Source organism: Euleptes europaea, chromosome 15, assembly GCF_029931775.1.
Source record: "Euleptes europaea isolate rEulEur1 chromosome 15, rEulEur1.hap1, whole genome shotgun sequence".
NCBI lineage: Eukaryota > Metazoa > Chordata > Lepidosauria > Squamata > Sphaerodactylidae > Euleptes > Euleptes europaea.
Window position 1 is genome coordinate 44,459,574 of NC_079326.1, and position 144,179 is coordinate 44,603,752.

Consider the following 144,179-nt stretch of genomic DNA (forward strand, 5'->3'; position numbering starts at 1 on the left):
AAAATGATGCTGCCCCCCCCTTTACCGCTTCCGCTTTCTCTGCCAAGCCACCTGATAGCATTAGCGTGGCTCTGTTTGGAAAGGGAAAGCGAGGGGAAAGGAGGGATTTCAGGGCTGGGGAGGATCCTGGCGCACTTTCTGTCATGTCAGGCTTTGTCATAGAATAGAATCATAGAATCATAGAGTTGGAAGGGACCACCAGGGCCATCAAGTCCAGCCCCCTGCACAATGCAGGAAATTCACAACTACCTCCCCCCTCCACACCCCTGGTGACCAGAAGATGGCCAAGATGCCCTCCCTCTCATCATCTGCCTAAGGTCACAGAATCAGCATTGCTGACAGATGGCCATCTAACCTCTTCTTAAAAACCTCCAGGGAAGGAGAGCTTACCACCTCCCGAGGAAGCCTGTTCCACTGAGGAACCACTCTGTTAGAAAATTCTTCCTAATGTCTAGACGGAAACGCTTTTGATTTAATTTCAACCTGTTGGTTCTGGTCTGACCTTCTTGAGCAATAGAAAACAACTCTGCACCATCCTCTATATGACAGCCCTTCAAGTACCTGAAGATGGTTATCATATCCCCTCTCAGTCTTCTCCTCTTCAGTCAAAACATACCCAGCTCCTTCAACCTTTCCTCATAGGGCTTGGTCTCCAGACCCCTCACCATCTTTGTTGCCCTTCTCTGGACACATTCCAGCTTGTCTACTGATAGGGGGGAGTGGTCATGATAGGAGGGAGCGGGGTGGCAGCAGCGAGTAGCAGGGGAACGGCTGTATGTGGGTGGCATATTTGTTCCTGCTCCTCTTGCAGCTGCTGCAGTTGCAGAGGCGGGCCTTCACGCCTCCTGTGTGGACGCAGCCTTGGCTTCTCTGCAGAAGAATATGCTGGAATAAGATTTAGTTAGGCTTAAAGTACTACAATACACCTTTTTTGGAGGGGGGGGTTACATCAAACTAACAGAGCTACCCTTCTGGGATGAGTTTCAAACACGAGTTGCCATTTGGCATTTTGTTGTTTCGACTTTAGGACCACACTAGATGGGACAGGCGTCCGTTAAATTCACCTCAGGGATGAGCTGCCATTTGCAAAGGGAGTTCTCACTAGGTAGGATTGTCAGCTCCGGGTTGGGAAATACCTGGAGATTTGGGGGTGGAGCCTGAGGAGGGCGGGGTTTGGGGAGGGGAGGGACTTCAATGCCATAGAGTCCAATTGCCAAAGTGGCCATTTTTTCCAGATGAACTGATATCTGTCACCTGGAGATCAGTTTTAATAATGGGAGATCTCCAACTACCACCTGGAGGTTGGCAACCCTATCACTGGGGTACTCCTTTTAACAGTGCTTCGGGGGCCTGATTCTGGTTGGGACCACTGTGGAAAGGCATGAGCCCTTACTCTCTTCACGCTGCGAGGGTTCTGAATTAGGGTTGCCAACCTCCCTGAAGATCTCCTACTATTACAATTAATCTCTAGCCAATAGAGATCAGTTCACCTGGAGAAAACGGCCGCCTCCCTCCCCAAACCCCACCCTTCTCAGGCTCTGCCCCAAAAACCTCCTGCCAGTGGCAAAAAGGGACCTGGCAACCCTATTCTGAATAGAATCAAGCCCCCGAAGCATCATTAAAAGGAGTCCCCTGGTGGGAAGTCCCTCTGCAAAATGAGCTCCTGTGGGGGACTTGGGAACTCTTGTCTAGTTTGGCCTTTAGATATTAGTAGGCCTTCAACTCTTACTTCTTTTTGCTCAAAGAAATCTGAAACGGAGCCCTGAAATTATGAGCAGGTAAAAGAGCTGCCTTGCTCTTCCAGTGGGTTTGCCACAATCCCTCCTCTGGACTATATGGCTGACTGCCCATGCCTGTCTTCTTCCATTACCAAAACTGAGTTAGAAAAGGGAGCATAAAACTTACATTCGTGTAATTAAACACAAATTTCCACAAAGGAGGGAGCCTTGGAAGCTGAACAGTTCTGCCCTCGCTAGCGGAGCTGATAATAATCAGTCACTTATGTATTATTTTGCAGCTGATACCTCCCTCTTCCCCCTGCCTCTTCCCCCTTAAAAAAAATTAATTGCAAAAGTTTCACAGATGTCTGCAGCAGTTGACCGGAGCTCTTGGGTTATTGCTTGTCAGACTATTAATGGGTTTGGCTAACCATGACAGTCATTACTTTCCCCCTCCTGTGAGCTACTTTCTGTGTAATTTATGCATGGGTTTTGCCAAGATTTGACAAGTTTCAGGACATTAACATAAAATTAGACTTTCAGTCGGAACAATGGGTGGTATTAAAATTACCAGCAGGGGAAACTAATCAGGGAGAATTGATTTCCTTTGCCCTTTTTAAGTTTTTTAGGATGGAAGTTTTGATGTATTTATTCACTGAGCCCATGGAAATACTCCACTGCTGGGTGAAGTGAAAAAGGGTGAGGTGAACTCCATGTGTTGAGTTCTCTCTTGCAGTGCCTTAAGAATCTTTTTAGGAACGTGGCAGTGGGGTGGGAGGCCCACAGCCAAATCCTTATTAGCATCCGAAGCAAAATTAGGGAAACAACAGCCCCTGCCCTGAAATCAAGCACAGCGGAGAGAAAGTTCGGAGGGCTTCTTGGAGATCCTTTTTACAGAAGAAGCGTCTGCTTTGCGCACAGATTGCTCCGTGAATGCCATTACAGAATGCGAGGTGTGTGTTAATAAGCCAGGACATCTGGTAACCAGCTTTTTTCTGATTCATTAACTGACTCTGCTTCGGTGGCCAGAGGGGATGAGAGAGGAAAAGCTGGAAGGCTTTTGCTCCCCCAAAACAGGGCCTTGACGTATGCCCCATTTCACTGACCCAGAGTTAGCCTTTTAAATTTCTTTTAACATCTCATTATTAGTATTTAAATGTGAGCACCGGAGGAACCTTTGTCGCCCGTAAACACTGAAGACATTCAGCATATATGTACATATATATACATATATGTATAATATATGTAATTATATTACTGAATAGAATATGAGCTTTCGTGAGCTGCAGCTCACTTCTTCAGAAGGCTCATACCCTGCCGGAAATTGTGTTGAGTTTTTAAGGTGCTATTGGACTCACGATCTATATTAATGAATATATGTGTGTGTGTGTGTATGTGTGTATACACACACGCTAGGAAAAGTTGAGGGCAGCAGGAAAAGAGGAAGACCCAACAAGAGATGGATTGACTCAGTAAAGGAAGCCACAGCCCTCAGTTTGCAAGACCTGAGCAAGGCTGTCAAAGATTTGGACATTTTGGAGGACATTGATTCATAGGGTCGCCATGAGTCGGAAGCGACTTGAAGGCACTTAACACACACACACACACACACACACACACACACACTATCTTCAAATACAGAAAACTTATAGATTATCTTAGAATTATAATAATTGAAGCTGTGTTACAGGTCATTCCTGAGCGACTTGATGGCACTTAACACACACACACACAAATATATTATCTTCAAATACAGAAAACGTATAAATAGATTATTTTAGAATTATAATAATTGAAGCTGTGTTATAGGTCAGACCTGAGCAAGGCTGTCAAAGATTTGGACATTTTGGAGGACATTGATTCATAGGGTCGCCATGAGTCAGAAGCAACTTGACAGCACTTAACATAACACACACACACACACACACACACAATATATTATCTTCAAATACAGAAAATTTATAAATAGATTATCTTAGAATTATAATAATTGAAGCTGTGTTCTAAGATGGTTACAGGTCATTCCTTTTTAAGAACTGCTAGCAAGATGTTACATATTATTCCACTTTGCTTTGCTTTGATATCCTTCAGTACTTCAGCAAATTGATTATGTCAATAGTCCTTGGATAAGAACTTCAGCAAATTGATTATGTCAATAGTCCTTGGATAAGATTTCCAGAGACTAATTCAGAAAATATTAGTGTCATTTGTGGAATAACAGTGTGGCTCACAACGTACCACAGTACCATAGAAATATAAAACATTCTGTAGGAGATGGTTGAGTTTGAATGAGAAACAAAAGCCCCCAAACTGCAACTATCAAACAGTGTTCCCCCCCTTTCCCCTTGACGCTTGCAAAACAGCCCCAAATGCTCCAGAGAGAATGATTGAGCAAAAGAAATCTGACTTGATAGTACATGTTGAGGGATGAAATGGACAATGAAGTTTCCATATGTTCTTTTTACACAGTAATTAGAAACTGTCACACACCGTTTCTTTTTCCCCTCCCGTTTCCTTAGGCTTATTTGCACGGTTGAGGTTTCCCTCAGAGTGGCTTTGCGAGCATCAAACTGGCACCCAGTTAAAATCTATGGCGGCGACACATGGGACTCTTCCACCTCACGGACAAAAAGCCAGCGGCAGGTACTGAGACAGCCCAGAGCACCACTCGGCGTAGGCCAGATGCAGCCAAGCTCTGTCCCATTTCCAGGATATGGCATTCTTGTCCACAATAATAAGGCAATTTTCACTCTTGAAAATGATTCCTGGATATGTGTTCCCAGTTCCTTCCTCCCCCCACCTAGGGTTGCCAACCTCCAGGTACTAGCTGGAGATCTCCTGCTATTATAACTGATCTCCAGTTGGCAACCCTATAGCTGTACTTTGTTTGGAAGCATGGGCCAGCCGCTAGGAAGACAACAAGAGTCTCACTGCAAATATGCCTGAGATCTAGGTATCTTATGCTTATATTATAAATCTACCTATATAAATAAAGTTGCCTTGTCTTCATTATGTCTTCATTTTTTTTCTTGTGGTTTGGACACATTTAGTCATAATGTTCCATACTTGCTGGGCAGAAGTTAGGGTTGCCAACCTCCATGTAGTACTGGAGATCTCCTGCTATTACGACTGATCTCCAGCTGATAGAGATCAGTTCACCTGGAGAAAATGGCCGCTTGGGCAATTGGACTCTATGGCATTGAAGTCCCTCCCCTCCCCAAACCCCGCCCTCCTCAGGCTCTGCCCCCAAAAACCTCCCGCCAGTGGCAAAGAGGGACCTGTCAACCCTACCCCCCACCCCAACCAACTTTGTAACAAGCACTTTTTAATGTGTTTTATTTCTTCCTTTACCGGTCTTGGGTTGGATCCCAAAAACTTTTTCACTCAGTCTGGCCCAGTCCCCCTGCTTATTACAGCCCCCCCTCAGCTTGCCAACCTCCAGGTACTAGCTGGAGATCTCCCACTATTGCAACTGATCTCCAGCTGATAGAGATCAATTCACCTGGAGAAAATGGCTGCTTTGGCGTTGAAGTCTAGGGTTGCCAGGTCTCTTTTCACCACCGGCAGGAGGTTTTTGGGGCGGAGCCTGAGGAGGGTGGGGTTTGGGGAGGGGACGGACTTCAATGGCTTAGAGTCCAATTGCCCCAGAAGCCATTTTCTTCAGGTGAATTTGTCCGCTAGAATAGAGGTTTGTCACAAGATCCAAACCATTGTTCTCATAAGACCTGAGAAATGTGCTTTCCATGGAGCCTCATACCCCAGGCCACCATAATCTCTCATCAGGTGACCCGGCTGAACCAGCTGCTCCTCCTCATGGGCTTCCTTATGCACAGTTTTGTTCACAGTCTGTTCACAGTTTTTGGGCTAGCACAATGCTGATCAGGCTGGCCCTTTTCCTGTGGATCCTCACACCTCCATTCGCTCTGGTAAGGAGAAAGAGACCCTGGTAAGTATACATTCCTTCTTGAGGGCTTCCTTCGGATCACCCTTCTCCCCCTGCCTGCTCAACTCAGAGCTCCTTATAAGTTTCTCCCACCAGCGCTGTATCACTTCTGGTCCAGTTGTGTTTCTCTCTGGCTGGTCCGATGAAGACACTGGGTCAGACCCCTGCACTAGTGGGAACCATGCCCACTCATAAACCACTTGTCACTTAATGCAAAGTAATTCCTTGGAATGACAGCCAGCATGGTGTAGAGCTTAAGAGCAGTGGACTCTAATGTGGAGAACAGGGTTTGATTCCCCACTCCTCCACATGAGCGGCGGACTCTAGTCTGGAGAACTGTGTTGGTTTCCCCACTCCTACACATGAAGCCAGCTGGGTGACCTTGGGCTAGTCACAGTTCTCTTTGAGCTCTCTCAGCCGCTCCTACCTCACAAGGTATCTGTTGTGGGGAGAGGAAGGGAAAGAGATTGTAAGCTGGTTTGATTCTTCTTAAAATGTAGAGAAAATCGGCATATAAAAACCAACCCTTCTCCTTCTCCTTCTTCTCCTCCTCCTTCTATATTTCTGAGCTCTTAGGCAATTATGTTAATGTATTTGCCTAGGAAGCAAACCCCATAGAACTCTGCGGAGTTTGCTATTTGGGCAAATAGCGTAGGCTGTAAAGCTGTGGGTGCACGAAGTGAATTATATGGAGAATAATGTTAGGCTAGAGCGCATTAAGAGAGATGGTAGCCTTATTGGTCAACGCAGGGAAAAGCATGTCATTGTTTGTAGCACAGCTGCTGGAGGTGGCTGTGTTGGTATCTGTAGCATGTTGATGTGCAGAGTGCAAAAATGAATCTTATTCCTCAGGAGAGCCCTGCATATGTCAAGTATATTGTCTCATTAAGCCAATCCATTTATCAACCCACTGAATGCCAATTAAATGGCACAGGATGGTGCAGGTATATGGTAGGCAGTTGGTGCCAAACTTTATTACAGCTGAGCTTTCCTGGCTCAGCACATTCGGGCAAAGGCAAAATGGCAGAACCCTTTTTTTTTTTTTTGTTTCCCCGAAGCCAAATGAAATTGTCCTCGTAATAATCCCTTTCAGGAGGAGGGGGAAAGGCTCTAGCCTTGTTGAAAGAGAGTCAGAAATGTAATGTCGCCGTTCTTAGGGGTGCATTTCATTCCGATGAAGATGTCAAGGCCTGAATAGGGGCCGTGCCAAATGTCTTCGCAGCGTGCAAATTAGATCAGTGTAATTTCATCAGGCCGATCATTAGAGTTGTCTGCGGTTACGAGGCGAGTTTCGCAGCTTCTGCTTGGGGTCTGGAGGCACAGCTGAGCTAACGTTGCCCTCGCCGGAAAGAGACAGACATTGATTTTATATTGTTCTCTCCATGCCAAGTTTCAAAGGCGCTGCCAAGTACATTGCACAAAGTGTCTATGATCTTTGCGCCAGCTCTGTAAACTGGAAAGTTCCATCCGTGGAATAGTTACCCAGATTCTACAGCAATAATAATTTTGAAAAATGTATTGGAAGCATTCGTACAGCATTAGACCATTTTATACCAGTAGAGCATTGAAGCTGAGGAGTACTCTGAGTAGACAATACTGACTTTGATGGACTGAGGGTAAATAGTATACCCTTGGACACTATATGATTCAGTATAAGGCAGCTTCATGTGTTCTTGTGTTCACTCAATGATATAGCTCCCCTGCCAGCAAAGGTTATGGGGGGGGGGGAATGTTGGTCCAGCACTCCATGTCCAGGCCAGCATGGTGTAGTGGTTAAGAGCGGTGGACTCTATAATCTGTAGAACAGGGTTTGATTCCCCACTCCTCCACATGAGTGGCGGACTCTAATCTGGTGAACTGGGTTGGTTTCTCCACTCCTCCAGATGAAGCCTGCTGGGTGACCTTGGGCTAGACACAGTTCTCTCTGAACTCTCTCAGCCTCACCTACCTCACAAGGTGTCTGTTGAGGGGAGAGCAAGGGAAGGAGATTGTAAACCAGTCTGAGACTCTCTAAAGGTAGAGAAAATTGGGGTATAAAAGCCATCTCTTCTTTTTCTTCAAAGACTCATCCAAGCATGCAAAAATCACATTTCATCCATTGTGGGATAGTCTAACAAAGCTGGTATCTGTAGCTTTCTTTTGTTACTTCTTTGTCCCCTCCTACAGCTTTACCTTCCTTTCCTTCTATACTGTCATTCAGTTTAGTATATAGGTGAAAATTAGTGCTCCATGATGAATTTATCTCCTGAAAAGTGCTCCATGACTTTAAAAAGTTTGGGAACTGCTGGAGTAGACAATACTGACTTTGATAGGCCAACGTTCTGATTCAATATTAGGCAGTTTCATACGTGTTCACAATACACACAGCTCTTCCTCCACTTTTTAACTATAGTAAATTAGAACTTAAGTGTACTTAAGTGTATTTTTATATTATACACATACATGTATTTTTCCAAGGATTATTTACACAAACATTTATTTCATTCCCGATATCTTTAACATTTGTAACGAGAGAGCTTATATTTCAGACAAAATTATGCAAAGAATCTGCTGCTTCCTTATCCTCCTGTACCTATTCCAACAATGGGGTTAGTACCTAAGGCCTTTCTTCAGGCATATTGGGACCCAGATGCCGAACTCTGGAATACTTCGGCAGTAACATCTGGCTGTTTGGTGATATCCATAGGCTGTTGTGCTCACAGATTTGAAATGCCTCTAGGCATGTCACGTGGACAAACTGCTAGTCTGATATCAGAGGCTCCATTTCTCACTTCGGGAATGGCTTTTTTTTTTTCCTGTTCACCTTTCGTTAGCAAAATGTATGTTTTGTTGATTAAGTACACGTGGAATTATCTAGAAATCCTTCATTTGTAATTGGAAAAGATACCTATTTTTCATCCTGTGCAAAAAGTTTGATTTTCTATGTTAATTTAGTATGTATGTGGAACACTTTGAATGCTCAGAAGGCACTACATACATTCTGGTTATTACTATTATTTATATATATCCAGTGAGATCATGCCATCGTGTTCCCTATTACTATGCATGGGTGTGAAAGGGATCTGGCAACCCTAGAAGAAAGTAATTGTGATGGCAATATTCTTTTGCCAGTCAGAAAACAATTTCCCTGTGTTGCAATTTTCAGTATCCTTTTTCATGCCTCAATTATATTAACATGGGAGATCTGGGATAAGGATCTCTAATAGTTTTTTTAAGAAGAAGCAGAGTTGGTTTTTTATACCCTGCTTTCCTCTACCTTAAAGAGTCTCAAAGCGGCTTACAATCACAATCCCCTCCTCTCCCCACAACAGGCACCTTGTGAGGTAGGTGGGGCTGAGAGAGTTCTGAGAGAACTGTGACTGGCCCAAGGTCACCCAGCAGGCTGCATGTGGAGGAGTGAGGGGATCAAACCAGGTTCACCAGATTAGAGTCTGCTGCTCATGTGGAGGAGTGGGGAATCAAACCCAGTTCTCCAGGACAGAGTCAGCTGCTCTTAACCACTACACCATGCTGGGGCAAAATGACCATAGGAGGTTGGGGGGGAACTGACAGATTCAGTCTGTAGGTTTGACAGGAAATTAATGATTTCCCTAAGGCATTTTCCTGAAGCAAATCATCTTCCCCTGAGCTGCTACTTCTCCAATAGGAGAAAAGATACATACACCCATGTGGTATTCTTACAATTCCCCTCCCCGCATGGGGCAAATAGCAACTGACATTGGTAATTTAGATTGGAAAATGGCACCGGGGGAAGAGTTATCCTCCCCTCCCCACTACCATCACCAGTGTCATGCCTATAATCTGAATCCCTCCGATGAATGCTTTTCACCTTTAGAAATATCCATGGTAGGGTTACCAGTCTCAAGATGGAGCCCGGAGTTCTCCCAGAATCACTACTGGTGTAGTGGTTAAAAGCGGTGGTTTGGAGCGGTGGACTCTGATCTGGAGAACCAGGTTTGATTTCCCCACTCCTACACATGAAGCCAGCTGGGTGACCTTGGGCTAGTCACAGTTCTCTCAGCCCCACCTACCTCACAGGGTGTCTGTTGTGGGGAGAGGAAGGGAAGGTGATTGTAAGCTGGTTTGATTCTGCCTAAATGGTAGAGAAAGTCGGCATATAAACACCAACTCTTCTTCTTCTTCTTCTCTCCAGACTATAGAGATCCATTCCCCCTGGAGGAAATGGTAGCTTTGGAGGATGGGCTCTATGGCATCACATTCCTGCTTGACCACCTTCCCCTCCCTAAACTCTGCCCTCCCCAGACATTACCCTCAAATCTCCAGGAATTTCCCAAGATAGAGTTGGCATCCCGACATAGGAGATCAGATCTCCCACGGCATATATCCTTTGCCCCGTACTATTCTGGTTGAGCTGATTCTATCCACCTGATACCTCTCCGAACAGCTGTCTTTTCTGAAATCTAGCTGACTCCATTTTATATGATTATGGCCATAGGTTCAGATACCTTTTGTTGAAAAACAGAACAAAAACCAGTCAATCAAAGACAGATCTATCAAAGGCTGCTAGCTACAACATTGGAATGGTCCCTCCATACTAAAAAGAAGAGGCATCTATGAACATCTACTTGCAGTTCAGACCAATGGAATGGTTTTAAATTTCTCCATTATTGAACAGAACCTCCATGTCCAACAAGATAAACTTTTGGACCTGCCTGAAGATATAACATCATTCGGCATGGGCACACAACAGGTGGGAGTGCCCTGGCAAACGCAGCTGAAATCGAAGAAACCATTGTAGCCTTGATCAACGTAATGCCCTGTTTTTTAATTAATGCCATCTGTAGAGCACAACGAGCTAATTAGGCTCTGGGGCATTCGATGGATGAGAGCTAGTGTGCCCCATTTTTTTTATGTGTCTTGAGCTGGCATATATTCATTTTACAGTACAGAACAATGCAATCCCTGTCCAAGTTACTTCCGGCTGAGGCCATTCCTTTTAATAGGTTTAGACTGGAGTACCTCTATACAGGATTGCACCATCAGGGTATCAGAAAGGTGGGATGTGATCCAGAGCAAAATGGGAGCATGAATAAATGGTCAGAGCGAACATTCACCCTGTACTGGCCCTCTGATTGATATAAAACTGAGTGCCAAAGTAGTGTTGCGAACAGAAGACCCCCCCCCCCAAAAGAGAACACACTGTATGAAAATTGGGTCCTACAGGCAGTAGTAGTCCTTTATTAAAATATAGTCTGTTTGCAATAAAATAAAGCTGATTCTTTTCTCCAGTTATGCCATTTCTTCTCTTCCATTAATCATTAAACAAACAAATAAATAAGGAATGGCCTCTTGAACCAAAGAACAGATGGCAAACCTACCTAAAGCTAATCCAATGAAATACTTTATTAAATAATCTCTCTTCCCTATGCTGAACTTTCATCCTCTGTCTTGCCTTGTTTCAAAAGACGCACTGAGCAATAATCAGAGATACCAAGAAGCAATTGAAAAATTGTTATACCTGAGCAACCTAAGCAGACCAGACATCTGTGCAACAGTGGAAATTCTGAGCAGAAAAATCAACGCACCTACTGAACATGATTGGAAAGGAATAAAGCATCTATCAGCATACCTAAAGGAAACTATCAACTTAAAGTTAAAGATAAAACCAAGTGAAGAGCCAAAACTGAAAGGCTACATGCGCGCAGATTGGGGAAGAGACATAACAGACAGCAAATGTACAAGTGGATACCTATTCTTCTATGGCAGGGGTGGGGAACCTTTTTTCTGCCAAGGGCCATTTGGATATTTATAACATCATTCGCGGGCCATACAAAATTATCAACTTAAAAATTAGTTTCTTGGGCGGTCCTAGCAGCTCCATAGCTAACGCCTCTTCTCCAAGGGGGAAAAAAGGTTCCTTTTCTCGGCAAAACAAACTCACATCTGCCTTGAATAGAGGCTGTTCCCGTCCATGGGAGGGGCCAGATCGCCAGTCTTAGATCCTTTTGAGCTAGAGATCTGCCAGGACCCACGAAGGGACAGACCAAATGATTTCGCGGGCCTTAAACGGCCCTCGGGCCTGTCATTCCCCACCCCTGTTCTATGGAGAGAATTTAATTGCCTGGACCAGTCAAAAGCAGGAAATAGTAGCCAATTCAACAAAAGAAGCAGAGTGCATCGCAGCCAATAGTCCCTGTGTGGAACTAGATGAAATAATTGAACTTTTACATGACTTTGGAATAGATGAACTGACACAATGTTTGAAGACAATCAAGCATGCATCGCTCTGCTGAACAGTGAGAACGCAAGAGAGTACAAATTTCACAAGTTTTGTGGTTTGCTGCAAGACATGTGCTGTTTAATGAGACCTGAACTTTCCACCCACGCCCAATAGGAATGAATGGGAATCAACATCTTAAGCAATTTTTGTTCAATGAAAGCAGAAGTTCAAAAGAAAATGATGGCCTATCATTAATTTCCACATATCAAAAAATTCGGTCTTTATGAATCTATAAAAATAAAATCTTTTTTTTTATTTCAACAGTCTGTCTTCTGTTGCTATCACTTGCTTATTTATCTACAGATCTTTCAGCATTATCATGGATGAAAATACTCATCAACCAAGATTCCATTCACAGTCTGCCTCTTTCTATTTCAGAAAAGATCAAGAATATGTCTACATTTAGGGACCAGCCGGAACTGATTCACACATTAAGGAGTATACAGGTTGAGTCCTGGGTCCTCAGCCTGTGTAACAGTCAGACAGAAGTTGCGGGTTCACCTCAATTCCCATACATGTAGTCAGTGTCTGGTTAAAACTGGGACCACAGAATACTGAGAAAAAGGCAAAGTTCAGCACTTTTACCTCTCATTGGTTTCTAGGGCTGTTGAAAAAAAGTTCGGTAAAATTCGGATTCGGCAAAATTCAGCCCATTTAGGTTTGTGAAATGCCGAAGTCCGAACTCCCCTGATCCGGATCCATGGAATTTGGCATGAGATTCGAGTTCGGGAAAAATTCTGGCCGAATACAGCCATTAAAGACACATTCGCGACTTTCTGTGGCTCCGGGGGGGGACATTTTTGGGGGTAGAGGTCCCAAACTTTCAGCATAGCTTGAGGGGGCCCTTCCTGCAAGAACCCCCAAGTTTTGTAAAGATTGGGTCAGGGGGTCCCAAATTATGGGGCCCGGAAGGGGTCCCCTCACCTATCTGCCCATTGGAATGAATAGAAATAGACCGTTTGGACTCGTTTGCAAAACCATGCAAAGCAACATGTGGCGCGACCTTGGGAGTTTGCAAAGCATGGCAAGAGACAACAAACAGAAGCAGAACAACACACAAGCGGCGGGAGACTCACGCAAGTCGAACCCCCCCACCTCTCCAACTAATACGGCACCACACTGCACCCCAAATGGGGGGAAAAAATCCAAAGCGTGTAAGACGCACTTGCCAAGCAGAGGGAGAGAGACTCAAGCAACCATCCCCCCCTCCAACCAATACGGTGCCGCACTGCACCCCAAACGGTGGGAAAAATCCAAAGCGCGGAAGGCGTGCTTGCCAAGCAGAGGGAGAGAGACTCAAGCAACCACCACACCTCGAACCAATGCGGCGCGGCTGCTGCACCCCAAACGGGGGAAAAAATCTAAAGCGCGGGAGACGTGCTTGCCAAGTGGAGGGAGACTCACGCATGATGCACCGCCGCTCTCGCCCCCAGGCAACGGTGTCCAGGGGCAAAAAACCGCTACGCCGTCGCACTCAACCCCAGGCCAGGGGCAAAAAACAGAGGTGAGCAGGCACACAACCCTCTTGGCAGAACAGGCGAAAGCCCCCCTTTGGCTTCTCCCCCCCCCACCCACAGAAACTGCTCCCCCCACCCACATACACACACAGACTCTGCTCTCCCCACACACACACACAAGAAAAGGTATAGAGGAAAACCCCAAAAATCAAACTGTGTGATGTCTTCTTCAAGCAAGAGCATGGAGGACAAGTAAATCCAATCCGATTCTGGTAAGCAGCAGCCGCTCGGCCCAATCAGGAATCGCAGCACCAACATGGAATGAAATGAATACAGTCGGGACGGGAGGGGAGTGACGGGAGTTTTTATACTCTTCTCCTGGCCATTTCAAAAGTGAGAATCCCTGCTCTGATTGGTCAGGAGAAGACCCGGCTTGGCCACCATTGGCTGCGGGAGAATGCTGCTTACTAAGTGACGGTTATGCTGCTGCTTCGGAGCCCCCGAATTTGCTGAATTTATTCAGCGATCACCCAAACTCACCAATTTTTGGCCCGTCATTTTCCTGCCTTTTTTTTAACTTCGGTTCCATCTGAACTGAAAACCGCCGAATCGGGGGAAATTCGGCGGTTTTTCAGTTCGGATGGAACCGAATCGACAGCCCTATTGGTTTCAACGAGAGTGTGAAATTAATGTTGAAGTCTCTTAGTTAAAGCTGCCAGCTGTGGGTTGGGAAATACCTGGAGATTTTGAGGGTGGAGCCTGAAGAAGGTGGGGTTTGGGAGGGGAGGGACTTCAGTGCTATAGAGTCCAATTGCCAAAGCAGCCATTTTCTCCAGGTGAACTGATCTCTATCAGCTGGAGATCAGTTGTAATAGCAGGAGATCTCCAGCCACCTCCTGGAGGTTGGGAGTCCTACTCTTACTGCAACCCTATGCAGAGTTACTCCAGACTAAATACATTGAAATCAGTGGGCTTAGACTGGTGTAACTCAGCAAAGGATTACTTTGTCTATCACTGAAATCAATAAGAATGCGAAGTGCTTTGACTTTAGCTGGATCATGACCTATACCATTAGGAAGTGAAAGAGACATTAATCAATCAGATTGGTAATATCAAGTTTATGAGAAAGGCAGGATTAAAAAAAGATGGAATAAATAAAGTAATATTAATTTTACAATCCAAGCCCTATCATCTTTCCCCTACGCCACCCCCACCTAACAAAGTATTGATGTTATTCATTGCATTCAAAACAGCATGCAGTTATTTTGTACTATATTCATGTTTCAGAAAACATGAATGTTCTATTAATAGCAATAAGTGTGGGCGCCCAGGATCCTAATAACAGTGTAATATTATCTCCTTGGTAATATAAAAAGTCTGTTGCTCGTTAGTCTGTTTCAGTCTGTTTGGCAGTGAGTAAATATGGGACATCCATTGCAATCCTAAATAAATCCACAATGGATTTAGCAGGGTATAACTCTGCCCTGTGGCGCAGAGTGGTAAGCTGCAGTACTGCAGTCCAAGCTCTGCTCACGACCTGAGTTCGGTCCCGACAGAAGTTGGTTTCAGGTAGCCAGCTCAAGATTGACTCAGCCTTCCATCCTTCTGAGGTCGGTAAAAGATGACTGGGGAAGGCACTGGCAAACCACCCCGCAAACAAAGTCTGCCTAGTAAACGTTGGGATGTGACGTCACCCCATGGGTCACGAATGACCCTGTGCTTGTACAGGGGACCTTTACCTTTTTAACTCTGTTTAGGATTGCTCTGATCATCTTTAAAGGGGCCTTTAAGGAGATCCTAATGATTTGAATCATGGGAAACTGGGATCAAGCCGAGGGACTTGGGATGATTAACAGCAAGAGAAAAGCTTTCTGGTTTGCCGAGGAAAAAACAAGAACCAGTTCTGTGTGAATTATTGAAAAAGATGTTTTCAATTCCCTGCTGGGTTATTGCATTTCAGCATTCCTACATCTCTTTCTGCTCACCGGTACACTCGGGATATGCCAAAAAGAATCTCCATTTGGGATAAAACAATAAACCTTTTGGCCTTGTTTCCAAAACATATGACCCAACAAATGTTCAGAGTGAGTCCTGGGAACTGGGGCTGCCAACCTCCAGGTAGTGCAGGAATCCTAGGCAATAATCAATACAACTCGAACTGGTGAAACATCAAGGTGTAATAAGTGCATACAAAAGTGAAAGAGGACTAACAAATATACAAATATATACAACAATACTCCAATAGTCCACAACTGTACACACAACGGTACACACAAATAGTCCACAAAGGTACACTGATCCAAAGAAGACTTGAACAGCTGGTTATGTAAATTCAGCAGGTAAGTAGAAAATAATTATAAATAGGAAGACGATCGTTTCTTTCTTCATCAGTTCCATTCAATCCATATAATTCAATATGCGTTCAAAAAATTCATCCTTCCCATTCGGGATAGAACTTTCAACTATATCCATTTGCAATTACAGCATTCCATGTGAATTATAACGTATGAAGGATATAGTTAAAAAAGACAGACGTCGTTGCAAAGGTAACCGTTCCCCAAGGGATACAAAAACTGCAACTGATTATTGCCTAGGATTCCTGCACTACCTTCCTTACCTTGGTACCGGTGCAGAGGTGTTGACTTTGTTTTGCTCAACCTCCAGGTAGTAGCTGTAGATCTCCACTATTACAACTGATCTCCAGCCAATAGAGGTCAGTTCACCTGGAGAAAATGGTCACTTTGGCAATTGGACTCTATAGCATTGAAGTTCCTCCCCTCTCCAAACACACCCTCCTCAAGCTCCACCCCAAAAATCCCAGGTATTTCCCAACCTGAGCTGGCAACCCCTACTGAGAACACCCAAGTTTAACTTCCTGGTTTTCATCTTTCCCACACAGCAGTCTAGAATCCATAGAAGTACCTTGGAAAACTCTGACGAACATTGGACAGAGCCATGCCCACACAGTGGAAAAGACTAGCTGAAATCCTTCCTCCCATCTAACTCTGATACATCACGAAGAGAAACATTTGGCATTTTCCACAGTAAATTGAACTGTGCCAAGGTACCTGAGCTAACAGAAGTAGATGCTCTGTGCGTGCAATTCTCTCTTCCTCTCCCAGATAAGGATGCACTGAATAGCTTTTAATTTCATTTAATTGTGTGGGACACACAGCGAAATGGAGTAGTATGGCACTAAATGGGAGGAGGGAACTCGTGGTAATGACCTCTTCTCTGCAGAGCAAAACAGTTGCTACTGATTTCTCCCTTTCTGCAGCTGCCAATTGTTCCATTTCTCAAGGGTGGAAATGTATTCCTCTACCCCTGAACAGTCATAGACTGTGAAAATTAGACCCTACCTCATTCAAAAGATGAGGCAATATGCTAGTTTTCAGTATTAAGTATACTTTCAAACATGAATAATTCTTGTAGTGGCAACATGATTAAACTGGAAGCAGAGCATTTAAGACAACCAGGAAGTTATTATGTATCAGAGCCCTGTGTGTTTGCTTGTGCAAATTAGTTCCATTTACTTGCTGTGTGTAACTAGCATAGGAACGAGGGTTGCCAACCTCCAGGTAGTACGTGGAGCTCTCCTGCTATTACAACTGATCTCCAGCCAATAGAGATCAGTTCCCCTGGAGAAAATGGCCACTTTGGCAATTGGACTCTATGGTATTGAAGCCCCTCCCCAAACCCCACCCTCCTCAGGCTCCGCCCCAAAAACCTCCCATTGGTGGCAAAGAGGGACCTGGCAACCCTAATAGGAACTGAATCAAACACCTTTCTGATAGTCAGTGTAGTTTATAGGGTTGCCAAGTGCCAGGTGGTGGCTGGCAAACTCCCGCCAATCCACCTGGCCGCCCGCTGACCAGCTGAGGGTCGGTGGGCAATCTGTGCAGGCAGGGACAGGTCACCTCCGGTTTGCATCCGGAAGTGCTGCATTGCAAAGGGACGGTTTCCACTCAAACTCCCAGTTTGAGTGGTAAAGACCTGTTGCGATGTGGCACTTCCGGGTGTAAAACGCATCACAAGGGGCCATTTACGGCCCCTTGTGGTGCATTTTACACCCGGATGTGCCGCATCACAACAGGCCTTTACCACTCAAACTGGGAGTTTGAGTGGAAACCAGCCTTTTGCAATGCAGCACTTACGGGTGTAAACTGAAAGTGCTGAAGCGCTTCCGGGAGCGCGCGACTCCCCCCCCCCCGTCCACTCCAAAAACCTCCCCCTGAAGAAGAAGAGGGACCTGGTAAGCCTAGCACTTTATATAGTTCTCTTTCTGAATCAAAATATGTGTACATATAAGCTCATATGTTTATACACTTGTCTTTCTCACCGCTCTTTCACATAACAACCACTTTACTATTCTGTATTTAGAATGCTACTTGACTATATGGCTTAGTAAACCTGCTGAAGAAGAATCCTCCAGGACACTATAAAAATTATTGACAACTCTTCATTTTTAGGCAATCTATTACAAGATCTGCTGCCTTAGATGAGGTGGAGTATAGCCCACATAGCAGTTTGTGCTTCAGTAAATCTGTTAGTATTTAAGGTGTAGCATGATGCTTCTTTTGTTTTCACCTCAACAACATCACCTGGCTACCCCACATGGATCTGTTACTCTTGCAAGATGTGTCTAACAAAGAAACAAACAGGCTCTCTTTCTCAACTGGCAGACTCTAATCTGGAGAACCGGGTTGGTTTCCCCACTCCTACACATGAAGCCAGCTGGGTGACCTTGGGCTAGTCACAGTTCTCTCTGAACTCTCTCAGCCCCACCTACCTCACAAGGTGTCTGTTTTGGGGAGAGGAAGGAGATTGTAAACCGGTTTGATTATCCTTAAAAGGTAGAGAAAGTAGGCAAATAAAAACCAACTCTTCTTCTTCTGATCTAGGTGCACAGGCTGTCCTTTTCAAATCTAGAACTTTGCAAAATATTGCAAAGTGAAAGTACAGGAATAAAACCCATAATTTTAGCCTTTCGGTATTCCTGTTAGTTTCTTTATATCCATATTCTGCTCCATAAAGGAAGATCTGTAATCCGTAATCAGAGGTGCTGATATTTGCTGAAACACAAACCATATCCTGGGACATCAGAGTTATGATAAACTGAAGACATGATTGAAGCTGAAGTGGTATTTCCTCCAGATGTTTCCTTTCTTAAATATAGTCTTGCTTGTCATAAAAAAAAAATCCTTTCTTATCCCTTCACAGATAGGTTGATTGTACAGCCTAACATTTGATTCCTATTGCTATGTTTATATTCACCTACTGCAGAAGAAGATGCTCAAGAATTAAAAACTAAACCACTCTGCAAAATTTGGAATCACCATCAAAATGTTTTCTAAAGCAAAGCACACCCACACCCACACACAAGAAGCAAACCCAAGAGCTTCTCTTCAAATAAAAACATCTGAGAGGAAGCTGAAGAAGTTTCTCTAAAAACCTAGCGAGATGAGATGGTGGTAGGGCCACTATTTGATTTGTTTAGGTCGTTTCTGCATGGGAGTTTTACCTGAGGTTCGTTGCTCGCTGGACCCGCACTTTCCTGGTGGGAATCTATGCACCAGCAGTCTCCAAGCTCAAATCAAGTCCCTGCCCCTTTAAATGCTGCTTTGTAATTGGCTTACTTGTAGTACTTACTGTGAGAGAAAATTCCCCCCCAAACCCAATTACCACATTAAAAAGCATTTTAAGAACAACAACAAAAAGGAGCAATCCGAAAGGAGCAGGGGGAGAAACCCAAGCCTCGGTTTTAAAAAGCCTTTCTTGTGCTCAGAAAGAGCTCCCAGGAAACAGGAAGTATTTCAATCCCTGCCTCTGGACATGCTGCTTTGTAATGGGCCTTGAGCAAAACCTAGCTTGTGTGCCCCACACTTTGCCTTCCGCATTGGGATTTCACCCAGGCTTTGCTCAGGGAAGATGGAAGAGTTGGGTTAACAGAAGAATGGGAAGACCCCCTGGACATTGCGAGGGCTGGGCACAAGGTCATCTTTAATGGACGGAAAACTCATGCATAACTCCAAGGAACAACTGAGACAGACCGGGGGCGAACGTGAGTTAAAGTACCCATGCATAAATGACCTAAGAGATCCAGGTTTGGATCCCGATTCTGCCATGGAAGATTGCTGGGTGGTTTTGGGCCGGTCACACCCTCTCAAACGAATGTATCTCGAATGGTTGTTGCCGTGAGGATAAAATGGACAGGAGAATTATGTGGGCCGCTTCGGGTCCACACTGGGAAGACAGCACAGGCAAGGAAGGTGGAAAATATCCCATCCTTTACAAAAGAAAAGGGTTTAAGAACATCCCTGAGCTATCAGAGACAGTGTGGCGCAGATCAAGGAGATACAGGTTCGAATCCCCATTCTGCCATGGAAGACTGCCGGCTGACCTTGGGTCAATCACAAACACTCAGTTAGACCCTCCTCACAGGGTTGTTATGAGGATTAAAAGGAGGAGAGGGGAGCAAAGTAGGCCGCTTTGGGACCTCACTGGGGAGAAATGCAAGGTGTGACATTTGTTATAAAATTAATTTTGGCCAGAGTCAGCCAAAAAAGGGATGTCTCTTGCTTTTGTTTTGTTGGACATAGTTGCAACCCTTTCGCCAGGAGGCAGAGCTGCTCATTCTGCATTCAAAACGCCATTAACTATTGCAAGCGCAGCAAGGTACGGCTTGGCAAACAGGCACACCTTTATTGTACGGAATATATGGATGGCAGCTGTCCTATGAGAATAAATAAAAGCCTCTCCTACAGTTCTGTCTGAGGCATGAATAAGAGAACTGAAAAGTGCCGCTAACCAAGTGATTAGCTGGGAGGTGGTCAGCAGAGTTTGATTTGGGGTCAAAGATTTGAGCAAAAGACTTCCTCAGAAATACCAAATGCTACAGCTCTCCCAAGACAGAAACACTGCAGAGCGCAGAAATGTTTGAATCTAAGGTTGAATGTTTCCGCCATGCGATATGATTCCACACTGTATTCTGAATTTGTACAAAACGTCTCAAGATAGTTGTGCCAAAGAATGTGTGTGAAATGACCTTAAGAATATGGTAGGATGATTAAAAAGTAACTCATCCATATGTAGAGCCCATATGATACTTAATGCTAAAGCAGAAAACCTTGTACACAAATACAAGACTTGCAAGAAGATGCCAGCATGGTACAAAGTTTAGATGAAGCATTTAAAATTAATTTTAGGCATCCTTCCTTTTTTTATTTTTTTATTTTTGCTGCTTGCTTTCTCTAAGTATTAAATATATGACTTTAAGCCATGAAAAAATGCTGTTCTCAGTCTACCTATGCGGGTTTTCCTCTTTTATAACTCTTGGACACTTTGTGAAAATTACTACTGATTTGGCTGATTTTGGGTGTGTTTCCATAAAATGTAGAAATGAAAGAGGAAGTGAAGGATCATTGTTCTCTATAGTGTAAAAAGTCACAGGGGAATCACCGCTCCACAATGCTTTTAATTAAAAAAAAAACCAGAAATATTGCTTAATTAGATTTAGCTGTGAATTTAAATGCCCACACAACCATCTAGTTTTACTTTTTTTTTTCCCTTTCAAAGACAGGCCACTAAAGAGCACTTAAAATGATATAAAACTTCTCATAAAAGTTGAGCATTCCTTCTTTAATATTCAAACCTCGGTTCACGTTGTGTTTCCCTATCATTCTGGTTGAATGAAGACAAGATCATTCATTTAAAAAATCATTCTAAAGAAACACAAAAGATCCATGAATAGAATCTTCTAGTTTAGAAAAACATGTTATATTTTTAAACCTCCCTTTCTTCCCAGAAGCTCAGAGCAACATAGCCTCCATTTCCCCCTATTATCTTCATAAAAACCCTGCAAGGTAGGTTAAGCTGAAAGAGAATGGAGAGCCAAAGGTTATTCGGTGAGCTTTATGATCAAATAGGAACTGGTGTGGCAGTTTGTGGCCATTTTTGCATGGTAATGAGCAGCGAGTTCCAGGCTGAATTGCCCTGCATATTTTTTTTTAATTTTACACGCTGAACCGTCATTCCGGAAGTGACCGGCACATACCAGCTTTGCATTACTAAAGAGCCCATTTAAAGCAACCTTTGGTTGCTTTAAGAAACAATGCAAAACAAGAGTCGCATTAGCTATGTATATGCTAATGCCTACTCAAACAGGAACAAAGGAGCAGGCGAGTGGGGGGTAGAACTTCTCCTTTTGCGTTGGGACCATGAAAAGGCATTTTTAAAGTCACATTTTAAAAAAGAGCTTTGAGCAAGCATCAAAACTGACCATGAAAAAAATGGCCATTGTGTGTGTGAAGTGCCCTCAAGTCACAACCGGCTTATGGCGAGCCCGTTTTCCAGGCAAGAGACGTTCAAAGTTCAAAGGTCGCTTGCCATTGCCTGCCTCTGAACAGCAATCCTGGACTTCCTTGGTGGTCTGCCATTCAATTACTAACCAGGGCCAACCCTGCTTAGTTTATGAGATCAACCCAAAGACACACAGAATATTGACTCATATAAACATAACCCAAAATGTAATGGGAATCAAAATATAGACTATAAAGGTATCATGGAATCAACAATGTACCGAAAAATGGTGTTCCGTTATATGCTACAATTCAGATATGTTGACCAGGTAAGTATACAGTCAATCACAATATCTCATATTAATGTCATAAATCTTTTTTACAGGAACAATATTCCTTATATTCAACACATGTCAGGTTGACAAGAAAATCAGGCTGAAAAGGAAGACGGCCGTTTGTGTTCTTATATCTTCATCATTTCCTCTTCAATAACATATATTCTTGGCATATCATTAATGGCCTGAAGCCTGTGTGTGTGTGTGTGAAATGCCTTCAAGTCGCAGCCGACTTATGGCGACCCCTTTTGGGGTTTTCATGGCAAGAGACTAACAGAGGTGGTTTGCCAGTGCCTGCACAGCAACCCTGGTATTCCTTGGTGGTCTCCCATCCAAATATTAACCAGGGCCGACCCTGCTTAGCTTCTGAGATCTGACGAGATCAGGCTAGCCTGGGCCATCCAGGCCAGGGCCTGAAGCCTATAGGTTGGTACAATCTCCTGTTGAGTAGGTACCGGTCCTCCTGCCTCAGCGGGCTAGTGCGATGCAATATACACCACACTGGTTCCTAACCGGGATACCGAGAACTGTTTGCACCACATAAGGCTCTACACTTCTACCACTAATTTGTTATATGGCCTAGTTTATGAGATCGGCTAGCCTGGGCCACCCAGGTCAAAGCGGCTGGAATTCGGGGGAAGCTCTGGAAAGGTTTTGAACCTCTGACTAGCTTGGGGTTCCCATCCTGCTGTTGCGGTAAAAGGGGGTTCGGGGGGGGGGGGAGAGAGACCCAAGACCATTGTTTCAAGAAACATTTATTTGGAGCAGCTGCGACCCAGAGACCCTAATGGGCAGAAATCTCTGAGTCCCGATTGTGCTGAGGGAGAGATATTTATCCAAATTCAAGATATGACAACCCATCAACATTCAGGGTAAAGCTGATAGCACTAGACATAGAGGTGGCAGTAAAGTCACCGTTTCCCCCAGTTCTTTTTATGGTTCACTGTAGGGCGCCAGGGAGGCGGCGGCGGGGCCAAATCCGCCGAATTTATTTGCCGAACCCCCGAATTTGGCGAATTCGGCTCCCCGGTTTCCTGCCCTTTTTGAGTTCGGTTCGTCCGAACCGAAAAACAGCCGAATCAGGGGAAATTCGGCTGTTTTTCAGTTCGGGCCGAACCGAATCAACAACCCTAGTTCACTGTAACCCTCCGTGACTCTTGCCCCAATTGCTAGCACCCAGACACAGCGAGATACCCCGCCCAGCGACAAGCTATTCCCTTGCTGTCCTAACACATTTCAACACATTTGCAGAAAGGAAAAGGGATTGTTCCAAATTGCAAAATCAGCGGATCTTCCCTAGTCAGGGGAAGTCTACCTGGCTGTCTCCCTGCCAAGCAGCAGGCTGACTTTGGGGCATCCCTCCCTCAGCCTAGCCCGCCTCACCCAGGACCATGAAGGAGGGGAGGGCCGAGCCGGTCGTTCCAGCGCTCCCTGGAGGAAAAACCGAAGGGGGGGGGGAGCCAGAGAGGGGTAAAACAAGGGGGACGCTTGGAGAGAAGGGGGGGGGTCTTCCAGACAGCCCTTTCCCGCCCTTTCCCCGGCTCGCCACCTCTGGCCGGGCGCGCCAAACTTCCCCCCTCTCCCTGCCCCGTGCGTAACGCCCCGCGCGTAACGCTGCGCAAAAGTTGGCGAGGCGGCGCCGCGCCTCGTTGGGGAGCCGGGCCTGAGGGGCGGGGGTGCTTGGGGGCGCGGGGGTGTTTGGGGGCGGGGGGTGTTTGGGGGCTGGGGGCTGTCGCCGCCCTCTCTCCCGCAGCCCCCGCCTGCCACGAGGGCGCGGAAAGAGGGGCCACCTCCCCCCTGCCCCGCGCGCCTCGCCTCGCCTCACCGCCAAGTTTGGAGAGGCGCGGCTGGGGAAGGGATGAGGGGGCTCGGCGGGGAGGCGAAGGGCGGCTTCTCCTCGGCCCGGGCGGCCCGCCTGCTCCTGGCCCTGGGCTGCTGCTGCTGCTACCTGCGGGCCGCCCGGCCGTACAACCTGGACGCCCCCAGCGCCCAGGTCTTCCAGGGCCCCGGCGGCGCCTTGTTCGGCTACTCGGTGCTGCTGCACGGCCACGGGCCCGGCAGATGGTAAGCGGAGCGGCGCCGGCTCTCCAAAGCGGGCTGGGTGGGGTGGGTGGGAGAACTTGGGACTCGGTTCGGCTAGCAAATCCTTTTTGCTGCTTCTTGTAGGTTTCTTGTAGGTTAGAGGTTATCCGGGCTGTGTGACCGGGGTCTTGGTCTTTTCTTTCCTGACGTTTCGCCAGCAGCTGTGGCAGGCATCTTCAGAGAACCCTTCAGAGAACCCTTGTAGGTTTATTGGTTCTTGTAGGTTATCCGGGCTGTGTAACCGTGGTCTTGGAAAGAAAATTCCAAGACCACGGTTACACAGCCCGGATAACCTACAAGAACCAATGAACTCTGACCGTGAAAGCCTTCGACAATACCTTGTAGGTTTCTTGTAGGTTATAGGTGATCCGGGCTGTGTGACCGGGGTCTTGGTCTTTTCTTTCCTGACGTTTCGCCAGCAGCTGTGGCAGGCATCTTCGGAGAAGATGCCTGCCACAGCTGCTGGCGAAACGTCAGGAAAGAAAAGACCGGTCAAAGGCCGCCTCATATTGGGATAAGATGGCAAAAATGGATTTTATGGTTATAATTAACGAGTTGTAGAAATTAGAGTAATTTTATACCTTTGTATCTTTAAATCTGATTAGACACCTGCTACGGAAGTCGGGTGAAGGGTCACTGTTACTGGTGGGTGGTGGGGGAAGGGGTATCTTTTTCTTTTTTTTTGAATATAAGAACTTTGATATTTGAGATTGTAATAAGTGAGATATATGGATACTCCTCCAAGTTTGTATTATGTATTTTGTAATTTTTGTTACTTATTTTTTTTTGTTATTGTTGTTACATGTATTGCTTTTTTGTTTGATGTTTTTTGGTTGTTAAAAAAATCTTAATAAAAATTTATACAAAAAAAAAAAAAAAAGGAAAGAAAATACCAAGACCCCGGTCACACAGCCCGGATAACCTACGAGAACCGATGAACTCTGACCGTGAAAGCCTTCGACAATACTTTTTGCTGCTGCTTCCTTTTTTTAATGTCCCCCCCCCCAGGTGTCAGAGCGTGCCTCCCATTTTATTTATTTATTTCCCTTTATCCCATAGGTCACTTTGTGTATGTGTGTTTGTGTGTTAAGTGCCGTCAAGTCGCTTCCGACTCATGGCGACCCCAGGAATGAAAGTCCTCCAAAAGGTCCTGTCTCTGACAGCCTTGCTCAGATCTTGCAAATAGAAGGCTGTGGCTTCCTTTATTGAGTCCGTCCATCTCTTGTTGGGTCTTCCTCTGTTCCTGCTGCCCTCCACTTTTCCTAGCATGACTGTCTTTTCCAGTGACTCTTGTCGTCTCATGACGTGACCAAAATACGACAGCCTCAGTTTAGTCATTTTAGCTTCTGGGGTCGCTTTAGCCTCCTTTATTTGCTAGCCTGATCTCGTCAGATCTCAGAAGCTAAGCAGGGTCGGCCCTGGTTAGTATTTGGATGGGAGACCACCAAGGAAGACCAGGGTTGTTGTGCAGAGGAAGGCACTGGCAAACCACCTCTGTTAGTCTCTTACCATGAAACTCCCAAAAGGGGTTGACGTAAGTCGGCCTCGACTTCACGGCACTTTACACACACACATTCACTGTTTCAGCCAGGATTCAGCCAGGATCGAATGCACGTTTGGCGAAAACGCATGTGTTCGATCCTGGCTGGATCGTGGCTGAAACAGGGAATAAAGGAGGCTAAAGCGACCATGCATTTTCGCCCTTAGAAGCTCCTTGATCCGTTGATTTTGAGCAGCGTAAATCTAGCGTTTGAGGGATATGAGGACTGAAATAAACCTTGCCACTGACAACATAGCCTTGGGGATCCCTGTCACTTAATAAATAAAGGCAGCATGTCAGACACAGAGGCATTCAATTTATATGTTAAAAGGGGAGAGATATAATGTGATTGGCGTTCCTCGTAAAAGCAGCATTCCAAGAGGGCGTGAGCTAATGAATCGGCACAGCCAGAAGAGCAAGGACAGGCCCGGTCTGAGTATGGTATTTATTTATTTTAGTTGCCTCGTTTATATACCCTGCCTTTCAGAGAGGCTTATGGCGTTCTCCCAGTTTCAGCCCTGAGGGGTAGGTTAGGCGGAGAGCGGGTGCTGTCCCCCAAGTCACCCATACCGAGACGCACGGCTCCGTCCTATAGGGATTTACTCCAGTGTAAACCCATTGAAATGAATGGGTGTGGAGTGGAGTAACTCTCTTCAGGATTGCACTGTCAGGGTTCTAACAGTCTAAACCCATTGAAATGAATGGGTGTAGAGTGGAGTAACTCTCTTTAGGATTGCACTGTCAGGGTTCTAACAGTCTAAACCCATTGAAATGAATGTGCTTAGACTGGAGTAACTCTCTTTAGGATTTCACTTCCAGTGTTCTGGCAGTCTAAACCCATTGAAATGAATGGGTGTAGAGTGGAGTAACTCTCTTTAGGATTGCACTGTCAGGGTTCTAACAGTCTAAACCCATTGAAATGAATGTGCTTAGACTGGAGTAACTCTCTTTAGGATTGCACTTCCAGTGTTCTGGCAGTCTAAACCCATTGAAATGAATGGGTGTGGAGTGGAGTAACTCTCTTTAGGATTGCACTGTCAGGGTTCTAACAGTCTAAACCCATTGAAATGAATGGGTGTAGAGTGGAGTAACTCTCTTTAGGATTGCACTGTCAGGGTTCTAACAGTCTAAACCCATTGAAATGAATGTGCTTAGACTGGAGTAACTCTCTTTAGGATTGCACTTCCAGTGTTCTGGCAGTCTAAACCCATTGAAATGAATGGGTGTAGAGTGGAGTAACTCTCTTTAGGATTGCACTGTCAGGGTTCTAACAGTCTAAACCCATTGAAATGAATGCACTTAGATTGGAGTAACTCTCTTTAGGACTGCACTGTCAGTGTTCTAATGATGTGGTCTAGAGGCGTTAGTTTCAGAAGCAAAGAGGGGGGAGAAAAAGACTTCCTTCCCAGGAGAATTGAGGACTGTCATCAAATGCTTATTCAGTTTCCAGGAGATTGGCTCTCTGGCTGACATTTCCTTCTTGCTTCTCTCCCTCCCTTCCCCTGCAGGCTTGTTGTGGGAGCTCCTAAAGCCAACTGGTCTGCAAACAGCTCGGTGGTGAACCCAGGTGCTATTTTCAAATGCCAAATTGGGAGGAATCCCGAGAGGAATTGTGACCTGTTCCAAGTGGGTGAGTGGAATTGGGAGTTGGTGTGCAGCCAGAGATGATGTTCCCTCTCTGGCGAAGCTCTCTGAAAGCCCCTACGCAAGATTGTTGAACACAGATGGTGGCCAAGCACTCCTGTAAAACCATCCTATAACACCCTCCCTTTATCTATGATGGTGGTTCTTTCTCCTCTCAGTCTCAATTACTCCTCTAAAGCATAAGCCAGAGTTGTTAGAAGGCTGTTAAAAGTGAATGTCTGTATTTCAGAATCTAATGCCCAGCTTTGTTTCCGACCGTTGGCTCTGAACACTCATTTCACAAACTTATGGGAGCTTAAGATAAACCTTTTTAAAGTATTATAAATAACAAGAGTTCAAGAGTTTCCAAGCAACATTCAGTTATAATTACAGTCAGTAAAGGGCAGAGACCGTGAGAGGAATACCACATATTTTAAAAAATTATGCTAGAGGAGTTTAAATCAAAGGGAGTTTCTCTTGCATAATTCTTTTTTCGCCTGGGAATATTGGGTCTCGAGAATAAATTGATGCTGTTTGCATTTTGTATCCACCACCAAGATATGTGACTTTATAGAAAATGTAGTCTTTCGAGAAAAAGGGTCCTATTGAGTGAAATGTCCCCTGACCGTGGTGTCCTATTGATAAATCTATGAGTGGATGCTTCTCTTCTACTGTTCTAGAGTTTTCTGGAGCTGATTCACACATGTGATTTCAATGCTGTGTGATTTTGATGGTAACATGCAACTTTGAAAGAGGCAACGCGCATAGATCTTTTGTACATCTTGTTGCCTCAACTGTACTGCATTTCTGTGTCAGGTCACTGATGAAATTGATCAAGGACTGAGTAATTGTGTCATATAAATGCACATGTGGAGCAGGCCAGGGAGAGGCCCTTTATTGAGTGAGACTACGCAGGGCAATCTTTGCAAGGTTTATCAGTATCCTGACTCTCTTCTGTTTCCCAACGTTTTATGTATAGCCTACCTTTCTCACCAAGATAGGTTAAACAATGTAAGATAGTGCAGTCGCATAGCATGAGACGTCCAGCAAACAGGGCAATAGGACTAGGGTCATAAGAACTAGAAACAATGCAAACCCCCCCCCCAAAAAAAACTTAGTATCAGACATGATATGTTAAACAATACAAAAAAGAATGGAAGTACAAAATAAGGCAGTAGGAACAAGACATACAATAAACAGTGGAACGTACTATATTTTTGTTCCCTTTATAGAACCTCCCTCCATTTCATTATGCCAGTGTGGTGTAGTGGTTAAGAGTGGTGGTTTGGAGCGGTGGAGTCTGATCTGGAGAACCGGGTTTGATTCCCCACTCCACATGAGTGGCAGAGCCTAATATGGTGAACTGGGTTTGTTTCCCCACTCCTACACATGAAGCCAGCTGGGTGACCTTGGGCTAGTCACAGCTCTGTTAGAGCTCTCTCAGCCCCACCTACCTTACAGGGTGTCTGTGGTGGGGAGGGGTAGGTGATTGTAAGCCGGTTTGATTCTTCCTTAGGCGGTAGAGAAAGTCGGCATATAAAAACCAACTCCTCTTCTTCTATGCTACAGCCTTACTGCTTTTATAGAAATGCCCTCTTGAACAATTCTCGTTTACACAGTTTGCAGGATTAGAGATGTGTGGGAACCTTCCTGAATTCTCCAAGCAAGCCATTCCACAAAGTAGGATCCACATCAGAGAATACAGGCAACTGTTCTTGTTACTTTATCTTTCTTGGGCAGTATTCTCACAAGCACACTTCTTTCCCGGAGACAGCTTGTCCTTATTTTGTTCAGGTTAATTCCTAACTTTTGTATGTGTGTGTGATCCACATGTGCAAAGAGGCAGAATTTCCATTGCAATCCTAAGCAGAGTTACACACTTCTGAGCCCATTGACTTCAGCGGACTTAAATCTGTTTAGGATTATGCTACTAACTACTTACAAGGGAAAGTACCATCCTGTTACGTCAAGCCATGTGTTTGAATGAACCTGTCTGTCAGTTGCGTCCCTCAAACCACAGCAGCTTCTCGCGCTGAAAAATTCTTGCACTGAAGAAGTTTTAAATGCATTGTCAAGAGATGTTTTTGAATTGAATTTGGTGTTTCTGACATTGTGTGTGTGTAAAGTGCCTTCAAGTCGCAGCTGACTTATGGCGACCCCTTTTGGGGTTTTCATGGCAAGAGACTAACAGAGGTGGTCTGCCAGTGCCTTCCTCTGCACAGCAACCCTGGTATTCCTTGGTGGTCTCCCATCCAAATACTAACCAGGGCTGACCCTGCTTAGCTTCTGAGATCTGACGAGATCAGGCTAGCCTGGGCCATCCAGGTCAGGGTTTCTGACATTAGGGTGGATTATTTAATTTATTCTTGTTATTTAGGAAAAATTATATGTTGCCTCTCCAGAGTCCAGAGGTGGCTATTATATAGGATGCTGCTGAGTGATTGTGTTGTGGCATGTAATGGTTTATGGATGCTGCTTTGGCCCTTGTGCTATAGGCTGCCTTAAACCTGTTTAGGGAAGTCAGGATGTGAAGGCTGTAAAGAATTAGATAAATATTTACTTAAATGTTGCTATTTAACATAACTCTCCCTAGTATCATAGAATCATAGAGTTGGAAGGGACCAACAGGGTCATCTAGTCCAACCCCCTGCACAATGCAGGAAATTCACAATTATCTCCCCCACACACCTCCAGTGACCCCTACTCCATGTCCAGAAGATGGCCAAGATGCCCTCCCTCTCATCATCTGCCTGAGGTCATAGAATCAGCATTGCTGACAGATGGCCATCTAACCTCTGCTTAAAAACCTCCAGGGAAGGAGAGTTCACCACCTCCCAAGGAAGCCTGTTTCACTGAGGAACCGCTCTAACTGTTAGAAAATTCTTCCTAATGTCTAGACAGAAACTCTTTTGATTTAATTTCAACCTTTTGGTTCTGGTCTGACCTTCTGGGGCAACAGAAAACAACTCGGCACCATCCTCTATATGACAGCCCTTCAAGTTCTTGAAGATAGTTATCATATCCCCTCTGTCTTCTCCGCTTCACTTTAAACATACCCAGCTTCTTCACCCTTTCCTCATAGGACTTGGTCTCCAGACCCCTCATCATCTTCGTTGCCCTCCTCTGGACACGTTCCAGCTTGTCTACATCTTTCTTAAATTGCAGTGCCCAAAACTGAACACAGTACTGTAGGTGAGGTCTAACCAGAGCAGAGTAAAGTGATACCATCCTTTTGTGTGATCTGGACACTATACTTCTGTTGATACAGCCCAAGATCGCATTTGCCTTTTTAGCTACTGCATCACACTGTAGCTCAGTAAAATTTTACAATCATAGTTATCTGTTTATAGGGAAGCTCTTGCACTTTCTCTCTCTCCCCCCCTTCAGATCAAGCTGTAAATTGAAGCTCTTCTTCATGGGCAGGCTCCTCAGCCTGATGTTTGACATGACAGCACAGTCCTATGCTGAATTACTCCAGTTTAAGCCTATTGAAATAAATGGCTAAGTGGGCACTAACGCTGGCGCAGGGCAACTTAGGCTGGCACCGGGGCGCAGCGCAGCAGCATGAGGCTCAGGTGTTTGGCCCTGCCTCCTCAGCAGTATTTCCCTGGTGCGAGGGCTTGCGCCTGCTGCTGAAGGGGGGCTTTCCCAGGTGCGGGACTGACTTTAGTCAGCTCCCTAAGCCCTTTCGCCCCGGGAATGACCCTTGGAGGAGTTTCACAGGGCTTTGGGGGAATTTAATTTCCTTTGCGCTGCTGTAAGCCGCTCAGGAGGTGGCGCGGCTATGCTGTCCCTGGGCACTCCCTAACTACCCGCCCTTCATAATTGCTCTGTAAGAATCCTTTGTTTCTGTGTCTAGGAGGATATGTCAGTGACCATGGTCCTGTAATGGATGTCTGTTCAGAAATGTGGAAGTTTATGCTTCTTTATGGATGCACTAATATCTCGTATAAAACCTAGAGGTGGAAAGGTAACTGGGGATAGCAGATTAGGGGCAGACTTGATCACTTGAAAAAATAACTGGTAGGAAGCATCCTTTGGCTTTGCTTGCATCCATGTCACTGGTGTTAAAAGGATGAACCATGTCCCAACAGATGAATGAAGTAAAAACAATGAATGGATAACCCTTCTCTTGGCTTACTTTAGATCCCAGCACTGTGATAGCACCAAATGCCTGGTGCCATTTCCATGTGGTGTTTGCACATATGACTTATGACTGACCTGTGAGTTGATGCTAACTGTTCTGTAACTATTACTGCAATAACGCACTTCAAGCAGCTGTCCATGCCATTGATACTGAATAACTTGAATGCATGCTGTATAGAAATGCTGAAGAATTTCCTTCCTGTAGGCGCCTGTCTTTCTAGGAACTTTGTGCACATATAAACGTTGGATCAGATAATTGAAGTGATGAAACACAGGAAAAATCTCTTCTAGCAACAATCTATGACTTTCCCAAAACATTTCGATATTCTCTCTCTGTTTCGCATTCCCAACTGCTGCATCGCAAATCTAACAACAAACACATCTAACTAACAACAAATCTAACAACAAACACAATTCTCATTTTAGTTTCTTTTTAAATGGATAGGAGGAAAGAGAGCGAGAGAGTCATTTCCATCTGATGGGGGGAGAGCTCCTTTGATGATCCCATAAATAAATTAGATAGATGAATGTTGGATGGTTGACTGTGGATCTAAACATAAAATGTGAGGGTCTACTCCCTTGAAAAAGGGAATGCATTTATGCACAGTCACATTTGCTTCCCTTTTGTGTAGAGTGGCATAAGTGGAGGGAATTTTGTTGTTATTATTGTTTATTTAAATTATTTATGACATTTATGTGGGGAGCATTGAATCATGCTTCTGTTGACCAGCAAGAACTCTCTAGTATGTTGGACATGTTGTTAGTCATAGATTTAATTGTAGAAGACATTCTTCCTAATGGATTCTTCCATTTTATCATCACAGCAGCCTCTTGTGAAGTAGGTGAGGCTGAGAGTGACAGGGCCAAGGTCACCCAGCAAGCTTCCATTGCAGAGTTGGGGATTCGAACCTGGGTCTCCCCGATCCTGGTCTGACACTACTACACCCTACTGGATCTGTTTCCCTTCAGATGGAAAAAGGCACTAGTGGTTAGGAAAGTCTTTGCACACAGTTCCTTAATCTATCAACAAATATATGATTTCCTTTAGGCTAACTGTGATGATGAGAAGGAGCAGTAAAAGAGAGAAAAGGGAACCCATTCACATTCCAAAGTGTGAATGCGTTCCCTTTTCTCTCTTTTACTGCACCTTACCATTATTCTCACAGGTTGACACATTCCAAAGTGTCATATCCAAATGCAGCGGAGAATTGATGTTAAAAATTGACAGTTTTAAATGGGGGAACTTCATCAAAATGTTTTTACAAATTGCCAAGCCAACATTGTGATATGATCACAGTCTGAAGTCATAATTTTATCTCTGTGGTGACTAATCCTATCAGTTATGCTTTATTGTTTCACTGTGTGTAAATGTGCAGACGCTGTTGGAAGCAATGAAATTAAATATGCTGACTGCTCAGAATCTGATTTTGCTAAAGAATGCAACTGGGATCTTTTAAGAGATCTCCCAGGGAATAAGGCAGTATCATGTTGATAGTCTATTCAAGTCTACGTTAGAGTCAGATGCTCTGACAGAACATTTATTTAAAACAGTTGTATGCCACCTTGCCATCCGACTTGTGTGTGTGTGTGTGAAGTGCCGTCAAGTCGCTTCCGACTCATGGTGACCCTATGAATGAAAGTCCTCCAAAATGTCCTAACTTTGACAGCCTTGCTCAGATCTTGCAAATTGAAGGCTGTGGCTTCCTTTATTGAGTCAATCCACCTCTTGTTGGGTCTTCCTCTTTTCCATCCGACTTAGGGGCCCCCAAGGTGAAAAATAAAAACAAGCTTTAAAATACAAATGAATATATATAAAAACATTAAAGCATGTGAACATATTGATATAGACGCATGAACTGGAAGGAGGGCCAGGGAAAGCTAGGGAGTGCCAAAGGAAACAGAAATTACTGTTGAATTACTTGCAATATTGTAACAGAATTCCCCAGCAAGAGCTCCCAGAAATAGGTCAGGGCTTTTGCCTTCATGACCCCTTTGTGGCTTTTCAGGAGGTATCTGACAGGATAGATAGTTAGACGTTTGGTGTGTTTCAACAGGACTGTTCTTACGAGCTTTTTGAAGCTGAAGAGAATTTTTTGTGAATGGAATGAAACAGGAGCTGAAAATGAATAAGGTTGGATCCAGCCAGCTTTTTCACCCAATGTCACCTAACTCGTTCGTCCAGCCCCCTGTCACATATGCCTTTTGTTCCTGAAGGTGTTATGATTCCTCAGCATGGCCTTTTTGGTGGTATTCCCTATTTCACCAGCAGAATAGCTGGTTGGATCCAACCCATTACTTTAAATAGAGTGAACACTCTTGACATATGAGAGGGCCTTCTCGGTCATGGCACCAAAGCTCTGGAACTGTCTCCCCGGTGAGATTCATCTGTCCCCATCTGTTGCCATCTTCCAGCAGAGGGTGAAGACTTTTTTGTTTTGTTTGGCATTCCCTCAGTGATCCCTCCTTCCTAACCAATTTTCTAGTTGCTGTTTTAGTATTTTGTACGCATTTTAACTCTGTTTTTGATTGTTCTAATTATGTGCGTTGTGTGGGGAGGTTGATTTTAATGGGTTTAAAACATGATTTTATCATGTGTGTTTTAAATTGTTAGCTGCCTTGGTGGCCCTTGTGAAGGCGGAAAGACAGAATATACATTTTGTAAATAAATAAATTTCACATGGAAAAGTATTGTGCCCCAGTGAAAAAACTTGCTTACATTTTAATTGTTCAGTTGTGTGTGTGTGTTAAGGGCCGTCAAGTCGCTTCCGACTCATGGCGACCCTATGAATGAAAGTCCTCCAAAATGTCCTATCTTTGACAGCCTTGCTGAGATCTTGCAAATTGAGGGCTGTGGCTTCCTTTATGGAGTCAATCCATCACTTGTTGGGTCTTCCTCTTTTCCTGCTGCCTTAACTTTTCCTAGCATGACTGTCTTTTCCAGTGACTCTTGTCTTCTCATAATGTGGCCAAAATATGATAGCCTCAGTTTAGTCATTTTACCCTCTAGGGTCAATTCAGGCTTGATTTGATCTATAACCCACTGGTTTGTTTTTTTGGCAGTCCAGGGTATTCGTAACACTCTCACCCAACTCCACATTTCAAAGGAATCTATTTTATTCCTATCCGCTTTCTTCAATGTCAAGCTTTCACACCCATACATAGTAATAGGGAATACGATGGCATGAATTAACCTGATCTTGGTTGCTCACTTAATTGCTTTATTTTCAGTTCGCCTATTAGTATCTTTCTGTTTTGTAGGTATGGGTTCAAGGTGTTGTTAAATGTGAGGTTCAAGGCAAAGCTACTTAACCATTCGAAGTGCTAGGTACAGTTCCTTTTGGTATTTGCTGGTAAAGTTATAGCTACCGTATTTTTCGCTCCATAAGACACACTTTTTTCCTCCTCAAAAGTGAGGGGAAATGTCCGTGTGTCTTATGGAGCGAATGCCGGCTGGGCTCGTGCGCGTCGGGACGGCGCGAGCCGGCGTTCCCTGCCCCGACAACCAGCTGGGAGGCGGGCGGGGCCGCACAGAGCGAGCTGGTGCACGCGCCCAGCCGGCTCTGCGCTCCCTGCCCACCTCCCAGCTGGCCCTCGGGGCGGGGAATGCCGGCTCGCACTGTCCCAGCCGGCTCTGTGCGTGTGCTTCGGGACAGCGTGAGCCGGCGTTCCCTGCCCCGACGGCCAGCTGGGAGTCGGGTGGGGCCGCACAGAGCAAGCCGGCGCACACGCCCAGCCGGCTCTGCGCCCCCTGCCCGCCTCCCAGCTGGCCGTCGGGGCGGGGAACGCCGGCTCGCGCCGTCCCGACGCGCATGCACAGAGCCGGCATTCGCTCCATAAGACAAGTTTTTAGAGAAGGAAAACAAGATTTTTTCTTGTTTTCCTCCTCTAAAAACTAGGTGCATCTTATGGAAAGGTGTGTCCTATGGAGCGAAAAATACGGTATTTTACTTGCAAATACCAAACATGTGCAGCATATGGAACTGGACGATGGATTAACTAACAGAAGATGTTGTACAGTGAATGACATTAATTGCTCCTGGTTTTCCCAAAACTTTTATTAAAAACATACATTGCATTATTTTCTAGCAATAAAACAATAAAAGCTGTTCTGTATTAAGTGGGACCCCAGAACTATACAACTGACTTTTCTCCTTTTAAGGGAGCATCCTTTGCAGCCTCGTCTGCATCTTCGTCATAGAAGAAGAAGAGTTGGTTTTTATATGCCGACTTTCTCGACCACTTAGGGGAAACTCAAACTGGCTTACAATCACCTTCCTTTCCCCTCCCCGCAACACATACCCTGTGAGGTAGGTGAGGCTGAGAGAACTCTAAGAGAGCTGTGACTAGCCCAAGGTCACCAACTGGCTTCGTGTGTAGGAGTGGGGAAACAAATCCAGTTCACCAGATTAGCCTCCGCTGCTCATGTGGAGGAGTGGGGAATCAAACCCGGCTCTCCAGATCAGAGTCCCCCGCTCTTAACCACTACACCATGCTGGCCATCCTGGCTCCTATGCCCATCCAAAATTGATTTGCTCTAAGGCGAAAATTAGTAGATGTTATTACTTCGCATCAGCTACACCCATGATCGAAAACATCCTCCTAGCAAAACCTTTCTCAGATGTGGCTGAATAATTGCAGATGATGGAAAACAATAAAGGTGGGGCTCAAGGTATATCAGTTTTCAAATAACATGAAAGTGGTATGTGTATATGGTAGAAGTTAACCTCATACTCTCGCCTCATTTGTTTTGGGAGGAAGTCTATGTGGTCTATGGGGCCACAAGCTGCTACTGAAGAGTGCTTCTGTACATTTCTCTGAAAATGCTACCTCGTGTTTACAGGCAGGTTCATAGAAGAAGAAGAGGAGTTGGTGTTTATATGTCGACTTTCTCTAACACTTAAGGAAGAATCAAGCCAGCTTACAATCACCTTCCCTTTCCCTCTCCACAACAGACACCCTATGAGGTAGATGAGGCTGAGAGAGCTCTAAGGGAGCTGTGACTAGCCTGAGGTCACCCAGCTGGCTTCATGTTTAGGACTAGGGAAACCAGCCTGGTTCACCAGATTAGCGTCCACCGCTCATGTGGAGGAGTGGGGAATCAAACTCGGTTCTCCAGATTAGAGTCCACTGCTCCAAACCACCGCTCGTAGCCAATACACCACGCTCCATAGATAGTATGGAAAATTGTTTTTGGTGGGGGCCTATGAACATGTAAAGTATTTTTGTCTACAGTAGATAATTTCTGAGGAGGCAAAAGTTCACCACTTCAGAAACATTGCTGTCAGTATGAAACAAAAATCATTGTGGTAACTTCAGCATTTTTGCGTGGAAAAACAATTCACCCTCTTCAAATGGCCTGCTTCTACACAATATTATTTACCCTGTTCAGACTCTGAGTAAATGCCCTGTTCAAAGTCTATTTACGTTTGCCCTAAGATGTAAGTTACAGCATTCCCTTGGAAGCTATGCCAAAATTCTTTGATTGCAATCACACTGTACTAATGATCTGCCAATTTTAGAGGAGTTAAAATTCTTTTTGATGTGTCATGCGCAGAACGTAAGGGTGCTCTTGGACTTGATGATTAAGAAGCAGGTTGATGCTGTTCTTTGTCAGTTATATCTTGCTCATGTGCTATCTCCCGATCTACTCTGTATCAACTTAGCTATGCTGATCCACCCTGTTAGCCTCTGAAATGGACTGCTGTAATGTTCTGTATGTGGGCCTGCCCTTAGAGCTGAGTTGAAAAGTACCAGTAGGAGCAAAAGAAAACGCAACAGACATTCTTTTGTTTGGAAGTAAGCCATCTGAATACCAGTCATTCAGCATCTGCACTGATTACCGATGTGCTTCTGAGCTCAGTTTATAACATAAGAACATAAGAAAGGCCATGCTGGATCAGACCAAGGTCCATTATGTCCAGCAGTCTGATCACACAGTGGCCAACCAGGTGCATCTAGGAAGCCCACAAACAATATGACTGCAGCAACATTGTCCTGCCTGTGTTACACAACACCTAATATAGTGGGCGTGCTCCTCAGATCCTGGAGAAAATAGGTATGTATCATGACTAGTATCCATTTTGACAAGTAGCCATGGATAGCCCTCTCCTCCATGAACATATCCACTCCCCTCTTAAAGCCTTCCAAGTTGGCAGCCATCCTTACATCCTGGGGCAGGGAGTTCCACAATTTAACTATGTTTTGTGTGAAGAAATACTTCCTTTTATCTGTTCTGAATCTCTCACCCTCCAGCTTCAGCAGATGACCCCGTGTTCTTCTAGTATTATGAGAGAGGGAGAAAATCTCTCTGTCCACTCCATGCCATGCATAAATCGGACAACCCACATGACGGTAGTATTATAGTAGCTACACTGGCTATTTGTTTGCTTCTGGGTCCAATTCAAGGTGCTGTTTTTGAACTTCAAAGCCATTTGCAGTCTGGGTCCCTTATACTTGCAAGACGCCTCTCCCAGTATGAGACTGGAGCCTCGCAACAAGGACCGCTTCTCTCTTCCCTCCTTAAAAGAGGCAAGATCCGTGACCGCCAAGACAAGAATGTTTTCGATGGTGGCCCTGTCTTTATGGAATGGGCTGTCAGTTGAAGTCAGGGCTGCATTTTTTCTCTTCCAGTTTAAGCAGCAACCTGTATTGTTTAGGTGTTGTTGTTTTTTAAATCCTGACAAGATTGAAATGGTGTTCTATGTTTTAATGTGTGTTTAAACATTTAGAAATGTAGTAAACAGACTATTTTATGGTGCTGGTTGTTATCTTTTAAAGCCCTCCATGATAGGCTCCATTCATACAATCGAGTCTTCGCTGCCCCACCCCACAGAGAGCTCTGTTCTTGTTAGGCCCATTCCAGGGCATTGTGGTCATGGGGATAATATTATTGAAAGATGTACCCAGAGGTATGAGGGGTGCCTTCATTACTTGTTTTTAGGAGAGCTCATAAGTGTGTTTTATCTCAGAGGTTGGTGAAATGATGAATGGAAAGTTTGGGCAGGAAGGTCTATAGCAGGCTTGTATTTTGAAAAAGTCATGAAGGAAATTAGAGGCCAACTAGCCTCCTGTTCACATTTAAAGTTATCATTGTTAGGTAAAATAAGATTGGTATAGTGGTTAAGAGTGGTAATTTGGAGCAGTGGACACTAATCTGGAGAACCGGGTTTGATTCCCCACTCCTCCGCATAAGCGGAAGAGGCTAATCTGGTGAAGCGGGTTAGTTTCCCCACTCCTACACATGAAGCCAGCTGGGTGACCTTGGGCTTGTCACAGCTTTCTTCAAGCTCTCTCAGCCCCAACCTATCTCATAAGGTGTCTGTTGTGGGGAAGGGAAGGTGATTGTAAGCCGGTTTGATTCTTCCTTAAGTGGTAGAGAAAGGCTGTTACCGCACTAGGTATTCCCACCGATGTATTAAGAGTTTGAAAATGTTATAAAAAATACTGTTCGCACTTTGTTTGGCCCTTTAGCTGTGAAGACGTCTTCCAGCCATTTTTTAGCCGTGGCATCCAAAAACCCTCTTAAAGCGATGTTTTTTTATATCATTTCCAAACTTGATACATCACTGGGAATACCTAGTGCTGTAAAAGCCAAAGTCAGCATATAAAAACCAACTCTTCTTCTAAAATAAATATAATAAAAAGGTCAGTTTTACCTAGAATGATCTTCTTGTTTGGAATGTTCCACTATCAATACAGGAGCAAGAGCTGACAAGCATGCAAAAATGCTTGTCTTATTTTATTTGGAGTTATAAGAGACCCAGGATTAATTTCCAGGATGCGCAGGATAAGATGATAAGAGGAGGCCTGGGAATCCCCAATATACAAAAGTATTATTATTCAGCTAGAGTAGGTTGGATAACTAAATGGATAAAGGAGAATAAAGACACAACACTAACTCTAATTGAGCAATCCTAGAGAACCGTGTCCAATTCCCCACTCCTCCACATGAAGCCTGCTGGGTGACCTTGGGCCAGTCACAGTTCTCTCAGAACTCTCTCAGCCCACGTGGAGGCAGGCAATGGCAAACCACCTCTGAACGTCTCTTGCCTTGAAAACCCTACAGGGTCGCCTTAAGTCATCTGTGACTTGACGACACACACACACACACACACAAATATGTGAGCTAGATGTATAAAGACTTGTAAAGCGTGATAACATGTGATCTGAAACACTGGGGGATTTCCCAGATTCTACCCAAATGGCACCGTGATTTGTCTGCACTGCTTTGTTGTTGACACTGCACTGTGAAGGCATGCACAGTCTTTGCAGCAGCAGAGCTGAGGCTCAGCTGGCACACAACCAGGCTCAGCACAGCAATCACTACATAATAGGAAAGGACAGAATTTTGTCATTAACAAGGTGATGGTGGTGGTGAAGTCTCACATCCATAGAAGTAGAAAAGAGCAAGAGTCCAGTAGCACCTTAAAGACTAACAAAACGTCTGGCAAGGTATGGGCTTTCATGGAGGGCAGGCAGCATGGTGCAGCCTGATCTCGTCAGCTCTCGGAAGCTAAGCAGGATCAGCCCTGGTTAGTATTTGGATGGGAGACCATCAAGGAATACCAGGGTTGCTGTGCAGAGGAAGGCACTGGCAAACCACCCCTGTTAAGTCTCTTGCCATGAACCCCCCCCCCCAAAAAAAGGGGTCGCCATAAGTTGGCTGCGACTTGACGGCACTTTACACACACACACACACACACACACACACACACACACACACACACGGGCTTTCATGAGCCACAGCTCCCTTCTTCAGATACCTGAAGCTCATACCCAGCCAGAAATTTTATTAGTCTTTATGGTGCTACTGCTCTTTTCTACTGCTATTGACAGACTAACACAGCTACCCATTGTGATCTATCATTAGAAGTAGTTATGTAGGGGAGTGGAGAATTGGGCAGGAGCTAGAAAGGATGTAAGGAAAGCTCCCAAGTGAAAACAGAGCAGAGACCTTGACCAGGAAACAAGTGTCTGGCTGTTAAAAAGCATTGGCAATGCAGTAGGGGACTCTTAATGGGATGGAGATAGTTATTGTGTGCTTGTTGTACATGGTAGAGACCAAAATTCTATCAAAAGTCTCTTTAGCTGTCTTTTGGAAATCAAAATTTCCTAATTGGTTGGGCATGACAGGAGCTTTCAGGAGGTGGTCATGGTTGCTGTCTACAGCCATGCACAACTGATAGCCAAGCAATGTGAATGCAATCTACTCCAACGGCTATGTGCGTGTGGCTTTCTAGGCTTAGCAACTCATTTGCTCAGTCCCAAGGGAAGCAGCTAATAAAACTGCAAGACGAGATTGCAGTGGAGTTTGCTCTTAAGTCCTTTGCTTTGGCTATATTGTTAAACAACTGTCCCCCCCCCACCCAAACTGAATCATGTGAAGCTTGCTCGTACTACACGTGACACCTCATCTCAGCCTGTCATTATTTCCCATTACTTAATTTTGTTTGCTTCTGTTTGGTTCCCAATTGCATGAAAGGAAAGAAGCATTTTCTAACATACATATAAACTAATTTTTTTCGCTGTCCTTTGTACAGGTATAACTATTTGGGAACCTGTGCTCCCCCAGTGGCAAAGTCGAAAACACAATAATAGCATTCAATAGAAGAGATAATATAATAATGAGCAACTCAAAGACGATTTTAATTTTTTTCTCCTGGTTATAGGTCATCCAAGTGGGGAATGGTGTGGAAAAAGGTGTGTGGAAGAACGAGACAATCAGTGGCTTGGGGTTAGTTTGTCAAGGCAGCCTGGAGAAAATGGATCTATTGTCGTAAGTAGTATCATCTTATAATATTGTCAGGCTATATTTGTGGTTTTCTTGCTTTTCAAATACTTCCTTTTGTTTTTGCATAGGTTTGTGGCCATCGATGGAAAAATATCTACCATATGAGAAATAACGACAAACTTCCTAATGGCATTTGCTATGAGATACCTCCTGATTTTCGGACATTGTTGAGTCAAAGAATATGTCCTTGTTATCGGGGTAAGCAGGGGTTCTGCTGATTGACCAAAGCAATATATTATATTATTGGTTTAAGGAAAGCCAAAATCCAGATTTTGACAACTATGAAAGCCAAAATTTTGCAAATCTATCTGTACCCAACTTCCTTTTTTTTTGTAGCAACCATGAATGTAAAGAACCTTTCATTTAAAAAAAATATATACAGGGAGAGGTGGTTAGGATTGTCTCATAAATACAAAGGCTACCATAGGAGCCATTTTGTTGTACAACTCTGAATGATCACAAACATTAAAAAAAAGATTTTTAAGGATTCTACAGCACAGTAATCCCAAAACCATCATTTACATAAGAAAAATCAAAATGTTTAGTTTGTTTGAAGGGCAGATAAGCCAAACAAACATTTTTTTTACGGGAATGACAAAATCTTGGCAACCTGAGGCAGCTGGTCAGTAAAAAATCTGCTGCTTCCTAAAATAGTATCAGTCCCATAATTGCCTTGGAGTGGAGGTAAACTGATGCCAGCACCAAGTCCCCCTTTGCTGAGGATGCATAGTTTAGAACTGTGTATTGACAGTATTCGCTCCCCAGATGCTGCCGCCCCCATCACTGTGCAGTCCAGAGCCTTCATCCTATGGGTCAGATGCCTCATGGAGCCTCATTTGCAGGTTGTGAGCTCCTATAAAACCACAATCTTTTGCTGTTTTGGGAGGGGCGGGGAAGACCCTGTGACTAATATACATCAGAACAAGGTGTCATGCACCCTTTGCACATCTGCCGAAAGCAGGACAGAGAGGCGAAGTTACTCATCAATAGGGAAGTTTTTTGGGGTTTTTAGCAAGAGCAGGTTCCAAAGACTCTTCTTGTCATGTGACCATGTCATGTCAGCTCTTGCTACATGCTTATAGCTCAGTGATTCTCATCATGCTTCCCGGGATTAAAAGTGGGTCCTGAGTCTGGGAGGGCTGAAGACCCCCTTATCTAGAAGGACAGGGTCTTCCGTAGTTTTTCTTCTCGCATGTGGCTCAGATTGCAGGCTAGGCCAAGTATGATTATGGATGAGCAAACTGTTTCACAAGGATGTGCTGTGACCTGCTAGGTTCTCGCCAGGTTCCCTCGTCACCTGTAATCAGAACTCGCCCTTGGATCTGTTGTTGTTAACTATGGATCTTTGCTTGAAGAACTGAAGGGAAAGAAAATGATGGCAGGAGATTCACGCTGCTCTTCCATGCTCCTCAGTCTGGTTCCCACCTCCTTTTCATCCTGACTCTAGCAGGATACCTGAAGTGTCTTATAGTCCACGTCCTTTTAAAAAAAGAGGGGGGAATTCAATTCTGACCCTTGCTGTCTGCCTCCCTCCAAATGGGGTGAACAGAAGGACCTGCAAAAGAAATTGTGTTATAGGAACACCTTTTCACTGTGTCTTGAGGTCCTCTGGGAAGTATTATAGATGTTTCCATCAAAAAATTTTTTTTCTTAAATTGTAAATGGAATGGGAAGAAAAACAATAAGGTGTACAATAAATACACCTTGGTGGCCACTCAAAGAAAACTGTAGACTAGGCTTTAAGGAGTAGCACAATAAGTAGGCACACATGATTTAAAAACTATTATGTGGCATAGTATACCCCAATTAAGGGATAATGGAGTTTTTTAAATATGGTCTCTTAATCTCCATCTCTTTAACCTGTTACTGTGGAGAGTAGCTGTTATATGGCATTCCTTAGGATTGATATACTGTATGTATGGTTTATGTTCTGTATCGAAATGTTGAGTAGTTTTTTGTGTTTTTGTACTTTTCTTTTTGTTATATAAATAAAAAGTTTATAAAAACAAATAAATAAATACACCTTGTACATGATTTCCCGGAAAAATCACTTCACTGACGTTCCATTGGACTAGAATAATTTATCCAAAACTAGTCTGTTGATTTTTCTTTGAATATGGTAAACCAGAGTTCTGAAATCAGGATTGAGTGGTGATGAACAGGGTCAAATCCTTGATTCTTTTGTCATTGCTCTGCAGGGTATTATCCTGCTGTTGGGTTTCGGTTTTTAATCTCAACTCCTTTGTCAAAACAGCTGTGGGGAATTTGTGAATGTTATTCATAGCGGATTATTGTTCTGAGTTTGTGTGTGAGAATATCTCAAATCATTTCCCCTGTTTTGCTGTTGTGACTATTCAGATGCCTTGCAAAGATATGGAGAGAAATATGGAGCATGCCAGGTTGGGATACATACATTTTACATAGAGGTATGTTTTTTTCTGGATATTGCTTCTCTGTTATGTTCCTAGGAACTGAAATGTATGTATGGGATTCTTTAACTATAAATTATTACTTATCCTGATCTGTTGGAACTTCCATGTGCTCACTTTCTCTTCATTCTATTTATGAATATCCCCCTCCAAAACAGCATTCCCGTGCCGGGTTTGTCCCGGCGCAGCCTCACTGTTCTCTATGGGGAAAAATGCCCCGTTTTTGAAGTTTTAAATTAAAAAAGCCTTTTTTTTAGCTTTTTGGCAGCGGGGAAACCTCTTTGGAGGTGATGTGGCAGCGCCTTGCCTATGCCGTCCCCGGCCTCTGCAAAGCTCAGGAATGAGCTGTAAGGGGCAGGGGTGGGTCCCTGCTTGTGGGACTTTGGACCCCATATCTGCACCAGACATCTGTTATGTTAAGGGGAGTCACTGGGGGGGGGGCACTCCTCAAGCTTGAAACCATGCTGCAGGGCATGAAATATTCCTTGTGCCATTGTCACTCTAGTAGTATTAGGAGGATATTCGTAAGGCAGTGCATTTTAAAGCCAGATAATACATCGCAGCAAGATATTTAAAACATGTCAGGTACCTTTTTTTTTAAAGTACAGAATTACCTTGTCTATTTTGGAAAGATAAAAATAATAGAATAGAGTGGAAGATTTTATTGTCTGATTCAGAATAACCTATTCACGGCAATAACAAGCCTAACAGGGCTTCTTTTATGGTTGTAAAGATCAATGTACTTCACCATTCTCCTTTAAGTTCTGGGTAAGAATGATGAGTTCTGAAATATTCTGTGGAAAAGGGGCAGTTTTTCATTTTGCTGGTGACCCCCTTGGAATTGATGTCAGACTTAATCTCGAGCAGCTGGGGAGCTGGCATATTTTAAAACATATAAACCGTTTTATGTGCGTTCTGTATTACTGTGCCCTAGTGATCAATGTACAAGTTGACCAAACTTGGCTAAAGCTAGGTAATACCACAGACAATAAACCAGACAGAGCAGGAATCAATATGACTCACGCTGATTATCTTTAAGAACTTAAGACATAAGCCTTTTGTTTTCCTCCAGGATTTAATTATTATGGGAGCGCCAGGGTCAACTTATTGGACTGGGTCCATCTTTGTATACAACAAAACAGCGAATACCTTTCTCCCGTACGTGGATGCGGATAATCAAGTAAAGTTTGGGAGTTATTTAGGTAACTGAGATATATTACCCATATGTTTTATATGGTTCTCCACTTCAATAAAGTTGCCAAGCTTACCTTCAATGGCTGTGTTGGGCCTTGCTCTGCAGGGTAGAAGTCTCAGGAAAGGCAGTACTTGATTGTAATAGCTGCAATGATAACATTCTCTCAGTGAGTTAACAAACAATACAATAGAAAAGGACACCCATCCTTTCTGTTGCATCAGGTTGCTCTAAACCTCACCACACATGCACAGAGACCTCCTAATAATGTTTGTCAAGCATACAATTATCAGTGTTACAGAGGTCTTTGTATTAGGATTGCCAACCTCTGGGTACTAGCTGGAGATCTCCTGCTGTTACAACTGATCTCTAGCCGATAGAGATCAGTTCACCTGGAGAAAATGGCCACTTTGGTCGTTGGACTCTATGGCATTGAAGTCCCTCCCCAAACCCTGCCCTCCTCAGGCTCCGCCCCAAATATCTCCTGCCGGTGGCGAAGCTGGGCCTGGCAACCCTACTCTGTATGTATATGTGTGAAGTTAAACCTACTATAGTCTAAGGGTAATCCAGAAGACCCAACAGGAGATGGATTGACTCAATAAAGGAAGCCACAGCCTTCAATTTGCAAGATCTGAGCAAGGCTGTCAAGGATAGGACATTTTGGAGGACTTTCATAGGGTCGCCATGAGTCGGAGGTGACTTGACGGCACTTAACAGACACAGACAATCCAGAACTTTATACACATTCACAAGTTTCCACTGCTGGTAGGTTTGGGGTTCTGTCATGGTAGAATCTCAAATTTACTATTGGTTGGTTGGTTCACCTTAAACTGAATTTTGGTAGCACTTTTGATTTCATCTTTTTTTAAAATTTATGTAATGCAGTTCCATTTTCACAAAGTTTTGCACAAGAGCTGCTGTAAGATTAAGCAGTGATTCTCCCCCAACCATTTCTGATCAGTGTTGATGTGTACAAAACTAAAAAGGCTATTTGACGCCATCATTAGAGTCTAATTTGGGTGTGCAAGATTATTTGATCGAAGAAGGTCATTATTTTGGAAGGTATTGCTGAAATATACCTTGCACAATGCCTTGTGCTAACAGAAACAGTGGATAGGATACAGTCACAATGGATAGGATACTCTCCATGTGGAGAGTCAACTTAATTTAGTGCAAGGACCTCTTGCTAAGACCTACTGGTGTTTCTGCTTGCACAAGAGCCCTTGTATGAGCAGAAATGTTCTGTTGGAGCAGAACTAGGTGGTAGAGCCCTGAGGGGGTAAAATGAACTGTACCACTTCCGAGTGCATGTGAGGGTTGCTTTTCTCAGTTCTGGGTGAAGGGCATCTTGTCAATCATGGGTATTACCATCACGTGCCCAGGGAGGCAGAACCAAAACTTTTTCAACTTTCTGTCTCCCTGGGCGGGAGGCCCAGTTTCCATCCTGCCTTGGTTAGGGTGGCAGCGTCGTTAGCGAACTCCGAATTTTTGAAGGCTATTTCCCTTCCCTTTGTTTGTGTCCGTTTTTTCCTTAGTCCATTTGTCTCTACCCTCCCTTTCTGTCTGCCAGTTTCGGCCGTGTGCGTTCCCTTTCCTCCGTCTTCCCTCCTAATTTACCTCATCTCTCCGCCCCCACTTCGCCCCGTTGGGCAAGATGGTGGACGGCAGGAGAGATTCGGATTTGGACCTTTTGTCCGAAGAGGACCGCGACTCTGCCCTAGTTGCCTCGACAGGGCGACGCCGCAAGGAAAACACCAGCGGTCGGAGTGGTGGCTCCACCACTCGCGGCGCAGAGGGGCCGACGGCTTCAAAGAAGGCGTGCTCTGAGGAGCCGTCTCAAAATGGCGCGAAGCGGAACGAAGTCCGCGAAATGGCGCCCGTTGCAGCTGCGGCCTCAAGGAGTCCCGGGAAGGACAGAGCCTCGGTTGTGACCGATTCCCTGCATGGGGGTAACGTATTTCTAGCGGAGCCCGAGGCTCCTGTTACCAGGCGGGAAATGCTCGATTTGGTTAATGGGGTGTTGGACAAACAGGCTCAAATGATGGACGCCTTTAGAAATTCCCTTGCCCCCATCATCCAGCAACCTCAACAAGGGTATGCACTTTGTACTAGGGGATCAGATACAAATTTACACAGATGCAAGCCTAGACTGATGGGGGGGGGGCACATGTCAGAACCTAATAACCCAGGGAATCTGGTCCCTGGGAGAAAGAAAACTACACATAAATCTGTTAGAGCTAAGAGCGATTCGACTGGCCCTAGAGCACTTTGGAAGCGTCCTTCGACGCAGACATGTCTTGGTCCGAACAGACAACATATCGGCCAAGGCATATCTCAACAAGCAGGGGGGGGGGTCGAGATCCTCCAAGCTCCATCAGGAGGCAGAGATCATTTTCTCATGGGCCGAGTCGAACCTGCTGTCACTCAGCGCGGAACACGTGAGTGGTGTACTCAACCTTCAAGCCGACTGGTTGAGCTGTCAGATGCTGGACGAGGGCGAGTGGTCCCTCAACAGATCGGTTTTCCAACAGGTAGTGGAGAGGGTTGGCCAACCCAAGATAGACCTGTTTGCTTCAGCGAGCAACCACCTACTTCCCAGGTTCATAACCCGTTACTTTCATCCGGAAGCGGAGGACATGGACGCTCTCATGGCTCCATGGCCAAAGGAGGTTCTGTTCGCCTTTCCTCCCATCCCTATCGAGAGTGATAAGAAAGATCAGGAAAGAGGAAGCAACAGTAATCCTCATTGCCCCCATGTGGCCAAGGAGGCCGTGGTTCCCCAGTCTGAGAGAACTGTCGGTTCAACCACCATGGGAACTGCCAAACATCCCAGACCTTCTCAATCAGGGCCCATTGTTCCACCCAGACCCTCAATGGCTTCGCTTAACCGTGTGGAAATTGTGAGGAGGTCCCTCTTAGAGGAAGGTTACATGGCAGCGGTAGTGGATACCATGCTAGAGGCCAGAAAGCCGTCCACCAGGAGAATTTATAACACCTCCTGGCTAGCTTTTGTACTATGGTGTCAGCGCAAGCACTTCAACCCACTCTCTCCGGGTATCCCTGCCATCCTGGATTTCATGCACGAAGGCATGCAGATGAGCCTTAAGGTTTCCACCCTGTGCAGGCAGGTGGCAGCCTGTCCACCATGCTGTCTGTGGAAGAGGGCTTACCACTGTCCAGACATCCCCACATCATAACTTTTCTCAAGGGTGTGGGTCAGACGAACCCTCCGGTAGTTCACCGTTTTCCTACCTGGCGGCTAAATGTGGTTCTAACGGCCTTAACTCGTCCCCCCTTCGAACCAATCAGCGAGATTCCTTTAAGGATGCTGAGACTTAAGACCATCTTCCTCACAGCAGTGACTTTGGCTCGTCGTGTGTCTGAGCTGAGTGCACTTTCCTCCAACGAAGGTTTCTGTATATTTCATAGGGACAAGGTGGTCCTTAGACCAGACCCCACTTTCATTCCCAAAGTGAATTCCATCTTCCACCGATCACAGGAAATTCACTTACCGTCATTTTGTCTGAACCCCACTCACCCCAAAGAGAAAGAGTGGCGCCACCTGGATATGAGGAGATTATTGAAGGTGTACCTCAAACATACTGCCCCTATCAGGAAATCAGATGCTCTATTTATTTCCTTAACTAGTCCCTCCAAAGGTAGCAAAATGTCTAGTTCTGCAATCAGTACAGCGGTAAGACAATGCATTATCAAAGCGTATAGGGCCAGTAAAATTCCTCCTTCAGGCATCACCGCACATTCTGTGCGCAGTGCAGCCACATCCGCAGCTTTCAATAGGCAAGTCTCACTAGACGAAATTTGTAGGGCAGCCACCTGGTCTACGGCCTCTACATTCATAAAACATTACAAAATTGATTCCATGGCTTCTGCTGATGCAGCAGGTCCTGCAGCAGGTCTTGGATAAGTCCTAATCCCACCCAGTCATTCAGCTCTTGGATATCCCATGATTGACAAGATGCCCTTCACCCAGAACTGAGAACGGAGCCTTGCTTACTTACCATGACGGCTCCTTCTGTTTTGGGTTGAAGGGCATCTTGCCCGCCCGTTAGGATCCAAGACTCAGCTTGCTTTTGTTCATAGAGTGTTAAGAATTTGGGGTTTGGACACTTTAAATTTGCGGTACTGGATGCTCCCTATGTCCGCCATCAATTCTCAAATCTGTTTAAGGGACCTTCTTGTTGTCCTTTCCATGTTGTCGTTATATAGGAGTTCGTAGTTTTTTGATAAAGCAGTGTTTATTGTTTGCTGTCTTTTGTATGCACTTACCTGTCTCATCAGCTTGGCGAGTACGAAAACTGGGCTTCCTGCCCAGGGAGACAGGAAGTTGAAAACGTTTTGGTCCTGCCTCCCTGGGCACGTGATGGTAATACCCATGATTGACAAGATGCCCTTCAACCCAGAAGGAGCCGTCACGGTAAGTAAACAAGGCTCTGTTTTTATCGCTTCCCCAGTTCTCCCTGCAAGTAGAAAACTATTACATAAAGAGGGGACTAGGACAGATCTTTCTGATGTGCTGTCTTAATTTATGGGAAGTTTTTAACATGGTGTAATATTCAGAAGTAGCATCTCAGGCCTATATCCTGTAAAGACTATGGTCCTTTCTACCTCCTTATTTTGTTCCATTTTGTGTAGATCAGATCTTGTTCTAATATAGCACAAGAGAGACTAAGAGCAAGAAATGAATCTATTTGATGCAGGATGTGGTTTAGCTGTTTGTGACACTCATTTTTTTAATAAAATGTTAAGACACAATCCAGTTAAAAAGTAAGTTCTTTAAAAAATGCTGTTGACTTCTAAAGGGGGAATTCAGCATGTACTTGATTCCTACCCACTTGATTGCTGTATCAGTTCAATCCCAATAAGAGCTACATCCGTCTGACTTCACTGGATTTAGAAGAGCGTAACTCTGTTTAGGATTGCTCTGAAAAACACTTATCTTTTTTCTGGGTTATGTCTTTCTTTAAAAACATTGCTATATAATAAGGGCTAGTGCATCAAAGCAGTGTTTGTGTATTTCATTTCATTCAGAGTATACCCTGCCATTTCCCATCCTAAGACGGGCTCAGGGCAGCTTCCAACAATATATCCATACAATACGTTAAGGAATAAATTTAAATAAATTAAACTAAAATTGGGGTGGGTCTGTGGCTCAGTCGTAGAGCATCTGCTTGGCATGCAGAAAGTCCCAGGTTCATTCCCCAGCATTTCCAGTTAAAGGGACTAGGCAAGTAGGTGATGTGAAAGACCTCTGCCTGAGACCCTGGAGAGCCGCTTCCAGTCTGAGTAGATAATACTAACTTTGATGGACCAAGGGTCTGATTTAGTATAAGGCAACTTCATGTGTTCATGTGTGTGTTCATATGGTTGTGTGAATCAGCACAATTGGTGTACATTTTATAGAGCCAAAAGCTGTTTATATTAATTTGTGGCACAGGGTATGCTGTTGGAGCAGGTCGGTTCCTCTCTCCAAACAGTGTGGAAATAGTCGGAGGTGCTCCCCAACAGGAACAGACTGGTAAAGTAAGAATTAATGTTTGTTTCACAGTGGGTGTCATTTATTTGCATGTAAAGAACAGATTTAGCATTTTTGGTAGTATGGAAGGGATGGCTGTCAAATGGGACTATGGGGTGCTGGAGGAGGGCGGGGCCACTTGGGATTCCTTATCTGCCTACTCCATGAGATTTCAGAAGGGAACCTGCTGCTATAGAGTGGGTGGATGGGAGGATTTCCTGTGGGGATCCTAGAGTGCTTGGAGCCCAGGGTATCATGGGGACATTGGGGGGTCCTCTCCCCTTGAGAGTTTTTCCTTCGATGTTGAGCCTGGGGGTGCCCTTGGGCTCCTTATCCATGGGAGGTCCTAATAGGTTGTGAAGCCATGGTAGGTCCTAATAGGTTGGGAAGTCCATGATTGAAGCTCCAAACATTTTTTTGCAAAATCTGTTATTGCCTTCATGATGGACTAATTCTGATCAGGACCTCCCCCCGTCTCGTTTTCTTGATCTAAAATGAGATTGCATTGGCATAAATGTACAGGTACAAGTATCTGTTTACTCATTGGGGCTAACAGTAGCTCCCCGGGGCCACGGCAAAAAGGGCACAGATGCATTGCTTAAAACCTCTCCCCCAAATGCCCTAGTCAGAATTGGGCCCAAGTGTACCAGATAAATGAATTTTAAAGTATTCTGGGATCTCCAGTTATGGAACTCCCAGTGTCTTATCTGGTTTGACCCCAAGGATTATTTTCTGCCTATATTTACTAAAGCAGATTGTTTGCATGTAAAGGTGGTTGACATTCTACTTTCATAGGAACCATGTTCATTTGAGCTGGCTTGTGACTCACGACACTCAGAACTGTTTAAGTTGGTCACAGAAGCTGATGTCTGTGAGCTATTAGCCTACATGTTGAATTGCTTCAGTGAATGAAGATTGAGACAGTCGTCAATCTGTGGCAGAAACCTGGAGGTTCACGATTTGCTGTAACCTGCGTGGCTGAGAGTGGACAGCAGGGAGTGGCGAGTCCTCTTACTGTACTCAATAAATTCATGCAAAGTATACGTTATGCTCTCCTTGTAAGCATATACTTTCATAGTGGAATCCTAAGAACACTTTGTTATCTTTATTTAAGGCATATATTTTCAAAATGGAGACGAGTCTACCCATTTTGACTGAACTGAAGGGTAAAAAGGTAGTGTTTCTCTCTTGATAAAGGTTGTGGCTTGTATTTATAGTGTATTTGCTTTAAATCTTTTCATAACTATATCTCTCTTGTGCATTGGCAGCTTGGATCTTATTTTGGAGCTGCTGTCTGTGCAGTGGATCTCAACGGGGACGGCCTCTCGGACTTACTGGTTGGTGCTCCCATGCACAGTAAAGTCAGAGAAGAGGGAAAGGTCTATGTATATATCAACTCGGGCTCTGTAAGTACTAATTTCTTTATAACCTACCTCACAGGGTTTTTTAATTTGCAAGATTTTTAAGCTTCTTCTCCAAGGAACCTGCTCAAATCTTATAAAATAAAACCTGATAGAAATATAAAACATCATAAGTTACTAAAAATAATGTTAAAAAATATGGCAGAACGTAAAACATAGAACAGCTTAAAACGAGTCTTAAACAGGCCCCCTGATGAAATTGGAATAGTAGCAGCTTCACTCTAATAGCCAAGATAAAAGATAATACATAATATAAACGTTGGACATGATCCAGCCAAAGCTGAGGACTTAACTTAAAAAGTTAAGCGTTTACTTTAATTTCTCTCAGTGACAACTTGTTCATCTCAAACTTTGTCTGGTTGTGCCTTCACAGAAGTTCTCTTTGTTTTCATCTTTCAGAAGGCAGAGCACATAGGGTTGTTTTCCCCTTGGTAGCACGTTAATCTCTTGTCCTCCTATGCCTAGGATCATTGTCCTGCGGAATCATTATGTATTTTCCTTTTAGGAATCGAAGATGATAGAGCTGGACATAGCATTGAGTGGGAGTGACTTATATGCAGCAAGGTTTGGAGAATCCATTGCCAACTTGGGAGACATTGATAACGATGGCTTTGAAGGTATTAATACTTTTCTTTTTACAACAGTTTCTCCCCTGAACCCACCACTATTTCTATTTCTGTTTCTATTGGATTTGAGCATGCAGAAGGGAAAGAGGATGTCTGTACACAGCCTTACCTGAGAGAAGGGTCAATTGGAATCAGTGGAATTTACTAGGATTCAAACAGAGGGTCGCTTGGGCTCCTTCAGCTTATCTGGGATATCCCACTGGTAAAGTGCTTTTAAAATCCTACATAGTTAATTGGTAGCTATTTTCAGTTCTTGTCTTTATATGGCATTACTTACTTGCAGACTCAAAGCTTTCTAATTTGTAGATTAACCCCCCACCAATTACATTTCTTTTTGTGCATTTTTTTAAAAAAAAACACATATTCTCTCTCCCTTCATCTGTCCCCCAAGACCATTTGCTCCTTACTGTTCAGCCATCTTTGTGCTTTAGGTAATAGAGAGGGTAGTTATTTGTTTGTCTTCAAACTCCTACAGGAATAAAACTACCCAGGCATATAAAATGCATTAACTTGCTTAAGACCAGTCGCCTTCATTTCTCTTTTCAATGCCCTGACTGTAACAATCTAATCAGTTTGCTAAAAGCATTTAACAGAGTTCCTGTGACTTATGCAAACAGCACTGAGCCATTCTCACTAATATTGGGGAGATGTGTGGAGTACAGCAGAATCGTTAGTTTGAGCAGCTGAAGAAATTTTTGTTGTGGTGGATCCACTGGAGAGTATTACGGATACCGTTGACTGCCAAAAAAACCAAATCAAGACTGAATTGACCCTAGAAGGTAAAATGACTAAACTGAAGCTATCATACTGTGGTCACGTTATGAGAAGACAAGAGTCATTGGAAAAGACAATCATGCTAGGAAAAGTTGAAGGCAGCAGGGAAAGAGGAAGACCCAACAAGAGATGGATTGACTCTATAAAGGAAGCCACAGCCCTCAGTTTGCAAGACCTGAGCAAGGCTGTTAAAGATAGGACGTTTTGGAGGACATTGATTCTTAGGGTCGCCTGAGTTGGAAGCGACTTGACTGCACTTAACACACACACATACAGGGCCTAGGAAATTTAGTGTGCACCCAGATTCAAATCCTCATTCAGCTGTGGAATCTCACTAGGTGTTGTTTTTGCCAGTCACTTTCTTTTAGCCTAACCAACAACACAGGGTTATTTTTGGGACAAAGTGGGGGAAGGGAGAAGTATGGATGTTTCCCTGAGCTCCTTGGAAGAAGAAGGGTGAGATGAAAATATACGTAAGAGATGAGAGCTGATTTTTGTTGTATCTGGATAATTACCTGAGCATTCATAAAGCTTGTCTTGTCCATTTGTGACCCTGTTCTGTTGGGCCCCAAGTATGCTATTAGGCAGGTTCATGAGTGTCAGAGCTAACATCCTGTATCTAATTTTGCACTGGAACCTTGGCGTGTGGATCGTTAAATCTTCACACTGTGGCCAGTTCAGAATAGGGGGATGTTTGCACAAACATGGGTCAGCCCCCTGGTTTGCACAATAATCCCCATAAAGAATTTTTTTTAATTACACATGAAGAAACTGAGATCTCACGATGCTACATCGCAAGTTCTCAGCCACAATTTTGAGGAAACAAAAGGGAGGAGGAGCTGCCTCCCAAGCCAGATAGATGGCACCTGCACTGCAGGGGAGGGGGACTGTTGCACCTGCCGTGCCTGCCTGGTTTACGAGAAAAGCAGAAGCCAGTGTGTGGCTGCCTGAGCCAGGCAGGTAGAGGTGGCGGCACTGCAGATGAAGGATGCCAGCTTCCAAGTGTGGCTTGGGGATCCCCCAGTATTACAGCTCATCTCCAGACTACAGAGATCAGTTCCCCTGGAGGAAATGGTTGCTTTGGAGGGTGGACTCTATGGCATTGTACCCTGCTGAGGTCCCTGTCCTCCCTAGGCTCCACTCCCCAAATCTCCAGGAGTTTCCTAGCCTACCTACCATCCCTCGTCGGTGGTCAGGAGGGACCTGGCAACCCTACTGCAGATGACTGAGCTGACTGGTGAGGGGGCAGGAGGATTGGATCCCCCCCCTGCAAGTCTTTTATGCTTGTTCCTTTTAATTCATAAATGGCTGTATAAACTAGTGAGAAGTTCTTCATTGTGGCAATAAAATCATAGCCTTGAACAGATGGCTTTCAATTCAGCCAGCGTGGTGTAGTGGTTAAGAGCGGTGGTTTGGAGTGGTGGGCTGTGATCTGGAGAACCAGGTTTGATTCCACACTCCTCCATGTGAGTGGTGGATGCTAATCTGGCGAACTGGGTTAGTTTCCCCACTCCACATGAAGCCAGCTGGGTGACTGGGCTAGTCACAGCTCTCTCAGGCCCACCTACTTCACGGGGTGTCTGTTGTGTAAGCCGGTTTGATTCTTCCTTAAGTGGAAGAGAAAGTCGGCATATAAAAACCAACTCTTCTTCTTCTTCTTTGTTGGGAAATGATTATTTCCAAGACTATTTCTAAATTAGTGGTTTCGATCAGATTGTTAAAGAGCTTCTGCCTCAGCTAAATAAACTTTCTTTTGTTTGACATTGTTTTAATTTACTTTAGTCTACAGCACTTTGACTTAATAATATCCCTTAGGTTTTGCATCAGGTGCATAATCTTTTTCATTCCTCTCCTTAATGTTTCTTTCATCTTCTGATTTGCTTATATGGGAATTAAAAGCACAAAGAAAGATATTTATTTTCAAGGCATCTTGGACTACATTTCACACTCTCTTCTGTGCACTCTTAATTAACATTTGTTATAAAGGTAAAACTGTGCAATAAATTAAACAGAAAGACTTAAAGCTAGCGCCACTTCTTGGGAATGAATCCACACATTTTTTTGTACCTACTCAGAACTGTGAAAATACAAGTTTATTTTTTCATTTTAAAAAATCCATTCTCATCACCTAGAATAAGCTTTTAAAAGAAGCAGTATAAACAAGTTTGTACAAATTTTGGACCACTATTTCTGAAATTTCACCTCTAGGTAATGCTAAAACAATGGACCAATAGCTGGAGATCTCCCACTATTACAACTGATCTCCAACCGATAGAGATCGGTTCACCTGGAGAAAATGGCCGCTTTGGCAATTGGACTCTATGGCACTGAAGTCCCTCCCCTCCCCAAACCCCTCCCTCATGTGTTCATGTGTTCAATATAGTGATTATTTTAATGTTCGTGTAATGTTCTTACAGATGTAGCCATCGGTGCTCCACAGGAAAATGATTTAGAAGGGGCAATTTATATATACAATGGGAGGGAAGATGGAATATCACCAACCTTCTCACAGGTGGGTCTCTTTTGGTTATCATGAGGACTACAATTATTTAGCACTGTCAGTTTTCTGAGCATTATATAGCACATATATAGCATTATATAGCACTGTCCCTGCATATAACACTTGCAATTTGGGGGTGGTTCCAGAATTACTTTGCCCAGTAATCATAGCAGCTATCAGGGTGTCAAGGACTGGATGGGAGGAAAGCTAAAGAGGAAGGAAGGAACTTTCTCCCATTCCTTGTTAGGTTATAGTACTTTGTTCTTACTCCACAAGTTTTCAGTGTATATGCCATAGTACTGAAAACTAATGGTGTGAGTTAACCTGGGCTTGAGAGCCCCACTTGCAGAAAGAACCACAAAAGTTACTTGGGAAAGGTGTGTCTTAATGGGGCATGAAAGAGGCAGCGCATATTCTGAGTGATACATCCCAGGATCTCTCAGGATATTGTGGAGGATGCAGGGCCTAAACTATAGGAGAAGTACCATGCCAGGTGGAGTAAGAATAAACTTCCTCCATACATTCCTTTGCTCCTGCCTTATTAATGAAACCTTTTGCTAATTACCCCAGCATTGCAAAAGTTTTAATTTCAACCAGTTGGCAGCCAATCCCCTACTCCTGATCTGGGCTGGCAAGTAGGGTTGCCAACCTCCAGGTATTGTGGCAACCCAAAACAGCACTATGACAATTCAAAGCAAATTAAAGTGAATTTTATAAAGTGCAATAGTGAGAAAAAATATATATACATACAAAAATATGTACAAAATAGAAGTACAACAAGATACAAAATTTACAAAATGCAATCCAATAAATATATTATATTTCACGGGATATCACAAATCCTCAAGCAACAAACAAGTCAAAATATATAACCCATAGGGGCATCCATTGATATCAAAGTCTATTGATAATTTAAATATTGGAGCAGAGCCACAGGAAAAAGATGTCAGACGTGTCGTCTAGATCGGGACCACGTTTCGCATATGGCTTCTTCAGCGACCTATATCAACAGCAAATATATGTATGCCTTAATAGGTGATGTCGCATAAGGACCGCAAAGGTTTGTATGTAGGTCTCACTTTAATTTGCTTTGAATTGTCATAGTTCTGTTTTGGGTTGCCACAATTATCCTTACAGCACTGAGCCTTCTTGTTTTGTGGTGAACCTCCAGGTATTAGCTGGAGATCTCCTGCTATTACAACTGATCTCCAGCCGATAGACATCAGTTCCCCTGGAGAAAATGGCTGCTTTGGCAATTGGACTCTATGGCATTGAAGTCCCTCCCCTCCCCAAACCCCACCCTACTCAGGCTCCGCCCCAAAAGTCTCCAGGTATTTCCCAACCTGGAGGTGGCAACATTATTGAGCACCCTGACAGGATTAGACAAAGCAGGGGAAGAGTAATTGCAATTAAGGAAAGGGGGAATCGCTTTATTTGCCATAAACATTAGCTATATCTATTCATTCTTCTGAAAAATAAATCCTTTTAATATCCCTATTTTAGGTTTTTCTAAAAACTGTCACTTGTCAGGTCATTTTTTTTTTATTTTTAGAGAATTCAAGGCAACCAAATCAGCAACTCATTACGTATGTTTGGTCATTCTATATCTGGGAATATTGATGTTGACAACAATGGATATTCAGGTGAGTGAAGCATTTGCAACAGGAAAGGCTATGTTATTATTGCAATTCTTTTTTTGTCTTCTTTTTAAACTTGATTTGAGAAATGGTATTTCTTCATAACATGATAAACAGAAAACTAGAAATACACAGAAACAAGTATATATTACAGTAATACCAGCAGTGTTTACAAATATGGCAAAGTGGTAGATGTAATTTAAATTAAATTTATATTGCATTTCTTACCCACTCCTCTCTAAAATATAGACTGCATATTAATAAATAAGAACCCAAGCATCAACAAGGCAATAAAACTGTCATGAATTATTGGTAGATCAGTACAGTTTTATTTAATGATCAGGTTACATATAAGCCAATTAGTTAATTTCATTATCCCACATCCCCACTATTCTTGACACATAATGTACTCTGGCAGTTGGGAAAGAAGAAAACAGAGAAGCAGAAAATAAAAGTAGCTCTGTTAAGAGTTTTTAATGGCGGGGGTAGAATATTCAGAGTTCTGAAATTATACCACTGTGTAAACAGACTGCTGGACTTGATGGGCCTTGGTCTGATCCAGCATGGCCTTTTTTATGTTCTTATGTACTGTTTATTTGTGGCACATTTGGTGTTTACACAGCAAGTTTATGGTAATCGTGCCTTTTGAGTGATTTCTTTGAATGCCCAGTGTCAACAGCAGCGTTCGTTGTTTAATCATAGTTGTTAGTCGTATCCAAAAAGAGAACATCAAGGCTGCAGTCTTATGCACATGTAGATCTGAGCAAGTCCTGTTGAACTTGGTAGATTTTACTGATAAGCAACCATGCATAGGATCAAGCAACATGCTGCAGGAATGAGGGAAGAATATTTGACCAATTTTAGAAAGCGGAAACAAAAAGAACAATGAGACCAGTCTTCTGAAAATGAAATTCAATAAGCATTAAATATTTTTTTCACATTTCTGTCTCACTCTGCCTCCAAACCAGCGTGAGAGCCAGGTTTGATTCCCCACTCCTCCACATGTACGGCGGACGCTAATCTGGTGAACTGGATTTGTTTCCCCCATTCCTACACATGAAGCCAGCTGGGTGACCTTGGGCTAGTCACACTCTTTCAGCCCCATCTACCTCACAGGGTGTCTGTTGTGGGGAGGGGAAGGTGACTGTAAGCCGGTTTGATTCTTCCTTAAGTGGTAGAGAAAGTCGGCATATAAAAACCAACTCTTCTTCTTTTTCTTCTTCAAGAAGAGCCGAGACATAGATGGGACCTCAGTTTGTGCAAGAGTTCTCTGCTTATTCTGGTGCGGGGTTACATTGCAACCCCTGTATATTTTGTGATGTTGCACCCAAGCCAAGTATACATTTCCAGGCACAAAAAGTCTGATGGCAGTTCATAACAAAATTAAAAAAGAGAAAAGAACACAGGCCACTCACTAAGGTTTACCGCCACCCATAGAAGCTGTCTCTCTTCTTAAATGTCCTAGCCAAGTCCTAAATGTAGCATAACAAATACAATTCTAATGAATTATAGAAATAGCCTTTTCGTTTTCATGGCTTCTGTGCAGTCCCACATGGGACTGCGCTTGCGCAGGCCAGCCACGGAGAAGATTTCCAAGCTTCCAGAAGAGTTAGCTCCCTAGGAGCGCTCCCCTCCCCCCCGTCCGCGACCAAGCCTTAACGGCTTTTCCCGCCCAGTAGTCACATGACGGGGGGTGGGGAGCACTTTCCCCTCAGTTCTCGTTCTGCTGCCGCGGAGAGAACACTGAGTTTCCATACTTACCGTGATTTTCCTCAGATCGATCTCTTCGGGTCAGCGCTTTTTTCACGGTCGGTTCCTTATTCTTTATCTAAAAAGAGAGAGAGAGAGTTAAGTCATGGCCTTGCTTAAAAAATACCATAGCTGCGGTACGAAGAAGGCCACAGCGGATGAGCATGCCGATTGCCTGCTCTGTTTGGGTGAGGGGCATTTTGTTGCTTCCTGCAGGGCTTGTGCCCGCTTCACTTGTAAATTTCGTAAGGACAGGGCTAAAAAACTTAAGGCAGCTCTTTACGGGGTATCTCTTCGTCCTGAGAAGGCAGGAGATAAGGCTGCCCCTGAAAGTTCCCAAACCTCTCTCTCCTCCAGCACTAAGAGGGGGTTGCAGGAGCCTCTGAAGAGCCAGAGGGCTGCGTCTGAACCCCCCTCAAAGAAGCATAAACAAAAGTTCAAGAGATCCTTACCATCCCCGAGATCTCGAGGGGAGTCTTCGGGAGGTCAGTCAGAGGAACGGTTGATGCAGTCGGCGCCGACACCTCTTCGACGCTGTTCCCCGTCCTCGGGGCCTTCGGATCTGTCCTTGGAGCCGAGGAAGGCTCCTTCACCTCGACACCGTACCCCGTCTAGACAAGGGGCAGGCTCCCCTAGACGGAGGTCTCTGTCGCCAACCAAACTGCCGGCTACCTTGACGTCGACGGAGCTGGACAGAGGTTGGAAGACCATTCGCCCACAGAGTACGGACCTACCTGCCTTGGGGCACCCTCGAACCCCTTCTCCATCTGGGGTCGAGGTAGAATTTTCATTCTCGGATGAGGAGGAAATCGATATCCCCGAGATCATTTCGTCCGGAGACTAAGGGACCTCTGCAGGACCAATGCTATCCCGCAGACCCCAGTATCTCCAGCAACCTTGGATGCCTTACAGGTATTATCCGCCTCCGTTCTACTCGGGGTATGGCTTCACCAATTACGGTCCCCATGTTGTCGATCCCCACTGGCATAGCTGGCCAGGCCAATCGACTCCATACGTGGTGCCGAGAGCCCAACCTAAGCGGTCCGACATCGAGCAAGTTCGGCACCATGAAGAGTCTATGTTACCTTCGAAGCCAGTTTCTCGACGCCAGGGGGATGAGGAAGCAATGCAACCTTGTCAAGCTCGGCCCCTACCATTGACGTCGATGTTGGCTCCGATGGGAGCCATGGCATCGACGCCTCTTTCTAGGCAAGTGTCGCCGGAGACTGAAGAAGAGGGCGAGCTGACCTCGGAGCTGGGTTTGGAGGACACCTCCCTCCCCTCGCCAGATGACGCCGTGGGGGACCCCACGCCAGTGTCACCCACAGAGGACCTGAAACTGTTCTCTGAGCAGCTTATCCGGATGGTTTCCCGGTTTCCCAGGACTCCCGGGAAGGGGGGTGGGGGTCTTTAAACTGCTCTGCGCTGCCAGCCCAGGCAGCGTGGAGCAGTTTAAAGACACACCGCCCACTTTCCCAGGACTCCCGGGAAAGGGGGCAGTGGGTCTTTAAAGGCGGGAAAAGGCAGGTTCGGGGAACGCCGAACCTGCCAAAGGTATTCGGCGATCACCCGAAATTGCCGAATTCGCTCATCGTTTTCCCGCCTTTTTTTAAATTCGCGCCTGGCAGTGCAGAGCAGTTTAAAGACCCACCACCCGCTTTCCCGGGAGTCCCTTGAAGGGGGGCGGGAGGTCTTTAAACTGCGCTGCGCTGCCAGGCAGTGCGGAGCAGTTTAAAGACCCACCGCCCTGTATCCCAGGACTCCCGGGAAGGGGGGCAGGGGAGTCTTTAAACTGCTCCCGCTGCCAGCCCCTCAGCGATCAGACTGGCTTATGCCTCTGCTGGAGTAGAGTGTCCGCTTCATGTCCATTCTCACTCCACTAGAGCAATAGCTGCTTTGGAGGCATTCTCCTCTATCCTCAGTATTCAGGAGATCTGCAGAGCAGCGACATGGTCTACACTGGTCACCTTCATCCGGCACTACGCTGTCGATGTCGATTCCAGATCCGAGGCAGCTGTGGGAAGAGCAGTATTAAACAAGTTATTTCGTTGAACAGCTCACTCCTGCCTTCTTTACTGGTAAGCTTGCTATTATCCCATGTGGGACTGCACAGAAGCCACGAAAACGAAAAACAGTGTTGCTCTTACCTGTAACTGTTGTTCGTTGAATGGTCTTCTGTGCAGGCACACATCCATCCCTCCCTCCCCCCGCGGGCGGGGGAGGAGGGGAGCTCTCCTAGGGAGCTAACTCTTCTGGAAGCTTGGAAATCTTCTCTGTGGCTGGCCTGCACAAGCGCAGTCCCATGTGTGCCTACACAGAAGACCATTCAATGAACAACAGTTACAGGTAAGAGCAACACTGTTTTTCTCAATCAAGAATAATTTCCTTAGGATTGTACTGCCAGCCTGTTGTTCTGAACAACCACCTCCGACGGTGGCTTTTTCCTGCCTACTGGTGCGGCCTTATTTTCTCCTATTTTAATGCAAGGCATAAGAGAGAATTTCAGCTAGATCTGGCTGGCTCTGTTTAGAACGTTCCAGTGATATATACGGCTTTACGTATCCTCATATCCCCTCTAATTAATAATGTGCAAATAGTGATTTAATACAGTCCAGAGGTGAAAATGCAGTAAGGGGATTCATGCCTGAGAAATGGTTCCTGGTGACTAATGAGCATCATCAATAATGAGCATCATCAATTCTTCTCCACAGATGTAGCAGTTGGTGCTTTCCTGTCGGATTCTGCTGTGTTGCTCAGGTGAGGCCAACACATTTCAGTGCTTAGGGATAAGTGGACATAATGGTGAATTATGGGATGCAATTAAGAAATGTGCATTGTGATATTGGCCTCATAAGAATCTTTACTAAGCTCCTAACTCAGTAGTTAAGCTCTGTAGTTATGAACAACCGTGGCATATTTAAGTAAATACCTCTGGCAACACACACAAAAAATGCCACTGAGGGATTTTCCAGCCCTGAGTACTTTAAAATTTCAACCATTTGTTTCGTTTTGTTTGCTAAGATACTTGTATTTCGTTTTAAAAAAATAGCAACCTTCAAGATGCTCACATAAGTGGAAGAAATATAACAGCAAGTATTGTTACTGCAAAGAGCCTTGTGGCGCAGAGTGGTAGGCTGCAATACTGCAGTCCAAGCTCTGCTCACGACCTGAGTTTGATCCCGACGGAAGTTGGTTTCAGGTAGCTGGCTCAAGGTTGACTCAGCCTTCCACCCTTCCGAGGTCGGTAAAATGAGGACCCAGCTTGCTGGGGGTAAAGGGAAGATCACTGGGGAAGTGATCTTGTGACCTGACTTCTTCTCACTTCACAGGACAAGAGCAGTCGTGATAGTTAAAGCATTCTTTGAGCACCCTCATTCAGTCAATCGAACTAAATTGGAATGTGTGGAGAATGGACAGCCAGCTGTGTGCGTGAATTTGAAGATTTGTTTTACCTATCACGGACGAGCAGCTCCGGGTTATATTGGTAAGCTATGTGCTAAGTGCTACAACGTCGTTTTCCAGTGTTTAGTCTGAAGAGGAGAAGGTTGAGGGGGGATATGATAACCACCTTCAAGTACTTGAAGGGCTGTCATATAGAGGATGGTGCCGAGTTGTTTTCTGTTGCCCCAGAAGGTCGGACCAAAACCAACGGGTTGAAATTAAATCAAAAGAGTTTCCGTCTAGACATAAGGAAGAATTTTCTAACAGTTAGAGCGTTTCCTCAGTGGAACAGGCTTCCTTGGGAGGTGGTATGTGCTCCTTCCCTGGAGGTTTTTAAGCAGAGGCTAGATGGCCATCTGTCAGCAGTGCTGATTCTATGACCGTAGGTAGTTCATGAGAGGGAGGGCATCTTGGCCATCTTCTGGGCATGGAGTAGGGGTCACTGGGGGTGTAATGGGGAGTTAGTTGTGAATTTCCTGCATTGTGCAGGGGGTTGGACTAGATGACCCGCAGGGGGTTGGACTAGATGACCCTGGTGGTCCCTTCCAGCTCTATGATTCTATGATAGATGACCAGTTATATAGAGCAATCTTAAGTAGAGTTATACTGCTCTAAGTGCGTTGAAGGCAACAATGTAGGATCATATCAATTAAAATTTTCACGATTCTGTAATGGGAGTGTGAGGGGAGTGGGTTAAGTTTTCTATAATGGAATCTCAGTAGATTGGGAGCAGTATGTGATACAAAGAAATCTACTGGAATTTTCTTGAATCAATAAACTGAATGAATGAAAAAGCCTTTTGGATCAAACTTTTTTTTTTAAAGGCTTTTTGTGCTTTCATCACATTAAGAAACGTTTAGAAGCATTAGACATGAAAAGATTTGGAAATGGCATCAGAGGAATATTGTTGCTATTCCCAGGGTCTGAAAGAAAATCATATAATTAGAATGGTTGAAAAATGACATTATGGAATTGTGTGTGGCATTTGAACAGATCACCATACATTTATTGAAATGAAAGTACCTCTGGAGATGTCTTCCGAAACCATCTTTTTACATTATTATTATTATTCTTTCTCCCCCCCCCCCACAAACTTTACAGTATTGCTTTATAATCTAAGTCTGGATGTTAGCAGGAGGCCAGAAACCCCTGCAAGGTTTTATTTTTCGTCTAATGGAACGTCCGAAACTGTCCTTGGAAGCACTGAGATTTACAACAGCAATGTCACTTGCAGAGATCACCCAGCATTCATGAGGGTAATGTATTCTCTGACTTAAATGTAATAGTCAGGATGAAATAGCTGGTTCCAAGATGTCAGCATTGATGGCTGAAGGGTTGTTAGCTGGCCAGGATATAAAATGGTTTTGCCTGCCCAGAGGCCTCAGTAGCAACTTGTTCTGCAGAGAGGGGCAGTGCCGTACAGTGGCTAGAGTATTGGTCTGGGAGGTCCGGGTTTGAATCCCCACTCTGCTGTAGAAGCTCATTAGGTGACCTTGGGCCAGTCACGTGCTCTCAACTTAACCTGAGAAGAATGTAAGCCTCTTTGAGTCACCGTTGGGGAAAAAGGTGGGTTATAAATGAAGTAATTTTTTCCCAGTTTTTTTTTGGGGGGGGGGGGTTCAGGTTCCCCCCCTGAACTTTCGCATGTATATTTAGAAATGCTTATTATGAACGGAGCAGATTCATGTTGGGGAGGGGCCATGGCTCAGTGGTGGAGCATCTGCTTGGCATGCAGAAGGTTCCAGGTTCAATCCCTGGCATCTCCAGTTAAAGGGACTAGGCAAGTAGGTTATGTGAAAGACCTCAGCCTGAGACCAGGTTGAAATTAAATCAAAAGAGTTTCCGTCTAGACATTAGGAAGAATTTTCTAACAGAGCGGTTCCTCAGTGGAACAGGCTTCCTCAGGAGGTGGTGAGCTCTCCTTCCCTGGAGGTTTTTAAGAAGAGGCTACATGGCCATTTGTCAGCAGTGCTGATTCTATGACCTTAGGCAGATGATGAGAGGGAGGGCATCTTGGCCATCTTCTGGGCATGGAGAAGGGGTCATTGGCTGTGTGAGGGGGAGGTAGTTGTGAATTTCCTGCATTGAGCACTAGATGGACTAGATGACCCTGGTGGTACCTTCCAACTCTATGATTCTACCCTGGAGAGCTGCTGCCAGTCTGAGTAGACAGTACTGACTCTGATGGACCAAGGTCTGATTCAGTACAAGGCAGCTTCATGTGTTCATGTGTTTTATTCAAATAGATTGACATATTGTTCAGACAAGCCAGTGGGCACTGCTCTGACCTGTCCGTAAAGAATAAAGTTCTACTATTGGCAGTCCTTGACCTGGATAGCCTCAGGCTAGCTTGATCTCATCCGATCTCAGAAGCTAAGCAGGGTCAGCCCTGGCTAGTATTTGGAAGGGACACCTTCAGGGAATACCAGGGTCACGACATGGAGGCATGCAATGGCAACCACCTCTGAATGTTTCTTGCCTTGAAAATGCTAGTGGGTCGCCGTAAGCTGTGACCTGATGGCAAAAAAAAAAAAAAAAGTTTTCTTGAACGAATTCTCCAAATTTCCCTCTTTGGAAGGACGTTTGTACCAAAGTTTCATTAGTTCATCTCACTAAAGATATTACTGTCAAGTGAGAGTAGATGACGCTGGTGGTACGAACTTTGTTCTGACCTAATTTATTTCTTTAGTTTGAATTAATCATTTAGGAAAGAGTTCTTCCTTCCTCTGTGATTTCTGTAGATACGTGAAGCTGTAGAAGTTAAGCGTGAGTGTCTGCCAAGCGTAATCCTTGTAGCAGGCCATGTGTATTTTAAATATCTGAGGAAATAATAATTAATAGCTAATTAGTGTAATGAAAGGAACGTAGAGCAGATGCAGGGAAGGCCTTGTGGAAAATTAGAGTGAATTACGCAACATATGCATTGGTCAAAGCAAGCTTGTAGATGAGAATTAAAGCAAGGGGCATGTGGAGGGACAATCAGTGGCTGTCTGTCTGCTACACCCAGGGAATAATTTAATCAAGTTTGCTTTTGTAGTGTTCAGTGCTTCAAGCTGCTCTGTTTTCACCAAGTGGCTTGCTTTGGAATTGGGTCTTGGTTTGGAACATTCCGGCACAAACAAGGTTTCGTGCTGAAGTTAGTTTCATTAAACTTCTAGGTTGTACGGAGATATAAAGGAAACTGAATAGTCTCACCTCTAATTTACTTATTCTGACATACTGCAGGGATTCCCAAGAAGACTGTTAAACTTATCTTCATTCTGATGCATCCTGGCAACGATACCTTAAATTTAATCAGAAAGGGGGGAATGGGGAATCCGCTTTAGTGCTCATTCAAGAACTAATTTATATCAGATGTTATCACCCCAGGAGACTTTTTAACACAGGCGGCCTTTAAATCTGTTTAAAATACCCATAAATCCAGGAACACTAAAACGAGTTTAAACATAGCTCTAAATTTAGGCTTTAAAAACTGGACAATTAACGGTAAAAGTCTAAGCACACCCTTCTAAAGCATTTGCAATCAACTCTGCTTAAGACTGCCCTGCAAACTTCAGAGATCCATATTCTCGTTAAGATATTTTGTTGGGTCTTTTTTTCTTATTCCTTTTTCCAAGAGAATGTGGAGGGCTGTATTAAGAGCTCACTCTTGACTTTTGATGCATAAAAAGTACAGGTTCTTTCATATGTATTTTTATAGTCAGGGTTTCATTTGTGTGTAAAAGCCTTTTAAGACCTCAGAATACTAATGTACTATGTCCAAACAGTTAATTAAATTGGAAAAATCATAAGAATGTATGAGCATATGAAACTGGCTGAGATCAAATTGGATCATTGGTCCCTCTAGCTCAGTATTGTCTACTTTGACTGGAAGTGATCTTGAACACATGATGCTGCCTTCTACTGAATCAGACCCTTGGTCCATCAAAGTCAGTATTGTCTACTCAGACTGGCAGCGGCTAGCCAGGGTCTCAGGCTGAGGTCTTCCACATCACCTAAATGCCGGGGATTGAACTTGGGACCTTCTGCATGCCAAGCAGATGCTCTACCACTGAGCCACGGCCCCTCCCCTCTTCTGTGGTCTCAGGCAGACAAAGGTCTTTCCTAATACCTTCTGCTTGAGATCCTATAACTGACGATGCTTGGGATTGAGGCTTTCTGCATGCAAATCTGGTGCTTTGCCACCATGGCTCCATTTGGGCAGTAAGCTCTAGTCTGTAGCTGTTTGTCCCTGTGCTAATTCTATAATGAGAATTAAAGGAGGAATGTAACATTGGATGCAGCACTTAATAAGTGCCTTGAGTGGTCCTGCAGCAGGGCATTAGACAGATTCATGGAAGAAAGGTCCAATAATGACTACTAGCCATGGTGACTAAAGGGAACCTTCATATACAGAGGCAGCCAGCCTTTGAAACTCAAAGCAGGGCCATAGGAAGAAGGGGCGAGGGGGGCAGCTGCCACCCCTGTGGCATGCAGAGGGGGTGGCAGGACTGACTCTCCTACCTGGCACAGAGACTCTTGTAGGAGAGGCAGATCTGCTGCCCCCGCTGCATGCCACAGGGGCGGTGGCTGCCCCACCCTAGCTACGGCCCTGACCCAAAGAGGCAACATCCAGGGATGGCCTTGGCTACTGTACCCTATTTGTGGGCCATCCACCAGGGCAATTGGTTGGCCACAGTGTGAAACAGGATAGGACACTGACTCCCAATCAATAAAAGCTGGTGCAGAAGGTATCTGTTCTCCACGTTTTTTAGGCCTCTCTTACCAAACAAACTCTGTGGCTCAGTATTTTTTTTAACTTAATTATACCCTCTCACTGTAGAGCATTTTTGATGGCCAGATTCAACATATTTCCTTCAGCTGTTGTTAGTGGTAGATATAAGGGAATTCCACGAGAAGCAAGATGTTGTAGGTGTCAATGTAAAGAACCCGACACAATACATCATATTCTCTTATATTGTCCACTTTTCACAAGCTTCGGTTTTGTTTAATTGGTTCGCTTCCCCAATTCACTAATGCGGTGTCTACCAGAGATATAGACTATTTACTTGCTGATAAATGTCCTGAAGTTACCAATCAGGTAGCTGAATTTTTAGCCAAGGTTCTGAAGGAGGAGGGGAGCTCATAATTAACGGTTTTATAATGTAATTATTAATGAAATGTGAAACTCTTTGTTTTTTAGTTTTATATCTAGCCATTTCTTTGTTCTGTTTTCCTATTGTTAATGCCAATAAAGGTACTGTTTACTGTGAAACAGGATGCTGGACTAGATGGTCTACTGGTCTGATCCAGAAGGCTCCACTTACGTTCTTACGCCCTTGTCAATTTTCCATTTACCTTCAAGTTCTGACTTGAGAGAGCCTGTGTTTTCATATATTTTTTAATATAACTAACTTGTAAGGTTTCCAATTTTCTTAGAAAGATGTAAGGGATATCCTGACTCCTATACAAGTGGAAGCCACTTACCACCTTGGACATCATGTTTTGAAAAGAAAAAGTGCAGAGGAACTCCCACCTCTCCAGCCTGTTCTTCAGCAAAGAAAAGAAGACAATGTTGTATACAGCAAGGTAAGACTGTGGACTACTTACATTTGTGTAACTACATACCCTATTTGTGCCAGCACTAGACTGGTATATTATCAGTGCAATACGACATTTTGTGGATCGTTTCTAATGCAGGTACTTAATGAAATTTACCCTAAATGTAAAGAGGCAAAAGGAAGTCAGGAAGAAGGATTGCTCTAGAAAATGTGGCAAGAATCTATGTTACATTTGCAATTTCTTTCTCATGAGTTCTGTACAGCTGAACTGAATTTTATAAGGACTACCAAAATATTCAGATTTAAGCATCTTGCATCTAGGCAGCCAATTCCACTGGTGAACTATAAATGGTAAAGGTAGTCCCCTGTTCAAGCACTGGGTCTTTACTGACCCACAGGGTGACATTACATCATGACGTTTACTAGGCAGGCTATGTTTACAGGGTGGCTTGCCATTGCCTTCCCTAGTCATCTGCACTTTACCTTACCACAATCTGGTTACTCATTTTACCAACCTCGGAAGGATGGAAGGCTGAGTCAACTTTGAGCCGGCTACCTAAAACTGACTTCCGTCGGGATTGAACTCAGGTCATGAGCAGAGCTAGGACTGCAGTACTGCAGCTTACCACTTTGCGTCATGGGGCTCCATACTATGAACTACTCTCACTTAAAAAAAAAATGTTTCCTAATATCCACCAGGTATCTTTCCACCCATAATTTAAAAAGAAGAAGAAGAGTTGGTTTTTATATGCCGACTTTCTCTACCACTTCATGTATAGGAGTGGGGAAACCAACCTAGCTGGATGCAATCCTCTGTGTGTCACACTAGCCAAACCTTCCATCAGCACTGCAAAGTCAGATTTTTTCTTCATACATTTGTATTTTCCTTGCAGTAACACTGCAGTATTCCTAATTTGAAATTATTGGAATAAAGGTGGCATAGCCCTGACCTTGATGGCCCAGGCTAGCCTGATCTCATCAGATCTCAGAAGCTAAGCAGGGTCAGCCCTGGTTAGTGTTTGGATGGGAGACCACCAAGGAATACCAGGGTTGCTGTGCAGAGGAAGGCACTGGAAAATCACCTCTGTTAGTCTCTTGCCATGAAAACCCCCCAAAAGGGGTCGCCATAAGTCGACTGTGACTTGAAGGCACTTTACACACACACACACACAGCTTCAGTCACTCGGGTAAGAGAGAGAACCTGATTAATATGCAACAACTTATTGAGGACATTCCCATTTTTTCCAAATATGAATCTGTCCAAAAATATCGGTGCTTAACACTATTTCTTCACTGATCATGGCCACTGTTCTTGTTATTAAGACAACCATATGCTGGGACTGCCCTGACCTTGATCGTCCAGGCTAGCCTTATCTCGTCAGATCTCAGAAGCTAAGCAGGGTCAGCCCTGGTTAGTATTTGGATGGGAGACCACCCAGGAATACCAGGGTTGCCTTGCAGAGGAAGGCACTGGCAAACCACCTCTGTTAGTCTCTTGCCATGAAAACTTCAAAAGGGGTCGCCATAAGTCGGCTGCGACTTGACGGCACTTTACACACACACATATGCGTGAGAGTAGTGAGACGACATACTTTGGTTCATGAAATAATCATAGCCTGGATAAAATGGTTTCCAAAGGGTCAAGAGTGGAGAAAATGTGGATATATTCAGGGTCCAAAGTAACTGCTTGCCTTACTCCACAGAAAACCTTAAAGCAGTACTCCAGACTTAGTAAGAATGTATATTTATATGCTCCCATCTGCTGCTTGCAAAGGTTTCTGGATCAGGGCAATTTTTTTCCTTCACTAGAGTAATCGTAAGTTTTCCAGTACTGAGAGTGGAAAGACTGTGGTTAAGAAGATAATAACCCTTTCTAAATTAATAAATGTTTCCTTAGACAAATGTTTTTGTGTGTGATGAAAGGTCAAATGGATTTGTTTCTTCATCTCGCGAAGCTTCTTACTAGCTGCAAGCTCGCTGCAGCAAAATGTCAAATGAAAATGTGTAGCTTCCCAGTTAAGTGGCAAAGCAGCTTAGCTTTTCCTGTCCAGTCTTACCACTCTGTTTTGGAATTCATTTAATTTTATAGGACCGTTATATTTTTCATCACCCAGTAGTTATGTAAACATTATGCAACTCTGCAGAAAGCATTCAACAACATGAAGTTTTGCTGTTATCGTAGTGTCATTCCCTACAAAGCAAATGAACTTGATTGGATAATGGATAATTGTGGGATTTTAGAGTTAGGCTCTTTCTCGTCTGATGCCTGTTGAGTCTAGGGATGCTGCAAGTTTCACCATGAACACATTACTTTTGTGTTTGCATTGTGGTTTGGCAGGTATGGAAAAATAAGTTCCAGGATGTGAGTGAAGGAATCATAGCATCATAGAGTTGGAAGGGACCACCAGGGTCATCTAGTCCAACCCCCTGCACAAAGGAAATTCCAAACTACCCCTCCCCCACAACCCCAGTGATCCATACTTCATACCTAGAAGATGGCCAAGGTGCCCTCCCTCTCATGATCTGCCTAAGGTCATAGAATCAGTATTGCTGATAGATGGCCATCTAGCCTCTTCTTAAAAACCTCCAGGGAATGAGAGCTTACCACCTCCCAAGAAAGCCAGTTCCACTGAGAAATTGCTCTAACTAAGGAAGCAGGGAAAGAAAGAAAGTAATTTGTCAGAGAGAGGATCAAGATATACAATTTGAAGGAAGGTTTCTGAACTTCACAGTGAAAGGAGCTGCTTCAGAGAATACTGATTTTGCATTGGATCCAACTACTCTCTTCCAGCCTTCTGTTGATCTGTTTACCCCTAAATCTCTGTTCGTTTTTTGGTTCTTGTAGGTTATCCGGGCTGTGTAACCGTGGTCTTGGTTATACAGCCCGGATACCCTACAAGAACCGATGAACTCTGACTGTGAAAGCCTTCGACAATATTCTGTTCGTTTTCTCTGAAAACTACAAACGACTTCTCTAAAGTTAAGTGAGGAGCCTTCAGGCAAAAGAAGTCTTGCTCTGGAAGAGGAAAGGCTCTTCGCTTAGTGGAAGGGAGTTGTTGGATCAAACCTATCGTATCGTATTGTATTTAAACACGGATAATTTTTTGTTGTTCTTTCAGTTTGTTTTTGCAAGATTTTGTTCTCAAGAAAATTGTTCAGCTGACTTGCGAGTTTCTGGAAACCTTGGACTTCCAAAGTAAGTGTAGTATGCCTTGTTTCTGATGAAAAAGGCAGATAAATCAATTCTTTTATCAGAGTATCCGTTTACACATACAGATTACTAGTTACCTTCAGAATTGATTGAATTGGATTCATTTTGTTCTGGTGGAACAAAAATTATCAAGGAAGATGTTTTAAAATGTAATAAAGATACGCTACCTAAGCAGTTGCAACAGGGGCCAAAAAGTTTGTTGAACTGGATTTGTTTCCCCACTCCTGCACATGAAGCCAGCTGGGTGACCTTGGGCTAGTCACATTCTCTCAGCCCCACCTACCTCACAGGGTGTCTGTTGTGGGGAGGGGAAGGGAAGGTGATTGTAAGCCGGTTTGATTCTGCCTTAAGTGGTAGAGAAAGTCGGCATATAAAAACCAATTCTTATTCTTATTCTTCCCTGCTGCATATATTTCATACTGATATTCTATATTTGATTAATGAATAATAATAATCTGTAATTACTAGTTCTCACACTTGATTCTCACACTCCCAAATATGTACCTTGTGATTTTATTATATACATATCCACACTTCACTTTGGGGTTATCTTTTTTGTTTCATGTTAACGAAGCAAGATGTACAGCAGGAAAGAGAACACCAATTAATTATATGTGAAAAAAGAACTTCAGAACGTTCAGCTACTCAGATCCATCTACTGAAATGTTAACGCTTGTGCTTCTCTTTAATTTGGAACTGAGCTGCTTATGCAGAGCTTTTTACCTTCTGTTGCCTGTCTAAGTGCCAGCTTCTCTCCCCAAGGTGTTCAGTGACTAATGGGTTGGTCTCAAGCCAGAATATTTGATAAATGTCTATTTCCAGGCAGCTCTTCTGCAAGTCTTAATTAAACTTTAATGTCAAACTGAAGTTTACTTTTGAATCCTCTCAGGTGCCTTTGCTTGTTAACGTGATTAGAGAACACTAGGTGGAACATAAGATAGACATGCTCACTCATGTGCACGGGTCCTGTTTTATATTAACCTTGACTGAAAGTGAAATGCTGGAGTTTAAAGCTGCACAAGGTGACACAAAAGCATCATTAAACACTGATATGCTCATTAACATTTTAAAGTAATGCGAATTGGTGAAGGAAACATTTTTTTCCAAAGGATCCCAGCCAAACATAGATGCTGCTATGGGGATGTTTGAAGAGCCGAATTAAGATGAAGGGAGGGACAATCTGAGCAGAGAGAGGATGACTACCGAGATTGCTTGCTAAGTGTCAACTTACCACGCTGTGCATGCAACCAATCAGCACTCTGGTCTAGGTGTGTGCATATCGATAAACCCCGGACCGAAAATAAACCCGAAATTTGCCATTTTGGTAAATTTCCAGTTCAGGTTTACCAAATGCAGAAACCTGGGGAGAAAGCTGAAGCTGAATTATTTGGCTTTTTGGGGGGTCCTGGGGTGTGTGTCATTTTTTTAGGTAGAGCCCCCAAATTCACAGCGTAGCTTAAAGGGACTTTTCTTACACAAACCCCAAAGTTTGGTGAAGATTGGGCCTGGGGGTTCAATTTTATGAGGTTCAGAAGGGGTCGCCCCCTTCCTCCATTGACAATCATTGCAAAGTTTGCAGTAGTTGTCCATAGAGGAAGGGGGGCAGCCCCTTCCGAACCCTATAAAAGTGGACCCCCTTACCCAATCTTCACCAAACTTCGGGGATCGTGCAAGGGGAGTCCCTTCAAGCTACACTGTGAATTTGGGGGCTCTATCTCCAAAAATGCCCCCTCAGGAGAATTTTAAATGTACTGACCTTTTTAGACTTGTGTTGTCAGTAATGGCTGCCGGACTGCTTCCTTCCTCCTTCATGGTTGAGTGCAAGGTTGCTGTTAATTATAGGAAATTGAGTTCTTAAGGAAGGAAGGAAGAGGTCATTACAAGTGGACCCTGGACCCAATTTATGTGCTCCATAGTGTGTGGATTACATTCCTAATCACAAAGGGAGTGATAAAATATATTTATTCGTTGGCAGGACAATAGCTCTCACAGATGACAATATTACCATGTGTCTGAACTGGATGTATGGCAAAATTCAACTTGCCTTTTTGCGGGATGTTATAGATAACCAGGCCATGTTGGAGTTGAGAGAGTTTATCCCAAAATGTTTGCATCAAATGTGTAGTGATGACCTTCTTTCCACTTGGCAAGATGATAAGAGACAACCAAGTTATCTTAGGGCAAGAGCGCCCACTTGAGATAGTTTGATCATAGGTATGAGCTTGGGTGGCCAGTTTACCAAGTGCTTATATACACACCATCATAAAGCCATGAAACGTTGGCACAAAATATAATTTTTATTTGTTCCTCTTGAAAAATGGAGAAGATGGTTCCTTAACTCCTAAAGGAGAAAAAACTCATGATCATCTTATGCTGCCGAATTGTTCCGTGAGGGGTTATGTATTGTTATACTTGGTTGGAAGCTCTAGCTGTCTCAGAGTAATTACTGTTGTGAGATTAGAGGAAAACTGAGCAGTAAGTTACTGGCCACTTAAATTTTTACACATACCACAGTTAAATTAACATATGTTCATTTTATACAGGCCACATGAAAAGAAGTCTTATCTTGCAGTTGGAAGTGTGAAAATGTTGACGTTAAATGTCACCTTGTACAATGCTGGCGATGATGCCTATCAAACTGCCCTCCGCATCCAACTCCCCAAAGGTCTTTATTTCATCAAAATTCTAGAGCTGGTAAGAATCCGAGTGTATATTTTTTCCTCCCCTCCCCCAACTTACTGGAGCTTTAAAAAAAAAATTAAAGGGTGACAGGACTGAACTTTTGTACTTCATAATGTAAATAGCTTAAGTACCAACCCATAAAGGAGAACTTGGAGTCATCTGCTGAAGCTGGAGGGTGAGAGATTCAAAACAGATAAAAGGAAGTATTTCTTCACACAACACATAGTTAAATTGTGGAACTCCCTGCCCCAGGATGTGGGGATGGCTGCCAACTTGGAAGGCTTTAAGAGGGGAGTGGACATGTTCATGGAGGAGAGGGCTATTCAGGGCTACTAGTCAAAATAGATACTAGTCATGATGCATACCTATTCTCTCCAGGATCAGAGGAGCATGCCTATTATATTAGGTGCTGTGGAGCACAGGCAGGACAATGCTGCTGCAGTCGTCTTGTTTGTGGGCTTCCTAGAGGCACCTGGTTGGCCACTGTGTGAACAGACTGCTGGACTTGATGGGCCTTGGTCTGATCCAGCATGGCCTTTCTTATGTTCTTATGAGAGTATGGGGAAGCAAGTAGGATCAATCCAAGAAAGCCTAAAGAACACTGCATCCAGAATCAAATAGAAGTGGCAAATTGTTTCATTCACATATATAAATACGATTTTAAAGATCAGTTTAAATTTGCGAAATGCCCCATTTCCCCCCCCTTCTGTCAGCTGCTTTAGGTATTGTTCATTTATCATTATAGGAAGAAAAGCAGATACATTGTGAAGTCTCAGAAAAGGATACTCATGCAGTGAGACTTGATTGCAGTGTTGGATATTTATATGTAGATCATCTGTCAAAGGTAAAACAAAGAGCTCTTTCCTTTTAAAAAACTAATGTCTTCATTTACTGTTTTAAGCTTCACTTATGTTTTAAGCTTCATTTATGACTATAGGAATGCACCTATAGTCTAATATGAAGAATAGCTACATGTATTATTTTTTTGTCACTGTGGCGTATTCACATCTTTCTTCTTTTGCATGAATAACAAATAGCCGTGCAACTAAGATCTGTCATATTACTTCTGTGGCTCAGCACATACTTTGTAATACTCCCCTCTCTAGCAACAAAAGTTTTAGGAGAAATGAAAACAGGCTGAAATTTATAATGGCAAAATGATGTGTTCTTTAATGACAAGCTTGTACATGATTTGCTGGGATTTGTTTTCCATATTTTGTTTACATTATAAAAAAGTTGCTCAGAAGTAAATCCCATTAGACTCAGTGGGAGAGCCAACGTGGTGTAGAAGTTAAGAGCAGTGGTTTGGAGCTGTGGACTCTGATCTGGAGAACCGGGTTTGATTCCCCATTAAACACATGAAGCCAGCTGGGTGACCTTAGGCTAGTCACACTCTCTCAGCCCCACCTACCTCACAGGGTGTCTGTTGTGGGGAGGGGAAGGGAAGGTGATTGTAAGCCAGTTTGATTCTTCCTTAAGTGTTGAAGAAAGCTGGCATATAAAAACCAACAATTCCTCCTCCTCCTCCTTCGTCTTCTGCGATTGATAACTAAATATATTAGAAAAGCAGTGTATAGTACTAACATATACAATAATGTGTTGTTACTAAAGCAATGGACCATTTGAACGAAGCCTTCTGAATATGTCACCCTGCAAATGGGTAAGATTGGCAATTTTCTGGGGCTCACACTGCATGGAACTGCCTGTCTGACCAGGTCAGCCCCCCCTCCCCCCACACACAAACAATTTATCATTCCATTGAATATGCAAAAAGGAGAAGTGTTCAGGAGTGCATTTTTATACCGAGATTAGAACTGTAATTTAATGGGGGTGACTTTTACACGGAAATAGAAACTGTAGTCTGTTGCAATGCTTGTTCCATGTATCGCTTCGCTTTTACTACACTTATAACCCACTTTTAAATTGTAGTATGTTATGCTTTAGAAAGGTTTTTGTTTGTTTGTATTGTCTTTGCCCCTTTCCCCCCCTTTTTTTTGGCCATCAAGTCACATCTGACTTTTGGCGAACCCTAGTGGGGTTTACAAGGCAGGAGACATTCAGAGAGGGTTTGCCATTGACTGCCTCTGCGTAGAGACCCTGGTATTCCGTGGTGGTCTCCCATCCAAATACTGACCAAGGCCGACCCTGCTTAGCTTTCGACATCTGACGAGATCAGGCTAGCCTTGGCTATCCAGGTCGGGGCTTGTCTTCCCTACAGTTATGTAATCCTGTGTGTGTGTGTTACTGTAAGTGCCGCCTAGTCGCTTCTGACTCACGGTGACCCTATGAATCAGTGTCCTCCAAAACATCCTATCTTTGACAGCCTTGCTCAGGTCTTGCAAACTGAGGGCTGTGGCTTCCTTTATTGAGTCAATCCATCTCATGTTGGGTGTTCCTCTTTTCCTACTGCCCTCGACTTTTTCTAGCATGACTGTCTTTTCCAGTGACTCTTCCCATAATGTGTCCAAATACGATAGCCTCAGTTTAGTCATTTTAGCTTCTACGGTCAGTTCAGGCTTGATTTGATCTATATATGTAATCCTAGTCCTATTTCAATGTTCTTTGGATATCTTACAGATACAGAATTATTTTCTGTATTTTATGAACTGCCTGTGAGTCCCGGTGAGAAAGGAGGGGTTGTAAATAAAGTTAATTAATTAATTTAAACCAAAAATATTGCCTTTGTTCCACAGCTGGATTTTAGTTTCCTGCTGGATGCAAGCTCACTTACAAGGGCAGGAGATGACCTCATCATCAGCATTAACGCAACCTGGTAAATGTTGTTTGATGCAGATTGCAATCTTAGACTAATATTGTCCCTACATTTAAAAGTCAGACTGGGGAATTACAAAAAGAATTAATGATGCACGAAAGCATGCTGCACCTAAATTGGAATGCCCATCAAAAAGCAGTGTCCAACAAAATTAAACCTGGGGTTGGTGCTATTGTCAACTTTTTTCACACCAAAGGTGGCAAATATATTCCAGGGGCTATTCAGGTTTTTAACCTGAAAATTATCCCAATTATCCTCTTTGGTGTTGCCATCTGGATAACAGTCATCAATGAATCTATAGATCGTCCACTGCTTCAGTTCCTACGAAAACTCCTAAATGCCCTTCGATGTGTTGCTGACGTTACTCTTCGTTCCGAGTTTGGTCAAATGTCACTTGAAGCTAGGGTGTGGTTGGCCGCCTTTAAACTACACCTTAAACTGTGCTTTAGCACTGAGGGGTTCCTAGCTTCTCTGAAGCATGACCCTTTTAAATCCTCATGGCAAAAAATCTTAGATGAGAAACTGTCGTTGTTGGGCTTCTTGCAGGATATGTTATTAGATCTTGGGAAAACTGAAGCTTTTACCAAAATTAAAAAGCGCATTAAAGAGTTCGATTATAACAGCACGACTTTTCGTGCTCGTCGCGTCTGTTCATCCCAGTTCTTCGGAATACCCCCTCCACGTGGTCTGCCTGCCTGTATATATTATCTGACAACTCCTCGTCTCTGTAGAGCTTTTTGCTTGGCTAGATTGAATGCTAACCCTTCTATGGTAATGCAGGGCAGAATTCTGAATATACCATACTCAGACAGGATCTGCCCTTGCTCTTCTGGCTCTATTGACTCATTAGCCCATGCCCTTTTGGAATGCCGCTTTTACGAGGAACTTCGATCGCACTATATTTTCCCCCTTTTAATATACAAATCCAATGCCTCTGTGACTGACATAATGCCTTTTTTACTAAGCGATAGGGACCCCAAGGCTACATTGTCAGTGGCAAGATTTGTTTCAGTCCTTATATCCCTCCAACACTGGATATATGCTGCTCAAGATCAATTGATCAAGGAGCTTCTAAGGGATAAAAGGAAGGAAAGGAAAGCATGCTGTACTGCATAATCTGCAGAGGCACCCTAAATTTTAAAAAGAGCTATTTTGGTGAGCCCATTTTTACAGACTAAACAAAAACCTCACGAGGCATGATCATAATATGCTTCTTCCCTAAATCGGTGGGACTCGAAAGTGCTTTGGCTGAAATGTATCAGATGCTAATACTTAATGTGCAGTTCAGGAATGGTTGCCTGAACAACTATCTTTATTGCATACACGAGTAAGTTTGTAATGTTTCTTTCCTTCCTTAGTGAAAATGAAGAAAATAAGGACATACTGTTGGATAACAGCCTAACTTTAACTTTGCCTCAGAAGTATGAGGTTGAGCTAAACGCTCATGGGTAAGCTGAGTGCTGAATTTTCAAATGGACATAATCATTTTATGGACTGAAAGATAATGTACAGATCTCTATTACTGATGGGTGATCTACCTGAGGCTAAAACTGGAATAGGCTTGCCTAAAACATGTGATTGGGGCCTGATTCGGGTTGGGGCTCAGATTGGCCTAATGTTTTACTTAGGCCCATTCTAAGCTGCAGCTTTCTTTGGCCTTTTATGCATGGATGTTTCACTCGCCGTCACCCCTCTGACAACTTCGGGTCTTTGTTTTGATTATGCACGCCATTTCTGATCGTCAGAATTTGCCTCGCTCTCCCCCTGCATTTCCCCCGTGTTTTGCCCGCATTTTCAAATTCAAGATAAAACAAGGTCCCTGAATATGTGTGCAAAACGCGAGGAAACGCAGGGGGAGAGGGCGGCAACCTCTGATGGTCGGAAACGGCATGCATAATCACAACAAAGACTCAAAGTCGTCGGACAGGTGACCATGAGGAAAACAGCCATGCATAAAAGACCTTTGTGTTTCTGATGATGGAATCAGCAGCTTGACAAAGCCAGAAGTCTCCAGCCCCACACCCCCAAGTTGTAAGAAGGGATGGTGATTCTGCAACCTTGTTCAGGTGTCAGAATCCCTGGGAAATGTGATTATGTAGGGCTCCTGGATACTCATTATGGATTCAGTGTTCCCGGGAATTGCAAAACTAAAAATATATTAACTAGTACCCAACCTCTGTTATTAAATTATATCTGCAACCATATTATTGAATGGATATCTATGTACATACAAATATATTTATGAATATATTATTGTGTGTGTTGGAAATAATTTTATACCAGAGGTTGGGTACCAGCTGATATATTGTTAGTTATATCTGAATGCATACCCTATAATGGGCTTGGGTTGAAATAAACCAAAACTTGCTGGGGAAGTTAATACTCCAACTTGTAGTCGAACCTACAAATAAGCATAAGGAAGGAAGGATTAGAGGGCTTTGGCTGGGTTAGAGAGCAGGGTTTAAGGCTAAACAAATAAGTAAATAATAAAAGGCAGGAGAGGGAGATTCTGTTAAGGTTGCCTGACATAGGCTTCTGTTGTAGGGTCAGACTGTTGTGGGATCACCTGTATTTCTATTGAAATGTGACATCAAATATTTAGGTTTTAGAACTTCATAGGAAAGGCTACCAAATGAAGATAACATAGCTCAATGGCTGTTTGTTATCGACATACAAAATATCAAGCTATATTCTCTACCTTCTCTTTTTGAAAACCCTATTTTTAGGTTTGTGTCACCCATGTCATTTGTTTATGGACCGAGCGAAGAAAATGTAGCAGTTACTTGCATGAAGGAAATGATCAACTTTACTTTCCACGTAAGTGTGGTTTTGTTAGAGGAACCAAATGGGAACAATGTGCTTAAAGTGGCCAGCCTCTACCCCACACAGATGTGCAACTGTTAGTCCAGCCTGGACTTGTTAGTCCAAGGCATGAGTGATGGGCCCCTGAGGTCCATTTTCTCCTGAAACATAGAATGAGCTTCAAGCTTTATCCTGACTGTGACCTATTTTACCTCTCAGGTCAGTAATCCTGGCCTAAGTCTGGCTCCAAGTGTGGTCTTGGAAATACAGATACCCAATTCTATTGTACCGAAAGACATCCGGCTGTTCAACATTTTTGACGTTCAGGTATGACTAGTTTGTCTGTGTTCATACAGCGTTTCAAGCAGGGTATCATTTTCAATATAATCTACGTATTACAATGATGTGATTGCAAGACCTGGGGAAATGTAAAAGGCTTGAGGAACCCCCTTTACTATGAGGTGTCTCCACCCTGTTAGCAGGGACTTGTCCACGAAAGCTGGATCATGCCCACTAGTCTTTGGAAATTTGGTTTTCTGTCAGTGCAACAGTAAAGTAAAAGAGGAAGGAATAATATAATAAATAAAGCTATGGATGAGACTTGTTAGTCCTGCTTCTCTCCCCCACCCCTAAGTATTAGTTAATTTTGGCCAACGTTTAGGAATTTAATATCCTAGCCCAAGGAAATACTTCAGTGGTTGCTGTATGTGTCTTATTTCTAAGTAAAGGTTTGTTTATAATGGTGGAGTATGCCAGATTCAGAAGCTTGCCATTTTATTAGTATTCTAAATCTAAAGATAATTTATGCTCTTGCTCATTTTTAGACAACGGGTGGAAAATGTGTCTACAAAAGTTATAGAGACTGCATCTTGCCAGAGAAAAATGAAAACGTACTGCAGGATCTGATGACTTTTCTTACAAAGCCTCACAAGAGGTTATTGGTAATTCCTCTGATTTATTTGATCGTTCGTTTTCAGAACTTCTAAAAAAACCCCACTTTTATTAAACGTATAGACTTGGATCCAGAGAACCATGAGTTCAACTCTGCACATGGAATACATTTCTGCTGTTTCTTCTTTGCAGCAAGCCCACTTTGCGTTGTTTATCTGTAGCCATTGTCCATCGAGTGGTCCTCTGTGCAGGCACGCATGGGAAATGCACATGCGCAGGCCAGCTGCAGGGAACTTTATATGGAAAGCTTCAAAAAAATATGGGATGCTCCCCCTCCCCCCCCCCCGTGTCAACACCTTTTCCTGCCAAAATGGCCAAAGGGCAGGGAGTGGTCATCCTTCAGTTCTCCCTTTGCCGCCGCGGTACCTTTCAGCCGGGCCAAGAAGCAACCACTGCAGGGAAAGGAGGGAGGAATGTGTGCCTGCACAGAAGACCACTCGATGAACAACAGTTACAGGTAAACAATGCTGTTTTTCATCGTTGTGGTCTCTGTGCAGTCCCACATGGGAGAATGGCAAGATCATCACACAGGAGGTGTGAGAGTGTAGTTGCTGTACCATAAAATTTATTAAAGTGTGGATTCTAAGATTGTTCTCCCAACTGCTGCATCAGCATTTGAACCTACACCTACAGAATAATGGCGGACAAAGGTCGATAGTGACATGTCGCCACCTTTCAAATGTCTACAATGTCCACTGCAGCCTGGAACATCGCAGACGACGCCATAGCCCTTGTAGCACATGCACATTCAAAGGATAGTCCCGCTGAGCCGTCTCATACGTTAACTCGATCACCTTGGACACCCAATGTGAGATCGATTGTGCTGATGCAACGTTACCCTTATTATGGCCATGGAAACATACAAACAAATGTTGCTGTTTTCTAAAAAAAAAAAAAAAAAGGTGCAATAAAGCTCTTATGACATCCAGAGTGTGAAGTGACCTCTCTTTGTTTGACTGAAGATTTGGGGGAAAAACCCGGCCGGACAATGTCCTGGGAGGTGTGGAATTTTGACACCACCTTGGCTAATTGGGTTAGACTTGATCATAGTGCTACTCTGTCCTCATGAAATTTAGAAAGGGAGGATCAAAACAGAATGGCTTAAGATCACTTGCTTTCCGTGCCGAAGTAATCACAACTAAAAGGCAACCTGATTAGATAGGTCAAGTTACAAGTCGCTAGGGGTTCAAATTTTTTTGACATGAGGTAGGTTAAAACTAGCGAAAGACTCCATTGACTCAGATGCCTTGACTGGGGGAAACGTGTTGTTAAGACACTTGAGAGATTTTTTTACATAACAGGTTAGAGAACAATGATGCTGAATCTCCACCATCGTCGAAGGCCAATATGACGGCTAAATGAACCCACTATCTTTCAGGTGAAGTAGGTATTCGAAAACTTCTAGTAAGGGACGTTTTGGCAGGCTGACTCCCCTAGTAACTGCCAATTCCACAAATATGTGCCTCTTGAATAAGTACGATTTTCTCGTGTTTGGCTTCCTGGATGCTAGCAATATCTCTGCTGCTCTGTGAGAAAAAGCAGTTACCGCAGGAGCAGCCAAGCGTTGTGGAGTGACCTGGCATCGTGATGCAGTACCGGACCTACAGGTAGGAGGTCTGGAGATGGGGGGAGAAAAATGTGCCTTCCTTTGGCAAACCTCCATAAAGTGGGGAATGATGGCCTCTTTGGCCAGAAGGGCGCTATGAAGATAATGGATGCATGATGATGAGAGGGAGGCAGATGATGAGAGGGAGATGATGAGAGGGAGGGCATCTTGGTCATCTTCTGGTCACTAGGGGTGTGGAGGGGGGAGGTAGTTGTGAATTTCCTGCATTGTGCAGGGGGTTGGACTTGATGGCCCTGGTGGTCCTTTCCAACTCTATGATTCTATGATCTGTGTCTGCCTTTCCCACTACTTTTTGTAGTAGAGGAATGGGAGGAAAGGCATACATGAGGGAACTGTTCCAATTTAACTGAAGTGCGTCCCCTATGGATTGAACATCTGTTGCAGCTCATGAGCAAAAGTCAGCACATTTCCTGTTTTCAACAGAAGCAAACTGATGTTCCCCATTGGTCTAGAATGGGTTGAATATATTGCATCTCCAATGACTCGTGCTGAACCATTTTTGTCCCCCATGTTTTAAATAACGCCATCAGAAAGAATGAATTGAAAGTTTTCTCTCACCTACTCTCCCTCGACTCACCACACGTTCTCTCTCCGCGGTGGCAAAGAGAGAACCGAGGGATGGCTGCTCCCCTGCCCCTCTGTCACGTGGCCATCTTGGCGGGAAGAGCTGTTGACGGAGGGGGGAGTGTCCCATATCTACTAGAAGCTTTGCATATAAAGTTAGAGACCACGACGATGCTGCACAGAGACCACCACAAAAATGAACTTGGCTGAAACTAGGTTTGTCCTTGCTGAAGCTGGAGTGTGGAATTTCCACAAATATGCCAAGCAAATCCAAGAATCCAGTGCAGATTGAGCGTAGCAACACAACTGTGTGCATGGCATTTCACTTATTGTCCCTGAATAAATAGTAGTAGTAATACTAGAAAACACAATACAATTAAACCAAACTACAGCCTTTTATGCATTCTCAGTTTCCTCGTGTCTAACTTCCAGTTTCTTGGGGGGGGGGGTCAGTTATGCATGCATTTTGCTCCCTCTGATGGTCGATTCAACATCACACAGCTTTAAATGAAGTGGCTTTTTGTGCTTCATGAAAACTGATGTTGACCACTAGGGGGAGCAAAACGCGTGCATAACTGAACCCTTACCCCCCACATACACCCCCCAAGAAACTGGAAGTTAGACGTGAGGAAACTTGAGAATGCATAAAAGGCCTATATGACTTGAAGTTTAATCCACTAGGTCTTGGAAATTGTGGTGGTTTTTCCATGAACCAACCATACATCTGTATGAGAACTTTAAAAAAGTTAATGATTTTTTTTTTTAAAGAATATCTGGTATTTTCTCTCTTCAGTACTGTATGAAAAATGACCCGTTGTGTTTGCAAATACTTTGCAACTTTGGAGACTTGGAAAGTGGCAAAGAAGCAACTGTTCATGTCTATTTGGAAGCAACCCCATCACTGTTAAACGAGGTAAGGGATATTTTGACCACATGGAGGTTTATAAATGCTCGTATCTGAGAATCAGGATCCTTGTCCAGATCCTGCCCATTTTTTTAAAAGTCTCCCTGGCTTCATTTGTGGAGGCTTAAATGCATGTTTAACTAGCAGGAATCAGTGGGCCCTAAAAGTGCTTAAAACTAGTTGGATTGTGCCCGGTGAGATCCCCAACTTTCACTTGAGTGAATATAGAACTTCCATTTCATTATCCATGGTATCTTTCTTTTGATCCATCTTGCAGCATTTGTTTTTAAAGATTGTAACATACTTTTTAAAAACAGGATGCCGCTTCAGTCCTTAAATTCGAGGTGAGAGGGAAAGCTTCATCAGATAAAAACCCTAAAGTTATTGAACTACACAAGGACAAGCAAACTGCCTATGTAAGTATACTTAAACCATGCTTCATTATAAAAGAACAGTGTTGAGAAGTACTACATGTCAGGCAAATCTGAATGGTTAGATACAAGGTCTTCAACATCAAATGGTCACAGCTGGTCAGTAGCAGGTTTTGGTAAACCGTCATAAATTTACTGTTTGCAGAGAAGAGGGAATAGATTAGAAATCAGGATTCACACCAAGTCAGTGATGCATCCCAGATCTACTTTGACCTTTGGCTGTGATTGCCACAAATCCAGTCTAGGGAAATCAGATGGCTGGACTGTTGGAGCATACAGTATTGATCATTGATAGGGTGGTGGAAGAGGCTTGATTTCAGCATCAGATGCAGAGCCTACAGCTGTATGTGTACATCTCTGGTTCTAGGGCCCTTATGAGAAAATAGCTTCTAATTACAAATATACAGGAATCTGATGGATATCCTGGGTACCTTCCTGGAAGCTATGTTGTGCTATGGAGTTTGCCAAGTATGATAGGATGGTTACTGTATAATTACTGCTATACATTAATTTCTAGACAAAAAGTGCACTCAGTGTGCAATTCTATCACACCCACTATGAAGAGCATTCTACTGAAGGTGGATATATCCACCTTTCATTCCAATTGATAAAATGCATTTTGTGGCGTAGCTGCCTTTGAGAATGCAAGCCTTACTCAGGGTTGGATGAAGAATGTACGTACCTTCCTCAGAAAGAGCCTTGGCTACTTACCGTGAAGGCTTCTTCTGCTCAGAGGGACGAAGGGCATCTTCAGGATGGGTGTTTCCTTTTCCTCTTAGCTCGGGAGGCAGGATTTAATATTTAAATTTTCCTTGACTACTGAGGGTAAACGCCCCCTAGAGCCAGTTAAAAACTTTCCAAGCCTTATAGAGATAAACTGAGAAAAAACTTGTAATATATAGTTGATAAGAATAAACTGTGAACAATTTATAGCAAAAAACGTGAGAAAGTAGATAGAGTAGTCGTTAAGAAGACTGTTAATGCGAGGTCTAACTGATAACCCTTGAAAAAACTATGGAAGTGGTAATACTAAATGAATACCAATCTAGAGAGGACGTCTGGGAGGGCAAGATGCCCTTCGTCCCTCTGAGCAGAAGAAGCCTTCACGGTAAGTAGCCAAGGCTCTTTTTTCGGCTCAGAGGGACAAAGGGCATCTTCAGGATGGGACATACAAGAACAGTCCCCGCCCAGGGTGGGTTAGACGTCCTGTAATATGCTTTGCAGCACTCGTCTACCGAATGCCGCTTCAGCTGACGAGTATAGGTTAGCTTGTAGTGTCGTACGAAGGTAGATACTGACGACCATGTGGCGGCCCTGCAAATTTCGTCTATGGGAGTTTGTCTGTCAAAGGCGGTGGAAGTGGCTGCACTTCTAACTGAGTGTGCAGTTATGCCCCCTGGTATAGGTAGTTTACTCTCTGCATAGGCCGATTTGATGCATAAAGAAATAGTGTGGCTGATCGAAGCTCTAGACATGGGCTTGCCCTTTCTAGGTTGTGATATGTTAATGAATAGGGCGTCAGAAGCTCTTACACATTCTGTTCTGGATATATAAATGTGAATGGCCCTTCGTACATCTAGAGAGTGCCAAGCCTTTTCCTTTGGTGTCTTTGGGTTGGGGCAGAAGGAAGGAAGGACTATGTCTTGTTCCCTGTGAAATCGAGTGTTGCATTTGGGCAAAAAGGAGTGATCATGTCTAAGCACCACCTTGTCCTTGTGGAAGGTAATGAGGCCAGGACGAATAGATAATGCTCCTATTTCTGAAACTCTACGAGCCGATGTTATAGCCGTTAAAAAGAGTACTTTCATTCTAAGCCATTTAAAGCCTACTTTTGAAAGAGGTTCAAATGGATGTTTGGTTAGTGCAGTTAGAACTGTGTGTAGGCTCCATGTAGGGAACCTGTGTCTTACTGGTGGATTGATAATGCCTAGGCCCCTGAAGAATAATTTGATGTGAGGATGTTTTGATATCTTGTAGCCTGCTACTCTTGGAACAATGGTGGCTATGGAGGCTAACTGTCTCTGTAATGTGGATGTTGCTAAACCCATCCTTTGACCTTCCTGTAAGAACGATAGTATACCAAATGTTCTGGGTTTGAGTGGATTAATGTCTTTTTGTCTGCACCACCTAGTAAAAGCCTTCCAAGATGAATTGTAGATTCTCTGGGTGGAAGGTTTGCGTGCAGCCTGAATGGTGTTAACTATGTCTTCAGTGTAGCCTAATTTGAAGAGTCGTCTCCGTTCAATACCCAAACGGTCATTTTGTACCATCCTGGATTGGGTTGGCACACTGGCCCTTGTATCAGGAGATCCTGTCTGTCTGGGAGTCTCCAAATGTTGTTGTGTGACATTTGTATCAATGTCGGAAACCAGGGTCTTCTGGGCCAGTAGGGGGCTATGAAGATGACATGTGCGTTCAAGGTTCTTATTCTCCTCAGTACTCTTGGTATGAGAGGGAGAGGAGGGAAGGCATAAAGTAGTCCCCTGGGCCATGGGGCTGTTAGCGCATCCGTCTGTTCTGCCCCTTGCTGGGTGAACCTGGAGTAGTATCGAGGTAGTTGGTGGTTCAGATTGGAAGCAAATAGATCTATTTGTGGTGTCCCGAATCGCTGTGTGATGTTCTGGAATATGTCTGGGTGAAGGGACCACTCTGCTTCGTTGATGGTCTCCCTGCTGAGTCAGTCCGCTTGAATGTTTGTGATTCCCTGAATGTGTTCCGCTTGAAGTGATGCTAAGTTGGACTCGGCCCAATTTAGAATTCTCAGAGCTTCCTTGTGAAGGGTCGATGAGTGTGAACCCCCCTGTTTGTTTAAATACGCCTTTGCGGCCACGTTGTCTGTTCTTATTAGAATGTCCTTTCCTTGAATCAGTGTTGTGAAGCTTTGTAAGGCTCTGAATATCGCTCTGATTTCCAGAGCGTTTATGTGCAACTTTTGTTCCTGGTGAGTCCAATTGCCTTGGGCAATTTGACCCTGAAAAGTTGCTCCCCAGCCAGTTGTGCATGCATCTGTGTAAATGTGTTCCAGAATCGGGTGAATGAACCTGAGTCCTTTCGAAAGATTGTCTTTCTGTGACCACCAAAGAAGGCTGAGTTTGACTCATTTGGGAATAATAACGCTGAGATCTCGTTTCTTTTGTATGTCCCTCTGAAAGGGTTTGAGTAACCACTGTAGGGGTCTCGCGTGTAGGTGGGCCCATTGAACAGTGGGGATGCAAGCTACCATGTGTCTTTGTAGCTTGGCAAGTGGCATGAGTTTGGTCGAATAAGAATTGTATGCTTTCTTGGCTAGGGAGGATATGAGGCTGATCTTTTCCTCCGTCAGAAAGAGTTTGCTGAGTTGAGTGTCTATGAGCACTCCTAGATGTTGTAATCGATGTGTAGGACTCAGGTTGCTCTTTTTGAAATTGATCAAGAACCCGTGTTTTGTCAATGTGTCTAATACCAGTCTTGTGTGTTGGTGGCTTTGTTGAATTAAATCTGCACATACTAAGATGTCGTCTAAGTATGGATGTATGCGTATGCCCTCTCTGCGTAAATCTGCTACCAAAGTAACCAGTACTTTGGTGAATACCCTTGGGGCAGATGTTAACCCGAAGGGGAGGGCTCTGAACTGGTAGTGATTGCCCTGGTACAGGAACCTTAGGAAGCGACGATGTTGTGGGTATATGAGAATGTGCATATACGCTTCTGTGAGATCTATGGACGTGAGGAGATCCATAGGTCTTAAGGCCTCTGAGATCGACTTCAGCGTCTCCATTCTGAATCGCCTCAGTGGGATAAATCTGTTCAGAAACTTCAGATCTAGGATGGCTCGCCATCCGCCATCTTTTTTGGGAACGGTGAAGAATACTGAATAGATTCCCAATGAGGTTTCCAATGGAGGCACCATCTCGATCGCTTTGATGTCTATGAGGTGACGAATTGCTTCTGAGGTTCTGTGTAACTTGTCCCTGTTCTTGGATGTTGGGGATGTCAATAGCCTGTCTGCAGGAATGCGTGAGAATTCTATTTGATATCCCTGGGCTATTATGTTGTGAACCCACTGGTCTACATGAGGGGTTGACCAGTGTGTTAAGAAATGACTGAGCCTGCCCCCCACAGGCTGTATGTCGGCGTCACTGTTTTGATTGTTGGCCTGGTTTGTTCCCCTTATCATTTTGGAAGGAGGAGAATCTTGGATTCCTGTTGAATCTACCTGTCTTCCGAAAGGAATGACGGTTTTGTCGCCATTGATTATTTTGTCCCCATTGGGGTTTGCGTTGGTCAGGCCTAAATTTTTGTAAGGTGTGGTATGAACAAAAGGTGGTAGAACTGGAGGAGTTCTTAAAATCTTTGTGAAGAGACTTAGGTAAGGCTTGTTTTTTGTCCTTAGTCTCCACTAGAATAGAATCTAGTTTTTCCCCAAACAGGCGTTTTCCCTGATAAGGGTAACCCATTAGGACTGATTTTGACCTGTGCTCTACCTGCCAGGGGCATAGCCAAAGGGCTCTTCTAGCTGCTGCTGATGTGGCTAGTGCTCTAGCCGCAAAGGTCATGGTGTCCAAGGTAGAGTCGGCCAAAAATGATACAGCCCTTAGTAATCTAGAGACACCTTCACAGGCCTGTCTTTCCTCTTGCGGAATGATCTGGTTTAGTTTCCTGGCCCATATAATTGCTGCTCTTGAGATCAGAGCAGATGTGATAGAGGCTTTAATAGCCAAGGCAGAGGCTTCATGTGATTTTTTACATGCCAGCTCCGCCTTCCTATCAGCAGGGTCTCTGATTAATGTCTGGCCCTCTTCTGTGACAGTGTCAGATGTGTGAAGTGTAGTTACTGGTGTCTCCACAGGGGGCACTTTGAGCATCTGTGAGGTGGCCTCATCTAAGTTGTAAAATTTCTTTGATGTTATTGGGAACTGCTTGGAAGCCATCGGCTTATCCCATTCTGATTTTATGAGAGATATAAAATATTCCGGTACAGGAATGACTTTGTCTGGAATGTCATGCATATGAAAAAATTCTTTCATCCCCTTCTTCTTTTGAGTGTTAGAAGGGTCATTGTCATCTGAAAGATCAAGTGCTGCTAAGGTTTTTGTGAGCAGTAGGGGGAATTCCTCAGTATTAAATACTCTAGACTGCTTAGGTTGTTCTATTATATCTTCCCCATCGGAACTGAATTCGCCCTCCTCTCTTTCCATTTTCTCATCGCTAGAGGAAATGGAGTCATCTCCTTCCTCCCCTTGCATAATTTGCTGACCTGAAGTGTCTTTAAGTGCAGCCTTGGTGGGCCATCTATTATCCCCAGCATAGGTATTGCTAGAACCAGATTGCTTTGGGCGGGCACCCAAGGACGCATAGTCCTGCAGGGGTGAGGCTGAGAGGTCAGCAGGGGTATTTGAACCGATGGAGAGGGAGAGGGAGGGGATTGGGCTGCTCTCAAGCCTTCAGTGAAGGCGTCCTTAATAAGAGCCGTGAGTTCCGCTTTAAGAAAGGCCAGTCCGCCATCTTGAAATAGTGGTGGGGGAGTCCTACCGGTAGTTGCTGTCTCCGTCGCCGCTTCAAGTCCTTGAACTATAGGCGAGCCGCCAGAGGACGAAGCGGTAATAGGCAGAGGCGAGCCGCCAGCCTGTTGTTGCTGCTGCAGGGGAGCGGCCAGAGACGCTGTAATCCCCGTGGCGCTAGCCGTTGCGGGAGCCGGTCCGCTTCCTTTGGGCGCGCCTGCAAGCCGAGCGGCATCAATGAGGCGTTTTGCGCGCTTACCGCCGGTCGAGACGACCCTTTTGCGCTTGCCGCTGCCTTCGCCGCTAGTGCTGACCTTCTTTTTATTTTTGGCCCCCGAGTCAAAGGATTGACTGGTGGAGGGCTGAATTGGATCAGGCATAGCTTTTAGTAGGCTAGGATCCAAATCGGCTGATGCAATAAAGCCATCGTCTTGCCGATCCGCCATTTTGTTTTGGCGGGAAGGGTCTCCCCTGTATAAAACTATTTCTATTTGAAAAGTAAGTATAGAAGGGAATAGAAAGAAAGGATAGACAATTTTTTTTTTGATAGAATAGAATAGAAATAAGAAGAGTAGAAGGATAAGGTTTCTTTTTCCTCGAAGCTAAGAGCTGCGTAAGGCTGCTCTCCCGATAAAGGCAGGAAATAGAACTGGCTCTAGGGGGCGTTTACCCTCAGTAGTCAAGGAAAATTTAAATATTAAATCCTGCCTCCCGAGCTAAGAGGAAAAGGAAACACCCATCCTGAAGATGCCCTTTGTCCCTCTGAGCCGAGAACGTTTTGATTCCTGCTTGTTTATGGCATATTTATCGTACTTCATTTTCTGCAGGTCATTCTGGAAGGACTGCACAACCAAAAAGCAAAATGGAGTGTTACAATGTTATTTGTTGGATTTGGTTCAATAGTTGGAGTTCTTTTGCTTCTGTTTCTTTCATATGTTTTGTGGAAGGTAAGTTCGGTGTTTGTGCTTTTTGCTTGTATTAGATCTCTTAACAGTAGAAAAGTTGTTCTTGTTTGACTTTCCAAAGGCCACCAAGTTATGAACATTTTTATACATTACATGATTTTATCATCTTATTTGGGAGTAGGGTGAACATGAAAAGGGATTGGTGTTTTTAATAGGATGCTAATAGGTTAAGTGTGGCATTTTCACTAAAACATACTCATTTTTCTCTCTCTACTTCTTTGTAATCTTGAAAAAGACTAAAAATCGGACTGTCTGGCTATATTTTGAGAACTTTGGGGATAACAAAACCCCAAAAAGGATTTTTACCCCAGAAAATAATTAGTTTTTCTCCATAACAACTGGCCCACAGATGAGTTACTACATGGCTGAGTAATTTTGTGGGCGTCAGCTGTGAATCTTGGGCCCTCTTTTGCCTGTCTTCCTCCACCGATTAGCTACATTTTACTATACTGTTTGTATAAATGTTAAGAATGTTTCTTGGAAACTTGAGAAAATAACCTCTGCAGTAAATAGTGGACGTACTGCTTTGGACAGCAGCCCAAAGGAATCCTTTCATCCAGCTGAGGGATTCTTCAGTGTGGTGTAGTGGTTAAGAGCAGTAGTTTGGAATGGTGGACTCTGATCTGGAGAACCAGGTTTGATTCCCCACTCCTCCACATGAGTGGCGGACGTTAATCTGGTGAACCGGGTTTGATTCCCCACTCCACACAAAGCCAGCTGGGTGACCTTGGGCTAGTCATACTCTCTTAGCCCCACCTACCTTACAGGGTGTCTGTTGAGGGAAAGGGAAAGCGATTGTAAGCTGGTTTGATTCTTCCTTAAGTGGTAGAGAAAGTCAGCATATAAAAAACAAGTCTTCTTCTTAGCCAATGGTGTGGGTTATAAACACTAATCCTTCCTGCAGCAGAAATCTGCAGAACAATTTTTTGTTCTTCTAGGCTATGAGGAAAAACTACAGCTCCAAAGAGCGTTCAAAAAGGGATGACTGATTCCATCCCTTTTCCTTGAGGTGGAGTGCCTTTATTTCAAGAAAACTGAGAGGACTTAACGTTCATGTTAGCAGGATGGGTTGTCCTCTGTCCTTGCCAAGGACTTGGGGACCCCTGGAATCCCCCCAAAGAACTGCATGAACCAACTGAGAAACACTAATATAATTTACAGTGTATTAATATAAACATGCTAACATTTAACATGGATTCTGTTTCAGGTTGGCTTCTTTCAAAGAAAATATAAACTTATTCCCCAAGAAGAGAACGGAAGACTAAGCTGGAGCTTTGTAAACAGCAATCAAATTCCCAGTGACAATTAAATTTTTCAGACAATGATCACTTTTATCAAATTCAAGTCCTAGGAAAGAAAGAGTACATATTACTCGGCTTCTTAAAATGCATGTCAGAATTTATGAAGAAAAATTCATGAAGAACTGAGAGAACAGCCTCTGGTTTTCAGAGGAACATAAGCGACAACAAAAAATACTGTGGATGAACTACTGCTTGCTAAGAAGCACCATAATATGCAGTGTAGCTTTGTACTCAAAGTGCCAAACCTTGAGAGAGCTATACAATTTCCCCTTTTTCACATTCTGCCTAGCTTTACTGTATCAAGTATCAACTAGTCAAGTTACAAATGTTAAGTAGCAAAATCTTGTGGGCGGACTTGACATCGCTGTGAAGAGTACCTTCAGTGAGTTTTTAGAATTCAGTATAAAACTTTTTCAATGCACTGTGTTCTTATATAAAAGTGATTAATATTCCCGGGTGCATACCTATATGAAATGTACAGCGCTAAATTAGACAGGTAATATGCAGCCTTTCAAACATATCTTTCATACCAAAACACTGCATATTTCAATCCTTATAGGGGAGTGAAATGTCTGTTTTACAATTCTCAGATGGTACCCAACAAGCCATAATTTAGATCTTCCTTTCTGTGGCCTGTAGTCCCTCTTACATAGATACTTCCAAGTTGTCTTTTATGATAATGGAAATCCTATAGACAGTTCCTTTTAAGAATTCTTATTTATTTTCGGCCTTATAAAGAAATGTATCTGTGTGTGTGTGTTAAGTGCCATCAAGTCGCTTCCGACTCATGGCGACCCTATGAATGAAAGTCCTCCAAAATGTCCTATCTTTGACAGCCTTGCTCAGATCTTGCAAATTGAGGGCTGTGGCTTCCTTTATTGAGTCCATCCATCTCTTGTTGGGTCTTCCTCTTTTCCTGCTGCCCTCAACTTTTCCTAGCATGACTGTCTTTTCCAGTGACTCTTGTCGTCTCATGACATGACCAAAATACGACAGCCTCAGTTTAGTCATTTTAGCTTCTAGGGTCAGTTCAGGCTTGATTTGATCTATACCCCACTGATTTGTTTTTTTGGCAGTCCACGGTATCCGTAACACTCTCCTCCAACACCACATTTCAAAGGAATCCATTTTCTTCCTATCAGCTTCCTTCACTGTCCAGCTTTCACACCCATACATAGTAATAGGGAATACGATGGCATGAATTAATCTAGTCTTGGTGGCCAGTGATACATCCTTACACTTCAAAATCTTTTCTAGCTCCTTCATGGCTGCCCTTCCTAGTCTCAATCTCCTTCTGATTTCTTGGCTGCAGTCTCCCTTTTGGTTGATGGTGGAGCCAAGGAATAGAAAGTCTTCAACAATTTCAGTTTCCTAATTGTTAACCTTGAAGTTGTATAATTCTCCTGTAGTCATTACTTTTGTTTTCTTGATGTTCAGCTGTAGTCCTGCTTTGGCACTTTCTCTTTTAACTTTCAGCAGTAGTCGTTTCAAATCTTCACTATTTTCTGCCAATAATGTAGTGTCATCGACATATCTCAAATTATTAATGTTCCTCCCTCCAATTATCACTCCAACTTCATCTAAATCTATGTTCTGCATATACATTGAAGAGATAGGGAGATAAAATACATCCTTGTCTGACTCCTTTGCCAATTGGAAACCATTCCGTTTCTGCATATTCTGTTCTAATTGTAGCCTCTTGTCCAGAGTACAGGTTGCGCATCAAAACGATCAGATGTAGAGGCATACCCATTTCCTTTAAAACCAGCCATAGCTTTTCGTTATCCACAGTCAAAAGCTTTGCTGTAATCTATGAAACACAAGTTGATTATCTTCTGAAATTCTCTTGTATGCTCCAGTAACCAGTGTATATTTGCAATATGATCTCTAGTGCCTCTTCCTTTTCTGAAACCAGCTTGAACATCAGGCATTTCTCGTTCCATATATGGCAACAGCGTTTGCTGTAAGATTTTGAGCATCACTTTACTTGCATGAGAAATTAATGGCATGGTCCAATAGTTGCTGCAATCTTTGACGTCTCCTTTCTTGGGAATTGGAATGTAAATGGATCGTTTCCAGTCTGTGGGCCATTGTTTTGTTTTCCATATCTGTTGGCATATTCTTGTCAAGATTTTGATGGACTCCATTTCTGTGGCTTGGAATAGCTCTATTGATATCCCATCTGCTCCTGGTGATTTGTTTCTCCCGATTGCTCTCAGTGCAGCTTTCACTTCACTTTCTAAAACTGTAGGTTTTCTGCAAAAGGTTCTTCTTGGAAAGAATCTGTCATCCTTTCATCTCTTCTGTATAGTTCTTCAGTGTATTGTTCCCACCTTTTCTTTATTTTGTCCTATTCAGTTAATGTATTTCCATGCTGATCATTCAGCATGCCTAACCGTGCTTTAAATTTCCCTTTGATTTCTTGGATCTCGTGGAACAGATCTCTTGTTCTTCCTTTTTTGTTGTTCTCTTCTATTTCTTTACACTGGTTATTATAATAGGTCTCTTTGTCTCTACATGTGAGTTGCTGGAACGTTGCACTTAGACTTTTGATTCTGTTTCTGTCACCTACTTTTGCTTCTCGTCTATCTTTGGCAATTTTAAGTTTCCTCAGACATCCATTGAGGTTTTTCATTTCTTTTGGCTACAGGAATAGTCTTTGCACATTCTTCCTTGATAATATCTCTAGTTTCCAACCATAGTTCTTCAGGTTTACATTCACTTGAACTCAGTAATGCAAATCTATTCCTTACATGGTCTTTAAACTCTTCAGGAATATTGCTTAGATTGTATTTTGGTGCTATGAATGTTTTGGCATTTTTCTTAAGTTTATCTTGATTTTTGATATTAGCAATTCATGATCTGTACCACAGATCTACAGATACATAATTTTTTTTCCAGAACTGAATGCTTTGTTTCATAGAGCATTCTAGTTTGTAAAACATCTTAATAGTACAGTTCAAGGACAAGGTGAAATATTGCACTTTAAGTCAAACACATTTGAACAGAAGCCGGTTGTATTGTCAAGAGAAAAAAAAGCATTAGAGACTTTGAAGTGTGAAGACTGAAAGAAAGAAACGAGGTAAAAAGTGATCTGGTGCTATTTTTATTAAGTGATTGAAGAGATATACAGCCCAGGGCAAGGACTATTTTCCCTGTCTTGCAGCCACCCCTGTGGGCAGTGACTGGCCACCACTGGAAAATGCCCAGCGTGCTGACACATCTTGGCTCTCGTCCGCTGCACATAGGAAAAGGAAACAGGATGTTAACTGATTCACGGGCAGGCTTGTGTGGGTGGTGATGAGAGGGATGTAAAAGGGAAGGGGGAAACTGCGGCATGAAGTCAATTCAGCTACCATCCCCTGCTGTTTTTTTTTTTGTAGTTGTAGAAATGATGTGGTGTAGTGGTTAAGAGTGGTGGAAACTGGGTTTGATCTCCCACTCCTCCACATGAGCGGCAGGGGCTAATCTGGTGAACTGGATTTGTTTCCCTACTTCTTCACCTGAAGGCAGCTGGGTGACCTTGGGCTAGTCACAGTTCTATTAAAAGCTCTCTCAGCCTCACCTACTTGCCAGGATGTCTGTTGTGGGGAGGGGAAGGGAAGGTGATTGTAAGCCAGTTTGATTCTTCCTTAAGTGGTAGAGCAAGTCAGCATATAAAAATCAATTCTTTTGCCACATGCAGATTTGGCTGGGAAAGTAATATGATTAAGGCAACGGACCTTTACAAAGCAAAGTACTGTTAATGATCCAGCTCGTGCTGGATCATAATCATGTAATTTCCAAAGCAAATTGTCTGTATTCGTATGCCTATCTGAATGATAAACTGTGTGTGCTAAGGTGCTACGAACCCAGTTCCTCTCTGATTCCAGCGCCCAGGCTATGTCCCCAAAGGCAAACAAACAAACAAGCAGTTGCGTATAACAGCTGTGGAGGAAAAGAAGTGAGGTGTTTGTGGGTGATGGTGATAGATTTAGCCCACCCTACTGGGTCCTTCCCATCAGACCAAATAATAGGTTTTTGAAGGCTGTGTTTGACATGAGAACAATTGGATTGGAATCCATTGCAACTTTTAAATTAAGATAGTTGGTTATGGTTGCAGAATGAATAACAATTAAATTTCATACTAAAGGCTTAAAACTTTTTTTGTAAGTAGTTCCTACTACAAGTTTTGACAAACAAGTGAAATAGAAATATTTACAATAATTGGGGATGCCGCTTGTCCCAAGTCTTAAGTCTAGAGAGAAGGCTGGATATAAATATAAACAAACTGAATAATAATAATAAATGAACTGCTGTACCAAAAACGTTGTCTGTTCAAATAAAACTACCATCACACAATCTTATTTGCCACATACATTTACTGGGAATTAAAAGAAGAAGAAATCACATTATAAATAGCCATAACATTTTAATTTGGTACTACAGTTTCACAATTTTCAAATACCCCTAATAGAGAAGGGATATTACATGAGAGGTGAGTTTTGAGCACATATACATGATTTAAAATCAGTTTTCCTTTAATACTTTAACTCTTGATCAAGTTACCAGTGAATACACACTGGATTCCTAAAATCTTGAATATAAACACACAGAAGACTGATAATTATTCATGGAAGACTGTTCAGCAAGTGGTGTGTGCCATAATATAAGAATCAAATACCAATGAAGAATTTATCAGGGATTTCTTATCCAGACTTGGTTTGGAATATACAGTACTTTACCCCATATAAGAAATAAACATGATTCAGCTGAAAAATAAGGAATTGCTTTTCATCATTTTCCTCTAAAAAGAACTTCATGATCCTTTTGGATTATCTACTGTATCAGCATTTCCTCCATACAGACAAATTAATGCAGGATGTACCCTAAAATAATAGAAAAAGGGGAAAATCCATTACACATTTGTCACTTTATTATGCATTTCTCTAAGCACAGAGATCAATTAACAACATTAAAGAAGAAAGAAACCTTTCTTTTCACCTACAGTCAAATAAAAGTTATTGTTTTTACTGCTGAACAATTTAGTATGGGATATTCACGCGACCAGTAAACTGTATTTGTTTACATGTGGAACAATGAACAATTAAACTCAGTCTGACTTCAGTCTGAACTCAGTTTGTATATTGTACAATATTCAAGTGAAATGACAACATCAGTGTTTTGTGTAGTTTAAAAGCAGTAAGCAAATGTGGATCAAATACATCTCAACTGCAATCATGAGGGGGGGGGGGCTGAAGCAAACACACCAGTCCCAGGAAGCCACGCCACTGCATGCGACCCTACCACTGGTGGTGCTACTCTGGCAGCAAAATCCCCGAAACAGGAGCCTGTGCCTGCGTGGGGGAGCATTCCCAGGGCTAGAGCTGCCTTTAGGCAGCTTCCTAACCCCTTTGGACCAAGGAACACTTGGCTTTGGACCAAGAAACACCCACTCGAGCTGCGGCATGGCTATACACCTTTTTTGGTGGCATAGCCCCGTTGATTTCAATGGAGGATTCATCTCTTTTTTATTTTCTAAATGGTTTAATTTCTGTTCAGTGGCCAGGAAGCCTCTATGGAAGTGGCGTGGCTGTGCCGCTCCCGGCCTCTGCCTAACTGCCCCCCCCTTTCAGGAATGGGCTGCCATTCTCTAAGATTAGGTTTACATGCAGAGATAAATGTCTCACTTTAGTTTTGTTACACAGTCACAGTACATACAGATATCCATGAAAGACAGTCTGCCCCAACATTCTGCAAACTTGATTGAAACAGGATGCCCCGTGAATTTAACATCTGACTGTAATTTCAGACGTACTTCCTGGCTTGATAGAATATGCATAGTACTTTGCATTTTATGCAGACAGACCCATATGTAATGTGGGAATACCAGGTAGGAGTGGAAATGATTCCAGTCATCCACTATCCAGTGTATCATCTGCAGAGGACTCGAGATGTAAGAGGAGGCAAGGTCAAACTACCTGGCCCTACCCAACTGGCTCTATCACTCTGGAATCAGATAAAAGAATCTTCTCCAGTGCCCTAGTCTACCTAAGCAGTCCATTATTTAATCTCATCCTTACTCCAAGAACATCAGGGCTCCCCGCCTCCATTTTATGATGCTGAAACACAGTGACTAGCATATGGTCACCCAGTGAGCTTCATTGCAGAGTGGGATTTAAACCCAGATCGTAGACCACTCACTACTCCAGATGGTCCAGTATTGTCAAACTGGCCCCTCAATAGAGAAAGGAAGCAAGAATAATAATTTCCATAATAAAATTGCCCTTGCGGTGAGATTTCTGGCCATTGTGCTTTCTGCTCATATTTGCTGGTCACCATAGCAGTGTCTAAAGGCATACGCAGAAGCCTAATTGGGGAGGCGGGGGTTATTGTGCATAAGCAAAACTAGACTGGTGCAGAAATGCAAGGCTGAAGGAACTTCAACTTGGCTTTAGATAACCTTGCTGATTCTTAGTGCAGAGTGCTGAATGACGACACTCTAAACTTGGCAACCACTAAAACCTATTGTCAATATGCTTTGCTTTGTCCTACCGAACAAGAATTTCTGATGTCCATTCCATTAAATCACCGTCTATATTCCAGGGATAGGTTTCTGCAGTCTCCACATTTTCTTCACTGACACAGTCCTTTTTTGTCCTTGGCTGAACTTTTACTGCCTCAACAGTGTACGTCTCAACAAAGGGAAAGTTGAACTAACATACAAAAGAAATATTTGCACAATATTTAACAGTTTAATGGTTTCATTTGTGATTTTATATAATCAATATTAACATGTGCTTTCATTTTTAGAAAGAAAATATTCCATTAATTATCTTAGACAATCTAAAAGTATACTCTTTCCAAAAGAATAATATATTCTAATAGCAAAGTTGCCAAATCTTTGGATACAGTGACTGGAACTGTAAATGAGCAAAACAGATCTTTCTACAAACCTGAAAAGGGCCCCAGGTTTGCAGAACAATCTGAAATCCCCCCCCCCAAAAAAAACCCCACAAACACACACACATAGGGAAGTTTTTTTTTTAAAAGCCAAAAATGATAAGAGTGCCTGTAGCTTTAAGTAACAGATCCCCTCAATGATTGTTGCTAGGCAACCACAGATTCTAGGCTTGGTTCTGCTAGTGAAAGGCAGGAGGAGGGGGCACAGCACTTTCCAGGCCTATTTTGTCCTTTGAGGGAGGACTCACTGGGGCCTGGCTAGGGTTGCCAACTCTAGGTTGGGAAATTCCTGGGGATTTTGTGGCGAAGTCTGAGGGGAGCAGGGTTTGGGGAGGGAAGAAGCCTCAGCAGGGTGTCAAAGCAGCCATTTTCTCCAGGGAGACAGATCTCTGTAGTCTGGAGTTTGGTTGTAATTCCGGGGGATCTCCAGGTCCCACTTGGAGGTTGGCAGGACTAGGCCTGGCTGTTTGCTACTGTTCTAACAGCAGCCACCCTATGAAAGCCAGTGTGGTACAGCAGTTAGAGCTTCAGAGCAGGATCTGGCATTCCCTGGTTCAAATTGCCCTTTTGCTGTGGAAGCTCACTGGGTGATTAAAGACCAGTCATATGCTTTTAGCCTAACCTAACTTAAAGGGTGGATAAAAAGGAGGTGAGGAGACTAATGTAAGCTGCTTTGGTCCCCAGTGTGGAGAAAGACTGTAGTTTTCCAGGGTAAAGGCTCCAGGAGGGTGGGGGAGGAGATGGAAAACTTAAGTCAGAGGGGCAGATAAATTTAGGTTGGCTATTGGGTGGGAGGGAGATTTCCCAGGTTGGGAAATTCCTGGAGATTTGAGGGGTGGAGCCTGGGGAGGGTGGGGTTTAAGGGAGGGACCTCAGAAGGGTATAAGGCCATAGACTCCACCCTCCAAAGCAGCCATTTCCTCCAGGAGAACTGGCATTGCCAACCTCCAGGTGAGGGCTGGAGATCACCCGGAATCACAACTGATCTCCAGATGACAGAGATCAGTTCCCCTGGAGAAAATGGCTGCTTTGGAGGGTGGGCTCTATGGCATTATACCCTGCTGAGGTTGGTTGCTTCCCTTCCCACACATCAGGTTCCCAAGGCTCCACCCCAAAATTTCCAGGAATTTTCTCAACCTGGAGCTGGCAATCCCTAAGGACAGGGGGAAGTAGGTGGGTGGCTGGGAGGGTGATGGCCAGAAAGAGTGATGGGGGGGGGGCAGAAGACAGAAAGTTACAGGAATGGAGGAGAGAGTAAGAGGTGGCAGAAGGGAGAAAAAGTGAGAGACTGAGAGAAGTCGGGGGAGAGGGGAGGAAGAAAACGTGGGGGAATGGGACAGCTGCCCCCGCAAGTTCCTTGCGGGTCCCCACTTGTTAACTTCTATTCATGAGACAACTGGCATGGTGGAAAGTGCTGTCAAATTGCAGCTGACTTAAGGAGACCCCACAGGGCTTTTAAGGCAAGAGATGAACAGAAGTGGTTTGCCATTGCCTGCCTCTGTGTAGCAACCCTTGACTTCCTTGATAGTCTCTCATCCAGGTAATAACCAGAGCCAACCCTACTTAGCTTCTGAGATCTGGCTAGGCTGGGCCATCCGAGTCAGGGCATGACTAGCATAAGGGATGATTATTTGCTGCCCAACATGATTCTCCTTTTCTGATCTAACTGTTCTTTCCTTGAAAGGAAATCAACGACATAGTTTCCCATTAGAAATATTATTATCTTTTGAACAGAAGGCCTTGGAATCAGTGCAGCGTTTCTTTGGGTGGAAAGATTCTGCCCGCAGAGCACAACTCCCCCAATTTCCCGCACAACTCCCGCACTTTCCCCCAATTGCTGCACTCAAATGCACCCCAGGAGGGCATGCCCATGGGGCATTTGAGACTGAAGCAGAGGGGAGAGGCGAGGAAGTTGCCGTTCACAGGCAGAAATCCTTCCACCCATGGAAATGTTATGCAGCGAGACAGAAGAAACAGTCAGCCTTTCCTTGTTAGCATAAGGACTGCCAGCTAGAGAGATGCACCTGAAAATAATCTGTATTTTTCAGATTCCAATATCAGGAAATGTATAAATACCAGTGTTCTGGGTTATTTGGGTCCCCGATACCTGATATTCCCAAACATTTCTGGGAATATTCAGGATAAGGATACCTGTATTGCTGAGATCCCCAATTATCGATCCAGATTCTGAATATATCTGAAAAATAACGATAAGGAGGGCATGCCCATGGGGCATTTGAGACTGAAGCGGGGGGGGGGGGGGTTAGAGGCAGGAAAGTATCCGTTCACAGGCAGAAATCCTTCCACCCATGGAAATGTTATGCCAGTTCCAATAAGGTATTTTTTCAGGTATATATTCGGACCTGATATATCAGAGCGTACATCCCTACTGGCGGTCTCTGCAAGGCCTCCTGTCCTGCATTCTGTTTTCACAGCAGCACAAAGTTTTGCTCTGGCAAAGTGACTCAGTGGTGTTCCTTCTTTTCACGTAAACTGCGTAGAATCAATGATTATCTGAACAGCATATCAAATTCCTAGGAAAGTTTAGTGCTATAGCATTTGAAATAAGGGCAATCATTTTAACTGTGGTCTATAATATTCAATCAAAAAAGAGACGTCCTTAAAAGAAACAATCAGAAAACACTACTGTAACATCAGAGAGAAAATGTCTGTAGATTCACTCACTGTATGTGTGTGCATCTACGGTATGTTGTCATGTATGCACTGTCCCTACGTGCTCTGCATAAAGGGGAAATTTAAATATCCACAAAAATAAAATGAGTCACCATTTCCCTTAATCCCAATGCAGACTACATTTAAATTTAGTATTTCTGAGTTTTTAAAATCAGTTTAGCAGCTTTATTCTCTTATAACTCCTATCTATAAGATGTCTAAATAAACCACAACAGATGGACGGAAATAGGCTAATCAGTATTAGTCTGACTGGTGATTTTAAAAATCAGATAAAAGTGGGCTAATGTTTTCCGACAAGAACCTGCCTTCTTATGAAGACACGGATATCTCCTGTGGTGCATTTACCTCCACTTAAAACTTTTTCTTTGTGCTTTTATAAGTTTTGTTTTAGATATTTTGTGTTATTGCCTTATGTGTTTTTGCTTTCTGCTGTGATGTTAAGTAACTAGTTAAACAATTCTTGGTAGCAGAACAGAAGGTAAGCCTTTACCTGGTTTTTTACACTGGCGTATCTTTTCAGGTGCTTAACAAATTCTGGACGAGAAGTGTTCCGGACAACAATAAGAGCTATGCTTCCATCATTCAATCTAAACAGAAGAGAGTTCAGTTACAGCAGTAAATTTCACATCTGATTTTGATCTCATTCATAACTCGTCTGCAACCAGCACTATGTTAATACTTTAAAAAGAGTAATACCAATTCAATAATGTTTTAATATATTTGAAATGTTTCATGTATATTATCTTGGTAATCCCTAAAACGCCACAATAGGGAAGATCAGTACTATTATTGTAAATAGGGGCCAAAGTCAGAAAAGGGGACACAATGAATTCCTGGCTGAGACAAGAATTGAACTGGGAATTCTCTGAATCACAGCTCAGTCTCTTAGTCATTATAGTCAAGTTAGAAAGACTGCATTTTAACATTTCCATTTTCCTGAAAGAACCTGTACATATCATCCTAGAGAGGAAAAAAAATTGGTTCTGGAGTTTTCATTGTACCGAATTAAAATACTATTTATAATAGATGTGATGAAGTAACGGCAACAGTCCAATCTCTTCTACTAGAGAGAAATAAGGGCACCACTACTCTGAGATGTTTTTTGTTTTAAATGCCATTGGCTCACAAAGGCAGCACTCAGTTTAAAAGCTGGATTTTGTGGCTCCCTGAATGATGCCTACGACAGAATTGTCCTCTGACAGCTTGGTGTGTAGATCTCTTCTATGTAATCATCAGCTTCTGTGGCTAGCTGCCAGGAAGAGACAGTAGTACACTATCCTTAAACGAAGTCACATCACTCCAACAAGTTCGATGTTATACATTTTGAGATAAAAAAGAAAGTGAAAGGTGAACAATCTACTGGCAAAGCTAGCAGCTTTGACCATTAACAGCTTTTCAGGAAGAAAGAATGAAAATCTAACGTTTTTAGCAAAATGATCAAATGCCTGGGCAATATGCATAACTTTTTCCCCCCACATCACTAAAAGTGCTCCAGGGAGCCTAATAAACAAACACATTTCAGTGTTAATTTGAACCAGATAACTAGCTAAAACAGTTTTATTCCAGGATTCAGTAGGTATGCTGGTGTATACTTTTTCACTGGAATTGGGATGTTATAGTTTGCAGTAGCAGCTGTTAACAAGGAGCCCCTCTGTCCTTCTGTGGGTATCAACTTCTTTAGCCACACACACAAATTAATTAGTTCTTTATGAAATATGGTAGGTGCTCCAAACCACATTAAGTACCTCTAAGGAACTTGGAAAAGGGCCCCAAAGTTAATTTTTGACATCTCTGGTCTAGAATATTTATTTATTTATTTATTTATTTATTTATTATTTCCATTTGTTACCCTGCTCTTCCCGTCCAAAGCCAGGCTCAGAGCGGCTTACAGACTATAAAAGTCATATTAATCAATAAAAGCATTAAAAAAATTAAAATAGCCCTATAAATATATATATAGTTTAGTACAAACTTTTACAGTCACTACAAGTCCTTTTCTGTGCCAGGAGGATTTTTTTTATTGTTGTTATTATTTTATTTTTGATTAATTAAGAGTTTAAACCTATAATATGACCTGTTTTATAAATGTATTAAATGAATTTTTTATAAGAAAAACTATGAATTCCATGGGAAATATATGGAGCAGGCAAAGTTTGGTTTAAGGTTTTCAGTCATAGCTGATGATCTAAATATAGCCTATGCATCCTGAAAAATGCATCCAATGATTTGAACTATTGGCCAGTGAATAATATGCCATTTGGGGACAAGATGGTGAATAATATGCCATTTGGGGGCAGTCTTCAATGAGACACAACTTCAAACTGTCTTTGATAAAGGGAGTTATCTAAAACCATTCCAATACTGATTCAGATCTAGTTTGGAAACTGAACACACTCTGGTTGCCAATTTGCCAGTCAAGTGGCCCCTTTAGATTCTCCTGGACCTCTTGGTGGCTTTCAGCATGCTATCCTGTGCTGTAGACTGACTGACCTGACCTGGGGGCACCATGCCCCAATGTTTCTGCTCCTACCTGGCCGGTCACGTTTGGAAGTTCACCCACCCTTCTCCCACCCACCATTTCATGAGGGTAGGGACCACTTGTGTAAAAGTACATTCACTCTAGATAATCAAACTATGGAAAAACATCCAACTATGGATAATCTTAAAGTGGCTCCTTGGTATCTTAAGTTTAAACAAATTTTATTAGACAATCTTTTGAGCAGGAGTGGAAACAACTGGAACTGCCAGATAAACCTTCATGGAAACGGCTTCCAAGGACTAAGAGGGGAGGCTTATTTTACTTTTTATGTCTATGCATCTAGTTGGCCATTGTGTGAACAGACTGCAGGATTTGATGGGCCTTGGTCTGATCCTGCATGATTTTTCTTATGTTCTATATGTTTAAATATTTATATATGCTTAGTTTTGTAATCTAGCACAACATAAATGAAAAAATAGCAGTCAATAAGCAAAATGGTTTCTTAGAAAATTAACAACACTATATATATATTCTCTATTTAAAAATAACTTATTTTAATAAGGTTCTAACTGATGCTTATACATTGTCATATCAGAAAAAATTCCCCTTGAGTTAAAGTATATCATGCAGTAGATTTTGGCCAATCTAACATAAAACTGTGTACCTGCTAGAACAGGCAGCAGTTAAAAAACAAAACCCCCTTTTACAAATACTGCAGGTCAGATCATATCATATCAAAAATTCCCTGATAATAAGAGTTGATTGTTTTACTGGTTATATATGATCTCGGCCCAGCATTGCGCTGCATTTTCTTTTGTATACTTTTTAAAACTGTAGCTTTAATATTTCCAGTTACTGTGGTGATTAACGTCTTAACAATAAACTGAAATCAATCAGTCAGATCCAAAGAACGGAGTTCCCATTAGCAAAGCCCCAGGGAGATTATTAGTAGATGACTACCACTTAAGTCAGACTTGTAAACTAATTTAATCACTATAATTATCCAATGATTATTCTAGTTAGATGACTTGACCTTATGTGCCACAAACTGATTACAGTTCTTCAGATTATCGGAGTCCACTGTCATCCCGCTCTAGCCTCTGCGCCCCTTCCCCCAACCTCAGCGGATCTAGACTGCTCACGACGCAGGCACGCATTCTAGGGAAAGCAAGGTTTCTTACAATTAGATCTCAGAACTGAGAGACATTACTGTAATTCTTGAAACCCTTACTGACCTGGTATTAGGGGCCAAGCCTCTTGGTGCCATCGAACATAGACAAGGGATTGCCATAATGCTCACATTCAGGAAATGACCCTGGATCCTCTCCGGCTGATCCCAGCTGTCTAAATATAACATCACACTACATTACTTCAAGGATACCCTAATTCCCTGTTGTAAGTAATTAAACTTGAAAACTTACCAGATTTAAGTCTTTCTTGCTTCTTTCTAAAAATAAAAAATGTGTTAAGATAGAATAAGTAAAGGCAATGAAGGATGTAAAATAACACATTAATAAAAATGCAACATGTTCATGGGGGGAAATGAAAACTTTTAACTCGAGAAAGTTGGATCCCATGTTTTTTCTTCCACTGGTACAAGGACTGTTGGGTTATTTGGAAAGGCTTTTATCATCAATATCCGCTTGTGCTAAGTAAATCTTATTATATCCCAACTAAAAATTTCACTTGCGTAAGGCATAATTCAAGTTGTCTTGCATCAAAATTTCTTGAACTTCCCTCCGTAATTCTTCTGCAAATATTCAATCAGAATTGTATACATGTCCCGGTATGTTTTGTGTAATCACTCTTGATGTAATAGGTCCTCAAGCAGTGATGATCAGAAAATGAAAATCGTTTTGGACAGGAAGCTTGGATTGTCACCTCCTGCCTAACAAACTGGTTCCTAGAGGGATGGGCTGGGACACGGCAAAGACAGCTGCCCTGCTTGAGGTAGTGAAAGCCAGCGCTGATTTGCATCTCCTTATAGTCAGGTCTTCTTAAAGGGCTGTGTTACACAGGATGATAATTTGGAGGATCCTGTTGGGGCAATGATATGATATGCTTGGCAAACATTAGATTTAAATGGTAACACCTAAAAATGGATTTCTTCAAGGTTGGACATGAAGGTGCAATGACAGGCAGAAGAGCACCAAACACTCCAAGACTCTCTGTTCACAAACTTCTCTGCAGGCTTGCATCCCAGAGACTTGCCTTTCAGTAATGGTCACATCCACCTTCAAGTACAAAAGGCTAATGAAAGCTTAATCTGTGTACCTAACCCCAAAAAAATTCTGTTGTGCTTTCACAGGCTCTGTTTTTCTTACACCTCGGTTGTCTCCAGTGTAAAATGCTGTACAAAATGTATCTGAACTTTATTTAAGCTTTTAGTAGCACAAGTTGCTGTGCCATGTCTTGTTGAACTTGTATTTGTCTAACTTGTTATTCTATAGTGTTTCCCAGAGCTAGAAGACAGCAACTTGAGGAGGAGGAAACAGAAGAGTGGGTGGTTGAGCTCATCCCAAACAAGAAGCCATAGAGGAGGGATTTAAGTAGGAAAACAGGTCAGCAGAAGACCAGCCATGGGAGACATCCGTTTCTCAAGGGGCGTTGCCTATTCTACAAAGCAGATCAGTGTTTTCTAGGCCACATACTGGTAGAAGGAGACATATCGTATTTTTCGCTCCATAGGACGCACCTTTCCATAAGACACCTAGTTTTTAGAGGAGGAAAACAAGAAAAAATCTTGTTTTCCTCCTCTAAAAACTTGTCTTATGGAGCGAATGCTGGCTGGGTGCGTGTGCGTCGCGACGGCGCGAGCTGGCGTTCCCCGCCCCGACGGCCAGCTGGGAGGCGGGCGGGGCCGCACAGAGCTAGCCGGCGCACGCGCCCATCCGGCTCTGTGCGGCCCCGCCCGCCTCCCAGCTGACTGTCAGGGTGGGGAACGCCGGCTCGAGCCGTCCCGACGCGCACGCACCCAGCCGGCATTCGCTCCATAAGACGCATGGACATTTCCCCTCACTTTTGAGGAGGAAAAAAGTGCGTCTTATGGAGCGAAAAATACGGTACATGCTCACAATAGCCACACAGTGAAGGGCACAGAGAAGACAAGACCAATGATCCCTGCAAAAAGACAAAGGAACAGGAAATAATGCACTACTGGAGGATACTTGACAAGGCAGCAACCAGAGAATAGGGAGAGAGGGAATGAAAAAGTGAGATGGAGGCATATGTCTGTCTTCAGAAGAATAATTACAGACCACACTGGTCCTTTGCAAAGCTTATAAGTCCATTTCCATTTGGTGGGAGGGAAGGCAGAACAAACAAAATAGCCAACATTATGCAAGTTGTGCATCACACCATGTGCATTTATTTGGTAATGGAAATGCACATTACTTATTTAATGGTAAGAAACCGTTCCCTTAACCCTTTGCAGGATCCAACCCAGAGTTTAAAGCAGGGGTGAGGAACCTTTTTTCTGCCAAGGGCCATTTGGATATTTAGAACATCATTTGCGGGCCATACAAAATTATCAACTTAAAAATTAGCCTGATATATTTGGTCAAACATTCAGCCAAGTGGCACGACCGGAGACAGCTCCGAGTATCTGCCATGTAGAGTGACTCGCTTTTGAGCTCTGCCTTTCCCAGCTGGATCCAAGAGATTCAGGCAGGGCAGCAAACACAAGACACAGTTTGTTGGGCAATCCTAGCAGCTCCATAGCTAACGACTCTTCTTCAAAAGGGAGAAAAGGTTCCCTTTCTCAGCAAGACAAACTCACATCCTCCTTGAATAGAGGCTATTCCTGTCCACGGGAGGGGGCAGATCGCTGGTCTTCGATCCTTCTGCGCTAGAGATCTGCCAGGACCCACAAAGGGCCACACCAAATGATTTCGCGGGCCTTATACGGCCCCCGGGCCTGACATTCCCCACCCCTGGTTTAAAGCATGCAACCAAAACTACCAGTAAAGAGAGGGTTTTATTTTGATACTAGTACTAGTTTTCTTTGTTTCTTTCTTTTATTCTTTTAAACAGGTTCCACTCTGAAATAAGTAGGAATTACTTCCTATTAAGATATATTTACAAGAAGCGTGCTAAGGACATCTTGAACGGTGCAATGGTAAACAAGATTACACCCTTCTAAGCCCAATGACTTCGATGGATTTGGCGCTTAGGGTTGTGCTGTTTATGGCCTCTATCACAATCTAAAACCATAAAGAAAAGTACCTAATTACTTCCTCTATTCAGTTTTTTTTTAAAAAATACAGTGGGCCTGATTCAACTACACTTAAATCTCACTGAGATCAAGGGAGCTTAAGTCAGTCCCAACAAGCACTGGCTGGACTGCAACTGCTGTTGATTTATGACTGCTTGGTTGATTTTTATTTACCGATCATTCTCTGGGGAAGTTTGCTGTGAGTGCATAAAAGGCACAAACGATAATTCACAATCTTCTGGTCTGAGAAGAGAACAAGAGAAGTAAGTCACTGGCACTCTAAATGTTAAGTATGCTTACATATAGCCTTAAACATTTACAGGATGTTGCTGATATATTACAAGACTAGTAGTAGTTACCAGTCTTATTAGACTGGTAGGACTCATGAAACATGCGCGGGAGGGAATCCCATCCCCCCATCGCCACCAATCCCGGGCTCAGCGTGGCTCCCAGCCTCAGCTGTTGAGCCCGCTACGGCTTCCCCCCCCCCCGGCTTGCTTCCCCCCACACCACCGCTGCAGAAGTTCATGGGCCCAGTGAGGCTCCCAGCCTCTGCTGCTGAGCCTGCTGTGGCTTCCTCTTCCCCAATGCCGCTGCCAAAGATCCCGGCCCCAGTGGAAAGCATGTTGTTTGCACATGTGCAGACAATACTTTTTTAAAAAATCGGGGGGATTTAACACCCCCCCCCAGTGTTGTCTTTGTGTTTTTTTTTTAACTTTTCAGATTTTTCTGCAAACTTGAGAAGTACCCCAAGTTTGAAGAAAAATCTGTGGGGGTGAATGTGGCCCCTATCTGCAGATTTAAGTATTCGCAGAACACTTGGAAATTAGATACAAAGATTATCTGAATAATATTTTCTCAAGTTTATCTTAACAATTATTGGACTTGTGTAAAGAAACCCAACCTGAATAAACAGGTCGGGCATTGTGGACTTACCCGGGCAGCTCCGGGGAGAAGAGGGGGTGCCATAAGGGCGGGGTGGGGGCGTCGCTCGTCCCGTGAGACCTCGCCGGCCCCATGGTCTTCCTGGCGATCAGGGAGGCATGGGGGAGTGACGTCAGGTAGCCACCTGACCCCCGGCCTCCCCCTGCGCCTTTAAAAAGCGGTGCGCAGCCGACCACCATCCTCATTTCATCGGGACGGCGGCGAGTGAGTCCCACCCACCCTCCCTATGTTTTGATGTTGTGTTCTTTTCCGTCACAGCTTTTGGGCAGTTTTTGCATGGGGTCTGATCCAAGATGGGAAGATGTGCCTTTCCTTCCCGTTTGTGGGGACCCCCATAAGGGGTCTTGGGATGGAGTACAACACTGTTGCCCAGCTGCAGGGCTTGTGTTCAGTGCTCCAATCCCAGGTGGCGCTGGCTCCACACAGAGATTCCCGTCCTGGTGGGGCCATCTAAGCGCCACTCCGGTGGTTTGCCCAACAGGCAGTTGGGCCGTTTATCAATGCTTTCGATATATCGGATGACAGGTGTGGTGATCCGATACTTGGATCCGACCTCATGGTTTTCCGCCAATGCTCCATTCTGTTGTGATCAATAAAAAGCTGTGCCATTTTATTACCCAAAAGTACCGTGTGTGTGTGTTTCTTTTGCGGTTTCATGTAACTATGGTTGGTGGGTTATTTTGCTGTTACCCATTTCTCCGGGGAGCCATTCGCCCGTGGGGCCACAACTGGTATTTCCTATTGCCTTTTTATCCTAAAAAGGACTCTAAATAAAATAAATCTCTCATACTTCAGACTTGCCAGCGTCTTGATCATAGCAAAAATATTTCGCTGATCTGAAGGCATCCATCGATTCTTTTCAGCAAAAGCTAGAGTTCTTGATCCAAAACCAAACATAGCTGAGAAACCAAAGCGAAGCAGTTTGGTCGGACTACTGAAAGAACATATGTCTACTGATTGGAGGTGTCCTGAAACATAAAGAAAATTATTTCAGTAATAAGCACCGCTCTGACTAAAAAGGTCTAATTAATGAGAAATTCTTTAACATCCACCAGCCATATTCCATATTCTATAACTCCGCTTAGCACTCAGCATATCATTCCTAGAGATCTTTCCTCTGACAGAAGTGGCTGTTCCTCTGGAAAAGAGGGCACACATTGGACTGCGAATGTGCAGGCTTGCTTCGGAGGGTGTTCTAGCTTTTAAAGTCTGCGGGGTGCTGGACCCAGTCTCGAGCCCATTGCAACTGTTTCCTGCTCCAATGGACACATGGTCAATGGTCCAGTGCCCCACCCCTCCGTTCTGCCTGAGCCACCAAAATGCCCATGCCCTGTACAATTTCTTAATTGTTAATGCCAAGAAGCAGATATTACTAGTAAGGGTAATGAAGTATATGTCCTAAATACATCGATGTGAATGTAAAGGAACTCTCAGGAATTACTGTTTTTACTGATTTAATTTGCCTCTTCTCTGCCTCTGAGTATGATAGTGCACGTGAATCCTGCTTAGTACATACCATCTACAGCACATCATTTTGGGGGGTTCTTTTTGTGTAGGGAAAACATTATGTGTGAAGGTGATCTTAGCAGCCTAAATGGGCTACATAACTAAAGTAGGCAGAGGCAGATCTATTCACACAACACAGAGGACATCAAAATTCAAGACTGTATGCACTACCTTCAGTTGGTTTCCTCCTTGCAAATAAAACATGCCTGCTTATCAGCAAAACTAATTCTAATCATTACAAATAATATTCTTCAAAAAAAGAGCTGATTTCTACATATAGAGGAGGAATGTGACAATTTTAATCTTCCCAATGATAAAATCAGACTTTTTTTTTTTAAAGTTACAATTCACCTGCAAATAGCAGGTGCAAAAATTCAAAACTCCAAAACAGAATTTGGTATGTAGCACCTATGGGGCAGTATGCAGGGGGTGAAACTGGAATTTTCCAGGGATTCCAGATTAAAGAGACCGACACCATACCTGATGCTTCCAGTTCTCTGAATGCAAACACTCCCCACCCCCTTTCACAAGGGACTGTGGGCCAACACAGCAGCCAAGAACAAGGCAATGATGGAGAGGTGCGGGTGAGGGCGGCACAGTAAAAAAAAGGGGGGGCTGGACGCACGACTAGGGACTGATTCACACCTTACAAAATCCTTGCGGCCACCACCAGGACTTTCAATCCGAGTTCTGTATTTGGAAATGTATTCCTAGTTGTGGAGGTGTCTGATTTGGAGCGGGACTGAGACTTTACTGCAGTTGGGATACTTCCGTTTGAATCATACAACTGTTGCAGATCTATTTCCCTTATTAATGTCAGTATGAAAAAAATTAATGTAGTCTTTTTATTATAGTATATAATTTTGGAACTGCAAATGCACCTTCATGATGTAATAGAACACTGTACAGCAAAGATCAGTTTGTTTTCTACACATTTCAGATACAGAGGTACAGAACACTTGCCCAGGATTATGTTCAATGCTGCAGTTGTTATGTGTTGAACTCCATTCAGAGTATGTGCCAAAATATTTGTGGAGCCTGTAAATGTTAAACAGTCAGGGGAAAAAGTGAATTAGTTCACGTCATACAAGATAATATTTCACTCTGAATATTGGAGCAAGACTCCTTACATTAAAGGGCTGGTCCAAACTAGAATTATGAAAGTCTCTGGGTACCAGATAATCAGAAATGCTTATACTTTCCCCTCTCAAAACTGTCAATAGTTCACTATATTGCATGAAGGGGTATGCATTATTTTGTGGAATACCTACCAGGGAATCTTTAAAGCAAGCCACACTTAGATCTGTAACATTATTTCACCTGTGGATCCAATTGTTTGTTTCTTGACTTGGGAAGATATATACTGTGCTAAGAACTTAGAATTGAATCATAGAGTTGGGACCACCAGGGTCATCTAGTCCAACCCCCGGCACAATGCAAGAAATTCCAAACTACCTCCCCCCCCAACACCCTCAGTGACCCATACTCCATGCTCAGAAGATGGCCAAGGTGCCCTCCCTCTCATGATCTCCCTAAGGTCATATAATCACCATTGCTGACAGATGGCCATCTAGCCTCTTTTTAAAACCATTGAATCTAATTCATTGTGAAAAGAAATAAATCCTGATTCTTTTGTATTACATTTTTTCTATTTATTAATATCATTTAGACCCTGGCTTCCCCCCAATGCAGCTCACATCATTCTCCTCTCCTCTATTTTATCCTCACAATAACCTTGTGGAGCAGGTTAGGCTGAGTGACCCTTGACCGAAAAACGGTACACTCCTACTATCTGGGATGGTCGTGCGCGCAGTTTCGGGAGGGACGCACATGGAGCGGTGAGGGAGGTAGGGGACACCTGCCAAGCCAGCCAGATTACCTGAATCAACCCTGGAGATCAATGGGGTGACAGATGTCGCAGCCAGATCGCCCTCACATCCGGCTGAGTGACTCAAAGTCACCCCGAATGCTTCCATGGCAGAATAAGGATTAGAACCTGGGTCTCCCAGATCCTACTCTTATAGTCTAACCACATTGGCTTTCTCTGATCAAAGGAAGGCTTTGAATAACTCTTTAATTTGTTTAGCTCTCAATCCCATCACAATATCACTGTTTTGTCACATTCTCCTAGTGACAGCACAACATAGCCACAATTGTAAGGACAACTTACTCATGGCTGTTTGAAGATGGATGGAGAGGTGGCCTTTACTTCGATAAATATATTCACAAACTACACAAACAATAAAATATAGATGCTGTTGAAATGCTTTAATTCGTTCTTCCAAAGGGTGGAAAAGAACAGGAGTGTTTACAAAAGTATCAGCAGTTCACGTAAAGCATGAGTGATGAAGGTACCAGACAGAAATTGTAGGGGGAAATGTCCTTGGAAGTGCAAGCACTCCCGCAGAACAATTAACTTAATTAACCAGACAACATGAATATTCATAAGTCTGTTAATGTCTCCCACATCCAAACAGATAAATGTGATGTAATGACTTCCTAGTCAAGCATATCTAAAAGTCTCATGAAAATTGCACCAGCACTGTGGTTCTTTGCCCAAAATATCACGGAAATTAAGGCTCATAACAATATTTTATTCTCCACTAATTAATTGAGAGCAGGGATTTAATGTGAGTGAATGATTTAAGACTGTAAGATTTACACTCAGTACATAAATTTCCCTTTGTTTTATAGCAATTAAACTGCTTTTTCATACCCTTTCTGCTTTTCTCCTCTTTATCCAAATCCTTCTATTGAGTTCCTCAGCAGTAGTTTCCATAGCAACAAACACTATTCCTAATGGCTAACAGGACCACCCCAAGCATCCTCCATCTGATACTCTTTATTTTTGACTATCACACAGAAGCTTGATATGTTGGCCCAATACAACCCACCTTCCTCTGGATCAAACACTCTTCCAAGAATAGTCATCCCCCGGTAAACCAATACGTAGCATACTCTGACTTTCACAATTTAGCAACTGAGGGTCAGTCTTCTACTCTGAATTTCATTCTCATAATCTACTTCTTAAGAATTACTGCTCCACACAGCTAAAATTAATATTGTGTACACTTCCTCTTGGTGTCCTCGGGGCCGTCAAAAAACCATCCACTCCAAATCATCCTTAAAGATTATGAGCACTGATAGCATACGGGCCTGCCTAAATCTCCAGGACTGGACCTGGCAACCCGGTATGCAAGTGCACTCACTGCTTTCCAGCCGCGCGTCTGCCCCAAACGCTACTGGGCGGTCGCGGCGCGGCTCATTTGAAACTGACACAGCCGCTCTCGCCAGCCCGGGTAACCAGCCATTAGGAACCAGATGCAAAGGGCCGTTCCTTGTGAGCCTGAGAGGAGCCATGTTGCTGTAAAACCTCTGTCCAGTAGCAGCCATTTCGCAGAGAGCTGACAGCCACGTACTCAATGCGAGCTGCTCCCCCCTCCCAACTTCCTCCGTTGCTCAATGGGTCGTTTGCAGTAATCCTGATATCCAGATGAGTCATCCCCCTTGCCCAGCTGCAGCGACCCCAGGACATTTGCACAGATCGCACCCATTGTTCCTGAATGTAAATCACATCAGCAGAGAGATTCCTGACCATCTCGGGTTGTGAAAGCCATTGGAATTATAATAGATTTCCAAATTCTCACTACCCTGCCCCGGTAGACACAGCTTAATCCTTTTGTTCACCTTTTTGTCACCTGGGAACCTGGGAGGGGTCAAACCCCTCTTCCCGCCCCCAGAAAATAGTATAACTGGGATACCCCTGGCCCATTCTAGTCACCTTAGGTCTTTCCTGGCACCTTTGCCGTTACTCTGTTGCTTTGGTTTCGCGAGCCTTACCACGCTCCCTCCCGCCTTGCTGGTCAAGCCCACGGGAACCCCTACCCCCATCTCGGTCTTCCTTTTCAATCTGTTTGTAGCCTGCGTGAGTTGGACAACACCTCATCTAGATAAGGTAAATATTGGGTCAACGATATCCTGCCAAATTGGCAAATGTTCCTGTACTACTTACTTTAATTTACTAGCTTCTTGTATGCTTGTAATGCACCATTTGAATGCTTGAATACATAAACACTGTTTAATTTGGAACTCCTAGTCTCTGTCTTTATTCAAACGTCTCATTAAACGGATTCTGGTATAGTTGAGTGCGAGACCGCTATAAAAATACATAGTTACTGATTGCTCAGCTAATTTCCCCATATAAAGGAGCAATTCGGCTAACAGCACCTGCTGACAGACCCAGCAATTTTTCTGCTCAGGGGGAGATTCACCCTCTCAACCAGTGGTTCTCAACCATCCTTATCTTACATCCTACCAAACACTCTATCAATGAATCTGGGTCCCATGATGACAGAAACAAAAAGCCAATTTTTTTCTGAAGAAATTTCATTATTAAATATTTATATCCCACCTTTCCTCTTGGCTCAAGACATTTACAGGCATTCTGTTGTTATATTTAATTTTATGATAAGTTTTAAATATAGAAAAAAGTGCGGTAGTATTGTTGAGAGTAAATTTTATTGCCATGGATAATCCCTGGCAGGATCAGCAGGAGAAGGGCCGTCAAACTCGCAGGTGGACATGGGGACTAAGGAAGAGCAAATTATGAGTAATTGTTATGAAAACCCTGGGTCCCATCTAGACAACCTCTGCATACCACCTGTTGAGAACCACTGCCCTAAACAACCCAGGGTGCTTGTTAACAGTGCAATCCTAAACAGTTGCACCCTTCTAAATCCATTAAAATCAACAGGCTTAAGAAGGGTATAACTCTGTATAGGATTGCAACTGTAAGTCTAAGGCCAACTAACAATTATTGCTTTGGTGAACTCATTGCTATGTCTCCACTAATGGTCCGACAGTAGGTGCAAAGGTCAGTTTTACAGGGTTATGCTTAATTTTGAGGAAAATATGGCCTACTTTAAAGAGCCATGTGAAGAGTATGGTGCGTGCCATTAGCAAGAACAAATTATTAGAATCTTCAGAATAAAAACTAGACGTTGAGACTGTAATGGAACAATACCACAAAAGTTAAGTACAGTGCAAAATACTGAAAAGATTCTCCTAATACCTCTACCACGACCAAAAATCTATCTACAGCACTCAACAGATTCATATTTACTGTACTAGACTCTTACCTGCTGGTATTATTCCAAGAGGAATTTGGGCTTTTACTGGTTCAAGAATATCATCACTGTCCCTCCCAGCATCTATCTGGGCTCTAAGCAAAATACCATGAGCCACCTCGCTGGCTGTCCCATCTCCACCAACACAAACCACCCTAAAACAGAACAAATTAGAAGATTCTTCAATACAAGAAAGCAATCTACTGTCAGATATCACACGTGTCAATTGATTACTTTCAGAATTTTTCTGGGCCAATTAAATTTCCAGTTTGTTGATGTGGTAAAACCCAGTATGAGAATCCTTCTTTCCATAGCCACAAGAACATAGCTTGGATTTCAGCCATCATGCCTACTAAAGAAACTAACATAAAGTGACTTGATGGCACTTTAAACACACACAAGAATAAATAAGGGACACTATATTAAAATAAAGTGTAAATAAAACAGAGTTGCACTTACCTGTAACTGCTGTTCATTGAAGTCTTCAGTGCAGCCCCACATGTGGGACTGCGCCTGCGCGCAGGCCTGCCACTGGAAACTTTTATTAGCCATAGACCTTTAAGGGGGATGCCCCTCCCCTTGAGCAGCGGGCCAACTTGGCGCCGAAGCCACCGCATGCTCCTGGGCGGGGCATCCCCTCCCTCCTCAGTTCCTCGCCCACCGCCAACCTTAGCGTGATCCTGAAAATAGGGCCAGGACTGGGTACAGAAGAGTAGGATAATTAACCCCAACTCTCTGGTCCGTAACATACATTCCTCTTCTACTAATTCTTCTTCTTCTTTTTTTAGGTCGACATTGGGGTCGGAGGGAGGAATGTGTGTCTGCACCGAAGACTTCAATGAACAGCAGTTACAGGTAAGTGCAACTCTGTTTTCACCTTCCGTCTTTGGTGCAGCCCCACATGTGAGATTTTAACAAGGTTACCCAACAGGAGGCAGGTGTCGATCTAGGAAAACAACGTCTGAAGGACTGCTCTTCCCACTTCCGCGTCTCTCCTGGCTTGCAGGTCCAGGGCGTAGTGTCTGACAAACGTGTCTTTGCTTGCCCACGTCGCCGCCTTGCAGATGTCACCAACAGGGTCTCTTCTATGAAGTGCAGCCGAGGAGCCCTGGGCTCTGGTGGAATGAGCCCTGACTTCCAAAGGACACGTCACCTTTGCTTCCCTGTAAGCAAGTTTTACTGCCAATACCACCTACCTAGCTATGGACTGGGGGGATGCGGGCTTCCCCTTCTTGGGGCCTTGAAAACAAATAAAAAGAGATTGTCTAAAATGTTTCGTTCTATCAATGTAGTAAAGTATGGCTCTCTTAAGGTCTAACGTGTGTAGGGTCTTCTCCGCAGGGAAAGTTGGTTTTGGGGAAAAAACTGGTAATACCAAGTCTTGCGACATATGAAAACTAGAGACTACCTTAGGTTTGAACTTGAGGCTGGGGTGTAGCACCACCCTTTCGTTAAACACTCTAAGGAACAGGTTATCTATCCTGAGAGCAGCCAGCTCACTAACTCTTCGGGTTGAAGTGACTGCAACTAAAAATGCAACCTGAGTAGTGACAAATGTGTGTGAGCCAAAGGTTCAAACGGGGGTAACATGAGTCTAGCCAAAACTAGCGAAAGGGACCATTGAGGGGTTAACCTTGGAACAGGGGGAAACACATTATTAAGCCCTCTAAGAAAACGCTTGGAAAGAGGGTGGGAAAAAACAGTGTACCCCTCTAGCTTATCATGGAACGCTGAAATGGCAGCAAGATGTACTCTCACCGAGGAGACAGTGAGGCCTGTCTTAGTTAGATCCAAAAGGTAATCAAGGATTCGACGGAGTGGGCAGAAAAAGGGGGAAAGGGCCTTGGTCTTAGACCACTTATCAAACCTTTCCCACTTCCTATTGTATGGGTATCGAGTGGAGGGTTTTCTGGCTTGAAGGATTACCTCCCATACTGGGGAGGACAGGCCCATCCCTGGTTGGGCATGATTCTCCAAGCTGCTAGGTGCAGCCTGTCCATGTCGTGGTGAAGGAGGCTGCCCCATCTGAGTAGGCCCGGGTGTCTGGGTAAGGGTCTGTAGGTACCTTCTGCTAAATGCATCAGTTCCGTGAACCATATTTGGCGAGGCCACATGGGTGCTATCAGGATGCACAAGGTCTTGTCCAATCTGATTTTCCCCAGTACTCTCGCTAAGAGGGGAAACGGGGGGAAGGCATAGAAAAGGAAGCCCGACCAAATGAACTGAAAGACATCCCCTAGGGACATTGGGTCATTCCCTGCCAGCGAGCAGAACCCCTCTGTCTTCCTGTTCTCCCTGGTGGCGAACAGGTCTACTTGAGGGACCCCCCAGTCTCGGAATATCGGTTGCAAGAAACACTCCTGTAGCTCCCACTCATGATTGGTAAGGAATTTCCTGCTGAGGGAGTCTGCCCAGGTATTGTGTATCCCTGCTATGTGTATGGCTCTCAACTGGATGTCGTTCGAGAGAGTCACTAGCCAGACCCTCCGAACCTCTGCACACAGGGGATGGAGACCGTGCCTCCCTGCTTGTTGATGTAGAATACCGTGCAGGTGTTGTCTGATTGGAGGAGAGTTCTGGAGCCCCGTAGGATATCTGTGAAGGAGGTAAGTACATAACTCACAACCCGTAATTTTAACAGGTTTATGTGCAGGGATGATTCCCTGGGTTCCCACGTCCCTTGAACAGACATATCGTTACAATGGCCACCCCAACCCTCCATAGAGGCGTCTGTGGTAAGAGTAAAATCTGGGGCCCAATGGCCAAAGGGTATACCCTTCAATAAATTGGGTTCAACAAGCCACCAATGCAAAGATCTTAACACCCCTCTAGGGATACAGAGTCTTTGCAGCTGGGAGTGACGGGTAGGGTTAAATGCCCTGAGAAACCAGTTCTGAAGTTCCCTCATCTGCAATCTAGCAAAGGGGGTGACTGCTGTGGTCGAGGCCATGAGGCCTAAAAGTCTTTGTATGGAGACTACTGGTTGGTGTCTGCACCTCAAGAAGTGTTGTACTAGGCTTTTAATTGTTGTCACTCTTTCTTGTGGTAAGAAAGCTTTTCCTGTGCTGGAGTCAAGCACAGCCCCAATGAATCGGGCTTGGAGGGAGGGGTCTAGTCTAGATTTCTTTACATTGACCAAGAGGCCTAGGTCAGTGCAAGTGGAAAGGACCAGCTCAAGGTGAGATGACAAAAGGGCAGGACTGTCGGCTGTCAGGAGCCAGTCGTCAAGGTACGGGAAGATACTGCATCCCTTGTCCCTAAAGTATGACATGACTACCACCATGCATTTTGTGAAAACTCGAGGGGCTGTGGCCAGTCCAAACGCTAGAACAGTGTAGTTGAACACCTTCATACCATAGCGGAACATGAGGAATTTTCTATGATCTGGGTGTATAGACACGTGAAAGTACGCGTCCTTAAGGTCTAGCACTGTGAACCATGTATTGTGAGTGATCAGCTCCATCACAGAAGTCAGTGAGACCATCCGGAACTTTGAGATCCGTAAACATTTATTGAGAATTCTTAGGTCAATAATGGGTCTGGAGCCCCCATCTTTCTTCTCCACCAGAAATATCCTGGAGAAAAAACCAGAACAGGATGGGGAGGCTTTTTGAACCGCTCCTTTCAACAACAGCTCCTCTAACTGCGGAGCAAAATCTGGAAATGGGTTGTCCCGTGCAGAACTGGCTGGAGAACAGGTGGGCAAAAACTTGAACTCTAGGCGGTAGCCTTCTGAAACAATCCGGAGGACCCAAGAGTCCGAACAAATGGACCGCCAGGCCTCTGTAAATCTGGCCAATCTATTCAGGAACGGAAAGTCCCCTTGACTGGCCGGTGAGGGTAGTCAGAATTTCTGGTTGGGTTGTCTCTGGTCCCTCTGTTGAGGGCCAGTGTTGGTTCTTTGCTTGAAATTGTGCTTGTGTTGCCCTTGCTGCCCCGGCTGATGAAACTTGCCCTGGGGAGGATTACGGCTGGAACCTTTGATACCATTGCCTTCTGTTGAAGGATGAGTTGAAGCCCTGGTGTCGAGGCTGAAATCTATCCCGTTGGGGTTGAAAGGCCGTGATAATGCCTAAAGATCTTGCTGTCAGATGGTCTTTCTTTATATTAGTCAAGAATTCAGTGGTGCCTGAGGCGAACAAGGTATCACCCTCGAAGGGGAGGTCCTCGACCTGGGTTCTGGTGTCTGCTGGGAGGGCCGTTGTGCGTAGCCAGGAGTGGCATCTTAAGGTAATGGCTGTGGCCATGGATCTGGCTGCCACTTCAGCTGCATGTTTGCCCACACTAATATCCTGCTTCGACAATCGAGTTGCTTCAGCTTGGATGAGTTTTAGGGCCGATCTGGACTCTTCCAGCAGTAAGTCTATGTGAGGGCTGGCCTATTCCCACAGGAACAATTGATACCCCCCCCCATGATCGTCTGATAGTTGGCGATACGGAAGTTTAACGCCGAGGAGGTATAGGCCTTTCTACCCAGATGGTCTAGGCGTCTGCTCTCCTTATCAGAAGGGGTGGAGTGATGCCCTCGTCTTTGTCTAGACTGCATCTCCCCCGTGACAATGGAGGATGGGGGAGGATGCACCATCAGGAACTCTGCTGAGTCTGGCTTTACTCGATAGAGATTTTCTATCTTCTTGGTGGACGGAGGAGTGGATGATGGCTTCTTCCAGACCGTTTTGGTGATGTCGGAGAGACCTTCCAGAATGGGGAAGGCAGCGATTCCTGGATGATCTGGATACAAGCGGCTGAGGATCTTGTCCTTAGGCTTGTTGTCTGATGTGGAGATGTTAATATCCAAAGCCTCAGCCATCCTGATCACCTGTTCCGTTCTTAACTTGAGATCCTCTGAAGGAGACACTGCCTCTGTGTCGACTATTAACTCATCAGGGGAAGGTTCAGAGTCGTCCTCCGACGTTCCTGTAGAGGCTCTTGTTTCCAAGTCCTCTGGATCCGACTTGACCCTAGGACTCCGTTGAGTCAGAGGAGTGAAGGGTGAGGGGAGTTGTGGGGTCTCGAGTACTAGAGGTTTGCCTTGGAGGGTGATCTGGCGATACCTGCAAAAATCAATCCAGTCCTTTATTAGCTCTGGAGAGATGGTAGGCTGAGTAGACAGGCTCTGAAGAGGCTGTAGAGTATTCCTCAGAGCCGGGGGGTCGGATCCAGTGGAGTCGGATCCGAGAGGTTCGGATCCGACAGTAAGAGTGAGTCTAATGGATCCAGTTCTACTTCGGAGAAGCATTGGAGAGGTGAGCCCGAATGGAATGACGGGGTCCTCGGTACCAGGAGAGGTGCTTGTGTAAGGGGCCTCGGATCCAGGTAACAGGTTTTGAGCTTAGGCAGCTGGATCCGGTGCTCTTTTGCTTATGCTTCGTCTTGTGCTTGTGTTTCTTAGAGACGTGCATCGGATCCGAGAGGGTAGTCGGATCCGAAGACCTCGGATCCGGGTATCTGCAAAGCTGGAGCCGAGCGCACGGATTGGGTGCTCCTAGGAGATTTGGAGTTGGTTGCAGGGGAAGGAGCCATCAGGGCCTTCTTCCAGAGCTCCGCGTTCAAGCGGTCTGCACGGGTGTTGCGAGCCCGGGTGGAAAAATGCTGACATATGCCACAAGCTGATACGTTATGCCCCTCGCCCAAGCAGATTAAGCACAGTTCGTGTTGGTCTGTGTGCGGTATCTTCGTAGCGTACTTGGGACACAGTTTAAACGGGGGGGCCATCCCAGGACTCAGCAAGCGGCCGAGGGAACCGGGGAAACAGGGTTTTCTTGCTCTCCTCACCCATAGTATGGTAGATTGAGGATCGGTAAAGGTCGGTGGGCTGGTCGGGAGGATCTGAGCGGCATCCCCGTGTGGAAAAACTCACAAATCGAAAGTAGGATGACGAAGGAATTCTGAGGTCAGGCGAAAAAGCTCCGTTCTTGGCGGCGGCAAAAAAGTAACTGAGGAGGGAGGGGATGCCCTGCTCAGGAGCTCACGGTGGTTTCGGCGCCAAGCCGGCCCGCTGCTCAAGGGGAGGGGCATCCCCTTAAAGGTCTAAGGCTAATAGAAGTTTCCGGCAGCAAGCCTGCGCGCAGGCACAGTCCCACATGCGGGGCTGCACCGAAGACTGAAGATGAACATATATAATTGGAAAAATAAATTTAAATTATGTGGTGTTCCATTTACACAAATTTGAAGGTAAACATCTTGATCTTCAAAGCTTGTGAGTGCTCTGCTGCACAAAGAGAACTCCTGTTGGCATGGATTGATCTATTCAATAGGGAAGCTTATGCAGATGAGGGAACTCCATAGCTAATGCATAAAATAACTGGACTGGGGGGAATCTGTGAGACTTTTGCAATATAATAAGAGATAAAATCTCAGTCATTATCTCAGTCTTTGATCCCACATCACCTATCATTTTTTTCCTCTGTTAATGCCACCCTGACAGTAAGAAGAAAAAACATACTCTTACCCATGAAAGGATTTTAGGTCACATTCCTTAAGCAATGCAAGAGCATGTCCTTCATATTCAGTAACTACAGAAGAAACATCATTTGTTATGACAGAAAAAAACAGAAGCAATTTCAAACAACACTGTACTTCTGAAATTAAAATGATAAATATATAATAGAAGGCATAGGCCACTCTCCAGAGAACTGCTTTTAGTGTATTCAGTATAATTCTGGGCATTCTGGCCCTGAAACAGCACAGCCTCTTGCTAAAGCACAAGTTCTCCTGTCAAAATAGTGCTGAATGCTGCAATTCTAGAATTAAGAACCAAAAAGGTTAAGACAATATAAATGTATGGACTCAATGTCTATAAGTTAAAAGCATAAATCTAAACAAATATAGAAGAAATATATATTTATTACAATATTCCTTAAAAACACATATCCTGGCCCAAATAATAGCCTCACAAATGTGCATAAATACAAAGGACCATAATTGACCCTGGCCAAACACATTTTGGCCCATTGGCCTTTTAGTGGTCAAATAATATTAATATTAATCATACAGAAAGGCCCCAGACATTAAAATAATACATTCACAACCTTAAAAATAGACCAAGATAAAATGCTGTAGAGAGAAAAGAAAAAAGCAGAATAATTATTGATTATTAAAATTAATGTATTTATGAACAATATGTCAAACAGAATTTATTTTAGGACACTTAATCATCATCATAATAATACTGTGACCAAAGGCAATTCTAGAAACACAGTCTCAGTGTGCAATACTAATTGTCATGGTCATTATTTCCTTCTTGTGCTTTGACCATGGAGGAAAAGTTATGGTGCACCTCATGACTTGTTCAACAATTTGCAAATGAAAAGTAGATACTTATTTTCTCAGCAAGATATATCACATTTAAATAACATGTTTAAATAATCTATAGAATGGAATCATTAGCACAGGCATCACTGACATTTCCACTGGAAGTAACCATATTAGAAACATAACTGAATTATGTAAACATGTGGGTATGCCAATAAAGGTTAATGAAATGAATGAAATGTAAACATGTAATATTCTTAGCTTCAGTATATGCAAATTTCTAACTTGGATAAGCTAACCACAGTAAATAAGAAATATAATCAAATACCAGTAACAAAAGAATTTAACACAAGGAGGGTGGCAATACAAGTCTACACCAGAGTCTGTACCCTCTGGAGGAAATGAATCTGTCACTCTGCATTGCTGTCTCTGTTTTCTGATATCCTACACAGTACAGTAAATGCCAGAAAAGAAAGAATAAACTGGCATCATACAGATGGCATAAAGCATCATAACCACACTGAGCATTTTCTGGGGCATCTTTGCCAGAAGAGACAGCCCAGCTGCCTCCAACTCATCAAGGATTTCTGCTGACTGACATGACACTTCCAGATGGATTTTTTGTGTAATAATGTGCATTATTATATGCAAGATTACATTAATATTTCATGCTTGTCTGTCATTGGTGATAGTACATTCTCTCTCTCTCCCTACAATGCTTAAAAATATTGTTAAAATGCACCGGATGGCTGTTCAAAAACCATTTCAAACACTGCCATTATTCCTACTTGTGATTAAGCAACCGTTGTAGCCTCACCTGCTTGGTAAGGATGGGTAGCCTGTGGCCTTGTACCACAGTGCAGCACTGTTTCCGGCCTGGTATTTCATATAAAGGACTCAGACCACACAACAGAATTATGATGACATTACTCTGTGTGCTGTCCTATAGAATCATAGAAACAGAGTTGGAAGGGACCACCATCTAGTCCAGGAATAGGCAAACTCATTAGTCAAAAGAGCCAAATATCAACAGTACAACGATTGAGATTTCTTTTGAGAGCCAAATTTCTTAAACTATATAGGTAGGTACACTGTTTATTAACTTAATAAACTTTAATTAAAGTTTTAAGTCTTAATAAAACTATAGGTACACTGAACAAAACTTGATATCATACTTAATAGTGATCTTATTTATTGATAAAAATTAAATTGTAAGTCCCTGCCATTTCCCCCTCCCCGTCTGGAGGCCTGGTCTACCGCCATAAAAGCCTATTGGTAGACCTGGCCTCCGGCTGAGTCCCATTGGGAGGCCAGGTCTACCCATTGGCTTTCTTGGCAGTAGACCTGGCCTCCGGAGCCCCATAGAAGCCAATTGGTAGACCTGGCCTCTGAAGGGGGACTTTTTCCCCTCCTCGGAGTCCAGGTCTACCACCAAGAAAGCCAGTGGGTAGACATGGCCTCCCAATGGGACTCAGCCGGAGGCCAGGTCTACCAAAGGAAGCCCGCCAGGCCCAACAGCTGATAGGTGGGCGGGGGGGCAGGAACCGCCGAGCCGCCCGCCCAGCAATCGCGAGGCTAGAGGGGAGGGGAGCCTTTAGCCTCCCAACCATTGAGGGCAAGGGAAAGGGGGACCTGGCCATTCTCCATGGTGGTGGGGGGAGACAGCGCGCCCGCTTGCCTGCTCTCTCTCTCTCTCTCTCTCTCTCTCAGGCGCGCCGGCTCCGCAGCCCGGCTGCCGGCGCGAGCGGGTGTGAGAGCAGGGGCTCCGAACCAAGTTTGGAGAGCCGCACTCAACGGGCCAAAGAACCGCATGCAGTTTGCAGACCCCTGATCTAGTCCAACCTCCTGCACAATGCAGGAGATTCACAACTACCTCCTACCCCACACCCCCAGTGACCCCTACTCCAAGCCCAGAAGATGGCCAAGGTGTCTACCCTCTCATGAACTGCCTAAGATAATAGAATCAGCATTGCTGACAGATGGCCATCTAGCCTCTGCTTAAAAACCTGTCAGGCTTCAGCAACACGTTGCGTTCCTGATATAAGGGACGTCACTCCAGACGATGCAGCGAGTTAAAAGTTTTATTCAGAAAGTCAGCGAGTTCAGCAAGTCATAGAAACTTAAGGCTAGAATAAAGGCATGGGGAAATATCGGTACATATATAGGGTAAATACAATGGGGTTGATTAGGTTTTAGAAACAAAGAAACAATACAGAAGTTAACTACCGGTAAAGACTTAAGACAACGCATACAGGAAATAAACGCGTGCATTAACTGGCTGATATTCCTGAGTTCCGGGCTTTGTTTTGCAGGACCAGGTATCAGATCAGTGATTACTCGGGCAGGTCTCCATAGAATTGCAGATCTTAGGCAGGAGACCGGGTGCAAACGGGGGGGGGGGGGGAGCGGAGTGCACAAAAAACTCCATTTTGTCCGTGGGGAAACCATCTTGTTTGTATCCGGGGTCGACAGAGAGCCTAGCTGACAAAACCTCCAGGGAAGGAGCACTTACCACCTCCCGAGGAAGTCTGTTAGAAAATTCTTCCTAATGTCTTCGCAGAAACTCTTTTGATTTAATTTCAACCAGTTGGTTCTGGTCCGACTTCATGGGGCAACAGAAAACAACTTGGCACCCTGCTCTATATGACAGCCGGTAAAGTACTTGAAGATGGTTATCATATGCCCTCTTGGTCTTCTCTTCTTCAGGCTAAGAATACCCAGCTCCTTTAACTTTTCCTCATAGGACTTGGTCTCCAGACCCCTCACCAGTAAACTCCTCACCAGTAAAGGTCCTCTTGACCTTTAGATGTTAAGAGCCAAGAGGAGCATGGACTGCTCAGAAATAGCGCTGTTCCGCTCTCACCAATGTGCAACTTAGCCTCCCATCCCTTGAAACTATAAAGTTAGGTGAGCACAAGGCTAATTATTAATGCTCGAGAGGAACACCCCCATACAATTCTTATCGCAATCAATAGATTACTCTTATCTTAATCAAATTACCTGCCACCGTAACAAAAGATAAAACAGTCCCCTTTTTGCTAGCAGATAGACCCAAGAACAACATTGGCGGTAGCCAACTATCTATCCACTATATTTTCCCGGAAGAAATAAAGGCTCCCCTTTTACTCAAAACCTTTGGGCCAAGGGAACTTGAAAGAAGGAAAGGAAAGGAAAAGAAAACTCAAGAGGTGCAATATTTGGTGCTCTCCAATAATACTAAACCTCAGGGGCACCCAATGAGGTTGCTGGGAAATAGGTTCAGGACAGGTAAAAGGAAGTACTTCTTTATTCAATGAGTAATTTAAGAGTGGACTATACTGCCAGTGCATGTAGTGATGGCCATGAGCATAGACAGATTTACGGAGGATAGATCCATCAGTGGCTAATATCATGGTGACTAATCCTTTGATATTATTTATTTGACCAAGCAACTGAAGCAAAACACATCTTCTTAAAAAAAATAAAGGGCAAAGACTCCCCTGGCAGCTTACTGATAAGCATGAAATGCTACTCCTGAGGAGTAGAACCCTCTCTGACGTGCAACTGGGCCAAGCCCTGACAGCACCACCCATCTATTCACCAACTAAAGGGAGGAAGAGACACTGTGAAAGATCAGGGTCAGATGCCTTCCATGATACCAGTGAATCACATCATTAAAACGTACAAAGGGCACACCTGAAACAGAAAATAGGATAACTTTCAAAAGTGCCTAAATTGCGTTCTGCAAAACATCTTACCGATAAGGTCAGTTCTGATGCCGGCAAGCTTAAAGAGAGGTGCGACCTGATCATCATAAATGCGAGTAGCCTCTCGTTTATGACTGTTTGGATTGACAAACACTTTTAATGACTTTGGCCTGCTTGAAAAACCTAAAAGTAAAAATTAAAACACCAAATCAAGGCTTTTAGAGGAAAGTGAAATTGACTCAAACAACGTCAACCGACAGCCTGAACAATAAGAAGAAATATAAAATGATACTTAAAATGCAATCAGATACGTATCTGTTCTGAAAATAGGAACAACCAGGCTAGGCGGTCTGTGTCCTCCTTTCAAAATGAGGATATTCATTACCTATATTTGATACCTCCATAATCCTGGAAGAACTGAAGCACTGACTTGCTTGTGCGTCTACAGCTAAGAATAACTAGTACAGATGAGTCAGTCACCATCATCAAGAGCATTATGTGTCAGCTCTAAAGAAAAGAGGTTTCAGGTCAGGGTTCAGAAACAGGGTTGGAGAAAAGTGGGGAGATAAAGTGGAGAAAATATCCTCCAGAGATTTTAAAAGGAAATGCCTCTCAGCAAGGATCTGATAATAGTACTCCTTCACAGTTGTTGCTGAGATCTGATACTATAATTTACAGGATCTGCAGATTATGCATCATGCCACACCAAAGGAGCAGGTGCAAAAAAACAAACAAAAAGCAAAACTGTGCTTGATTAAAGGATCATGGAAAAGGGACATATGAGGGAAATTTTTAAAGCTAACATGCTACACAAACACACAAACACACACATACTTCTTTACACTATATTTTAATCAATGATGTGGGTTTGCCAGGGAACGTTTCTGATTTAAATTTAAATAAATAATACAAATATTTAAATAATGTTAGCAAAAGAAGGCAAAGACACCACGTACAAGCCTGGATCATCTAAAAGCACAGGGGTCTGTCCAGGCTTCATTTCCCACATTCAGCCCAGCTAACCTGATTGATTTGCAGCACAAAAGCCCTGACAACTATAAAAAAGCAGACTGCATTTACATACGTGGGGCAGAAACTTTTCCATCGAAAAACTTCCACCCTATATCACTCGTTTTGAAGTATTTGAATTTCACAAAATAAATTATAAACCTTTATCTCCAAATTACGAGACCTTTTTACTAAAAATAAACATGCTTATAAGAGATGAGGCTAAACATGGAAAGTGAACTTCTACAGTGCTTGCTTAAACTTAAGCTCTCCCACAAATTCATTTGGGGTACACTAGCCCCCTCCCAAACTGGATCAGCTTTAAAGAACTATTTTTTTCTTATTTTTCTTGCTCTCTCTGCTCTCTTGCTCTCTCTGCTAGTTAAACGTGATGTCCGACTAACCTTATCTCCTTTTTTGAGAAAGTTACTACTTGCTGAATCAGAGGAATGCTATAAGCATAGTTTATCTTTATTTCAGTAAGGCTTTTGATAAAGTTCCACATAATATTCTTGTTGACAAGTTGATAAAATGCAGATTAGATCCTATAACTGTTAGATGGATCTATAAGTGGTTGACAGATTGCAACCCAAAGAGTGCTTGTTAATGGTTCCTCATCCTTTTGGAGAGGAGTGACCACTTCCATACTATCTGTAGAAGGGCCTGTAGTTGCTCACTGGAAGCAGCTTTCAGATTCACCTCCCATCCCTAGCCACTGAGGGGAGCCCCTGAACTACTGATCTAGAAGAATGAGAGGGACTAGTGACCTCAGTAGCAAAGAAACTGAAACAGTTCTCTAGGCTGAGAGCGTGAAAACACTATAAATATTGACAAAACCTTCTGTAAGGAACACACTGGAAATTAAGAACATTATGGGAGCTTTTTCAGAAGCTTTCTGCATCTAGTTTTTGTGAGGAAAAGAGCACAAGAGAGAATGGTCAATTTTGATTATGACAGGTGTAAGATAGTTGAACTGGCCCCGTGGCACAGAGTGGTAAACTGCACTATTGCAGTCCAAGCTCTGTTCATGACCTGAGTTAGATCCCGACGGAAGTCAGTTTGAGGCAGCCGGCTCAAGGTTGACTCAGCCTTTCATCCTTCCGAGGTCAGTAAAATGAGTACCCAGCTTGCTGGGGGTAAAGTGTAGATGACTGGGAAGGCAATGACAAACCACCCCATAAACATAGTCTGCCTAGTAAATGTCGGGATGTGACATCACCCCATGGGTCAGGAATGACCTGGTTCTTGCACAGGGGACTACCTTTACCTTTAAGATAGTTGAACTAAATCAAAATGTGAAAGAAAGAAAAACTGATCACTGAAACTGGACACATCTATCTCTGCTACGGTTGCAGTGGTAGACTAGGTTTTGTGTGACCAGTGTTCAAACCGCCCCCCCCCCCCATTCTGCCATGGAAACTTCCTGGATGACCTTGAGCCAGTCACTCTCATCCTTGCCAGATTGTTGTGAGGGTAAAAATGGAAGACAGAATGATGTACACCACTTTGGGGTCCCACTGGGGAGAAAGGAGGGGTGTAAATGAAATAAATAAATACATCTCTGCCCAGTGACAAGCATCTACTCAATGTTTTAGTTACTGTTTTGTTTATGCTTGTTTTAACTGTTAGCCACCTTAACATCCCTCATGGGGCAGAAAGGTAGGGTACACATTTTGTAACTAAAAATATAGAGAAAACACCCTTGGCAACTTCCTGGGATGGAGACCTGTGCATACCTCCTACAGAAAGATTCAGCTGTTTCACCCAAAATCCAAGTAGCTTGGTCAGTACTTCAAGCCAAATCAACTAGATGAGAAGAACAGGGCTTCTGGGTCACTCCATAGGAGATGTGTATGGGCCTCCCATACATGTAACATCCAAGTGCATTACAGTCTTTTTAGCCCATAAGGGTTCCTGAGCACTGGTTGATGCATGTCAGAGAATGGAAATGCTCTATCAAACTCTGTTGGGATCCTCTCCTGTATATGCAACTCTTAATGGGAAGGGGTGGACTGAGCCATTAAAAAAATATTACCATTTACCTTAAATCTTTAGGAACTAAAGAAATCAGTGGTAACGGTTTTTGGTAAACAACAACAACAACCCACTATTGAATATTAAGCAAACATTATGTCAGTGTTTAACATGCTGGGGGGTAACAACTGTACATCTAATAACCACATGGGACTGAAAATTTGCAAAGGGAATATCCAGAGTATCCAGGACTAGAGTGCAAGTTTCTACAAAAAAGTTAACCAAACAAAATTGGGGTTTACAATTTTTTTTAAAAAAAATGCAAACAACGATATATGCGCATGCACAGACATCAAAGAAAAGAGTTTTGGTGACATCTTATGCTGGATGAAAAGTTGGTAGCAACAAGGCCCAGGAGCCGGAAGACAAGAAAATGGGAAGAGGGGGGAAAGGTCAGTGAGAGGCTGGGTGGGGGGGAACCAATATACTCCAAGGAGAGATAAGGTAGCCTAGCAAAAAGTGTGAACATGTGCATGAATGGCCAGAAGTAAGGCAGAAAGACCAAGTAGGAGGGTGAGATGGTGGGAAATTACTGGAACATTTCCTAATCCATTTAAAACACTTTCCTTGCTTCAAAGTCTGGATTTTACCTATTCTTTTAGTGAACATCTTTTCTTTCCTCCCCAAAATATGTAATATTATTCAAGAACCATGCACGATAAGCTTTAAATCAAATGAAGTTAAATCATTTCAGCACTCATGACTATCACATATGTGTCTCTGCCCCATCACATATGTGTCTCTGCCATAATTGGAAGCCACAATCTACATTTTACTGCATTGTTGATTGTCACTTCCTTCCTGAACTGAAACAGCAGTCTACAACAGAACAGTAACAAATGTGCTAATATCCACTAGTTTAAACTTGATCTATCAGTGAATCAATGAACCATGAAAGGTAGGGGTTAATCAGGGTGTTCTGAAAACAAAGGCTCACAGGGCAGCAGAGACGCTACCCTCAGACACACATCTGTGCTGTTTTCAGCGCTTAGTTTTATGGCAGCAGGGTTATGTTTATAAAAGTTAAGAGCCTGAAATGATGTCACAGTCATATATGCTTATTAATGTTTTATACAACAAGCGACAGAAGTAATGATATGAATAAACATTTTTCATGCTAACTAGAGATACACCACTGTTAATGCTACAATGTTAATGTATAACATTAATGAGATAATTAAACTTTCACGCATGATGCTTTACATGTTCACATTAAAACCTTGTTTGAGAAACATGTTGTGAAAAAGCAGTGTATAGAACACATCTGTTCTATAACCAGCTATATCTTTTATCCTAAAAACATGGTGTTCAGTTACTTACTTCTACAGTCAAATAAAATTTCAGATTCTAAAATGCAATTTCAAATTAGAAAATTACCCATCCCCAACAGATGGGCAAAAATAAACCTAATTTTTTTGCAAAAATAAACCTAAAATTATTGTACGATAAGAATTAAAATATGGCTGGGTTAACTTAGTCTGGTTTTGATGATTTATTGTAACCTTTCATTTAAAAAAATGATTTATATGAAATACAATAGTAGTTTTGAATACATCATTAAACCTAGTGGGCTTACATCTTCCTTTTAAAAAGTTCTAAAAACTTTAAAAGCACACTTGCAGCCCTATCCTGAAGGGGGAGAAGTGAGGTGGCCACGCCACAGCTCAAGGCCTCCCCCATGCCAGGCGGGCATTCTCTTCTGGGATTTAGTTCCCAATGGCTGCACTGGCAGTGGGGGCTGGCGGAGCTCTGTGGCTCCCAGATGCCAGCATGTTTGCCTCCGTGCTGGCATAGGTGCCACTTTATAAAGCGGCATCTTCGCCGGCACAGGTCACGCCGGTTCCTAAGGAGATTCCTCCCCCCCTTTCAGGATTACAGCCTTAGTGATGAGCATTACTTCAAACATGAATGCATACTACTGGAAATCAAGTTCAATTTGACCAACATTGGTACTTTGATGCTTGTCCTCATGAAAACTGAAGTAAATCAGACTTCTGGTTCTTGTGGGTTATTCGGGCTGTGTAACCGTGGTCTTGGTATTTTCTTTCCTGACGTTTCGCCAGCAGCTGTGGCAGGCATCTTCAGAGGAGTAACACTGAAGGACAGGGTCTCTCAGTGTCAAGTGTGTAGGAAGAGTAATATATAGTCAGAAAGGGGTTGGGTTGAGCTGAATCATTGTCCTGCAAAAAGTATCAAAGGTAATGTGCTAATCATTGTCCTGTAAGTATCAAGATAATGTGCTAATGAGGGTGTGGTATGTTAATATGGAACCATTGTATCCTGAAGTGATCTGATAATGTGTGCAATCCAAAGCTAATCTGCATGGCTATTGTTGACTGTAGTCTTTGTTAGTCTGGAGGTTTTCAGGACAGGAAGCCAAGCCTTATTCATTCTTAAACTCTCTTCTTTTCTGTTAAAGTTGTGCTGATGTTTATGAATTTCAATGGCTTCTCTGTGCAATCTGACAAAATAGTTGGTAGAATTGTCCAGTCTTGCACGGTCCATTAATGTTTTGATTATTCCTCTTTTCTGTCGGGGATGGTGGTTGGAGTTTTTGTGTAATTTCTTGTATCATTTCTTGATACCCTTGTCATCCGTAAAACAAACTTTCAGTTAGGTCACAAGGTCTACCGGAAACAGACTCACACAGATCACTACTTACACAAAAACTCTAACCACCACCCCCGACAGAAAAGAGGAATAATCAAAACATTAATGGACTGTGCAAGACGGATCTGTGAACCACAGTTTCTCGAGGAAGAAACTAATCATCTAAATCACGCATTGCTAGCAAACGGCTATTCCAGAAATGAAATCAGAAGGGCCATTAAACCAAACAAAAATCAGAAAACTCAGGAAAAACAATCTCCCATAGGAAAGGCATTCTTGCCATTTATTAAAGGAGTCACTGTTAGGATGGAGAAACTTTTGAAAAAACAATCTACAAACAGTGTTTAAACCCACCAAGAAAATACAACAGATGCTACGATCAGCAAAAGACAAAAGAGACCCCCTCACCTCTGCAGGAGTATATCGTATACCTTGCAGCTGTGGACAAGTTTACATCGGGACAACAAAACGCAGCATACAAACAAGGATAAAAGAACATGAAAGATGCTGCAGACTTGGCCAACCTGAGAAATCAGCAGTGGCTGAACATGGACTGACACAAACAGGACACAGGGTCTTATTCCAAGATACTGAAAGACTGGACAATTCTACCAACTATTTTGTCAGATTGCACAGAGAAGCCATTGAAATTCATAAACATCAGCACAACTTTAACAGAAAAGAAGAGAGTTTAAGAATGAATAAGGCTTGGCTTCCTGTCCTGAAAACCTCCAGACTAACAAAGACTACAGTCAACAATAGCCATGCAGATTAGCTTTGGATTGCACACATTATCAGATCACTTCAGGATACAATGGTCCATATTAACATACCACACCCTCATTAGCACATTATCTTGATACTTACAGGACAATGATTAGCACATTACCTTTGATACTTTTTGCAGGACAATGATTCAGCTCAACCCAACCCCTTTCTGACTATATATTACTCTTCCTACACACTTGACACTGAGAGACACTGTCCTTCAGTGTTACTCCTCTGAAGATGCCTGCCACAACTGCTGGCGAAAAGTCAGGAAAGAAAATACCAAGACCACGGTTACACAGCCCGGATAACCCACAAGAACCAATGAACTCTGACCATGAAAGCCTTTGACAATATTTTAAATCAGACTTCTGTTAACTTTTTAAAAATGTGGTTTTATTATTTTATACCATAGTACACAGGAAAAATTACCCTCACTTGAATCTAAAGATAATCCTTCAAAGGAGTAAAGAGCTATAGAGAAACAACATAATTTTTTTAAACATGTATATATTTGTACATTTATAATTGTAAACAGAAATGCATATGTATGTGAATGAATTTAAGGTCTTTATGTGTAGTAGAAAGCTGAACAATAATACAAATCAGGGTTTGTAAAGCTAACTTATTAGAAAAGGAAGGGAAACAGAGCTGTTGTATTGGTCCCTTAGCCTGCTAAGAAAAGAACCAATCAGGTCGCAGGAAGAATGCAGCAATCTTATTGGCCCTTTTAGCAAACTGTGATAAGAGCCAATCACTAGTTAGAGTTTACTATACCCTCTCAAACTATAAGTAGAACCAGCTTAGTCACCAAGGAGAGGCTTTGGGAGAAAACACATGGTCGCTTTAGCCCCCTTTATTCCGTTTCAGCCAGGATCAAACGCATGCATTTCGCCGAACGTGCGTTCAATCCTGGCTGAATCCTGGCTGAAACAGGGAATAAAGGAGGTTAAAGCGACCATGCATTTTTGCCCACAGAGAAAGAGTTCTGAAGGACTTCAGAAAACAGGGACTGAGCTGAAGTCCAGATAACTGCAGCAGAGAATTCCCTCAGGAGGTGGAAGAGGCCTGAGAGCTGAGGAAGTTGTAGACCAGGGAGGACTGAACAGCTGGGGAGAGAGCTAGGCTCCAGCAACCTGACTACAGCCCGTCTCAGGGGAGTCCGCAAAGGGAGCTGCTACACTGAAGTGCAGGGAAGAGATTTTAATATTTGACACAGCTAGCTGACGCCAATATTACAGTAAAAATATGGAAATTTAATTTGTGAGTCTGTACTTGTAAAGAGTATTATGCAGCAAAGTCTAATGCCCTACCAACACGGCTGATGCAGTAAAAAGATACTACTTAATATCATAGTCAGCAAAAGGTGCCTTGAACCTAACAAAACAAGACTGGACATTAGGCTTAAATAAATCAGTGGGATTTCTCAGAAGAAAATATACAAATCAAGTACTTACCATTCAAAATGTCCTTAAAATGTTTAAACCACAAGTGACAGTGGTCTTCACTTAAGTTACTGAGATTGAGAACAGAATCCTTAAGTTTGTTTTGTTCTTTTTTTAGACAGACAAATAGCGTAATGCCCAATAATAAGCCACCTTTTTGCTGTCCAGCCAAACGACGACGTTTCAGTTTTACAGAAAAGACATCTTTCATTTCAACATGTTCCTCTTTACACTGCAAGTCACTACTGGAGCCACCTGCCCAAAGAAAAAGTTAAGCACCGTAGTTAAACAATTTCAAAAAATGTAATAATTTATACCTCTAGCCTAAAGAAAACTATACATACAAAATACCACAAAGAAGAAAAAGAAGAAGAGTTGGTTTTTATATGCCGTCTTTCTCTACCACTTAAGGGAGACTCAAACCGGCTTACAATCACTTTCCCTTCCCCTCCCCACAACAGACACCGTGAGGTAGGTGGGGCTGAGAGAGCTCTTAAGAGCTGTGACTAGCCCAAGGTCGCCCAGCTGGTTTTATGTGTAGGAGTAGGGAAACCAACCCGGTTCACCACATTAGCACCCAACCCTCATGTGGAGGAGTGGGGAATCAAACCCGGTTCTCCAGATCAGAGTCCACCGCTCCAAACCACCGCTCTTAACCACTACACCATGCTGGCTCTATTAATACCATGTTTTGTAGATGCATCCTTGTTTATCCTTAATTGCCACAAGTGTTGACTCTCCTTTCTTGTATAGTTACATGTATAGTTTATAGAGAGTGAACATAGCCAGATCACCACTGATGCCAAGACACCACAAAGTGTAAAGATGGGTTAACTCTAGAGCCTATTCAGCATGCCAGCAATTGTGGAATAAGAACAGAAGAATCACTACAGAGTGGGCATAAACCTCACCAATGCTGCCCATTATCAAAGTATTACAGGCTTTGCAAACAGCTTTTCAAAGAACTCTGACAGAAAAAGCCTCTGCTGCTCCAACTCCCCTTCTGTCTGATCATAACTAGGCTGCTTGGTCAGACTAGTCCACGGGTCGCAAAAGCGCGGCTCCTGAGCCGCATGCGGCTCTTTGAGCCCTTGAATGCGGCTCTTTCCAGTCCCACCCAGGTGGCCGGCGGGGGTTTGAAGCGCTTCCCGCCCCTTCCACCTTCTTCGAACTTCCAAGGGCCCTCCCGGTTTCCAGCCCTGCCCCTTTCCTCTCCGGTGGGTGGTCTGATCGGGGGGCCGTCTGGTGTTCGTCCAGGCCCGTCCTCCCGCCAGCCGGCCCGAGAGCTACCTCCCCCCAGGGTCTCCTCTAGGCCACCCCGCTTTGGCTCCCCTCTCCCTTGTTGTAAGGGCCGCCTGGTGCTGGAGGCGTTGGCGTCTGCGCGCTGGCCCACTGGGGCGTTGCCCTGCCCTGGGTCGCTCCTGGCCTCGCCTCTCAGCCCTGGCATGCTGGCCGGGAGAATGCCTTTCCGGCCCGCCCTCCTGTCAGGGATGGCTGTCGGGGGCCCCGTCGCTCGCCCCTCCCTGCTCGGCCCGGCATCACAGCTTGGCTCCATCCACGCTGCGCTCCTGCCACGCTGTGCCACCTGTACCCCGGGCTCGGAGGTAAGTGGGGCGCGGGGCCCGTCAGTGTCTGCCCGGGGCAGTCCTGGGTCGGGTCTTGAGGGAAGGTAGGAAGGAGCCCAGGCGGCGGCGAGGAGGAGGTGGTCTTGGATTTGCCACTCAGATGTACATTTTCCCCATCCAGATTCTCAAAATTCTGCATGGGGGTTATTGGCCACTTATGAATGGGAGGTTTTGCCTTGGATTTGCCACTCAGATGCACAACTCAACAATAAGCCCCCCTGCAGAGTTTTGAGAATGCAGATGGGGAAAATGTACAGTGTTTGTCAGTCATTGTCATGATTTAATTTTATGGATGCCTTACTTACTTTTTTCCCTCCTCAGAGGCCATGTCTACCCAGTGGCTTTCTTGTCGGTAGACCTGTACTCCGAGGAGGGGAAAAAGTCCCCCTTCAGAGGCCAGGTCTACCAATTGGCTTCTATGGGCCTCCGGAGGCCAGGTCTACTGCCAAGAAAGCCAGTGGGTAGACCTGGCCTCCCAATGGGACTCAGCCGGAGGCCAGGTCTACCAATAGGCTTTTATGGCTGTAGACCAGGCCTCCAGATGAGGACTCCAGACGGGGAGGGGGAAATGGCAGGGACTTACAATTTAATTTTTATCAATAAAAAAGATCATTATTAAGTATGATATCAAGTTTTATTCAGTGTACCTATAGTTTAATTAAGACTTAAAACTTTAATTAAAGTTTATTAAGTTAATAAACAGTGTACCTACCTATATAGTTTAAGTTTAAGAAATTTGGCTCTCAAAAGAAATCTCAATCGTTGTACTGTTGATATTTGGCTCTTTTGACTAATGAGTTTGCCGACCCCTGGACTAGTCCAGTACACGCAACAGAGTGATTTGGAAAATTCTAACGACCAGGAGATCTGCATGCACACGTGGCAGCAATTTCCACTATGGCAATACTAAGCAGAAAAACTGGTAATAGAGTTGCCAGGTCCCTCTTCGCCACCAGCGGGAGGTTTTTGGGGTGGGGCCTGAGGAGGGCGGGGTTTGGGGAGGGGAGAGACTTCAATGCCATACAGTCCAATTGCCAAAGTGGCCATTTTCTCCAATTGAACTGATCTCTATTGGCTGGGGATCAATTGAAATAGCAGGAGATCTCCGGCTAGTACCTGGAGGTTGGTAACCCTGGTAATAGAGGGAGTACATTTCATGAGACTTCGCAGTCCCCCTCCCATTCCCACCATCACTTAGGGCCAGGGAGGTTCTTTTAAAGGACATTTTTTTCTCTGCTGCTCCTGCCCAGAATGGAAAGGTAGCAGAGCTTCTGAAGCCTCCCGTTCTCCTTCCCTCATCCTTACAAAGTCAGGAGCTGTAAGCCAACACACTGGGCAAGACTAGATCAACTTAAGCAAAAGAGAAAGATAACTCTTGATCTGGGCTGGCGAGGCATCAGATAACTCTTGATCAGGCCCGACCAAGTGGCATTTATGTCATATCTGGCCCTCATAACAATTGAGTACGACACCCCTGCTGTAGAGAATTAGGAATGGGTGATTCCTTTTCTTGGCTGAAAGTTCAATAGCCACAACATCTGTGAAGGAACTAAGATTTTGGATCTCTTTCCATACCCTCACCCTCAGTATCACCATGCAATGGCCTACTACATGAACTGTGCCAAGGAAGTCATTATTTCAGTTGTCCTACCTCATGATGAAATTAGCAAGAAAGAGAAAAACAGTCTACTGGACCCAGGTACTAAACTTCTTTCCACCTTTATCAATCAATAGTCATATTCCAGTTATAGAGAGTACAAGACAACCCAACCAAATCAATAAATATTTTTCATCTTTGATTTTGTTTTTTCTTGGTTGCTTCGCTACCAAAGAAGCTAATGCAGGGTTATCTTATTCAACAGTATTAAAAAAGGAAAGAAACTGACAGCAGTTGCAAATACTCCTTGCAATTCTAGATTAACAGGTTTTATTTAAATCTCAACTGCAAGAAGACCCCCTGACATAGATAACGCTTCTTTTCTCCTGCACGGAAAGGAAAACTGTTATTTTTACAATTTTAGATCCTATTTCAAACCTAGTAGGTGTTCAAGGTGACAAGCACCTATAATTTAAAACTAAAATGTTTACTTCCAAACTTTTAATGTGGAAATCTCTAGATTTTTAAGAATATGCCTACACATACACATACACACTTCATCTGAATTTAAATCTATGAAATGGTAACATTCATTTTTCATTGCATTAAAAGAAAAAAAATATTGTTGTATTTATATTTACCGTATTTAAAATCCTCTAAATAAGCCACATTTGCAAAAAAAAAAAAAAAAAAATTAGATTGCTCATGAATTATATTTTTTCATCCAAAAACTTCCTGGTCATTAGTATCATACTGATTACTGCTAGCTGTTTCAAAACATTAACTATCTTCTCATATTACCTACAAGGATACAGGGTACCATCTGTTCTTACAAGGGATTTAAGTATACATTAGATATCATGCTATTTATTTAATTCATTATCTACTTCCCATTGTATTTTTAAAGTCAATTTAATTACAAGGAATAAAGATAATCTTTCCTGCCAAGTTCTTTCACCACTATAAAAGCAAAGCTCCTCATAAAGTAGGTTACACTTGTTAAGTTTGCTTCTCTTTTTAAGAACGCTTAGTGTTTTTAAGATACTACATGACACTTAAAAAATATTATTATAAGCCAAGAGCTTGTCTAAATCAATTTTGGCACATCTGCCTGATGTAGAGCATAAATAGGATTAGAGCTGGATTTATCTGCTTGACGCTAATTGTACTCAGTTTCTGCACATGTCCACTTTTTCAATACATTAAAATATGCCTGAGAGACATTAATTTCTACCAGCATGTGCTATGCACCTACTTAAGGTGTACAATATTGTTATGTAATAGAGCTCTAATAAAATGGTTTCTAATCAGAATTGAGATCAACTAATACATAAAATTATCAGTGAAAATTCCTCGTACTTTTCCCTTTAGCCTTGAAACCAAAATGGGGGAGAATTCTTTATGCCCTCCAGTTTCTTTTCCTTCAGCCCCGTATGCAAATAGGGGAAAGGAACTGGGCAAGGCAGATACACACCCTTCAGCATGCATCCTCTAAGCTCAACCCCATAGGATCCTTTAAGTTGTCTGCCTCTTTTGCAGTTTAAAGGGGGGCGAGGTGGAGTTTTGATACTGACTTAGCCTCAGCCAGCAGGGCTTTGCTAGATCCTCACACTTAGCTCTCAGGAGTAGTTGGGCAAAAGGAGTCTCTGACAGATGGCTGCCACAAGCTGAGCTCCTGGGCATGGCTGTCTTCTAAGTCCTCCAGCCCACTGGCTCCACAGAGCTCTGGGCAAGAGGGTCCACCAGGTGGCACCTGATTGTTTAAACTGTTTGGGGACTAGGGGGAGGGGATTGGCTCAGAGAATACCCCTCCTTTGGTGCATGTTCTCCAAGCCCAACTATAACCCCCTCAATAGAACTGATTCAAGAAAGGAAAAACACTGCGTTGCTTTCAATGTCATGTGCACTCAGATGGGCATTTGAGTGTGCATTCTGCTGAAAATAATGCAACATGGAAAGACCACCTGCACCGGATTATGCATTTGGACGTGTACACCTACACAAACTGGGCCGAAATTGCACGGAACTATACATGTAGAATCACCTCACCATTAAGTTAAGAGACAATGATTTAGACAAGTGGTGTTTCTCATCTATTTTTGATGCCCAACAAGCAACATGAAAATAGTTTCATTAGTAAAGGATAAATAAAACCTTTCTGTGAGAATTCTGTACATAGTTATAAATGTGCTCATGAATGTATTACTTTATACAAATTTACACTTCTGAAGGATTTTGTTGTGCATTTTTATATAATTTATATGATCAAACAAGGACAAACTGAGACCAAAGACAGCTGCTGCAAAGGGGCTTTTCTCCAAAGAAATTCCTGAAGTTCCTTGGATTAATTTCTGCATCGCCAGTGAAAATGCGGAGCATCTGAAGTAATGGGGGAGTGGTCACCAATTCGTTGTTGTTACGTGACTTGCCACCCCCTTTTGTTCACACATGTGCTCTAGCAAGAGATCACTAGATCGCTAGCGAAAAAAGCCTCTGTATTTATGCAGTGTATTTCTTACTTATTTCCATTGTGACAGGAACTCATCACGCAGCCCGAGCAAGGTGCTGAATCACTCACTGGGCCTCCAGTTTGTCCATTAAAATGCCTTGCCAAAGAAAGATATTCTGAGCAGCAGTTAGCTATGGGCACCGGCCACACCTCCTTTGCTGGCCTGTCTCCCCACTTCTCCTTGGACTTTTTGGAGTCAGAGCTGCTAGAGACTCGCAGGAACCCAGGCAGGCAGTAGCCTCAGTCACAAACTACAGCAGGAAGTGTTAACCATACAGCAACCCCTAAACAAGATCGCTTACTTTCCCCCGTCACTGGCCCACTTCTTTCCTTTCCTGCTACCCCAAGCCAATGCTTGGGGGAAGGAAACACTCCCACCTCTCTCTTCTCACTTAAAGATCTAGGACAATTAATTCCACTGTAGGGGAATGAATCACAGCTCATACTACAGGAAGGAAGAAGGTGTTCAAGGGAATCAAATGACATTTGGCAATGTAGTCCAGAAAACAGTCGGAACTCAGCACACATAGATGTACGTATGATGGACACAATTCAATAGAATTAAACACACTGATTATTCCAGCATTCCATCAATAGTCCTGTTCACGCAAACAAACAAAAAATGGCTTCGAGGGGAGGGGTTGGAGGAAGGGGAAAGGCAAGTGAGAGGGAGAAGCGAGAATGTGGGCATGGGGAGACAAACCAGAACTAAAACTATCCACTGGAGTAGCTATCAATTTGAGCTAGATGCAAACATTAACCTCGGGTAAAACAGCATCCAGAAAATACGGGGGAAATGCAGGGAGAGAGTGAAGTGACTTCTAAAGGTTGGATAAAAAGTGCACAATGAAAACAAAGCCCCGAAGTAGTCGGGTGGGGGGGGGAGAGGTGACCACAACGGAAGCAACCCATGCGTAGCTTTACTAATCATTAGGCACACTTGCTGGAAACCAAGTCCTATTGAACAAAGTAAATGTATTCAGTACTTGTCTATCTCTGAAACAAATTAAAAACAATACGATAAAGCTGAAATAAATATCTGTCTTATTTTCAGCAACAGACCACAGTATTAAATAATGCTGCACAATCTCCTAGAACAATCTGTTGCTTACAGATGAAGGCAAATTTCCTTTCAGTGGTATTTTCTATACAAAGAATACAGGATCCAGCAAACTATGCTGGTGAATCTGCTGAAGGTCTAGCTGTGGCAACATTAAAGCTCAGAAACATCACAGTAACAGGGCACTGAAAGCAGAACAGGTGGATTTCGAGGGCTTTCACACATGCATGCTCACCACACAGTATCTCTTTTCGGCTTATTACTAAATGACCCACGGCTGTATATATAAATGGTACCGAATTTTGTTTGGAAAATACATGGGAGAATAAGAAAGTTCTTTTTCAATAGCATTAGCTCTATAGTAGTGGCTATTCGGCGATACAGACATCAAGTGATGAGCATGTATCTACCCTGAAGTATTACCGTATATACTCGCGTATAAGCCAAGTTTTTCAGCCCAAAAAAAGGGCTGAAAAAGCCGAACTCGGCTTATACGCAGGTCAATACAGTGGAGGAGGGAGGGGGAAGGAGGGAGGGAGGAGGGAGGGGGGAACTTACCGCCGCCGGGCCCGCGCACCTTTTCCCGGCCGGCAGTGGCCTCCTGCAGGCCCAGGAAGGCCGTGCCACCGCCGATTCGCCGCCTCTCCCGGTGAGTAGGGGGTTCAGGGGCTCTTCCCCCTCGCCCCTTGGATGGCACTGGGGTCGGGGTGGGTCGGGAGGGCCCGGGAGGCCTGCGGGAGGGTGACCCGGGGCAGGGGCAAGATCATCCCTGCGCTCTAAAATGGCGGCCGCCATTTTAGAGCGCAGCATTACCGGTAAAGGGAATTTCTTATTGACCCTCGGCTTATACGCGGGTCAATAAGAAATTCCCTTTTCTGGCCTCAAATTTGGGGGGGGGGTCGGCTTATACTCGGGTCGGCTTATACCCAAGTATATACGGTAATAAAAGTCGGAAAAGCAAGTTTTTAAAACTTAATTTTTATTGATTGCTCCCATTAGGCTGTACATTAAAACGATATGCTCTATTTGGCTACAAGTATGTATCTATATTACTAATTAATCAACATGTCTATAAAGTGGTGTTTTGTTAAGGCTTAACCAGTGGGTTGTTTTTTTTAACGGAGTCATTTCCCCCCACATAAGAATAATTAGTTTGAATATTTTATCCACTTGCAACTATTCACAGCTCACAACATCATGAATTAATAATATTTGTATTATTTATAAAGTACCTTAATTACCTTTATAACATAACATGGAAATCAGCAATCTCACTGCAAGGCTGTGCTAGGCAGAGCATTCAAATCATATTTTTAAAAAGAAGTCACCAGTTTTGGTTTAAATAATCAATTTATTATGATTATTATTGGCCTGCCATCTTCTCATGCTTCTCCTCTTACTTCAGTCATCCATCCTGCGTCTTGTTTTCCTACTTTATAATGTATTTTTCTGTTCAGTGGCTATTTTTCCTGTGCATATTTGTAACATAAATCTGTTTTACTTTAAAGGCTTCTCATGGTCTAGTTCCTTCCTATATTTTCCCTCCTGATCTGTATATGTATGCTCGGTCATTCTTTACACAATGAGCAACCTAACCTTCTGGTTAGATCTCCTGTTGCCTCAGTGCTGCCTGGTGTTGGTAATTCACTTAGAATTCTGTGGGTCAGTTCATAGTTACAGAACCAAAGATTGGGCTCGCATGCTACCTCCCCCCATCCCATGCACTCCAATGTAGATAGTTACCTGCTGTTTAGCACGAATACCAGCTTTCCATTTCTTCAGAATCAAATCAGGATTGTAATGGTAAACCATGGTTTGCATTAACAGGAAGTAATTAACGGGAGTGAATGAAATAGGAACAGCCTTCATATGAGCCCAAGGTTCAGTCATGCAATATCAAATGATGGCTCATGTCAGAGGTCCCCAGTGTGGCACCCATGTTTTCTCATTGGCTGGAACAATTAGAATAATGTTGTTTCAGCAGTAGCCACCATCAGTGTTGGTTTTATTGTCTTACTTCTCTTTCCCAGTATATTTTCTAAAATTACTCCTCTTGTTGCCTGCACTTAGGCTTCCTCTCTCTCTCTATGTGTGTGTGTGTGTGTGCACGCCTCTTGTGGTAGCCATTTTGTGGTTGGTTCCACCCCACAGTGCCATTCGTGGCTACACCCACCACCCTGTGTCAGAATTCTAAAGGAGCCCATAGGCTCAAAAAGGTTGGGGACCCCCAGCCTACGTGAACAAATCCTGTGTTTCTCAATATCCGTCCTTCCTGTTTCTTCTTTTAAAAACCTACTTGTAAGGTATGAAGAAAAAATGCCCTGCCTCTTTAATAGAGGTTTAATGGGGATGTTATTTGCCTGGTGATGTCCTTTACCTCTGTGGCTCACGAAAGCTCAAAGACAGATGGATTCACATTCTAGCTGTATCTGAAGAAGTGAGCTGTGGCTCACGAAAGCTCATACCCTACCAGAAAATATTTTTGTTAATCTTTAAGGTGCTACTGGACTCTTGCCCTTTTCTACTACTTTACCTCTGGGCCATGCAAAATATCAGCTGTCTCTTTCTACATATTGGTGGTGGAAAGTGCCATCTAGTTGCAACTGACTTATGGCATCCCCTTGGGGTTTTCAAGGCAAGAGAGGTGCAGAGGTGGTTTGCCATCACCTGCCTCTACACAGCAGCTCTACACAGCAACTTCCTTGCTGGTTTCCCATACAAATACTAACCACATTAAGCCTCTATTAAAGGTACAGGACATTTTTCTTCAGGCCCATTGGCAACCTCCCTATTTGTTCTGTACTGTATAACTTTCCATGAATTCTTAAACTGCTAACGTTTTGTTTTAGAATTAATTATTTCATACAATCTTTTTTATATTATTCCATATCTCCTAATTTTAGATGTTTTGAATAGGTCAATGATGATGGATTCACTGAAATTTTTAAAGAATGTGGAAAATGGAGATATTGG

The 144,179-nt window shown here is 43.6% G+C and overlaps 2 protein-coding genes across 2 annotated transcripts in view; one reads left to right on the plus strand and one right to left on the minus strand.

Annotated features, from left to right (window-relative positions):
• The first annotated feature begins 23,849 nt into the window (after nt 1-23,849).
• Nucleotides 23,850-91,713, plus strand: ITGA4 (integrin subunit alpha 4). The gene is made up of 28 exons (XM_056861197.1): nt 23,850-24,055; nt 27,122-27,243; nt 41,051-41,157; nt 41,241-41,370; nt 43,531-43,598; nt 44,674-44,803; nt 50,249-50,334; nt 51,441-51,500; nt 51,595-51,732; nt 52,253-52,364; nt 55,565-55,659; nt 57,200-57,290; nt 61,745-61,790; nt 62,363-62,517; nt 63,576-63,730; nt 67,893-68,042; nt 71,134-71,210; nt 73,769-73,919; nt 74,653-74,751; nt 76,601-76,680; nt 78,039-78,128; nt 79,407-79,497; nt 79,702-79,809; nt 80,307-80,423; nt 83,418-83,537; nt 83,846-83,944; nt 90,267-90,386; nt 91,612-91,713. The coding sequence occupies exons 1-28, from the start codon at nt 23,850-23,852 to the stop codon at nt 91,711-91,713; spliced, it is 3,105 nt and encodes a 1,034-aa protein (XP_056717175.1).
• Nucleotides 91,714-96,438: 4,725 nt separating this feature from the next.
• The window catches only part of CERKL (ceramide kinase like), a 68,539-nt gene continuing 20,798 nt past the window's right edge, over nt 96,439-144,179 (minus strand). The window contains exons 2-13 of the mRNA XM_056861410.1: nt 134,428-134,670; nt 126,602-126,733; nt 122,062-122,125; nt 115,623-115,765; nt 111,448-111,522; nt 109,769-109,946; nt 108,208-108,276; nt 105,242-105,267; nt 105,056-105,164; nt 101,832-101,928; nt 98,240-98,400; nt 96,439-96,573 (exon numbers count right to left, since the gene is read on the minus strand). Coding sequence (XP_056717388.1) covers nt 96,504-96,573; nt 98,240-98,400; nt 101,832-101,928; nt 105,056-105,164; nt 105,242-105,267; nt 108,208-108,276; nt 109,769-109,946; nt 111,448-111,522; nt 115,623-115,765; nt 122,062-122,125; nt 126,602-126,733; nt 134,428-134,670 — 1,367 coding nt within the window. The 3' untranslated portion in view covers nt 96,439-96,503. The remainder of the gene's footprint in view (nt 96,574-98,239; nt 98,401-101,831; nt 101,929-105,055; nt 105,165-105,241; nt 105,268-108,207; nt 108,277-109,768; nt 109,947-111,447; nt 111,523-115,622; nt 115,766-122,061; nt 122,126-126,601; nt 126,734-134,427; nt 134,671-144,179) is intronic.

What these genes read in the sequence shown, in the direction of transcription:
- ITGA4 (XM_056861197.1), top strand. Translation starts at nt 23,850, where the DNA reads ATGAGGGGGCTCGGCGGGGAGGCGAAGGGCGGCTTCTCCTCGGCCCGG. An exon ending in GATTCTGCTGTGTTGCTCAG is followed by an intron (nt 61,791 to 62,362) that starts GTGAGGCCAACA and finishes CTCACTTCACAG; the next exon opens with GACAAGAGCAGTCGTGATAG. An exon ending in AGCAGCTCCGGGTTATATTG is followed by an intron (nt 62,518 to 63,575) that starts GTAAGCTATGTG and finishes CAAACTTTACAG; the next exon opens with TATTGCTTTATAATCTAAGT.